At 46.6% G+C, this 115925-nt stretch overlaps 3 protein-coding genes, 2 long non-coding RNA genes, 1 other non-coding gene and 2 pseudogenes across 8 annotated transcripts; 6 read left to right on the forward strand and 2 right to left on the reverse strand.

Moving 5' to 3' along the window:
* Positions 1-27843: 27843 nt before the first annotated feature.
* Positions 27844-27972, reverse strand: LOC127488388 (small nucleolar RNA SNORA11). The gene has a single exon (XR_007916082.1). It is a non-coding gene; the product is annotated as a small nucleolar RNA SNORA11 (small nucleolar RNA).
* Positions 27973-47565: 19593 nt separating this feature from the next.
* Positions 47566-69762, forward strand: LOC127485470 (butyrophilin subfamily 1 member A1-like). Of its 3 annotated transcripts, none has more exons than XM_070074799.1 (10): positions 47566-48054; positions 49252-49374; positions 53436-53783; positions 58011-58292; positions 58399-58599; positions 58889-58909; positions 59003-59029; positions 60393-60419; positions 67105-67131; positions 67483-69761. In XM_070074799.1, exons 1-10 carry the CDS (start codon positions 48000-48002, stop codon positions 68121-68123), a joined length of 1752 nt encoding a protein of 583 aa, XP_069930900.1. In that variant the 5' UTR covers positions 47566-47999; the 3' UTR covers positions 68124-69761. The 3 variants fall into 3 exon arrangements, with proteins under 3 accessions (XP_069930900.1, XP_069930901.1, XP_069930902.1); XM_070074801.1 differs by having other exon boundaries at positions 47949-48054; positions 49280-49374; positions 67483-69762; XM_070074800.1 differs by lacking the exon at positions 60393-60419.
* Positions 59539-67243, reverse strand: LOC138849816 (uncharacterized). Its single transcript, XR_011389031.1, has 3 exons — positions 67056-67243; positions 60815-61035; positions 59539-59706 (listed from the first exon to the last, which is right to left on the reverse strand). It is a non-coding gene; the product is annotated as an uncharacterized lncRNA (long non-coding RNA).
* On the forward strand, positions 62347-64224 carry LOC138849758 (ankyrin repeat domain-containing protein 42-like; annotated as a pseudogene).
* A 6564-nt stretch (positions 69763-76326) lies between the features above and the next one.
* Positions 76327-79490, forward strand: LOC138849815 (myelin-oligodendrocyte glycoprotein-like; the record flags this gene model as incomplete). Its single annotated transcript, XM_070074804.1, has 4 exons — positions 76327-76433; positions 77180-77245; positions 77639-77733; positions 78883-79490. Coding segments are annotated over 4 exons (495 nt in total), but the record flags the coding sequence as incomplete, so codon positions are not given.
* Positions 79491-80964: 1474 nt separating this feature from the next.
* Positions 80965-83846, forward strand: LOC138849814 (butyrophilin-like protein 1). The gene is made up of 4 exons (XM_070074803.1): positions 80965-82573; positions 82684-82884; positions 83147-83167; positions 83261-83846. The coding sequence occupies exons 1-4, from the start codon at positions 82555-82557 to the stop codon at positions 83293-83295; spliced, it is 276 nt and encodes a 91-aa protein (XP_069930904.1). The 5' UTR covers positions 80965-82554; the 3' UTR covers positions 83296-83846.
* A 320-nt stretch (positions 83847-84166) lies between these two features.
* Positions 84167-89047, forward strand: LOC138849879 (ankyrin repeat domain-containing protein 42-like; annotated as a pseudogene).
* Positions 89048-94649: 5602 nt separating this feature from the next.
* Positions 94650-98047, forward strand: LOC138849817 (uncharacterized). The gene is made up of 3 exons (XR_011389032.1): positions 94650-94841; positions 96874-96900; positions 97254-98047. It is a non-coding gene; the product is annotated as an uncharacterized lncRNA (long non-coding RNA).
* Positions 98048-115925: the final 17878 nt, after the last annotated feature.

Consider the following 115925-nt stretch of genomic DNA (forward strand, 5'->3'; position numbering starts at 1 on the left):
ACAGGCATGTTGGGAGCTTTATGTTGGAGAGGCAAGCTGAAGAGTGGAAAACCACAGCTTGGAGTGTGACACTGGGTTCAAGTCCTGCCTTTACCACCACTCACCCGCCATGTGACGTTGATGAGAGCAGCTTCCCAGCCTCACTCAGCCCATCCTCTGTGAGGAAGAGGAGTAGGAGAGAGGACAGAGGGTGATAAAGAGCAGGAGAGAGAGATCTTCCATCTGCTGGTCACTCCCCAAATGGCTGTAACAGACAGGTCTGGGTCAGGCTGAAGCCAGGAGCCAGGAGCTCCATCTGGTCTCCCTCGTGGGTGCAGGGCCCAAGCTCTCAGGCCGTCTTCTGCTGCTTTCCCAGGTGCGTGAGCAGGGAGCTGGATCAGAAGGGAGGAGCCGGCAGGCATCTGCGGCACAGCAGAAGATGAACTGTTTTACAATAGTGAGCATGTGGCCGGTCACAAGGAGACAGTGACAAGGGGAAAGCAGGTGGCTCGCTGTGGTCACACCTGTTCTCTCCCTGTCCCCATGTGTCTGTCTCATCAGCCAAGGAGATCGTGAGTCTGCTCTGGACAAGAGGCTTTTCTGTGTCTGGATGCCCACAGCAGCCTTGATAAATGCTCACTGAACAGCTCCTTGTGAGGCTGAGTCCTAGGACCACTCAGTGGGGAACTGTGGCAGCAAGAGGGGAGAAGGTGGGAGAGCAGAATAGCTTTGGTTGGGGGAGGGGCCGGAGCAGCCCACATGTGGCCAGGGATGCAGTCAGGGTGTGTTGGGGGGGGCGGTTTCCAAGAACAGGGAGACCCTGGCCCTCTCTGTTCTCAGGGGAGCAGTGTGGGCAGGCTCACCTGGGAGCCCTGGTGTAGGCACAGGTGCTGCTATTCCGGCTGTAGGGAGGCAGGTGTGCCGTGAAATGAAGAGAGGAGCTGACACTGCAGCCCATGAGTGGTTTCGTGGTTTAAGTGATGTAATGTGCACTGGGGCAGCTTGGTGTGCAGAAGGTGGGGATGGAGGCCCAGAACAGGAGGCAGAGCTCTGGGCCCAGGACACCAGTGGCAGAAGCAGGAGTGAGACCTGCTCAACCCTACTGCAGTATGTGCTCTGCCCACTGTGGCCTCGACTTCCAGTTCCATTGGCCCCCGACTTTGAACCCTGTCCACAGTGCAGAGTGAAGTGCATCGCCCTCCAGAGACTGGCGCGACCACGTTTCGAACAGGCGACCTGCGTGACCACTCCAGTTCAAGAAGGAGCACTCCTGGCCCCAGGACAATCCCGCCTGTCCCTTCCCGACCTCACCTCCTCCTCAGCCAGCCAGGGGTCCAGCTCCTCGCGCCACTTCTCTCACCGCAGCTCCTCCTGCTGCTCTCTCACTCATGCAATTGCAGTCCTGCACCCTGCGGCCTTTTGGATCTGGGTTCCGAGATTTCCATCCTCATTTCTTAGGTTTCTGGACTGCATTGGCAGTCCCGGCTATTCAATTTCTGATGCAGCTCTCTGCTCATGGCCTGGGAAAGCAGTGGAAGACGGCCCAAGTGCTTGGGACCCTACACCCATGTGGGAGACTTGAAGGAAGCTCCTGGGTCCTGGCTTCAGATTGGCCCAGCTCCAGCCAATTCAGCCACTTAGGGAGTGAACCAGCAGATGGAACCCTCTCTTTCTGTCTCTCCTTTTCTCTGTCTGTAGCTCTGCCTCTCAAATAAATAAATAAATCTCAAAAATTAGATTACAAAATTTTTGCAGCAAAGAACACTAAGGTTTATTTGTTTACTTGAAAGGCAGAATTAGAGAGAGGCAGAGAGAGAGAGAAAGTCTTCCATCCACAGGTTCATTCCCCAGTTGGCTACAATGGCCAGAGCTGTGCCAATCTGAAGCCAGGAGATAAGAGCATCTCCCAGGTCTCCCAATGGGTAAGGGGCCCAAGGACTTGGACCATCTTTTACTGCTTTCCCAGGCTGCAGCAAAGAGAGGGATCAAAAGTAGAGCAGCTGGACTCGCATGGGCACCCATATGGTTTGCTGGCTTTACCTGCTGTGCCACAGCACTGGCCCCTAAACTGATCTTCTGATACTGTTTTCCACGTTTTGAGGCCCCTTGTGCATCTCAGTGGTTGCAGGGGAGGGAGACCTCCTCACCTGCCCTGGACCCTCAGGTGTGGACGTGGGCTGGACACCCGTGGGAATAATAGCAGGTGCCCCAGGAGTGAGTAAGGTGAGGAGATTAGAGGTTCAGGATGGAGTCCTGGGGTCAAGTTCCTGCTCCTGGTTTCTCTGGGCCTCAGTCTTCCATCTGCACAGTAAAGGAGAAAGCCCCCTACTCTGTGCCCCCATGGGTCCCAGGGCTCTTTCCCCTCCTTCAGGCCACGCCCTCCCATGGAATCTCCAGAATGGAACACAGTGACTCCCCTGTGGCTGTGCCACACCCAGACCCTGCTGAGGGCCCTGAGCCAAGTGGTCTCCAAGGTCTCCACAGCTCCCCTCTTGCAGGCCTGGGCTCTGCCCCTCAAGTGCACATTGAAGGGCTGGAGCAGGATGGGGTCCGCGTGGTGTGCAAGGCCTCGGGCTGGTTCCCGAAGCCCCAGGTGCAGTGGACAGACCTCAGCGGGAAGAAGTTCCTGGAGTTCTCTGAGGCCCATGCCCAGGACGCAGCAGGGCTGTTCAGCGTGGAGGCGGCTCTGGTGGTGCGAGACAGCTCTGCAGGGAGTGTGAGCTGCTCCATCCTCAATCCCATCCTGGGCCAGGAGAAGGAGATGGCCGTGTCCATCCCAGGTCGGTGCTGCTTCTTGTTCCTGGTGGGGCTTGGGAGGTGGAGCTGGCAGCCCTGAGTGTGTGGGGTGGACCTGGGTGCTCCCCTGACTGGGTCTCTGCCTGGGCCCCAGAGCCCTTCTTCCCGCAGGCCTCTCCCTGGAAGGCAGCTTTTATTGGGAGCCTGACTGTGCTGGGGCTCCTGCTCTTTGGAGCTGACTGCTTCACCAGGAGAGAGCACTCTGCAAAGGTCCAGGAGAGGCAGAAAGAGCAGAAGCTGTGCCGGGCTAAGGAGGAGGACCTGAATGCCAGAGGTAGGAGGCACTGAAAGCCAGAGGTAGGAGGCCAGGGGCCAGGCAGGGGGGCAGCTGGTGCTGAGAGGAAGGATGCTGGGAGATGAGTCTGTGGGTTCTGCTCTCCAGAGCAGGTGGCTGTGGAGACCCAGACAGGACAGCTGGAGGCTGGAGCTGTGGGTGTGTCTGGAGTAAGAACTTCTCTAGGATATAGATGAGGTCGTTCCTGTGGGTTCTCCAGGCACACAGTCTCTCCTTTACTTGGGATGGAAGTTCAAGGTTTTTTTCTCTCTTTCAGATGAGCTCCAGGCAGAACTTGGTAAGCTCTGCTCCCCTCCTGAACTCTCCATGTCCTCTGTGGAGGACGCTCTGGTTCTCTGCTCACCTGTTCCCTGTGTGCTGCTTTTCAGGCAGGAGGAAGGCAGCTTACCTGGCTGGTGAGTGACTCTCCAGATGTCCCATGGTCTCCTGTCCCTCCAGTGCCCAGCTGTCCGCTCCTTGTCTCTGTCCAGGCACAGACATGTGGACCCCTCATTAGTGCAGCAGTGGCAGTGGTGGTGGCAGAACCCTGCTCCCTGGGCTCTCTCACAACCTGGTGACTCTTTGCAGTCTGTGCTGCAAGACTTGTGTGCTGCATCCTTGGTCTTTTTCCACGCTGGACTGTCCCCATGTGAGTGCCACTAGTGTTTCAGCCTCCAGTGCTCTAGCTCTTGGTCTGCACAGGAAACCATAGCCAGATGCACTGAGATTCCATGAGAAGAGAGAGATGAATAAATGGGGTCGTTGATCTTGGGGGTGTGATTTCTGCCCCCTCCCTCCCAAGACACCACCCAGGGGGAGTCTTTCCTCTCTTTTTCTCAAAGGTGCTGTTGAAATGTGAAAGGGAGAGGACTGGGTTGGTGACCAGATGTGGGGATGTGATGGGACCTGCTGAAAGTCTCTTAGCATACTGACGCTTCTCTCTAGAAATATTTTTTTTGACAGGCAGAGTGGACAGTGAGAGAGAGAGAGAGACAGAGAGAAAGGTCTTCCTTTGCTGTTGGTTCACTCTCCATTGGCCGCCACGGCCAGCACGCTGCGGCCGGCACACCGTGCTGATCCGAAGCCAGGAGCCAGGTGCTTCTCCTAGTCTCCCATGGGGTGCAGGGTCCAAGCACTTGGGCCATCCTCCACTGCACTCCCAGGCCACAGCAGAGAGCTGGCCTGGAAGAGGGGCAACCGGGACAGAATCCGGCGCCCCAACCGGGACTAGAACCCGGTGTGCCGGCGCCGCTAGGCGGAGGATTAGCCTATTGAGCCACGGCGCCGGCCCTCTAGAAATATTTTATTGAGGTTGTTTGGCTCCATTGATCCAGAAGGAGTCTCATCCCCATGTGGTTCTTCTTTGCCTTTAATTTTCCCAATATACCCAACCAATTATTATGCAATAATTGTTAATGTAGAATAATTTTTGTTTTAAAAATATTTATATTATTTTAATTTGAAAGGCACAGTTAGAGAGAGAGAGAGAGAGAGAGAGAGATCTTACATCTGCTGATTCACTCCCCAAATGGCCACAATGGCCAGAACTTGCACAGGCTGAAGCCATGAGCTTCACCTGGGTCTGCCACATGGTTGCAGGGGCCCAAGCACTTGGTCCATCCTTTGCTGCTTTCCAGGTACCTTAGCAAGAAGATGGACGAGAAGTACATCAGCCAGGACTTGAACTCGGGCCCATATGGGATGCCAGTGTTGCAGTTTTACACACTAAGCCACAACGCTGGCCCCATTTTTTCACTAAAATATCTTCACACAGCCATATTTTGCTCCTGACCAACAGCACCAAGGAACCAGTGACACAGGAGACTTTGTGGGTTTTGAGGCACAGGGCAGAGAGCTGACAGCCAAAGTCACCCAGCACTGGGGTAGGGGTGCAACTCAGCTGTCCTGCAGGCTTCCTGATCTGTGGTCAGGGAGTTTCCCACAATCCTCTGCTGTCTGCACCTGCAGAAGGCCCCTCCTGTGCAGCCCCTCTCCTCCTGCAGAGTCTGACCTTCAGCACAGAGGGCAGGGAGGGCTGAGCAGGTGGTGTGGCTGTGGTCTCACCAGGGTGTGTTTCCTTTCAGCCTGGAGGGAGGTGCAGCAGTATGGCTGCTCTGCCTTCCTGCCCTGCCTCTGCCCTGCCCCTTCTCTACCTGTGGACTCAACTCCAGATGGGCTGGGCTTCCTGCTCTCCTTGTCAGTGTTGTAGCCTCCAAGGGAAGACAGCAGGGGCTCCTCCGTAGGAGCACAGCTCTGCTTCCATTCTGGGCCCTTTGTGTACTGCAGGTCATGGTTAGGGTTAGCGACATCTTCTTAAAACCCCTTGTTCAGCTGATCCTCTCATTACGGTGAGCCAGGTGTGAGGAGAGCCTGCAGCAGGGCAATGACTGTGTAGATCAGGAAGCGCCGGTCTCCAGATGACCCTGGGAACCACATTTCACTGCTCAGGACTCAGATTATATTAAGAGGGACATGGGATCTATGTTCTTCTTACCCCGAAATCCTCCCTTTATGGCCCACTTTGGTCTTTCTCTCCCTGGAATATGCTCCTCTCTGCTTTTTCCTGCTCTGACCACTGTCCAGCCTGGGTTTCTTCCTCTAAGTACTGCTGGTTGCTAAGGAATTAGTTATTCTGAGTTAATGTTCTAAATTTGGGAACAGAGGCTCTGGGATGTTTGTGGATGGATTTGTGGGTTGAGGTCTCTGACATACCTGAAATTGTATGCATCATTTTGGTACTCTGAGATTAGAAAAGCTTAAAATGTATTTGACATGCAGAGAGTGAGAGCAACAGCAGGAATGACAGATATCCCATCTCCTAGTTCACTCCCTAACTGCTAGCAACAGCCATGGCCATGTCAAGGCCAAGTTCTAGACCTCAGCCTAGATCTCCCACATGCATGTCAGAAATGCAACCCCTCAGTCCTGCCTCTCAGGTTCTCCATTGGCAAGAAGCTAGAGTCTGTAGCTTGTACATGCCTACTCCTGTTGTATTTATTTATTTTTAACTTTTATTTAGTAGATATAAATTTCCAAAGTACAGTTTATGGATTACATTCGCTTCCCCACCCCAACTTCCCTCCCTCCCGCGACCCACCCATCTCCCACTCCCTCTCCCATTCCATTCACATCAAGATTCATTTTCAATTCTCTTTATATACAGAAGATCAATTTAAAATATATTAAGTAAAGATTTCATCAGTTTGCTCCCACACAGAACATAAAGTGCAAAATACTGTTTGAGCGCTAGTCATATCATTAATTCACATTGAACTACGCATTTAGGACAGAGATCCTACATGAGGAGTAAGTGCACAGTGACTCCTAACAAATTGACATTCTTGTTTAAGGCATCAGCCATCTCCCCAGGCTCTAGTCATGAGTTACCAAGGCCATGGAAGCCCCCTGAGCTCGCCGACTTTGATCTTATTTCTACAAGGCCATAGTCAAATTGGAAGTTCTCTCCTCCCTTCAGAGAAAGGTACCTCCTTCTTTGATGGCCTGTTCTTTCCACTGGGATCTCACTCGAAGAGATCTTTCATTTAGGTTTGTTTTTGTTGTTGTTGTTGTTGTTGTTGTTTTCAGAATGTCTTGGCTTTCCATGCCTAAAACACTCTCATGGGCTCTTCAGCCATATCTGAATGCCTTAAGGGCTGATTCCGAGGCCAGAGTGAGTGCTGATTAGGACATCTGCCATTCCATGAGTCTGCTGTGTATTCTACTTCCTATGTTGGATAGTTCTCTCCCTTTTTTATTCTCTCAGTTAGTATTAGCAGACACTAGTCTTGTTTATGTGATCCCTTTGACTCTTACACCTATCATTATGATCTATTGTGACCTAAAATTGATCATTTGGACTAGTGAGGTGGCATTGGTACATGAAACCTTGATGGGATTGAATTGGAATCCCCAGACACATTTCTAACTCCACCACTTGGGGCAAGTCAGCTTGAGCATGTCCCAAATTGTACATCCCCTCCCTCTCTTATTCCCACTCTTATATTTACCAGGAATCACTTTTCAGTTAACTTTAAACACCTAAGAATAATTGTGTGTTAATTACATAGCTCAACCAATAGTATTAAGTAGAACAAAAAATACTAAAAGGAATAAAGTATTAAATTGTACATCAACAGTGATGACAAGCGCTGATCAAGTCACTGTTTCTCATAGCCTGCCCCTGCTTTAAAAAGTAGGATAATTTGAATAGGAGGGAGTGTGGGATGGATGGAGGGAGGGAGGGAGGGAGGGTGAAAGAAAAGGAGAGAGAGAGAGAGAGACAGAGACAGAGAGAGAGTAAACACTCCCCCGTTGGCTGTTCCATTCCCAAATATTTACAATGGTGGGTTCTTTATGAAGTGAGCTGGCGCCAAAGCCAGAAGAAGCTGGGAATCCAATCCAGATCCCCCACATGGTTGGCAGGGCCCCGATAGATGCATCATTTACTGTTTCCAAGGGTGTGCCTTGGCCAGAGCTGGAATTAGGAGCGGGAGCTGGGAATCTAACCCAGTCCTCTGACATCCAGTTCAGACACTTAACCCATGTGTTTTTTGAAAGGTCAAATACCTGAACCTGAATAGGTTCTTTTTTTTTCCCCTACAAGAGCAACAAATGTAATATGTGATTTTTTTCATTTTTTTTTCACATTTTAGGAAAATTCTGTCTGTATTTATTAATGGCTCAAGGCCCTTGTTTGCTTTTTCGGGGGCAATGCATGAAGACTGTGGCCCAGGAAGGCAGTGGAGGATGGCCCAAGTCCTTGGGCCCTGCACCCACATGGAGACCAGGAAGAAGCACCTGGCTCCTGGCTTTGGATTGGTGCAGCACGCCGGCTATAGCATCCATTTGGGGGGTGAACCAACGGAAGGAAGACTCTCTCTGTCTCTCTCTCTCACTGTCTAACTCTGCCTGTCAAAAAAAAAGTAGAAATTGTTACCTAGAGAAAGGACGGCAAGCAAACCATGGTAGAAAAGAACATGTGGGAAAGAGAAGAGGAGATGAGGGAGAGAGTGAGTGCTGTGCAGGTGGCTCAGAGTGACTGCAGTGGCTGAAGGCCCAGCCCTGGTGTTGGAATGTAGGGAGTGTGCAGAGGGTTTACAGGGCTTGAGTGTGTGAAATAGAATTGATTCCAAGACACCGTGTAGGTAAATTTCAGGAAAAATCTAAATTAAAGCATCTTAATATTTGAGAGAGAGAGAGTGAGTGAGCAAGCGCCCTCATCCTCTGGTTCATTCCTTGAATCCTTCAACCATCGCTGCTTCCTCCTCAGTCGACAATGGAGAGAAGTTAGAGTCCAGAGCTGGAGGTAACTCTGGTGTGGAGCTGGTATCACACAAGGAACTGTAAGAGGTTGGATGGCAGCCCATATAGCTGCAGCCAGAGTTCAGGATGCTCTTTTTTTTCTCCAAAGATTTTTTTTTTATTTGAAAGGCAGAGGTACAGAGAGGCAGAGGCAGAGGGAACCTTCCTTCTGCTGGTTCACTCCCCAGATGGCCACAATGACCAGAGCTGTGCCGATCCAAAGCCAGGATCCAAAAGATTCTTCGTGGTCTCCTGCATGACTGCAGGGGCCCAAGGACTTGGGCCATCTTTTAGTGCTTTCCCAGGCCTTAGCAGAGAGCTGGATCTGAAGTGGAGCAGCTGGGATTCGAACTGGTGCTCATATGGGATGCCAGTACTGCAGGCAGTGTCTTTACCCATTATTCCATGGTGCCAGCCCCAGTATGTAGGCTCTTCTAATCAAAGCCTCAAACTCAGCAGCTCAAGATGTAGTGGATGCACTCCTTCACATCTCAGTGCAACTCATGGGCATTCTTTCAATTTACAAATAATGCTCCAAAGTGGAGTGGTGAGGGACTCCTGTTCATTAGTGCTAATATATACTCTTATAGATGGGATAGAATTTGGTAGGCTGGCTATCTCTTCCCAACATTTAAAATCTCTATATGACTGGGGCAGTAAGTTAGCTGTTGGGTTCTTTGTGTCAGTTCAGATTTTGGGAAGGTTCTCAAGCTCCTAGGCAAAGGTGACCAGGATCCCAGGGTGACTGAGGAGAGAACAGAGACCTGTACATGAGGCCACTTTTCATGGGGGACTTGGCTGCTTGCAGCTTCTTGTTAAGTGGGGATGTAGCATAGACTCTGGGGGCCACAATGGAAACCTTCCAGTTCATTAGCAGCCCTGGAAGGCCACCTTCACTGTCTCAAATTCCTACTCAGTAGAACGAGCAGAGGAGCACAAGCTTTAAAAGTCTTCAGTGATAAAGGAGAAAATGTAGCAGAGCTGGCACAGAGGTTCTTTAAGCAGAACATTTACAGTTTATCCAGGGGACTGAGTATGAAGGAAATGATGTGGAAGGTCAGGAAACCTTAGCATTTCCAGGTCCTGTGGCTGCCCTTAAGGGTGATGTGGAAATGCTGAAGAAATCTGCAGAGGTTGGAGTAATCCATGTGAGTGAGTGTGATGATGGTGGATCAACTGCTGTGCTTAAAGCTGCTGCACAAGGTCACACAGAGTCTGCAGTGGTTCATTACAGAGGAGCAGACAGTGACATCACCACAAAGCAGGGGACCCAGTGATGTGTTCACGAGGTTTGCCCATCTGGCAGCAGTGAAGTTGTTAAAGAGGCTGCAGAGGGTCTGATGCTGTGGTGTGGTGGGTTTAGCAGCTGCCTCCAGCACCGGCATCCCATATGGACAATGGTTTGAGTCCAGGCTGCTCTACTTTATATCCAACTCTTCACTAGTGCTCCTGGAAAGTAGTGGAAGATGACCCAAGTGTTTGTGTCCCTGCAGCTATGTTGGAGACCCAGATGAAGTTTCTGTCTCCTGGCTTCAGTTTGGCCCAGCTCCGTTGGCTGTGGCGATTTGGGTAGTGAACTAGCGGATGGAAGATTCTCTCTCTTTCTCTCTCTCTCTCACTCTCTCTCTCTCTCTCTGTGTGTGTGTGTGTGTGTGTTTGTGTGTTCCTCTCTCTGTGTATCTCTGCATTTCAATTAAAATAAATAATAAAAAGGGCCACAGAAATATGCTATAGAGGATGCTAATGAAGTGCTATGAGGTTTTGCAGAGACACAATGATAGGGAAGCACTGATGCCTAGGATGTCTTATGTCCCAGCGAGCTGTATAAACACATGCCAGGATGAGAGCTTATTAAATCCTGTAGCCTTGTGACACCTTCTGGAAATTGCTGTGAGCAACTACAAACATGTGGGAGGGAAAACAGAAGAAAAGTTAAAGCAGAAGCCAGTACATCTCAAGTCTGAAAAGGCCATCTCAGCTGCGGGGCCAGCTCAGGTGTGAATGACTGTGTAGAGAATAATTAGAGTCTCAGCCGGTGAATATCGAGCAGAGGTGAATAAACCAGGGGAAAGGCTGGAATGTGTTCAGGTCTCCAATGTTGGAGCTTTGAGGATGACTCCTGTGAGCCGAGCAAAGTGAAGAGGCAAGTGGGAACAAAGGTGTCTTCTAGGGCAGCGATGTGAGAAGGCACTGAGCAGTGAAATCGCTTAAATAAACTTGCTGCTTAATTTTTTTCTCTTTCATCAAAAAAAAAAAACAAAAAAATAAAAAGACCTGGACCAGAGATTGAATCCAGGCACTCTGATGCGGGACATGGGTGTCTCAGCTGTCAGGCTCAACACAAGCTGCCCAAACTTACATATTTTAAAAGCCATTTTGAAGGGACTGGTTCTATCACATTGTGGGTTAAGCCACTGCCTGCAGTGCCCTCATCCCTTGTGGGTACTTGTTTGCATCTCAGATGTTCCACTTAGCTCCCTGCTAATGCACCTGGGAAAGCAGTGGAGGAGGGTCACAATGCTTCAGGCCCCACATCCACATGGGAGGCCCAGAGGAAACTCCTGGCACCTGGCTTTGGACTGGTCCGGCTCTGGCCATTGTGGAAGGTTGGAGAGTGAACCAGATGAAAGACTCTGTCCCCACACCTGGGCCCCAAAATGAGTCAGTTTAAAATAAAGTAAATCTTAAAAAAGTCATTTTGAAATAAGCATCTAGTGAAGCTGCCTCTGATAAGGAGAACATTTCAATCTTCCAGCAGCAGTGAGGGAAGGAACAGGGTAAGGGAGACGCTAGGGCAGTGGGGGGTCACTGTGGTGACGGGAGGAGCTGTGCTCTCTGTCCCTGTGTAATGTGCCCCCCCTCCCCCATCCCAGGTCTGGATGCTTCTGCTCAACCGGCCCCACCATTTGATGTGATTTTGTTTCCTGTCAAACAAATCAATTAATATTGAGCTTTCTCCTCCCCAGGGATGAGCATGGAGGTGGGAGGGATGCAGTAGTCTTGGGCAAATCCAGGAGAGACTTCCTGTGCCCCCCCAGGTGCTCATGCTGGGGAGGCGGGGCTTAGCTGGTCCTGAAGCCCCTGTGTTGTCAGCTGAGGAAGGGCAGGGGCAGGTCCTTTCTGATCACTTGGGGGCACTGTTGATGACCATGTTCCATGAGAGTGGAGTTTGTGGTCTGGGAGACTTGGCTTTGAATGGGAAATCGATGCACTGTGTCCCTGTTTCCTCCATCCCAGACCTTCCCTTGCCCATTGGCTCTCTGGGCCCCTCTGAGTCCCTGCATCTCAGACCACACTGTGTGGGAGTTTCTGGGTCATGTCTTCCCCATGTTCAGGTTCCAAGGGTCCTCGTGCTCTCTCCAGATGCCTTCTCCTGCCAGTTCTGCTCCATGCTGGGTGTTGCTCCCAAGCACATGTGATTGTAGGAGGTTTCTATTTGCTGCCAGAAAAATGACCTGAGCCTTGCTGTCTCCACCACACACATTGACTGTCCTACAGCTCTGTAGGTCAGAAGTCTGAGACAGGTCTCACTGGGCTAAAACACCTGCAAGTCTGCATTCCTTCTGTCAGCTCCTGGATTTCCCAGCATCTGAACCCACTTGCACACCTAAGTTCATGGCCGCATTCCTCTGTCTTCAAAGATAGCAAGGTACACATCTTTCAACTCTGGTTCCCTCACTCTATTACTTTCTCTGGCCACACATACCTTGGCAGGCTGCGTGCTTTCAGGGTTCACATGATTGGATTGGGCTCACCTGCATCATCCAGTGAACTACGTTAACTTCAAGGTCCTAACCTTTATCCCATCTGCAAAGCTCCCTTTCCCTGTAGGTGACAGAGCCACAGGTGTAAGGATTAGGACAGGGACATCTTAGAGAATCAGCCTCCAGGTTCACATCATCCAGTTGTAGCCTCCTCTCTCCACCTGTGGTTACAGGCAGCCTGCAAGTTCAGCTCAGTCAGTGCTTCTGATGTAAATGGAGGCGCAGGAAATTTTGATTTCCCTAATTTCTTCTTTTATTTTTCTTAAAAAGAGAAGTTGAAAACCTTTACTTCTAAGACAATCTGATATCAGAGAACGTCCTCCTAAAATTTATATCCAAATGTGGCCCTTTAAAGTTCCCCAGCAGCGCCATCTGGCTGCCACGTTGTTACCGGAATTTGGGGTGCCATACAACATCACCATGTACTTAGTATTAAATCCCCAATATTCATAAGCCCGAGAGGGTTCTTGCCTAATATTTAGAGAATTCTAAATATAGGCATAAATAAACGAGGCAGCTTGGTACATTTTAAGCTTTTATTTAGTGCGAAAGATGCATAGGAGAGTGAGAGCTTTATCTAAGAGAGAGAGAGGTAAATCTGGGTTCATACTGAGCACTAGGAACCATCCACGTGTAGGAGCATCTAGGCCAGGAAGCCTAGGGCACATGGCCTGAAGGCCATGTGCCTTGGAGGTGCAGGGCCACAGTCAGCACCCCCCTGGGAAGAGGCCAGGGCAAAGAAGAGAGAGGCAGGACACACCGTGTCCCAGGATTTTAACCCATTTCCAAAGGGGAGTGGTTAATTAACCTGATTGGCTGGTGGACACCCAGGTGTGGCCCGGTAGGGGCATGATATCACATAGAGGCATGGCGAAGGCGTGGTCTTCAGGCTCACGAATCTAATGGATTTTTTTTTTTGTCATCTGAAAATTTTATTGAAATGCAAGTTTATTCAATTTGAGGCATAATAAATGCTAAAGCACCAGAAAAGCTTCCTCTTTAATCTTTTATTAAAACTATGATTCATAAAACTTCAATTTAAGAAAGAGACAAAAGGGTCATCAGAGTCGTCTCAGTCTTTGCCATCCAGTTACTTGCTTTTTGGGTTTCTTTTGTTTTTTTTTTTTAACTTTTATTTAATGAATATAAATTTCCAAAGTACGGCTTATGGATTACAATGGCTTCCCCCCTATAATGTCCCTCCCACCCGCAACCCTCCCCTCTCCCACTCCCTCTCCCCTTCCATTCACATCAAGATTCATTTTCGATTTTCTTTATATACAGAAGATCAGTTTAGCATACATTAAGTAAAGATTTCAACAGTTTGCTCCCACACAGAAGCATAAAGTGAAAAATAATAGGTGATTTTTTAAATGATGATGAAATCAGATCAGACCTATTGTCATGTTTAATCCCAGTGAGAGTCAAGTTGGGAATTGATAATTTCTTCTTTTTTTTTTTTTACAGAAGATCAGTTTAGTATACATTAAGTAAAGCTTTCAACAGTTTGCATCCCCATAGAAACACAAAGTGAAATATACTGTTTGAGTACTCGTTATAGCAGTAAGCCTCCATGTACAGCACATTAAGGACAGAGATCCTACATGAGGAGTAAGTGCACATTGACTCCTGTTGTTGACTTTACCAATTGACACTCTTGTTTATGGCCTCAGTAATCTCCCCATGCTCTAGTCATGAGTTTCCAAGGCTATGGAAGCCCCTTGAGTTCTCCGACTCTTATCTTGTTTAGACAAGGTCATACTCAAAGTGGAGGTTCTCTCCTCCCTTTAGAGAAAGGTACCTCCTTCTTTGAAGACCTGTTCTTTCCACTGGGATCTCACTCACAGAGATCTTTCATTTAGGTTTTTTTTTTTCCCCCAGAATGTCTTGGCTTTCCATGCCTGAAATACTCTCATGGGCTTTTCAGCCAGATCCAAATGCCTTTAGGGCTGATTCTGAGGCCAGAGTGCTGTTTAGGACATCCGCCATTCTATGAGTCTGCTGAGTATCTCACTTCCCATGTTGGATCACTCTCCCCTTTATTTATTCTATCGGTTAGTATTAGCAGGTACTAGACTTGTTTATGTGCTCCCTTTGACTCTTAGTCCTTTCATTATGATCAATTGTGAACTGAAATTGATCACTTGGACTAGTGAGATGGCATTGGTACATGCCACCTTGATGGGATTGAATTGGAGTCCCCTGGTATGTTTCTAACTCCACCATTTGGGGCAAGTCAGCTTGAGCATGTCCCAAATTGTACATCTCTTCCCTCTCTTATTCCCACTCTTATGTTTAACAGGGATCACATTTCAGTTAATTTTCAACACTTAAGAATAACTGTGTATTAATTACAGAATTAAACCAGTAGTATTAAGTAGAGCAGACCAAAAAAACTACTAAGAGGGATAATGTATTAAGTTGTTCATTAGCAGTCAGGGCTATGCTGATCAAGTCATCGTTTCTCATAGTGTCCATTTCACTTCAACAGGTTTCCTTTTTGGTGTTCAGTCAGTTGTCACCGATCAGGGAGAACATATGGTATTTGTCCCTTTGGGACTGGCTTACTTCACTCAGCATGATGTGTTCCAGATTCCTCCATTTTGTTGCAAATGACAGGATTTCGTTGTTTCTTACTGCGGTATAGTATTCTAAAGAGTACATATCCCATAATTTCTTTATCCAGTCTACCATTGATGGGCATTTAGGTTGGTTCCAGGTCTTGGCTATTGTGAATTGTGCTGCAATAAACATTAGGGTGCAGACCGCTTTTTTGTTTGCCAATTTCATTTCCTTTGGGTAAATTCCAAGGAGTGGGATGGCTGGGTCGAATGGTAGGGTTATATTCAGGTTTCTGAGGAATCTCCAGACTGACTTCCATAGTGGCTTGACCAGTTTGCATTCCCACCAACAGTGGGTTAGTGTCCCCTTTTCCCCACATCCTCGCCAGCATCTGTTGTTGGTAGATTTCTGTATGTGAGCCATTCTAACCGGGGTGAGGTGAAACCTCATTGTGCTTTTGATTTGCATTTCCCTGATTGCTAGTGACCTTGAACATTTTTTCATGTGCCTGTTGGCCATTTGGATTTCCTCTTTTGAAAAATGTCTATTGAGGTCCTTGGCCCATCTCTTAAGTGGGTTGTTGGTTTTGTTTTTGTGGAGTTTCTTGATTTCTTTGTAGATTCTGGTTATTAACCCTTTATCTGTTGCATAGTTTGCAAATATTTTTGCCATTCTGTCAGTTGTCTCTTCACTCTCCTGACTGTTTCTTTTGCACTACAGAAACTTCTCAATTTGATGCAATCCCAGTAGTTGATTTTGGCTTTGAGTGTCTGTGCCTCCCGGGTCTTTTCCAGAAATTCTTTGCCTGTGCCAATATCTTGAAGGGTTTCTCCAATGTTCTCTAATAACTTGACGGTGTCAGGTCGTAGATTTAGGTCTTTAATCGCTGTTGAGTGGATTTTTGTGTAAGGTGTAAGGTAGGGGTCTTGCTTCATGCTACTGCATGTGGAAATCCAGTTTTCCCAGCACCATTTATTGAATAGACTGTCCTTGCTCCAGGAATTGGTTTTAGATCCTTGATCAAATAGAAGTTGGCTGTAGATGTTTGGGTTGATTTCTGGTGTTTCAATTCTGTTCCATTGGTCTATCCATCTGTTTCTGTACCAGTACCATGCTGTTTTGATTGCAACTGCCCTGTAGTATGTCCTGAAATCTGGTATTGTGATGCCTCCGGCTTTGTTTTTGTTGTACAAGATTGTTTTTGCTATTCGAGGTCTCTTGTGCCTCCATATGAATTTCAGCATCATTTTTTCTAGATATGAGAAGAATGTCTTCGGTATCTTGATTGGGATTGCATTGAATCTGTAAATTGCTTTTGGAAGAATGGACATTTTGATGATGTTGATTCTTCCCATCCATGAGCATGGAAGATTTTTCCATTTTTTGGTATTCTCTGCTATTTCTTTCTTTAAGGTTTTGTAATTCTCATCGTAGAGATGTTTAATGTCCTTGGTTAAGTTTATTCCAAGGTATTTGATTGTTTTTGTAGCTATTATGAATGGGATTGATCTTAGCAGTTCTTTCTCAGCCATGGCATTGCTTGTGTATACAAAGGCTGTTGATTTTTGTGCATTGATTTTATATCCTGCCACTTTGCCAAACTCCTCTATGAGTTCCAATAGTCTCTTAGTAGAGTTCTTTGGATCCTCTAAGTACAGAATCATATCGTCTGCAAAGAGGGATAGTTTGACTTCTTCCTTCTCAATTTTATTCCTTTGATTTCTTTTTCTTGTCTGATGGCTCTGGCTAAAACTTCCAGAACTATTTTAAATAGCAGTGGTGAGAGTGGGCATCCCTGCCTGGTGCCAGATCTCAGTGGAAATGCTTCCAACTTTTCCCCATTCAATAGGATGCTGGCTGTGGGCTTTTCATAAATTGCTTTGATTATATTGAGGAATGTTCCTTCTATACCCAATTTGCTTAGAGTTTTCATCATGAAAGGGTGTTGAATCTTATCAAATGCTTTCTCTGCATCTATTGAGATAATCATATGGTTTTTCTTCTGCAGTCTGTTAATGTGGTGAATCACATTGATTTATTTTTTTTTATCTTTTATTTAATGAATATAAATTTCCAAACTACGACTCATGGGTTACAATGGCTTTCCCCCCCATACCGTCCCACCCACCACCCTCCCCTTTCCCACTCCCTCTCCCCTTCCATTCACATCAAGATTCATTTTCGATTATCTTAGTATACAGAAGATCAGCTTAGTATACCTTAAGTAAGGATTTCAACAGTTTGTTCCCACACAGAAACATAAAGTGAAAAATAATAGATGATTTTTTTTAAATGATGATGAAATCAGATCAGACCTATTGTCATGTTTAATCCCAGTGAGAGTCAAGTTGGGAATTGATAATTTCTTTTTTTTTTTTACAGAAGATCAGTTTAGTGTACATTAAGTAAAGATTTCAATCGTTTGCACCCCCATAGAAACACAAAGTGAAATATACTGTTTGAGTACTCGTTATAGCATTAAGCCTCAGTGTACAGCACATTAAGGACAGAGATCCTACATGAGGAGTAAGTGCACAGTGACTCCTGTTGTTGACTTTACAAATTGACACTCCTGTTTATGGCATCAGTAATCTCCCTATGCACCAGTCATGAGTTTCCAAGGCTATGGAAGCCCCTTGAGTTCTCCGACTCTCATCTTGTTTAGACAAGGTCATAGTCAAAGTGGAGGTTCTCTCCTCCCTTCAGAGAAAGGCACCTCCCTCTTTGAAGACTTGTTCTTTCCACTGGGATCTCACTCACAGAGATCTTTTTGCCAGAGTGTCTTGGCTTTCCATGCCTGAAATACTCTCATGGGCTTTTCAGCCAGATCCGAGTGCCTTTAGGGCTGATTCTGAGGCCAGAGTGCTGTTTAGGACATCTGCCATTCTATGAGTCTGCTGAGTATCTCACTTCCCATGTTGGATCACTCTCCCCTTTATTTATTCTATCGGTTAGTGTTAGCAGATACTAGACTTGTTTATGTGCTCCCTTTGACTCTTAGTCCTTTCATTATGATCAATTGTGAACTGAAATTGATCACTTGGAATAGTGAGATGGCATTGGCACATGCCACCTTGATGGGATTGAATTGGAATCCCCTGGTATGTTTCCAACTCTACCAATTGGGGCAAGTCAGCCCGAGCATGCCCCAAATTGTACATCTCTTCCCTCTCTTATTCCCACTCTTATGTTTAACAGGGATCACATTTCAGTTAATTTTCAACACTTAAGAATAACTGTGTGATAATTACAGAATTAAACCAGTCATATTAAGTAGAACAGACAAAAAAAAATACTATGAGGGATAATGTATTAAGTTGTCCATTAGCAGTCAGGGCTATGCTGATCAAGTCACCATTTCTCATAGTGTCCACTTCACTTCAGGAGGTTTCCTTTTTGGTGTTCAGTCAGTTGTCACCGATCAGGGAGAACATATGGTATTTGTCCGTTTGGGACTGGCTTACTTCACTCAGCATGATGTGTTCCAGATTCCTCCATTTTGTTGCAAATGACAGGATTTCGTTGTTTCTTACTGCGGTATAGTATTCTAAAGAATACATATCCCATAATTTCTTTATCCAGTCTACCATTGATGGGCATTTAGGTTGGTTCCAGGTCTTGGCTATTGTGAATTGTGCTGCAATAAACATTAGGGTGCAGACCGGTTTTTTCTTTATCAATTTAAACTCCTTTGGGTAAATTCCAAGGAGTGGGATGGCTGGGTCGAACGGTAGGGTTATATTCAGGTTTCTGAGGAATCTCCAGACTGATTTCCATAGTGGCTTGACCAGTTTGCATTCCCACCAACAGTGGGTTAGTGTCCCTTTTTCCCCACATCCTCGCCAGCATCTGTTGTTGGTAGATTTCTGTATGTGAGCCATTCTAACCGGGGTGAGGTGAAACTTCATTGTGCTTTTGATTTGCATTTCCCTGATTGCTAGTGACCTTGAACATTTTTTCATGTGCCTGTTGGCCATTTGGATTTCCTCTTTTGAAAAATGTCTATTGAAGTCCTTGGCCCATCTCTTAAGTGGGTTGTTGGTTTTGTTTTTGTGGAGTTTCTTGATTTCTTTGTAGATTCTGGTTATTAACCCTTTATCTGTTGCATAGTTTGCAAATATTTTTTTCCCATTCTGTTGGTTGTCTCTTCACTCTCCTGACTGTTTCTTTTGCAGTACAGAAACTTCTCAATTTGATGTAATCCCAATAGTTGATTTTGGCTTTGAGTGTCTGTGCCTCCCGGGTCTTTTCCAGAAATTCTTTGCCTGTGCCAATATCTTGAATGGTTTCTCCAATGTTCTCTAATAACTTAATGGTGTCAGGACGTAGATTTAGGTCTTTAATCGCTGTTGAGTGGATTTTTGTGTAAGGTGTAAGGTAGGGGTCTTGCTTCATGCTTCTGCACATGGAAATCCAGTTTTCCCAGCACCATTTATTGAATAGACTGTCCTTGCTCCAGGAATTGGTTTTAGGTCCTTGATCAAATAGAAGTTGGCTGTAGATGTTTGGATTGATTTCTGGTGTTTCAATGCTGTTCCATTGGTCTATCCATCTGTTTCTGTACCAGCACCATGCTGTTTTGATTACAACTGCCCTGTAGTATGTCCTGAAATCTGGTATTGTGATGCCTCCGGCTTTGTTTTTGTTGTACAAGATTGTTTTTGCTATTCGAGGTCTCTTGTGCCTCCATATGAATTTCAGCATCATTTTTTCTAGATCTGCGAAGCATGTCTTTGGTATCTTGATTGGGATTGCATTGAATCTATAAATTGCTTTTGGGAGAATGAACATTTTGATGATGTTGATTCTTCCAATCCATGAGCATGGAAGATTTTTCCATTTTTTGGTATTCTCTGCTATTTCTTTCTTTAAGGTTTTGTAATTTTCATCGTAGAGATCTTTAATGTCCTTGGTTAAGTTTATTCCAAGGTATTTGATTGTTTTTGTAGCTATTGTGAATGGGATTGATCTTAGCAGTTCTTTCTCAGTCATGGCATTGCTTGTGTATACAAAGGCTGTTGATTTTTGTGCATTGATTTTATATCCTGCCACTTTGCCAAACTCCTCTATGAGTTCCAATAGTCTCTTAGTAGAGTTCTTTGGATCCTCTAAGTACAGAATCATATCGTCTGCAAAGAGGGATAGTTTGACTTCTTCCTTCTCAATTTTATTCCTTTGATTTCTTTTTCTTGTCTGATGGCTCTGGCTAAAACTTCCAGAACTATGTTAAATAGCAGTGGTGAGAGTGGGCATCCCTGCCTGGTGCCAGATCTCAGTGGAAATGCTTCCAGCTTTTCCCCATTCAATAGGATGCTGGCTGTGGTTTTTTTATAAATTGCTTTGATTATATTGAGGAATGTTCCTTCTATACCCAATTTGCTTAGAGTTTTCATCATGAAAGAGTGTTGAATTTTATCGAATGCTTTCTCTGCATCAATTGAGATAATCATATGGTTTTTCTTTTGCAGTCTGTTAATGTGGTGAATCACATTGATTGATTTGCGAATGTTGAACCATCCCTGCATACCAGGGATGAATCCCACTTGGTCTGGGTGGATGATTTTCCTGATGTGTTGTTGTACTCTATTGGCCAGAATTTTATTGAGGATTTTTGCATCTATGTTCATCAGGGATATTGATCTGTAATTTTCTTTCAGTGCTGCATCTTTCTCTGGCTTAGGGATTAAGGTGATGCTGGCTTCATAGAAAGAATTTGGGAGGATTCCCTCTTCTTCGATTGTTCTGAATAGTTTGAGAAGAATTGGAGTTAGTTCTTCTTTAAATGTCTGGTAGAATTCAGCAGTGAATCCATCTGGTCCTGGGCTTTTCTTTGTTGGGAGGGCCTTTATTACTGTTTCAATTTCTGTTTCAGTTATGGGTCTATTTAGGTTTTCTATGTCTTCGTGGTTCAATTTTGGTAGATTGCATGTGTCCAGGAATCTATCCATTTCTGATAGGTTTTCCTGTTTGCTGGCATACAGGTCCTTGTAGTAATTTCTGATGATTCTTTTTATTTCTGTGGTGTCTGTTCTTACGTTTCCTGTTTCATCTCTGATTTTATTGATTTGGGTCTTTTCTCTTCTTTTTTTAGTTAGTTGGGCCAATGGGGTGTCAATTTTGTTTATTTTTTCAAAAAACCAGCTTCTCGCTTGGCTGATTTTTTGTAATGTTTTTTTGAATTCAATCCTGTTAATTTCTTCTCTGGTTTTAATTATTTCTCTTCTCCTACTAGATTTGGGTTTGGTTTGCTGCAGTTTTTCTAGGTCCTTGAGGTGCGCTGAAAGCTCATTTATTTGGTACCTTTCCAATTTCTTGGTATAGGCACCTATTGCTATAAATTTGCCTCTCAATACTGCTTTTGCTGTATCCCATAAGTTTTGATATGTTGTGTTGTTGTCTTCATTTACTTCCAGAAAGTTTTTGATTTCTCTTTTGATTTCTTGAATGACCCAGTGTTCATTCAGGAGCATGTTGTTCAGTCTCCATGTGTTTGCATACTTTCTGGGGTTTCCTGAGTTGCTAATTTCCAGCTTCATCCCGCTGTGGTCTGAGAAGCTGCATGGTATGATTCTAATTCTTTTAAATTTGCTGAGACTTGCTTTATGGCCTAGTATGTGATCAATCCTAGAGAAGGTTCCATGTGCTGCTGAGAAGAATGTGAAGTCTGTAGATGTAGGGTTGAAAGTTCTGTAGATATCTGATAGATCCATTTGGGCAATAGTGTCGATTAAATCTGCTATTTCCTTGTTGATCTTCTGTCCGGATGATCTGTCTATTTCTGAGAGTGGAGTATTGAAGTCCCCCAGTAGTATTGTATTGGAATCTAAATCTCCCTTTAAGTCCCTTAACATATCTTTTAAATAGACCGGTGCCCTGTAATTAGGTGCATATACATTTATAATAGTTACATCTTCCTGTTGAATTGAACCCTTAATCATTATATAGTGCCCCTCTTTGTCTCTCTTAACAGTTTTTGTATTAAAGTTTATTTTGTCTGATATTAATATGGCTACACCTGCTTTTTTTTGGTTTCTGTTGGCATGGAATATCTTTTTCCAACCTTTCACTTTCAGTCTGCATGCCTCTTTGTTAGAGAGATGTGTTTCTTGTAGGCAACAAATAGTTGGGTTGTGTTCTGTGAGCCAGTCAGCCAAACGGTGTCTTTTAACTGAAGTATTCAGACCATTAATGTTCAATGTGACAATTGATACGTAGTGACTTTGCCCTGCCGTTTTCCCGGAGATATTTTCTAGTATATGCTTTGAGCTTCCCATGCTCTTTTACTGGTAGGTGTTCTTCCTTTCCCTTCTTTCATATTGATGGCCGTGTTTCTGTGTTTCTGAGTGTAGCACATCTTTAAGTATCTTTTGCAGGGCCGGACGAGTGGCCACAAAGTCTTTCAATTTCTGTTTGCTATGAAAGGTCTTTATTTCACCTTCATTCACAAATGAGAGCTTGGCAGGATATAATATTCTGGGCTGGCAATTTTTCTCTCTTAGCACCTGGGCTATGTCTCGCCATTCCCTCCTAGCCTGTAGGGTTTCTGATGAGAAGTCAGCTGTGAGTCTGATTGGAGATCCTCTGAGAGTAATCTGACGTTTCTCTCTTGCACATTTTAGGATCTTTTCTTTATGTTTCACTGTGGTAAGTTTAATTATCACGTGTCGTGGTGAGGATCTCTTTTGGTCATGTTTATTGGGGGTTCTATGAGCTTCCTGTACTAGGATGTCTCTGTCCTTCTCCAAACCTGGAAAGTTCTCTGCTAGTATCTCACTAAAAAGGCCTTCCAATCCTTTCTCTCTCTCCATGCCTTCAGGAACTCTTAGAACTCGAATGTTGGTTTTTTTAATAGTATCCTGTAGATTCCCAACAATATTTTTTAGGTTTCTAATTTCCTCTTCTTTTCTTTGGTTTGACTGTATGTTTTCCTGTGCTCTATCTTCTAAGTCCGATATTCTCTCTTCTGCTTCACCCATTCTGTTTTTAAGGCTTTCTAATGTGTTTGTCATTTGATCTATTGAGCTCTTCATTTCATTTTGATTTCTCTTGACTATTACACTTTCCTGTTCTACTAGTTTCTGCGTTTCATTTTGACTCTTCCTTAAAATTTCATTTTCACGAGAGAGATTTTCAATCTTGTCCATTAAGGATTTCTGTAGTTCAAGGATTTGCTTTTGAAAACTTCTAAATGTTCTTATCATAAATTTTTTGAAATCCGTATCTTGCATTTCTTCTATCTCATCATCTTCATACTCTTGGCTTGGGGTGTTTTGCTTATTTGGAGGCATCATAGTGTCATCGTTGATCTTGCTCCCTCTATTTCTGTGTTTGTTACTCGGCATAGTTAATTCTTCTTGTGTCACTGTGCGCTTTTTTTTTTCTTTCTTTTTTTTTTTTATACTGTGTCCGTGTTAAGTGGACTGCCTGCTGTTTGAGGAGCCTTGGAGGCTTGAGATGGGTGCGGCCTGAGAGCTCTGCCTGGTTCTTCCTGGTTAAAGGTGTGCAAAGGTGACACCCTCAGGTTATGCGTGGTAAACCTCTCTCTTTTTATTTATTTATTTATTTTATTTATTCAGGGGGTAAGTAACACCACAGGGCAGGGCTGTGCAGAGTTGATAGTATTTAGCTTCCAGTCTTTGGCTCCTCTGGACTCCCACTGGGTTGCCTAGGCTACTGAATTGTAGTGACTCAGTTCCTTAACTCTCCCCCATTGATATGTAAATCCAAAGAGGAGGCCTGCTCTTTGTCTCTTGGGAATTCTTCAAGCCTTGCAGCCGGGTAACCTTTGCAAGGTTAGGGGGAAGAGAAACCCCGAAGCTTTTTTTTTTCCTTCTTTCTGGTAGTGAGTTTGCTGCACTTTCTGGCCCCCCTCTAGATTCTGACCCCCGTTTCCCCACCAATGTCTCGGGTTATTGAGCTCACCTCCCCTTCCAGCGCCAATGTGTGGACTCGGAGCCCTGAGCGTCCCAAGTCTCCCTGCTGTTTTCTGTGTGGCATGCACTCTCCTTGGAGCACTGTTGCGCAGACCCTGGGGCTTCTGCGGCTGGGTCCCGCGACTTGGCTTCCGCGCGGTGGGCGACCTTGTTCTCCCAGTAGGTCCTCCGATTCACGCCTGCTCCATTCAGAAGGGTTTCCCCTGCAATTTTTTGTTTGGTTCTATTTTCTGCGGCTACCGTAACTCCCCTTTTATTAAACTAAATTTTCCCGGACTATCGGTGTGCACCCTCACTATTCCGCCATCTTGGCTCCGCCCTCACATTGATTTATTTGCGAATGTTGAACCATCCCTGCATACCAGGGGTAAATCCCACTTGGTCTGGGTGGATGATTTTCCTGATGTGTTGTGGTATTCTATTGGCAAGAATTTTATTGAGGATTTTTGCATCGATGTTCATCAGGGATATTGGTCTAATTTTCTTTCAGTGCTGCATCTTTCTCTGGCTTAGGGATTAAGGTGATGCTGGCTTCATAGAAAGAATTTGGGAGGATTCCATCTTTTTTGATTGTTCTCAATAGTTTGAGAAGAAATGGAATCAGTTCTTCTTTAAATGTCTGGTAGAATTCAGCAGTGAATCCATCTGGTCCTGGGCCTTTCTTTCTTGGGAGGGCCTTTATTACGGTTTCAATTTCTGTTTCAGTTATGGGTCTATTTAGGTTTTCTATGTCTTCGTGGTTCAATTTAGGTAGATTGCATGTGTCCAGGAATCTATCCATTTCTGATAGGTTTCCCTGTTTGCTGGCATACAAGTCCTTGTAGTAATTTCTGAGGATTCTTTTTATTTCTGTGGTGTCTGTTCTTACGTTTCCTGTTTCATCTCTGATTTTATTGATTTGGGTCTTTTCTCTTCTTTTTTTAGTTAGTTGGGCCAATGGGGTGTCAATTTTGTTTATTTTTTCAAAAAACCAGCTTCTCGCTTGGCTGATTTTTTGTAATGTTTTTTTGAATTCAATCCTGTTAATTCCTTCTCTGATTTTAATTATTTCTCTTCTCCTACTAGCTTTGGGTCTGGTTTGCTGAAAATTTTCTAGGCCCTTGAGATGCGCTGAAAGCTCATTTATTTGGTGCCTTTCCAATTTCTTGATATAGGCACCTATTGCTATAAACTTGCCTCTCAATACTGCTTTTGCCGTATCCCGTAAGTTTTGATATGTTGTGTTGTTATCCTCATTTACTTCCAGAAAGTTTCTGATTTCTCTTTTGATTTCTTGAATGACCCAGTGTTCATTCAGGAGCATGTTGTTCAGTCTCCATGTGTTTGCATACTTTCTGGGGTTTCCTGAATTGCTAATTTCCAGCTTCATTCCACTGTGGTCTGAGAAGCTGCATGATATGATTCTAATTCTTTTAAATTTGCTGAGACTTGCTTTATGACCTAGTATGTGGTCAATCCTAGAGAAGTTTCCATGCACTGCTGAGAAGATTGTAAAGTCTTTAGCTGTAGGATTGAAAGTTCTGTAGATATCTGATAGATCCATTTGGGCAATAGTGTCAATTAAATCTGCTGTTGCCTTGTTGATCTTCTGTCCGGATGATCTATCTATTTCTGAGAGTGGAGTATTGAAGTCCCCCAGTAGTATTGTATTGGAATCTAAGTCTCCCTTTAAGTCCCTTAATGTATCTTTTAAATAGACTGGTGCCCTGTAATTAGGTGCATATACATTTATAATAGTTACATCTTCCTGTTGAATTGAACCCTTAATCATTATATAGTGCCCCTCTTTGTCTCTCTTAACAATTTTTGTATTAAAGTTTATTTTGTCTGATATTAATATGGCTACACCTGCTTTTTTTTGGTTTTTGTTGGCATGGAATATCTTTTTCCAACCTTTCACTTTCAGTCTGCATGCCTCTTTGTTAGAGAGATGTGTTTCTTGTAGGCAACAAATAGTTGGGTGTTGTTCCTTAAGCCAGTCAGCCAGTCTGTGTCTTTTAACTGGACAGTTCAGGCCATTCACGTTTAATGTGACTATTGATATATAGTGACTTTGCCCTGCCATTTTCCCGGAGATATTTTCTAGTATATGCTTTGAGCTTCCCATGCTCTTTTACTGGTAGGTGTTCTTCCTTCCCCTTCTTTCATATTGATGGCCGTGTTTCTGTGTTTCTGAGTGTAGCACATCTTTAAGCATCTTTTGCAGGGCTGGACGAGTGGCCACAAAGTCTTTCAATTTCTGTTTGCTATGAAAGGTCTTTATTTCACCTTCATTCACAAATGAGAGCTTAGCAGGATATAATATTTTGGGCTGGCAATTTTTCTCTCTTAGCACCTGGGCTATGTCTCACCATTCCCTCCTAGCCTGTAGTGTTTCTGATGAGAAGTCAGCTGTGAGTCTGATTGCAGATCCTCTGAGAGTAATTTGATGTTTCTCTCTTGCACATTTTAGGATCTTTTCTTTATGTTTCACTGTGGTGAGTTTAATTACCACGTGTCGTGGTGAGGATCTCTTTTGGTCATGTTTACTGGGGGTTCTATGAGCTTCCTGTACTAGGATGTCTCTGTCCTTCTCCAGACCCGGAAAGTTCTCTGCTAGTATCTCACTAAAAAGGCCTTCTAATTCTTTCTCTCTCTCCATGCCTTCAGGAACTCCTATAACCCGAATGTTGGTTTTTTTAATAGTATCCTGTAGATTCCCAACAATATTTTTTAGATTTCTAATTTCCTCTTCTTTTCTTTGGTTTGACTGTATGTTTTCTTGTGCTCTGTCTTCTAAGTCTGATATTCTCTCTTCTGTTTCACTGACTCTGTTTTTTAGACTTTCTAATGTGTTTGTCATTTGATCTATTGAGCTCTTCATTTCATTTTGATTTCTCTTCACTATCACACTTTCCTGTTCTACTAGTTTCTGCGTTTCATTTTGATTCTGATTCAATCCTGTCCAATAAGGATTTCTGTAGTTCAAGGATTTGCTTTTGAAAACTTCTAAATGTTCTTATCATAAATTTTTTGAAATCCGTATCTTGCATTTCTTCTATCTCATCATCTTCATAATCTTGGCTTGGGGTGTTTTGTTTATTTGGAGGCATCATAGTGTCATCGTTGATCTTGTTCCCTCGATTTCTGTGTTTATTGCTTGGCATGGTTAATTCTGTTTCCCTCACTGTGACTCTATGTCCGTGTTAAGTGGACTGCCTGCTGTTGGAGGAGGCTTGGAGGCTTAAGATGGGTGTGGCCTGAGAGCTCTGCTTGGTTCTTCCGGGTTACAGGTGTGCAAAGGTGACACCCTCAGGTTATGCGTGGTAAATCTCTATTTATTTATTTATTCATTTATTTTATTTTATTTTATTTTATTTTATTTTTTATTCAGGAGGTAAGTAATATTGCAAAGCTGAGCAGAATGGATGGTATTTAGCTTCCGATCTCTGGCTTCTACCCAAAGAGTCTGTGCAGGCTCGCTTTCTCCTGCAGACTCCCACTGGGTTGCCTAGGCTACTGAATTGTATCCTTAACTCTCCCCTTTTATTATGTATATCCCAGCTCTTTGTCTCTTGCTCACCTTTGCAAGGTTGGTAGAGAGTGTAACTTGTCTGTAGCAGTACGCCCCCACCTTTTTATTTATTTATATATTTATTAATTTTTCCTTCTCTCCTGTGGTCAGTCTGTTGAACTTTCCGGCTTCAATGCCCGCTTCCCTCTAAAATTCTGTCTGCCGTTTCCCCGCCAATGTCTCCGGTTACTGAGCTCACCTCCACTTCCAGCGCTGATGTGTGGACTCGGAGCCCTGGGCACCCCTCCTCTCCCCGCTGATGTCTGTGTCACATCGACTCCCCTTCCCGCACTGGCTCTCAGACTCTACGGCTCCCACGGTTTGGCTTCCACATGGTGGGCGACCCTGCTCTCCCAGTAGGTCCTCTGAGTCACAGAGAATAGCTCCGGAAGAGTTTCCTTTGCAGTTTTTTCCTGATCCTTTTTCTGAGGCTACCGTAACTCTGCTTTTATTTAAACTAAATTTTCCCGGACTGTCGGTGTGCGCCCTCACTATTCCGCCATCTTGCGAATCTAATGGATTTTAACCTGTATGCCCACCTACTCAAATCCAGGGCACACCAAGGCACAGACTAGACAGACTGTATGTGGTGATGTCCTCTGCTGAACACTGCAACTTTTCTTCCAATATTGAGCCTCGTGCCACGTCCTTCCTGGTACCACATGAAGGCGCACAGGGCATGTGTGTAGGGCATTTGTTTGTAAAGAGGCCGCAAGTATTATGCACCTCATCAGAATCACCCAAGATTCCTGTTGGGTGTGTTGTAAACAGAGGAGCCATTCTTCAGGTCCCTTGCTCTGAGCACACCCCTCCCCAATTTAAAAAGAAAATCTAGCTTCCATGATTGTTTGTGTTTAGAGATGTGAGAAGCATAATTTGAGAAGAAATCTGGGAAATGCCTTTTCTGTATGGTCAGTGGCCAGCCTCTCAGTCTCTGGTGTTAAGCTTTATGGCTTGGGGAAAGACTGCTGTGTGTGTGTGTATGTGTGTGTGTAAGACACAGTCCATCAGCTGAATGTCTCCTGCACATTTCCCCCATCACTTTTTCAGAAGAGCGGGTGCTAGGCTGACCTGTGCAGTCTGTGCAGACCCCTGATATGTAATGTGTGTTCTCTTGTAGATTGGCAGAAGGAACAGTTCCAGGCCTGTGAGTGACTTTGTGTTCTTTCTGGGAGCTCCTCCTGTAGCCCCCATGGCTCTGGCCTCTCCTTCAGTTCTCTGTGCTGGTACAGATGCTGGCACCATCAGTGGTGGTGGGGTGGGGGCTGAAGTGACAGGAACAAAGCCAAGCTGGTCGTCAAGGTCTCTGTGACATGTCTGATCTCAGAGAGGTCTCCTGGTCCCTCCTCCTGCTTGCAGGCCACAGGCTTCCATGCCAGGGCCCTTATCTCAAGGGCCTTGCCCCTCCGCCATGCAGCTAGGTGGGACTGGGGGTGGTTGTGCATGCTTGCTGTGGGGTACAAAGGGAACTTGCATGATTGGAAACTCTCTCTGCAGGGTCTGTCACTCTGGATCAAGGCTCTGCCCATTAGACTCTTGAAGTCTCTCCTGAAAGGAAGAGAGTGACCTGCAAGACCACCCCTAAGGGCCCTGATGACATCTACAGTGTGTTGGGCCTTGAGGGCATCATGTCAGGAAGATGTTACTGGGAGGTGGAGATCAGGAGTGAAAGGTTCGGCGACTGGGTTCTGGGGCTCTGTATGGAGCATGTGACAAGCACAGGCTGGTGTAGAGAGTCCCCAGATGCGGGGTTTTGGGTGGTGAGTTCATTTTACAATAGCTACCTTGCCTGGACTAAGTCTCAGCAGTGTCTAACCCTTAGGCAGGATCCCTGCAGGGTGGGAATTTTCCTGGACTACAGTGAGGGGGACGTCTCCTTCTACAACATGACTGATGGCTCCCACATTTTCTCCTTCCCCCCAGCTTCTTTCTCTGGAACCCTCTATCCATGCTTCATGCTTGGAAGAGACGTGACCCTGAGCATCTGTCCCACAGAGGGGGGGTCTGAGGGGCTCCCTGTGCCCCTTAGCAAGTCTCCTTCTTTGGAGGAGGCTGGGAGGCCCCCAGGGGAGGGGCTCAGCTCAGGCTCTGGAGTGGATGGAGCTCCCCCAGGAGCTGAGTCTCCATTGCTGCCCTGAGCCCCATAGGGGCCCTCACTGCCCCTGACTCCACAGTGAGACTCTTGCTGGGGCTGCAGGCTCCTGGGACAAAACCTCTGGGGCAAGTCCTGATGGCCCAAGAGCTTTCTCATCTCATGGTTATGAGAACTGTTAGCTCATGCCAGTGTTCAAAGAGCAGAAAATGGATATTCAAATGGATTTGAACTGATACGCGATACGCTGAATTTTACTATGGAAATTTGGTTTTATATTTTTGTCTTGAAATATTTTTTATTGATTTCCAATTATCTTTGGATATAAATTGGCTGAAGTCAGAATTACTGTGCCCAAGAAAGCAGAGTTTAATTATCCAACTTGAATGTGAGCAGAGGGCCTAGAGGTTGAGGGGGGTCCCCAGCTCTGTTCTGGGAGGGTTTGTTTTGTTTGACTACAGAAGTTGGCCATCTAACATTTTCATGGAGAAGAGTGACTGATGGATTTTTTAGTGGAAAACTATCTAATGATCTACCTTGTTTACTTCCTCTCTGGGATGGAGGAAACACACGTGATTTTCCACACTTCAGTAATTTCTGTTCCCAGTGAACAAACTGCTGTGTTCATTCAGGGAATCTAAGGGGAGGGCTTGGATCCCCTTCTGTGTCAACACTGCAGCTGTGGGAAGAAGAGAGCTGCTAGCAGGGTAGCAGTGGATCCTGAGTAAGATGAAGAAGAAGACGAGAATTTCCTGATGCAAATTCAACTGCAGAAAGCTTTGACCATGAGCCTGATTCTAGTTACTCAATGCATTGCTTCTTTATGATCCAAGTCCAGTTGTCACAATGAGTGGAAAACCACAGCAAACAAAATGAAGCAGACTGTTGAGAGCTCAGATTCTTCCAGCAAGGAGATGTCCATTCTTCTAAATAAAACACTTTGACCAGGAAGGGGCACGTGGAGCAGAGGTCCTGATGCTGCTTGAGACCCCCACGTCCCATGTTGGATGCCTGGCTGGGTTCCTGTCCTGGTTCTACCTCTGATTCTCACTTCCTGCTAATGCACACTCTGGGAGGAAGCAGTGATGGCTGAAATAGTTGGATTCCTGTCACCCATGTGGGAACCTGGATTGAGTTCCTGTCTCTGTCTTCAGCCTTGTCCAGCAACTGTTGTTTGCATTTGGAGAGGGAATCGGTGTCTGGAAGATCTCTGTCTTCATTTCAAATAAAATGAAAAAAAAATCTGATTGGCTATCAATTCTGACTGAGTGTGACAGACATGAAAAGGGAAGTGGGAGAAGGAAGTGGGGGATCTCACCTCTGGCCTTGTAACCAGTTATGCCAATAAGGAAGACAGTAGCTGCTATGGTTTCAATATTTGTGTTACCAAGCTCAGTCGGGATTGCAGTCTTATAAGTTGTAGATTAAGGGGAATGAGGGGGTGGAAACTTAATCAAATTACAGTATTAGAGTTGAGGACTTTGTGAAGTGATTGGAATGGAGCAGGTTGTTAGGGCAGAGCCCCTAGATTGAATCTTGGTGGATTTATGGGAGTGGTGAAGGAACCTCACTGACACAGAGAGAAGTGGGCGATGCTGCCATATTTTCAAAGGCGGCCCCTGTGAACGTCTGCATTGTGCTGGTCTTTGGCTTCCCAGAGTTGTGAGCCAGAATAAACTTCTTGTCTTTGTCAAGTTACTCTGCCTCAGGAATTTCATTATTGCAACAGAAAACTGACTAGTTTTTGTCTTTGCTTGTCTGTGTGTGTTGTGTATGTCTTTGTACATAGTAATCATTTTCTTCTTCTCTCCTTACACTTTTGATGTTATATGTAAATTGTTTTAGATTTGGTTTATATTATAATCATATATATTGTATGTTTTTATTTATTCTCATTTTTATTTTAAAGCCAGAGAGAGAGAGGGGCAGGGGGGGAAGGGATATTTTGCCCACTAATTCATCCCCACATGTTTGCAGCATTTGAGGCTAGGACAGGCTGCAGCCAGGAGTCAGTGGCTCATCTTGACCACCCTGTGTTGCAGGGTCTAAAGAACCCACATATGTTACCTTCCTGGTTGTGTTGTCATGATGCTGGGTCAGAGGCAGAGCAGCTGGTACTTGAACCATGCACTGTGCTGGGGGATTCTGTTGTCCTAAGCTTGGCTGCACCATAGTGCCACCCTTTTGTCTCCTTAGAGCTTTCTTTTCCTCTTTATAGTGAACCACATTTCTCTAGCTAATAGTTTTTAGGTTACATTTTCCCTGTTCATGTGACTGATGTAGTTACCGTCTCATGAGTGGACTCTGCCTGATGTAATCCTCTAAGCCACAGTGCAGCCCAGAGGAGGGCGCTGAGCTGCTCACGCTGTGTGGGAAAGGGGAGCTGAGGTGCTCACACATTTATCAACATGCTTCACCCAAGAAAGACCATACACACGTACTCTACAGGTCCTTGCTTGGATTTTTGCTTGTATTCTCAGTGTACTCATATATTAGCTGTCCTGTTTATTCCCATTCCATTTTGCAGGTATCTTCATGACACTGCATAACTTTTGGATTTTCTTTCTTTGAAAAAGACAGAAAAGGCAGGCATGCAGATGACGTGATATTATTTACCAAAACAGGAGTGATCTCTCTCTCTTCGTTTTAAAGATTTATTTATTTATGTGAAAGGCAGAGTTACATAGAGCTTGAGGCAGAGGCAAAGAGAGAAGTCTTCCATCTGCTGGTTCACCCCCAACATGACCACATTTGCCCAGAGCTGTGCCAATCTGAAGCCAGGAGCCAGGAACTTCTCCCGGGTCTCTCATGTGGATGCAGGGTTCCAAGGACTTGGGCCAATTTGCACTGCTTTCCCAGGCCATAGCAGAGAACTGGTTTGGAAGTAGAGCAGCTGGGACTTGAACCATTGCCCACATGTGATGCCGGCACTGCAGGCAGTGGCTCCGTTACACCACAGTGCGGGACCCAGGAGTGATCTCATTAGCTAAGTGCACCAGCTGCCTTAATAGCTTCAGAAGCAGTGATTAAACATCGCTGTTGTAGCATTTAGATAGATTTATAAGTTTTATCATTGTACATTTTGCAGTGAATTTATTTTGGGGGTTAATATTGATCAAAGGTACCACATACTTTTCTGAGTATCCCAAAGCCTATAGTTTTGTTGTCCCATAAGATGTTTGCCACTTTACCCTCTTACCCAGTGTACTTACTCATTTTTTAAAAAGATTTTTTTGTTTTATGTGAAAGTCACAGGTGCATGGGGGGGTAGGGAGAGGGATCTTCCATTGTTAGTTGACTTCCCAGATGTCCCTAATGACTGGCTGGGCCATGCTGAAATCAGAAGCAGAAGCTTCGTCTGGGTCCCCCATGTGGCTCCTGGGACCAAGCACTTGGGCCATCCTCAGGTTCTTTCCCAGGCACATAGGCAGGGAGCTGGATCAGAAGACTTGAACTGGAGCCCTTCAGGGATGCTAGTGTTGCAGGAGGAGGCTTTATTCTCTGGGCCACAACAAAGACCCCAAATATTTTCCAATGCCTTTCCTGATGGATAATACACAGTCTATTTTTCCAAACATTCCCTGAAGTACAGTTGTACCAGTTCCATTACTGATTAGTTACTGAAATAAATACTTTGATTTCTATCTTTGCCTAGAGTCGTATTTATGACCTTATGAAAATTGTACACTATTTTCTTACATTTAAACAACATAAAAGAGGAGTGGGGAGGGTGATTGTAAGGCCACCTCAAACCACAATCAAACACGAGTAACGGAAAGGGTTTATTGGGGGAAAATCAGACAGACCAGAAGGAAGGGGCAAAGAAGGAAAAGGAGAGAGAGGGGAGAGTGTAAGGGAGGGAGATATATAGAGAGAGGTGTTCAGGAACATATTCTCTTAAAACTTTGCCGCGGGCAGGCAGGAAAGTAGGAGCAGCGAATCCCATTAAGGTAGGGTGGAGGTGACACCTGTGGTTGGGCCATGGGGTCACCTGGCTTCCAGCAATGGCGGCAGGGACTAGAGGCTAGAATGGTGTCAGGGTGTAGATCATTCCACTGGTAAGACTGCGAGTATTACTAACAATGACAAAGAAACCAGAACTAAGAGTAGGAACAGGAGAGTCTGTGTGGAGACAAGGACAGAGGGAGAACCTGAGGGAATGGGTGTGAGGGAGGAACTGTGCATAGTGCAGGGCACTGGGGTGACTGGGGGAGGACGGCACTTGGCCAGCACTGAGGGAGCTGGGAGGCTCTGCACACTGCAGAAACTGACCTGAGATTTGCAAGGGGATTCCTTGAGGGATGAATTCAGGGATGAGGATGATATCACAGGCTTCTTTCAAAGTGTTAGATTATAGTTTTTCCTTTGAAAAGAAAGTAATGATTTTATTTTCATCTATTGTAAGGCAGAACAAAGGAGCAAGGGTGGGGGGATAGAGAGAGAGAGAGAGAGAGAGAGAGAATGAGAGTGCTCTTCCACCCACTGGCTCACTCCTGGAACAGCCAGTCAGCCAGTGCTGGGCCAGGCCGAAGCCAGGAGCCAGGAACTCCATTCAGGTCCCCACATGGGTGTCAGGGTCCCAGCACTTGAGTCCTCATCTGCTGCCTCCAGGAATGCATTAGCAGGAAGCTGGGTCAGAAGCAGAGCAGCCAGGACCCAAGACAGCTTGAGTTTTGGGCTTCCGAACTGTGGGTTATCCAACCACTTATGTTGAGTGCTCCTTTTTCTATTAAATAAGGTGATGTTTTGAGTTTTTCTGCAGTCTGAACATACACAATGCTTCTGTACTTGTATTCATCCCCCTCCTCTGACAGCAGGTGTCTTGTGAGGTGTTTGGTCCCTTCCTGTTCTCCTGCCCATGTAACTGATCTTCCTGGCTGAGGTTCCATCTCCTGTCTGCAGAGTCTTCCTCAAGAATCCTTTCTACCACTCTGTCTCCATCTACTCAGTCTGGACATCCGAGGTCTCACTCCCCTGCCTTTACTCACTACAAATGCAAAATAAGACACACCCTTGGCTTTGCTGCCACTTCTCACAGTGCATTTGGCTTCAGCACTCCTTGCTTCAAAGGGACTCCCAGGGCTTGAGTGATTGACAGCCGTGATGTTACTACAGATCACATCCACATCAAGGTAAGGATTACCATCAGCCCCTCCTGTGCCCCCTCAGTCACTGTCCAGCTCCAGATCCCAGCACGTGGTCATCACCACCCTCCTCTGCTGAGCACGTCCTTGGGGGAGCATTCATGGGAAACACAAGTATCCACTTTCTGTACAGTCAGAGACGTCTGTCCACAGAGCCTTTCCTCACATGTCACTGTCACAAATTTTCCACCAATGTTCCTTCCAACTCCTCAGCCAGCCCATCACACTATCGGTCACAGCCTGTGACCTGACAAATACTCGCAGGCCTGGGTGTTTTTCCCCAGTCAAGTGAGCAGTCAGGTGCTCTTCACCCCTGTGCTCACTGACGTCCCAGAAAGGGCTGCAGTGCTGCCACTGCCCACTGGGTGGTGCCTGCCTGCGGTCAGAGCCATTTGTAAGTCAGTCTGAGCCTTCTCTCCCCTGTCAGGTGAGCTCCCCATGGGCCCACAGGCACAGACTGGGTGGGGAAAGGCAATGCTGTGTGAGGTGGGGCCATGGGTGTTTGAGCCATGTCTTCCTGTGCCTCAGCTGTGAGTGCAGGGCCTGCTCAGTGGGTGCTGCGTGCAGTACACTCTCCCATGTGATGATGGAGTGGGGCTGTGCATGCCCTACTGTGCAGCCTCAAAATCAGCTGTCAGCCAATGTGACAGATAGAGGCAGTGACCGAAGGAGAGGGAGAAAGAGAAAGAGAAAGAGAAAGAGAAAGAGAAAGAGAAAGAGAAAGAGAAAGAGAAAGAGAAAGGGAAAGGGAAAGAGAGAGAGAGAATCTTCCATCTGCTGTTTCACTTCCTAATAGCTACAACAGCTAGTGCTGAGCCAGGCTGATACCAGGAGATAGGAGCTACTTCCATGTCTCCCGTGTGTGTGGTAGGGGCTTAAGCACATGGCCATCTTCCACTGCTTTTCCAGGCCATTAGCAGGGAGAGGTAATGGATGTGCAGCAGATGGGCTCCAACTCGTGCCCATATAGGATGTAGGCATTGCAGGCTGACACTTTACCTGCTGCATCACAGAGTCAGCCTCAGAGAAAAAATATTTTTTTGCAACAAGAGGCATGGTGGGATCTTGTAGGTGGAGAGGCAAACAGAAGAGTGGAAAACCACAGCTTGGAGTGTGACACTTGGTTCAAGTCCTGCCTTCAGCACCACTCACCACCGTGTGATGTTGATCAGAGCAGCTTCCAAGCCTCACTCAGCCCTCCTCTGTAAGGAAGAGGAATCCTAATGTGTAGGAATGTGGTGAGCAGTGCCCCAGACCCTGATCAGCACCAGGTACCCAGTGACTGACAAAGAAGCGCAGCCCTCGTAAGGACCGGGCTGTGTCCTTTCTGTCACAGGAGGAGGACTGTGGACCTGGCCACGCTTCCTGGAGGACCTCTTTCCTGCTCAGGGAAGCTTCCTGGGGTTTGGTCAATCTGGGCCCAGCTGCAGGACAACTTGTCTCTACTTCCACCTCTCTCTCTCTCTCTCTCTCTCTCTCTCTCTTTCTCAGCCCTCTTCTCCCTGGTTTCTGGCTGAATTCGGTGACTCCTCACTGGGTGACCACTCTTTGTATCAGTGTCTGCCCAGGGCTGCTGGAGGGGACAGATTGGGGTTCTGGGGCTCTGGGACAGGGGCCCTGAGGCTGCCCCTGGGGGCACTGCTCTCCCAGGAAGTGACCATGGTAGACCCCTCCACCAGTGACAGCCAGGCTCCACAGGGTCTCGAACCAGCGCCCACTTGGCATGTCGGTGCTGTTGCCTCCTTCCTTGATGCTCTTTCTTTGCTTGTGTCATCATCTTTCCACTTCAAGTTTTTATTTATTTTTTGCTTATTTATTAGTCTGATAAATGTATTAAACTTTCATGTGGGCGCCATTGTCCTGGCTGTTCCACTTCCTATCCAGTTCCCCACTGGTGCACATAGGAAAGCAGTAGAAGATGAACAGCTTGGCTGTTGCAGCCATCTGGGGAGTGAATCAGCAGATGGAAGACCTCTCTCTCTCTGTCTCTCCCTCTCTCTGTCTGTAACTCTGCCTCTCAAATAAATAAGTAGATTTTTTAAAAGAAATTAGATTATAAAATTTTGCACCAAAGTAAACTGATCTTTTGATTCTGTTTTCCATGTTTTGAGGTACCTTGTGCATCTCAGTGGTTGCAGGGAAGGGAGACCTCCTCACCTGCCCTGGACCTTCAGGTGTGGACGTAGGCTGAACGCCTGTTCTGAGCTGGGTTGGTCAGGGGTCCCAGGCCATGAGTTCTCTGCTGGCAAACTCTGGCTGGCAGACCCTGGCCCTTTGTTGGAGTGAGAGCATCCGAATGTTCCTGAGGCACATTTGCTTGCAAACATCAATTGTGGTGCTGACAGCCTGGACTGGGGGTGGGGGTACAGACTCCTCCCCCCTGAGGGGCAGATGGCAGCCAGAGGGAGAACGTCCACCAGGGCTCTGCTCAGCAGGTTGCCTGGTCACAGCTCAGCCCACCAGTCGGGTTGATGCTGGTTACAGATGGCAAGGAAAACTTATGAAGTTGAAACAAGAAGTGTACCCCAAGTGTATGTGTGTGTGTGCTCATGTGTGTAAATGTGTCTTTTCAGTTTTCATTTATTTTTCAAAAAGGGAGAAACTAGAAAACAGTCCTTAACACTGTTTCCTGGAGACGATAACCCAGAGAAGACAAGCTCTTTATCCTAACACTGTGAAGGTCAATGAATTTTTTTTTTTTATCAGACTCTACTTCTGAGAAAAGGGATGGGTTGGGCGAGAATTTGGGTAGCAGTTAAGACCCAGGCTGAGACACCTGCTTCCACAGAATGCTGGCTGGATATCTGGCTGCAGCTCCTGATTCCAGTTTCTTCCTAACTCAGACCCTAGAAGCAGTGGTCATGGCTTACACATGGGGTTTCAATCACTCACATATACTTTGTGTTAATTGTTGTTTTATGGCTTAGATATTTATGGAAAACTAGTTTGAAAGCACTAAAAATAACTAAGAGGTATGACCTGTGCATTAACAAGAAGTAAGATAGGGGCCGCCGCTGTAGGGAAGCAGGTTGAAGCCCTGACCCGAAGTGCCAGCATCCCATATGAGTGCCAATTCAAGTCCCAGCTGCTCCACTTCCGATCCAGCTCTCTGCTATGGGCTGGGATAGCAGTAGAAGATGGCCCAAGTCCTTGAGCCTCTGCACCCACGTGGGAGACCTGGAACAGGTTGCTGTCTCCTGGCTTCCATAAGTGCAGCTCTGGCCATTGCGGCCAATTAGTGAGTGAACCAGAGCATGGAAGACCTCTCTCTCTTTCTGTGCCTCTCTCTTTCTCTCTCTATAACACTGACTTTTAAATAAATAAATTAATTAATTAGAAAAAAAAACTGTGGAGGGATGGAGGCAAGATGGCGGAATAGGAAGGGAACACACTGATAGTCCGGGGAGAGATAGTTTAATAAAAGTGGAGATACTGCAGGTTCAAGGAAGAGTAGGGGAGAAAACAGCAGAAGAAACTCTTCCGGAACACGTGATTCACAGTGGACCTGCGTGGAGAGCGTGGGAGCCCACAGTTCGGGACACCAGCGGCAGACTCAACACACCAGCGCTGGAACGCGAGGTGAGCCGAACCTCAATAGCCCGAGACACCGGCAGGCAAGCAGAGAGAGGAGACTAGAGGGAACGACCCCCCCGGGGGGGGGGGAGTTCACCAGGCTAACTGGAAGAGAGAGAGAGAGAAAAAAAAAGGTGACTGGTACGGACACGGGTTTCTCTCTCTCTGCTCACCTCTCAAGGGCGAGCAAGACAAAGAGCAGGTGCCATCTTGGACATACGTCATAAGCAGAGCGACCTCAGGTCTGCACCGGCCCTGAGCCTAGCAGAAAAACCTGACTCTGGGCGGGGCGAATTAACAGGAGATTAGGACCTAGTAAATTTGTGGTGCTACCAAACTGACACTGTGAAAAAAAGAGACGGTGGGGGAGAGTACTCACAGAATTCACATGAGTACTCTCCAGAGACACTACAATTCCGTAACTTTGGCAACCCAGTAGGAGACTGAAGGAGAATTTGAGCCCACTCTGAGGGCAGAACAGATTCCCTGTGTGGTCCTTGGGAAAGAGCTTCTGATCTCTGGCTCCTGTGGGTATATCATTTGCCTGCTAACTACCTCCAACTTCGTTCAGCTGTGCGGAATTACTTACCTTTTGAATCAAAAAAAGAAAGAAAGAAAGAGAGAGAGAGAGAGATCTATCATGCCTAACCTGGGATTGTCACCTTTGGCACACCAAACAGAGCTCTCAGACCACACCCATCTCAGGCCTCTAAGGCTCCATCAAAAACAGACAGTCCACTTAGAGTCATAGTATAACAAGAAAAAGCACCACAGTGAAGAAACCAAATATCTCCAATATGCCAAATAACAAACGCAAAAAACGAGATAATAAAAACAAGGAAGTCACCATGAAGCCCTCAAATGAAAAAGACACCCCAATTCAAGATTATGAAGATGATGAGATAGAAGAAATGCAAGAAGCAGATCTCAAAAAATTGATAAGAACATTAAGAAGTTCTCAAAAACAAATTCTTGAACTACAGATATCCTTAATGGACAAGATAGAAAATCTCTCTCGTGAAAATGAAATATTAAGGAGGAATCAAAATGAAACGAAACAACTAGTACAACAGGAAACTGGGATAGTGACTGAAGTGAAGAATTCAATAGATCAAATGAAAAACACAATAGAGAGCCTTACAAACAGAATGGGTGAAGCAGAAGAGAGAATATCGGACTTAGAAGACAGAGAACAGGAAAGGATACAGTCAGACCAAAGAAAAGAAGAGGAAATTAGAAATCTAAAACATATTGTCAGGAATCTTCAGGATACTATTAAAAAACCCAACATTCGGGTTCTAGGAGTTCCTGAAGGCATGGAGAGGGAGAAAGGATTAGAAGGCCTTTTTAGTGAGATATTAGCAGAAAATTTCCCAGGTTTGGAGAAGGACAGAGAAATCCTAGTACAGAAAGCTCACAGAACCCCTAATAAACATGACGAAAAGAGATCCTCACCACGACACGTTGTAATTAAACTCTCCACAGTGAAACAAAAAGAAAAGATCCTAAAATGTGCAAGAGAGAAACGTCAAATTACTCTCAGAGGATCTCCAATCAGACTCACAACTGACTTCTCATCAGAAACCCTACAGGCTAGGAGGGAATGGCGAGATATAGCCCAGGTACTAAGAGAGAACAACTGCCAGCCCAGAATATTATATCCTGCAAAGCTATCATTTGTGAATGAAGGTGAAATAAAGACTTTTCATAGCAAACAGAAATTGAAAGAATTTGTTGCCACTCATCCAGCCCTGCAAAAGATGCTTAAAGATGTGTTACACACAGAAACACAGAAACACGGTCATCAATATGAAAGAAGGTAAAGGAATGAAACCTCACAGCAAAAGATGACAGGGAATTCAAAGCATATATTAGAACTTATCTTTGGCAAATGGCAGGGCAAAGTTACCACTTATCATTAGTCACATTGAACGTGAATGGCCTGAACTGTCCAGTTAAAAGACACCGATTGGCTGATTGGGTTAAGGAACAAAACCCATCTATTTGCTGCTTACAAGAAACGCATCTTTCCAACAAAGATCCATACAGACTGAAAGTGAAAGGCTGGAAAAAGATATACCATGCCAACAGAAATGAAAAAAGAACGGGCGTAGCCATCTTAATATCGGACAACATAAACTTTACCACAAAAACTGTTAAGAGTGACAAAGAGGGACACTATATAATGATTAAGGGATCAATACAACAAGAAGATATAACAATTATCAATGTATACGCACTTAACTACAGGGCACCGGTGTGTCTAAAAGATTTGTTAACGGACTTAAAGGGAGACTTAGACCTCAATACAACAGTACTGGGGGACTTCAATACCCCACTCTCAGAAATAGATCAACAGGACAGAAGATCAACAAAGATACAGTAGATTTAAATGACACTATAGCCCAAATGGATCTAACAGATATATACAGAACTTTCAATCCTACAGCTAAAGATTTTACATTCTTCTCAGAAATACATGGAACCTTCTCTAGGATTGACCACATACTAGGACATAAAGCAGGTCTCAGCAAATTCAAAAGAATTACAATCATACCATGCAGCTTCTCAGACCATAAAGGAATGAAGTTGGAAATTAGCAACTCAGGAATCCCTAGAGCATACACAAACACATGGAGATTGAACAACATGCTCCTGAATGAACAATGGGTCATAGAAGAAATTAAAAGAGAAATCAAAAATTTTCTGGAAGTAAATGAGGATAACAGTGAAAGGAGCCAAGAGCCACCATAAAAAAAAATGGGGCTCCTGAGACAAACCGTTCCAGAGACGGCCTTGGGAAATGGGGAGTAAACCGGTTCACAGAGAAAGCAGTCAGCTACTAACCAGAGATACACAGAACACCTGCCTTGTAGATAAGCCCCTTCCCTACGCTTGCTCAAGGTTAACAAAAAAAAAAAAAAAAAGCTGCAAGGCACGTAGCAACCTATTCCTCTCTCCTAGAGACCCCCTCCCCTAATGTATCCCTTTGACCTAGTACTTTTCCACCGACATTACCACTTTTAGACTGCCATACAAGGCCCGCTACTGAAAATTATCCAATGAACTTACACCAGCCTATAATATGTTAATTTTGTGGTTTTGCCCTTTAAAAGCTGTGTGCGATAGCTGCTCGGGGCTCCTCTCACTTGCTTGCTGCTTGCAGCAGTAGGGGGTCCATTTGTACAAATGAAATAAAATTACCTCCTGCTCTATTGCATCGTCTGGTCTGGAGTCTGTGTTTCTGGGGTCGTCACAAGAGGACACCGCTTTTGGGGTCCTACAACAGCACAACATACCAAAACTTACGGGACACAGCAAAAGCAGTGTTAAGAGGAAAGTTTATATCAATAGGTGCCTACATCAAGAAATTGGAAAGGCACCAAATAGATGAGCTTTCAATTCACCTCAAGGATCTAGAAAACCTACAGCAAACCAGACCCAAATCTAGTAGGAGAAGAGAAATAATTAAAATCAGAGAAGAAATTAACAGGATTGAATCCAAAAAAAATTACAAAAAATCAGCCAAACGAGGAGCTGGTTTTTTGAAAAAATAAACAAAATTGACACCCCATTGGCCCAAATAACTAAAAAAAAGAAGAGAAAAGACTCAAATCAATAAAATCAGAGATGAAAAAGGAAACATAACAACAGACACCACAGAAATAAAAAGAATCCTCAGAAATTACTACAAGGAATTGTATGCCAGCAAACAGGGAAACCTATCAGAAATGGATAGATTCCTGGACACATGCAACCTGCCTAAATTGAACCAGGAAGACATCAAAAACCTAAACAGACCCATAACTGAGACAGAAATTGAAACAGTAATAGTTGATTTTGGCTTTGACTGTCTGTGCCTCCCGGGTCTTTTCCAGAAATTCTTTGCCTGTGCCAATATCTTGAAGGGTTTCTCCAATGTTCTCTAATAACTTCATGGTGTCAGGACGTAGATTTAGGTCTTTAATCCACGTTGAGTGGATTTTTGTGTAAGGTGTAAGGTAGGGGTCTTGCTTCATGCTTCTGCACGTGGAAATCCAGTTTTCCCAGCACCATTTATTGAATAGACTGTCCTTGCTCCAGGAATTAGTTTTAGATCCTTGATCAAATATAAGTTGGCTGTAGATGTTTGGATTGATTTCTGGTGTTTCAATTCTGTTCCATTGGTCTATCCATCTGTTTCTGTACCAGTACCATGCTGTTTTGATTACAACTGCCCTGTAGTATGTCCTGAAGTCTGGTATTGTGATGCCTCCGGCTTTGTTTTTGTTGTACAAGATTGCTTTAGCTATTCGAGGTCTCTTGTGCCTCCATATGAATTTCAGCATCATTTTTTCTAGATCTGCGAAGAATGTCTTTGGTATCTTGATTGGGATTGCATTGAATCTATAAATTGCTTTTGGGAGAATGGACATTTTGATGATGTTGATTCTTCCAATCCATGAGCATGGAAGATTTTTCCATTTTTTGGTATCCTCTTCTATTTCTTTCTTTAAGGTTTTGTAATTTTCATCGTAGAGATCTTTAACGTCCTTGGTTAAGTTTATTCCAAGGTATTTGATTGTTTTTGTAGCTATTGTGAATGGGATTGATCTTAGAAGTTCTTTCTCAGTCATGGCATTGCTTGTGTATACAAAGGCTGTTGATTTTTGTGCATTGATTTTATATCCTGCCACTTTGCCAAACTCCTCTATGAGTTCCAATAGTCTCTTAGTAGAGTTCTTTGGATCCTCTAAGTACAGAATCATATCGTCTGCAAAGAGGGATAATTTGACTTCTTCCTTCTTGATTTGTATTCCTTTGATTTCTTTTTCTTGTCTGATGGCTCTGGCTAAAACTTCCAGAACTATGTTAAATGTCCTAAATAGCACTCTGGCCTCAGAATCAGCCCTGAAGGCACTCGGATCTGGCTGAAAAGCCCATGAGAGTATTTCAGGCATGGAAAGCCAAGACACTCTGGCAAAAGATCTCTGTGAGTGAGATCCCAGTGGAAAGAACAGGTCTTCAAAGAGGGAGGTGCCTTTCTCTGAAGGGAGGAGAGAACCTCCACTTTGACTATGACCGTGTCCAAACAAGATAAGAGTCGGAGAACTCAGGGGGCTTCCATAGCCTTGGAAACTCATAACTGGTGCATAGGGAGATTACTGATGCCATAAACAGGAGTGTCAATTTGTGAAGTCAACGGCAGGAGTCACTGTGCACTTACTCCTCATGTAGGATCTCTGTCCTTAACGTGCTGTACACTGAGGCTTAATGCTATAACGAGTACTCAAACAGTATATTTCACTTTGTGTTTCTATGGGGGTGCAAACGATTGAAATCTTTACTTAATGTACACTAAACTGATCTTCTGTAAAAAAAAAAAAGAAATTATCAATTCCCAACTTGACTCTCACTGGGATTAAACATGACAATAGGTCTGATCTGATTTCATCATCATTTAAAAAAAATCATCTATTATTTTTCACTTAATGTTTCTGTGTGGGAGCAAACTGTTGAAATACTTACTTAAGGTATGCTAGGCTGATCTTCTGTATATTAAGATAATCGAAAAAGAATCTTGACGTGAATGGAGGGGGAGAGGGAGTGGGAAGGGGGGGGTTGTGGGTGGGAGGGACGGTATGGGGGGGAAGCCATTGTAACACATGAGTCGTACTTTGGAAATTTATATTCATTAAATAAAAGATAAAAAAAATAAATAAATAAAAAAAAGAAACAGTAATAAAGACCCTCCCAACAAAGAAAAGCCCAGGACCAGATGGATTCACTGCTGAATTCTACCAGACATTTAAAGAAGAACTGACTCCAATACTTCTCAAACTATTCAGAACAATCGAAAAAGAGGGAGTCCTCCCAAATTCTTTCTATGAAGCCAGCATCACCTTAATTCCCAAGCTGGAAAAAGATGCAGCATTGAAAGAGAATTACAGACCAATATCCCTGATGAACATCGATGCAAAAATCCTCAATAAAATTCTCGCCAATAGAATTCAACAACACATCAGAAAGATCATCGACCCAGACCAAGTGGGATTTATCCCTGGTATGCAGGGATGGTTTAATGTGCGCAAGACAATCAATGTGATACACCACATAAACAGACTGCAGAAGAAAAACCATATGATTATCTCAATAGACACCGAGAAAGCATTTGATAAAAAACAAAACCCGTTCATGATGAAAACTCTAAGCAAACTGGGTTTGGAAGGAACATTCCTCAATACAATCAAAGCAATCTATGAAAAACCCACAGCCAGCATCCTATTGAATGGGGAAAAGTTGGAAGCATTTCCACTGAGATCTGGTACCAGACAGAGATGCCCACTCTCACCACTGCTATTCAATATAGTTCTGGAAGTTCTAGCCAGAGCTATTAGGCAAGAAAAAGAAATTATGGGATACAAATTTGGAAGGAAGAACTCAAACTATCCCTCTTTGCAGATGATATGATTCTTTATTTAGGGGACCCAAAGAACGCTACTAAGAGACTATTGGAACTCATAGAAGATTTTGGCAAAGTGGCAGGATATAAAATCAATGCAGAAAAATCAACAGCCTTTGTATACACAGACAATGCCATGGCTGAGGAAGAACTTCTAAGATCAATCCCATTCACAATAGCTACAAAAACAATCAAATACCTTGGAATAAACTTAACCAAGGACGTTAAACATCTCTACGATGAAAATTACAAAACCTTATAGAAAGAAATGGAGGAGGATACCAAGAAATGGAAAAATCTTCCATGCTCATGGATTGGAAAAATCAATATCATCAAAATGTCCATTCTCCCAAAAGCAATTAATAGATTCAATGCAATCCCAATCAAGATACCGAAGACATTCTTCTCATATCTAGAAAAAATGATGCTGAAATTCATATGGAGGCACAAAAGACCTCGAATAGCAAAAGCAATCTTGTACAACAAAAACAAAGCCGGAGGCATCACAATACCAGATTTCAGGACATACTACAGGGCAGTTGCAATCAAAACAGCATGGTACTGGTACAGAAACAGATGGATAGACCAATGGAACAGAATTGAAACACCAGAAATCAACCCAAACATCTACAGCCAACTTCTATTTGATCAAGGATCTAAAACCAATTCCTGGAGCAAGGACAGTCTATTCAATAAATGGTGCTGGGAAAACTGGATTTCCACATGCAGTAGCATGAAGCAAGACCCCTACCTTACACCTTACACAAAAATCCACTCAACAGCGATTAAAGACCTAAATCTACGACCTGACACCATCAAGTTATTAGAGAACATTGGAGAAACCCTTCAAGATATTGGCACAGGCAAAGAATTTCTGGAAAAGACCCGGGAGGCACAGGAAGTCAAAGCCAAAATCAACTACTGGGATTGCATCAAATTGAGAAGTTTCTGTAGTGCAAAAGAAACAGTCAGGAGAGTGAAGAGACAACTGACAGAATGGCAAAAATATTTGCAAACGATGCAACAGATAAAGGGTTAATAACCAGAATCTACAAAGAAATCAAGAAACTCCACAAAAACAAAACCAACAACCCACTTAAGAGATGGGCCAAGGACCTCAATAGACATTTTTCAAAAGAGGAAATCCAAATGGCCAACAGGCACATGAAAAAATGTTCAAGGTCACTAGCAATCAGGGAAATGCAAATCAAAAGCACAATGAGGTTTCACCTCACCCCGGTTACAATGGCTCACATACAGAAATCTACCAACAACAGATGCTGGCGAGGATGTGGGGAAAAAGGGACACTAACCCACTGTTGGTGGGAATGCAAACTGGTCAAGCCACTATGGAAGTCAGTCTGGAGATTCCTCAGAAACCTGAATATAACCCTACCATTCGACCCAGCCATCCCACTCCTTGGAATTTACCCAAAGGAAATGAAATTGGCAAACAAAAAAGCGGTCTGCACCCTAATGTTTATTGCAGCACAATTCACAATAGCCAAGACCTGGAACCAACCTAAATGCCCATCAATGGTAGACTGGATAAAGAAATTATGGGATATGTACTCTTTAGAATACTATACCGCAGTAAGAAACAACGAAATCCAGTCATTTGCAACAAAATGGAGGAATCTGGAACACATCATGCTGAGTGAAGTAAGCCAGTCCCAAAGGGACAAATACCATATGTTCTCCCTGATCGGTGACAACTGACTGAACACCAAAAAAGAAACCTGTTGAAGTGAAATGGACACTATGAGAAATGGTGACTTGATCAGCATAGCCCTGACTGTTAATGAACAACTTAATACATTATCCCTCTTAGTAGTTTTTTTTGTCTGCTCTACTTAATACTACTGGTTTAATTCTGTAATTAATACACAGTTATTCTTAAGTGTTGAAAATTAACTGAAATGTGATCCCTGTTAAACATAAGAGTGGGAATAAGAGAGGGAAGAGATGTACAATTTGGGACATGCTCAAGCTGACTTGCCCCAAATGGTAGAGTTAGAAACATACCAGGGGACTCCAATTCAATCCCATCAAGGTGGCATGTACCAATGCCATCTCACTAGTCCAAGTGATCAATTTCAGTTCACAATTGATCATAATGAAAGGACTAAGAGTCAAAGGGAGCACATAAACAAGTCTAGTACCTGCTAATACTAACCGATAGAATAAATAAAGGGGAGAGTGATCCAACATGGGAAGCGAGATACTCAGCAGACTCATAGAATGGCGGATGTCCTAAACAGCACTCTGGCCTCAGAATCAGCCCTAAAGGCATTTGGATCTGGCTGAAAAGCCCATGAGAGTATTTCAGGCATGGAAAGCCAAGACACTCTGGCAAAAAAAAAATCCTAAATGAAAGATCTCTGTGAGTGAGATCCCAGTGGAAAGAACAGGTCTTCAAAGAAGGAGGTACCTTTCTCTAAAGGGAGGAGAGAACCTCCACTTTGAGTATGACCTTGTCTAAACAAGATAAGAGTCGGAGAACTCAAGGGGCTTCCATAGTCTTGGAAACTCATGACTGGTGCATAGGGAGATTACTGATGCCATAAACAGGAGTGTCAATTTGTAAAGTCAACAACAGGAGTCACTGTGCACTTACTCCTCATGTAGGATCTCTGTCCTTAATGTGCTATACATGGAGGCTTCATGCTATAACGAGTACTCAAACAGTATATTTCACTTTGTGTTTCTATGGGGATGCAAACTGTTGAAAGCTTTACTTAATGTATACTAAACTGATCTTCTGTTAAAAAAAAGAAGAAGAAGTTATCAATTCCCAACTTGACTCTCACTGGGATTAAACATGACAATAGGTTTGATCTGATTTCATCATCATTTAAAAAATCATCTATTATTTTTCACTTTATGTTTCTGTGTGGGAGCAAACTGTTGAAATCTTTACTTAATGTATGCTAAACTGATCTTCTGTATATAAAGAGTATTGAAAATGAATCCTCATGTGAATATAAGGGGAAGGTTGCAGGTGGGAGGGACGTTATGGGGGGGGAAACCATTGTAATCCATAAGCCATACTTTGGAAATTTATACTCATTAAATAAAAGTTAAAAAAAAACTATGTGGTAGGACATGAAAAAAAAAAGAAGTTCCCTAACATCTCTCGGCCTTGGGAAGTCTCTGTGCTGGGCAGGGGCAGGTGGTGGATGAGGGGGAGGGGCTGAGGACACTGTGAGCTCTAAGCAGGCTGTGCTGCAGCCACTCCCAGGGCAGCTGTGGTGCTGTCTCCTGCCCTGTGCTCCTGCTGACAACAGGGAGCAAGGTCCACAGGGCAGGGCACTCCCTGCCCAGGCTGCTTCTGCAAGCTTTCACTGTAGATGGTGGAAGGAGACACAGGGGCTGGCTCTTCTGGCTGGGAGGTCCTGGTGGGGCCCCAGGGCCAGAGGCTGCTGCACTGTGCCAGCTCTGCTGCTCCTCTGGTCTCCTGGGTGCCCACTGCCTCCTGGATGTCAGGTCTCCTGGGCCCCAGCGTTGGACCTGGAAGAAGGGGTTGTGTGCTGAGATTTGCAGTCTGCTGGGGTCTCTGTGGCTCTGAAGTTTCTGGAGCTGCTGAATGTTAGACCCTGCAGGAAGTCACAGCTTTCCCAGCTGGGAGGAAGGAGGAGCAGGTAAGCTGGCTTGAAGACGCCTGTGGGGGAGGAGGAGGAAGGCAGGAGCAGCTGGCTGGGCAGGAGGCTGAGAGTGTGGTGGGGCACAGGGCAGGGGGAGGGGGCGGCTGGGGAAAAGTCTCAGTGCAGGGAGACCAGGACAGCAGTGAGCACTGAGCCTTTACTCACTTCTCTCACTTCTGCTCCTCAGTGTCTGCTGGGACCAGGCCCTGTTCTAACCTCACAGGGTGACTGCAGCGACACAAAGGCATGGACCCCTCCCTGCATTGGAGGAGGCTGCTGTTACCTCCCCCATTTGCTGATCAGGACTTGAGTCCAGGAAGGCCAAGGACTTTGCTAGAACTGGGGTTACCCAGAGTGGCCGAGCCTGCATGGAGCCCAGCAGAGGGGCCCTCAAGCCCGTCCTTCCCAGAACCAAAGCTGCCCTCCCCCCCACCATAAATAGTGTGTGGGTCTTTCTCTGACCAAGGCTCATTTTCTCTTCTCTGTGGCCCTGCCTCCCACCAGGGTCATTAGCTGCTCACGCAAAATCTTTGAATGCAGAGAGAGTAAGGATTCACCTGTCAGCAGGAACTGGCCCTGGGTACCTGCTGAACATAGGGTCAGGACCTGGGCCTGTTGAGTATGAGGCTGAGGGTCTGGTCAAATTTAGGTGAATGCCACAGCCACAGATGCCACAGGTGCTGGGCCCCTGGGACGGGCAGCACAGGCTCGGTGAGGAGGGGTCTGTCTCTGACTCTTCTCAGGGGACACCCAGGTCACCACTGGAGGTTAAAGAGCTGCAGGCAAGCAGGAGGTAGTGCGTCCTCCAGGGTGAGTGGCCTGAATAAGGGTCAGGGTCAGTGGCTTGACCCAGTGTCCTGGTGGGGTGGTTCTGAACACTGTGTACATAGTGGCATGGTTTCCTCCATGGGGCCCCTGGGGCTGAGAAAGAAGACCTGATTTCCCAGGCAGAGGAACTCAGCTGGGGTGGGAAGAGGAGGGGCTGGTTACCCCAGGCTGCCTGAGGGTTCCCTGGCACCGCAGTCTCCCCAGAAGGGCTGGTAGAGCCCCGGCCCAGCTGTCTGTGCTGTCGGGATCCTGTGGGCCCCACGGTGCTGGTGTGCTGAGCCTGTAGGGAAGGCTTTGCTGCTGTGAGGGCTGACGGGAGGACCCTGTCCTGCTGGTGCTCTGGGGCTGACCTGCCTGCTGGCCCAGGCCGCCTCCTCCCCGCCTCTCTCCCCAGCTCTGAGGACATGGAGCACGGCTGCCACCCCTCTCTGCTTTGCAGTCTCCCCTCCCTGCTTCTCCTCGCCCAGCTGTCCACGTGGGGGTCTGCAGGTGAGTCTGTCCCTCTCCCTGTCTGGGGTCTTCTTCAGGGAGTGAGTGGAGCCCCCAGCCCTCTCAGTCAGGATGGGATGAGATTTGTGGGGGCCCAGGCTCTAGAAAGGCAATGGGGCTCCCTAACGGTTACTTGTCATTAAAAATTAATGAATTAAGCCAGTCCCAAAGGGACAAATATCATATGTTCTCCCTGTTCGGTGACAACTAACTGAGCACCAAAGGGGAAACTTGTTGAAGTGAAATTGACACTATGAGAAACAGTGACTTGATCAGCTCTTGTCCTGACGGTTGATGTAAAATGTAATACTTAATCCATTTTAGTATTTTTTTGTTCTAGTACCATTTGTTGAACTCTGTAATAAACACACAATTATTCTTAGGTGTTTAAATTTTAACTGAATAATGATCCCTGTTAGGAATCTGGAAAACATTATGCTGAGTGAAATAAGCCAATCCCAAAGGGACAAATACCACTTGTTCTCCTTGATAGGTGACAACTAACTAAGCACCAAAAAGGAAATCTGTTAAAGTGAAATGAACACTATGAGAAACGGTGACTTTATCAGCCCTCACCCTGACTATTGATGAGCAACTTGATATGTTATCCCTCTTAGTATTTTTGTTTGTTTGTTCTACTTAATACTTTTGGTTGAATACTGTAATCAATACACAATTCTTCTTAAGTGTTGAAACTTAACTGAAAAGTGATCGCTGTTAAATATAAGAGTGGGAATAAGAGAGGGAAGAGATGTGCAATTTGGGACATGCTCAAGCTGACTTACCTCAAACAGTAGAGTTAGAAACATACCAGGGGATTCCAATTCAATCCCATCAAGGTGGCATGTACCAATGCCATCTCACTAGCCCCAGTGATCAATTTATGTTCACACTTGATCATAATGATAGGACTAAGAACCAAAGGGATCACATAAACAAGACTAGTGTCTGCAAATACTAGCTGATAGAATAAAAAAGGGAAAGAACGATCCAACGCGGGAAGTGAGATACACAGCAGACCCATAGAATGGCAGATGTCCTAAACAGCACTCTGGCCTCAGAATCAGTCCTTAAGGCACGCGGATCCATCTGAAAAGCCCATGAGAGTATTTCAAGCATGGAAAGCCAAGACACTTTGGGAAAAAGAAAAAAAAAAAAACTAAATGAAAGATCTCCGTGAGTGAGATCCCAGTGGAAAGAATGGGTCATCAAAGAAGGAGGTACCTTTCTCTGAAGGGAGGAGAGAACTTCCACTTTGACCATGGCCTTGTCTAAATATGATCAGAGTCAGTGAACTCAGGGAGCTTCCATAGCCTTGGCAGCTCATGACAAGAGCCTAGGGTGATTGCTGATGCCATAAACAAGAGTGTCAATTTGTTAAGTCAACAACAGGAGTCACTGTGCACTTACTCCTCATGTAGGATCTTTGTCCTTAGTGTGCTGTACATTGAGATTTAATGCTATAACTAGTACTCAAACAGTATTTTTCACTTTATGTTTCTGTGTGGGAGCAAACTGTTGAAATCTTTACTTAATGTATGCTAAACTGATCTTCTGTATATAAAGGGAATCGAAAAGGAATCTAGATGTGAATGGAAGGGGAGAGGGAGTGGGAAAGGGGAGGGTTGCGGGTTGGAGGGACATTATGGGGGGGAAGCCATTGTACTCCATAAGCTGTACTTTGGAAATTTATATTCATTAAATAAAAGTTAAAAAGAAAAAACAAAACAAAACAAAATAAAAATTTACTACCAGTCACTCACCAGTAATGTGAGTGTACGGGATTTTGACAGTTGTCTAGGTTTTTTGGGTAATTAATTAATTATTTCAAAAGATTTATTGGTTTTTTCGAAGGTTAGATTTACAGAGAGAGAGAGAGAGAGAGAGAGAGAGAGAGAGAGAGAGGAGACAGACAGATCTATCCATTAGTTCACTCCCCAAATGGCTGCAATGGCCGGATCTGTGCCAGGCTGAAGCCAGGAGCCAGGAGCCTCCTCTGGGTCTGTCATGTGGGTGCAGGGACCAGGCATGTGGGCCATCTTCCACTTCTTTCCAGGCGCATTAGCAGGAGCTGGATCACGGAAGTGGAACGGCTAGGACGATCAGTGTCCAGTTGGGATGCTGGTGTCACAAGTGGCGGCTTAACCTGCTAAGCCACAGTGCTGGCCCTTTCTGGCGTATTTTAATGTCAAGTATCAATAATTTGAAAATGTAGGCCAGCGCCGCTGCTCAATAGGCTAATCCTCCGCCTTGCGGCGCTGGCACACCGGGTTCTAGTCCCGGTCGGTGTGCCGGATTCTGTCCCGGTTGCCCCTCTTCCAGGCCAGCTCTCTGCTGTGGCCCGGGAGTGCAGTGGAAGATGGCCCAAGTCTTTGGGCCCTGCACCCGCATGGGAGACCAGGAGAAGCACCTGGCTCCTGGCTTCGGATCAGCACGCTGTGTGCCGGCTGCAGCGGCCATTGGAGGGTGAACCAATGGCAAAAAGGAAGACCTTTCTCTCTGGCTCTCTCTCACTGTCCACTTTGCCTGTCAAAAAAAAATGTCTTTCCTATAGTTTTTGGTTTCCCTCCTCTTCTGGGGTTCTGAGCACCCATTTATTTGTCCCCCCCAATATTAATGGAGTGCAGACTGCGTGTTAGGCTCTGCTCTGTGCACACAGCAGACAGTGCTACCTGGGGTGCCCAGGCTCTCCTTCCAGCAGGAGACAGGCCTGTGTCTGTGAGAGGAGATGAGTGGTGGGTAGTGAGGGAGGCAGGGAACGTGGGTGGGGTGTGGGCAGCAGCCATGCTCAGGGAGGCGGGCAGTGTAGACGGTGAGATGGGAACAGAGATCAGGAGCAGCAGGTGAGCTGTGAGGACCCCAGGGGAAGACAGTTCCACAGGGGCAGCCAGTACAGAGCTGGCAGTGTGCCAGGGTGAGGAGCAGCAGAGGGAAGCGCTGGCTGAAGCAGAGGGCGCCTGGGGGAGAGAAGCAGGAGATGGGGTCTGAGTGTGCTGGGGTCTACCTGCTGGGCCTGTGGGACACTGGGGAGGGGACTGGGGAGCCAGGGGCGGGCTCTGGGCAGAGTAGGGGTGTGGTTTAGCTCATGTGCTGAGAGGATCACAGTGTGGGGTGGGGAGGGAACAGCCAGGTGCCTGGTCTGTTGCCATCTCTGGGTGTGAGACGAATGTGGCTGGGCCAGGATGGAGCAGCACAGAGCTGAGGGGGGCTGTTCCGGGGCCATGGCCGCTGGTCCTGCAGAAGTGTCCTCCTGTGACCCTGTCGCCAGGCCTCAGAGGGACAAGGACCAAGAAGGGGTGGAGGGCTGGCTCAATTTTCTACTTTAACCAGTAGTACTGGAGCTTCTGAGAGGGATGGAGACAGCTTTTTCAAAAAAAAAATTATCAATATAAAGAGAACAGATTTCATGTATTTTATAGACACAATTCAAAGAAGATAGATTTATAACAGAAGGAAAATTTGCACTTATGTGACCTAGAATTCATGGAGGAGAAAACTACAGACAGAAACAACAAACTTAGGGGTCGAGGTGGGGAGCTTCCTGGTGTGGCTGAGTGCCCCAGGAGCTCTGAGGGAGGCCCCCAGGGTGCTCTGTGCTCAGTTTCCAGGCCTGTCCTCCCCCAGGCCAGGTTAGGGCCATGGAGGTTCATGACCAGGAGAGTCAGCTCCCTGGGACTGCTCACAAACACTTAGACATTGTTGGGCCACCCCAGACCGATTGAGTCAGGAGTTCTGGGGGTGGGACCTGTGATCTGGGTTTTACAAACTGTCCTGTGGATTCTGGGGCACGCTCATGGTGGAGACTCCCTGTGTAGAAATTTCTTCATGGGACAGCCTGGGGCCAGGGTCCAGGCTCACGAGGGCATCTGTGACATCCTTTCTGGGCCACCACCTGTGGTCTGAGGGTCTCATGCAGATTCAGAGACATCACTGCTCAGTCCCTCAGCCTTGGGGTCACATCTTCCAGCACCTGTTCCCAGTCTGCCTGTTCTTTCCCATGGTCTGTGTGTCTCTGCCCCCTGCCCGTGTCTCTCAGTTCTCAGTCTGTTCTGTGTCCACAGACAAGTTCCTGGTGATCGGCCCCTCAGTTCCCATTGTGGCAGAGTTGGGTGGTGATGCCATTCTGCCCTGCTCCCTGTTCCCACCAATGAACGCAGAGGACATGGAGCTGCGGTTGTTCCGTACCAAGTTCTCAGAAGAGGTGTTTGTGTATCGGAACCGCCGGGAGCAGCACGAGGAGCAGATGCCCCAGTACGCAGGGCGGACCTCACTGGTGACAAATCTCTTAACGCATGGGGAAGCTGCTGTGCACATCCAGAAAGTCCAGGCTTCAGACAACGGGACGTACACCTGCTTCTTCCAGAAGGGAGGCCGCTATGCAGAGGCCATTCTAGAACTGCAGGTGGCAGGTGGGTGGCTTGATCCGTATTCTACATCTACACCTTGGGTGTATTGTAAACTCACCTAATTAAACATCTCATTTCACAAGTGCAGGAAATGAGCCACTCTTGCTCATTCTTTGTTTCTTCAATAGAAATCTTGCATATGGAACCCCTAGTGTGTGCCATGCTTTGTTTTGGGTAACAGGGACTCATCATTGAAGGTCACAGGCAGATTCTTGCCCTGTGTAGTTTATGATCTAGAGGCTGAGATAGAAAAAGCAATATAAATGATTGGTTGGATGTTGTTAGAAGGGGATAACTGCTAAAGAAAAAAAAAAAAAAACCAAAAGGCCAAGTGCGACAATGAAGGGATCAGGATACGGGGTGGGGAGTTAGGGCAGCCCCTGGTGTTTCATGGGGATCAGGTGGGGCCTGGTTGTTGATCTCAGCAGAGCTCAAAGGAAGTGAGTGTCTCACCAAGTGGATATCTGGAGGCACAGAATTCAGTGCAGTGAGACATCCAGAGAGAAACCCTTGGCATGGGAGCCAGTCTGGTGTGCTCGGGGCATTCAGGGGGACACTGTGGTGAGTGGGGGTAGTGATGTGGGGATGCAGGAAGTACCAGTAGGACTTCAATAAAGAGATAGATATCCCTGGACTAGTGCTGCCCACACTGACCAGGAAAAGGTCATTAGGCATAGACACTTGTGCTGGACCCAAGAGCCCCCTGCGGACTGGAATGTGAGCAGGCAGGGGTCACACAGCACAGCAGCCATGGCCATTCACAGTGAACCAAGTAGTCCTTGCACTGGGTGTGTGGTCCATGAGGGGCACAGATCCTAAGGTTTGGGGGGAGGCAGGGGAAGGGCTGCAAGGAGGATCCCAGGTCAGTGCAGGTGCTGCATGCTGTGTTGGGGTCTGCATGCAGGAGGGGAAACTTGAAACAGAGCAGGGGCAGGAGTACTGACTGAGGTGACTGAGAGGAGATGAGTGGGAGGTGAGCAGAAGGAGGCATGGAGAGCAGTTCTGAGGAGGAGAGGACGACTGTGTGACCTCAGACAGCCACAGTGGGGTGGGGGCAGGGGCAGACGTGGGGGCAGTCCAGAAAGCAGACCCAGCTGAGTGAGTGGATCTGGGACACAGAGAGTTAGGAGGGGGCAGTGGTGACTGCTGAGACTCCCAGGGGATTGCACTGCTGTCTGTTCCTCAGTGGTGGGAATATTAGCAATTGTGTGTCAAGGACACTTTCCTGTAATAACTGTATAAAAAAGCCAGGAAATCTCAGTGGCATATGGAGAAAGATATTCATTCAATATGGGCACTGAGCGATTTAAACTGATATGGGTTGGATTTGGCTAGTATCAGGTGGGTTTGCTCACACACTGTTGGTCTGGTTGTGGAAGTGAAATCAAAACCAAGGTTCTTTCCCAGCAATCCTCTTTGCAAAGGGACTGGAGAAAGATAATACTTTGATTGGTCAATAAAAACCAAACCAGAAAATATTACACATCACAGGAAATGCATTAAAAGTTTGCAAAGACAGAAAGAAATCTTTTTTGTGTGTGTAGCCAAGCAGATATAATATGCATTACACACATTTAAAAAAGCTTTATTTAGCTTTATGCAGCTGGGTGTTTGCTTCACACCATGGCACCCAAGGGCAGAGTGGGCATGGGAGGAAGAAACAGATCTTTGAAGAGAATGGAGAGCCCTGAGTTCCACCTGTGCACCATCCTGGGGCCAACACCATCACTGCCTGTGACCTTAGTCTCCTTCTACTCAGTGGCTTTGTTTGGGGCCGTGATGGCCCTGGGCTTCAGTCTGGCAGTGTGTGGGGCCAGCAGCCGCTCTCTGAGCTCCTGGCCTGGGCAGCCTTCTCCAAGGATGGGGGCTTGGTGGGTGGGGCGGGGATCTCATGCGGAGCAGGGCATGCAGAGCACCTCAGGGTGGATCCTGCTGACAGCCACCGGGCAGGTGCTCAGCTGCTCCTCCCTCCCCGTCTGGTCCTGCTGGGATCTGGCCCAGTCTGGGCCCCTCACCCCCAGTGGGTGAACGTGTGGGTCCCTGGTCCACGGAGAGTGTGGTGCCCCAGCACAGAGCACAGTGAGCAATGGCAGTGCTGGTAGGAGCAGTGGCCGATGCAGTGATGATAGCCCTGATGTGGCCCCGGCTGCTGGGCCCTTGTTGGCTCCTATCAGGCTACCTGGCCCCTGTTCATGGTGTGATGAGGTCCCAGTGTGAGGGTCAACAGCAGTCTGAAGTGTAGGGTTGTTGAATAAATGGCCTAGAATGTGAACAAGTTTTTTTTAATTTATTTTTACTCATTTGAGCAGCAAGTAATATAGAGACATTGAGGCAATGAGATCTCCCATCCACATCTTCATTCCCCAGATGCTTACAATAGCTGGGATGTGGCCAGGCTGAAGTCAGGATCCCAGAACTCCTGAGTCTCCCATGCAGGTGGCAGAGACGCAAAGGCTTGTTCCCTCACCCGCTGGTTCCCCGTGTGCATATCCAGGAAGCTGGATTGGAAGCAGAGGGAACTGGAACCCAGGCACTCAGATATGGGATGTGGGCATATCGTGCATTATGTTAACTGCTGCACCAAATGCCTTCATCCATGCTTTCAAAATAAACAACAACTACTCCTCAAATAAGAAGCCTTGAAGCAGATATAATACCTGCTTATTGCACAGAGCTCACCCCCAAAGTACCTAGTAATTGTAGTGGCCATCTATCTTAGTTAATAGGCTTTATCTGGAGGGAAAACAAACATATTTTTAAAAGGTTTATTAATTTTATTTGAAAGGCTGAGATACAGAGAAAAAGTTGGGAGGGGAGGAGTGGGGAGAGAGAGAGAGAATTTTTCTTACCTCTGCTAGGTCACTCTCCAAATGCCTCAATGGGTCTGAGCCAGGCTGAAGCCAGGTCCAGGAGCTTCTGTTGTTCTTGTACATGGATACAGGGTCCCATGTATTTGGGCCATCCTCTGCTACTTCCCCAGGCACATTAGCAGGGAGCTGGATCGGAAGTAGAGCATCCAGGACTCGAAAAGGGTCTATATGAGATGCCAGACTATAGGCAGAAGCTTAACCTTCTACACCTCAGTGCCAACCCTACTTCTCCTAATTCTATGATAGGAAGGAATTTTACTTACTGAGGCTCTGATGCTTCCACAGAAAGGAGGATAAAGGATGCTGTCTTCTTTGATGCTTGCATTTCACTGTGCTGTCCCCATGTCCCTGAGGAAGACAATCCTGGGTCATTAAGCTGACAAAAGGCCTATCTGCTTTTCTAATGATAATATTTCATATAAGGATAAGTATTCATAGTTCCCAGTGTTCTAAAGTTAATGATCTGAGAAAATGGAGGAGAGGGGAATTTCTCTTATTTTCAACAGGGAGAATGAGGTCTTACTTCAGTACTTAGAGTTCTTGCAGTCAGTCAGGGTGGTCACCACGTGGACCGTGCCTGGGTGTGTTCTCATTCTTGACTGTGGGCTGTCCTAGGACAGTGTCTCCCAGAGGCTGGGTGACCAGCAGTGCCCAGGAGTCTCATCCTGCAGTGGCTGCCCCAGGCCTGTCCTTCCTAAGGCAAAGGCAGAGGCAGAGCCAGTGACACAGGAGCTTTTCAAATCCCTCCTTAGGTCACATGGGCTGGTCTCTCATTGGCCAGAGTGAGTCACATGACCAACCTCAGAGCCAGAATGTGAAGGAGCTACAGCATGGTGGAGGGCCAGCTCCTTTGAAGAAGGATACAGTACACGGGTATTTAATACTCAGTTATCACACATAGTCACAGTTGTGAACTCAGTTCTGAAATTGTGAGTTTCATGTCTGTAAGGAAACTTGGCAGAGATAACTCAGGGTGTGGATATGAGGGCAGGAGTGGGGACAGGGTTGTTGACTGGTGCAGTATTGGAAGTGATTTACAGAGAGAGGCAGGGGGAATCATAGCAGGTGCCCCAGGAGGGAGTGAGGTGAGGAGATTAGAGGTTCAGGATGGAGTCCTGGGGTCAAGTTCCTGCTCCTGGTTTCTCTGGGCCTCAGTCTTCCCATTTGCACAGTTGAGGAGAAAGCCCCCTACTCTGTGCCCCCATGGGTCCCAGGGCTCTTTCCCCTCCTTCAGGCCACGCCCTCCCATGGAATCTCCAGAATGGAACACAGTGACTCCCCTGTAGCTGAGCCACACCCAGACCCTGCTGAGGCCCTGGGCCAAGTGGTCTCCAAGGTCTCCACAGCTCCCCTCTTGCAGGCCTGGGCTCTGCCCCTCAAGTGCACATTGAAGGGCTGGAGCAGGACGGGGTCCGCGTGGTGTGCAAGGCCTCGGGCTGGTTCCCGAAGCCCCAGGTGCAGTGGACAGACCTCAGCGGGAAGAAGTTCCTGGAGTTCTCTGAGGCCCATGCCCAGGACGCAGCAGGGCTGTTCAGCGTGGAGGCGGCTCTGGTGGTGAGAGACAGCTCTGCAGGGAGTGTGAGCTGCTCCATCCTCAATCCCATCCTGGGCCAGGAGAAGGTGATGGCCGTGTCCATCCCAGGTCGGTGCTGCTTCTTGTTCCTGGTGGGGCTTGGGAGGTGGTGCAGCCCTGAGTGTGTGGGGTGGACCTGGGTGCTCCCCTGACTGGGTCCCTGCCTGGGCCCTAGAGCCCTTCTTCCCGCAGGTCTCTCCCTGGAAGGCAGGTTTTGCTGTAAGTCTAACTGTGCTGGGTCTGCTGCTCTTTGGGGCTGGCTGCTTCACCAGGAGAGAGCACTCTGCAAAGCTGCGGGAGAGGCAGAAACGTAACAATCTTGACTGGATTAAGGACGCGGAGAAGCAGGAAAAGGAGAAGGGGCTGAAGGCCATGGGTAATGGAGGACAGGGGCCAGGGCAGGGAAGGGACAGGGTTAGTTACTGAAAAGGACACTTGACAGGTCTTGAGTCTGTGTGTGCAGCTCTCTATGGAGATCCAGGGTCCCAGGCTCAGAGCAGGTGGATTAGTATACCAAGAAAGGGCAGATTGAGGCGTGGAGGTATGGATTGATCTAGAATAAGAACTTTTTTGGGGACACAAAAGATTTTTTATGAAATTTCTACAGGCATACAGTCTTTTGGTTTCTTGGATAGGGATGTTCATGGATTTTTTCTCTCTTTCAGATGAGCTCCAGAAAGAACTCGGTAAGCTCTGCTCCCTCTCCTGAATTCTCCGTGTCCCTTTGTGGAGGACACTCTGGGTCTCAGCTCACCTGTTCCCTGTGTGCTGCTTTGCAGGTCAGAGGAAGACAGCTTACCTGGCTGGTGAGTGACTCTCCAGATGTCCCCTGGTCCTGTCCCACCCGTGCCCAGCTGTCCGCTCCTTGTCTCTGTCCAGGCACAGACATGTGGACCCCTCGGTGTGTGCAGCAGTAGCAGTGGTGGTGGCAGCACCCTGCTCCCTGGGCTCTCTCACATCTGGGTGACTGTTTGCAGTCTGTGCTCTAAGACCTGTTTGTAATGATGGGCATGGAGTCTGCCTGATTCCTGGGTCTCTTTCCAGTCCAGGCCTCTTCCCTATATGAGGATTGGTAGTATTTTAGCCTTCAGTGCTCTAGCTCTTGACTGCACCAGAAGGCATATGCCAGAAGTTGTGAGAGTTCAAGATAGGAGGGAGAGGAACAAATGGGGTCATTGAGTTTGAGAGTGTGATTTCTGCCCTTTCCCTCCCTCCAAAACACCACCCAGGGGCGTCGTTCCTGTCCTGCTCCTCAAAGGTGCTGTGAAAAATGAATGGCAGAGGACAGGGCTGCTGACCAGGTGTGGAGATTTGATGGAATGAGCTGAATGCTTCTCAGAGTAGGAATGCTTCTCTCTAGAGTATTTTATTCTAGAGTTGTTGTGGTGTAGTTGTTAAATATCTGTTGGCAATTCAGGCATCCTATGTGAGTGCTGATTCATGTCCCAGCTGTTTCACTTCTTCCATCTCTCTTCTAATGCACCTAGGGAAGCAGTAGGAGATGGGCTAAGTACTGGGGCTGCAGCACCCACATGAAAAACCAGGAAGAAGCTCCTGGTTTTTGCTTTGACCTGGTCCAGCCCTGGCTGTTGGGGCCATCTCAGGGAGAGAACCAATGGATGGTGGATTCCCTCCTTCTAGCCCTCTCTCTCTGCATTTCAAATAAATAAATATATCTTTTTTACTAAACACTTTCTCAGAGAATGTTTGGCCCCTTAGATTCTAGAGTTGGCCTTATATTCATGTTATTTCTTCTTCCTCCCTTAATTTCCCCAATGTTCCTGCCAGGAAATGCTATACATTATTTAATTGTTATCAACATGGTGTAATTTGCTCTTTTTTCATTATTTTCACACACATAGTATTTGGTCCCGACCAGTAGCACTGAGAGGCCAGGGATACAGGAGTGTTTGTGGGTTTGAGGCACAGAGCAGAGACCTGACAGCCAAAAGTCACCCAGCAGTGGGGCAGGGGTGCAACTCAGCTGTCCTGCAGGCTTCCTGATCTGTGGTCAGGGAGTTTCCCACAATCCTCTGCTGTCTGCACCTGCAGGAGGCCCTTCCTGTGCAGCCTCTCTCCTCCTGCAGAGTCTGACCTTCAGCACAGAGGGCAGGCGAGGGCTGAGCAGGTGGTGTGGCTGTGGTCTCACCAGGGTGTGTTTCCTTCCAGCCTGGAGGAAGGCACAGCTGTATGCTGGTAAGTGATGCTGATGGTCCCTCTTCCTCCCTGCCCTGCCTCTGCCCTGCCCCTTCTCTACCTGTGGGCTCAACTCCTGATGGAATGTTTTTTTCACTGTTGTAGCCTCCAAGGAAAACAGCAGAGGTTCCTCTGTGGGACCACAGCTCTGCTTCCATTCTGGGCCCTTTGTCTACTGCAGGTCATGGTTAGGGTTAGCGACACCTTCTTAAAACTCCTGTTCAACTGACCCTTGTCATTGCCAGGGTGACCACAGAGAGTCAGGTGTGAGGAGAGCCTGGAGCAGGGCAACGACTGTGGATCAGGAAGTGCCGATCTCCTGAATACTCTGGGAATTATGCTTGACTGCTCAGGACCCTGATTATACTAAAGGGGAGTGGGATTGGGATTCTTACCCCCAAATTCCTCTGTATATGTTCCCCTTTGGTCTTCCTGGCCCTCTGGAATATGGTCTTCTATGCTTCTTCCTGTGCTGACCACTGTCCAGCCTGGGTTTCTTCCTCTAAGTATCAGTGGTTGATGAGGAATTAATTACTCTGAGAAAATCTTCTAAATTTGGCAATAGAGCCTCTGGGATGTTTGTGGACAGATTCCTGGGTTGGGGTCTCTGGTACATCTGAAAATGTATGCAACATTTGTGTACTCTGAATAAGATTAGAAAAGCTTAAAATGTATTTGACATGGGCGGGTGTTGTGGTGTAGCAGGTTAAGCCACCACCTGCAGTGCCAGAATCCCACATGCACACAGGTTTGAGTCACAACTGCTCCATTTCTGATCCAGCTGCCGGCTGATGCGCCTGGGAAAGCAGAAGAAGATGGCCCAAGTGGTTGGGCCCCTTCACCCTTGTGGGAAACCAGATGAAGCTGCTGGCTCCTGGCTCCTGGCATTCAATCAGCTCAAATCTGGCCATTGTGGTCATTTTGGGAGTGAGCCAGTGGATGGAAGGTTCCACCCGCCCCAGCCCTGCTCTGTGTGTGTGTGTGTGTGTTTCTATCTCTCTCTCTCTCTCTCTCTCTCAGTAACTCTGCCATTCAAATAGAAAAAGAATTCTTTAACAAAATGTATTTCACATGCAGAGAGTGAGAGCAAGAGTGAGAGTGAGAGATATTCTGTCTGTCTCCTATTTTGCTCCCTAGCTACTTACAACAGCCATGGATAGGATAAGGCAAAACCAGGAGCTGGGACCTCACTCCAGGTTCCCACATGCATGTCAGCAACTCAGCCCCTCACGGCTGCCTTAGGGTCTCCATTGGCCAGATGCTGGAGTTTGTAGCCTGAGCTGGGGGTTGATCCAGATTCTTCAGTGTGGGTGGTGGGAGTTTTAACTGCTAAGCCAAATACCTGTCATGTTTTTAAAAATATGTTTTTTTGTGTAAGAGTGAGGGAGGGAGGAAGGGAGAAAAGAGAGAGAGGGAGAGAGAGAGAGAGAGAAACTCTCATTGGCTGTTCCATTCCCCAAATATCAGCAATGGCCAGGGACCTTTCTGAACTGTGCTGGAGCCAAAGTCAGGAGCCGGGAAGCCAATCTAGATCTCTCACGTGCTTGACAGAAACCCAACTTGATGCATCATTTACTGCTCCAAGGATGTGCTTTGGCCAGAAGCTGGAATTAGGAGTTGGAGCTGGAATCAAACCCGGGCACTCTGACATCAAATGCAGACATCTTAGTCCCTGCCTCTGTTGGAAGGCCAAACTCCTGCCCCTTACTAGGGGTGTGTGTGTGTGTGTGTGTGTGTGTGTGTTTACAAGAACAAAAAATGTAATATGTGATAGTTTACTACCATTTTCTCACACCTCAGCAGACTGCTGTATTCGTTAACAGTGCAGGCCCTGGTTTAATATTTTAAGGGTGATATATGACTACCGGAAAAGGAGAAACATAGAAAAGCAGAAATTTTTACCTAGAGAAAGGACAGCAAGCAAATCATGGGAGAGAAGAACATGTGGGGAAGAGAAGAGGAGATGAGGGAGAGAGTGAGTGCTGTGCAGGTGGCTCAGAGTGACTGCAGTGACTGTAGGCCCAGCCCTGGTGTTGGAATGTAGGAGTGTGCTGAGGGTTTACAGGGCTTGAGTGTGTGAAATAGAATTGACTCCTGCAAACCTTGTATTTACATTTCAAGAAAAATCTAAATTAAAGCATCTTAAAATTTGAGAGAGAGAGAGAGAAAGCACTTTCATCCCTGGTTCATTCCTTCAAGCATCACTGCAGCCTCCTCAGTCTGCAATGGAAGGAAGTTGGAGTCCAGGCTGGAGCTATCTTAGCTGATATCACACAAGGAACTGTAAGAGGTTGGATGCAGCTCACATAGCTGCAGCCAGAGGTCAGGATGCTTGTGTGTAGGCTCTTATGATCAACGGAGCAAACCTAGCAGCTCAAGATGACCATGGATGCAGACCTTCACATCCCACTGCAAATCATGGACATTCTTTCACTTTACAAATAGTGCTCCAAAGTGGAGTGGTGAGGGACTGCTGGTATTAGTGTTAATACATACTCTTATAGATGGGATAGCATTTGGTAGGCTGGCTATCTCTTCCCAATGTTTAAAATCTCTTATATGACTGAGAAAGTAATTAGTTGTTCTAATAAATCAGACAATTCTCCTTCCCTATAGTCCTTCTTTCCAAAGTTTGGTAGTGGCAAGAATTTCACAGGCATTAGGTTCTTCATGTCAGCTCAGATTTGGGAAGGTTCTCAAGCTCCTAGGCAAAGGTGACCAGGATCCCAGGGTGACTGAAGAGAGAACAGAGACCTGTACATGAGGCCACTCTTCATGGGGGACTTGGCTGCTTGCAGCTTCTTGTTAAGTGGGGATGTAGCATAGACTCTGGGGGCCACAATGGAAACCTTCCAGTTCATTAGCAGCCCTGGAAGGCCACCTTCACTGTCTCAAATTCCTACTCAGTAGAACGAGCAGAGGAGCACAAGCTTTAAAAGCCTTCAAGGACAATGGAGAAAACCTAGCAGAGCTGGCACAGAGGTTCTTTAAGCAGAACATTTACAGGTTATCCAGGGGACTGAGTATGAAGGAAATGATGTGGAAGGTCAGGAAACCTTAGCATTTCCAGGTCCTGTGGCTGCCCTTAAGGGTGATGTGGAAATGCTGAGAAATCTGCAGAGGTTGGAGTAATCCATGTGAGTGAGTGTGATGATGGTGGACCAACTGCTGTGCTTAAAGCTGCTGCACAAGGTCACACAGAGTCTGCAGTGGTTCATTACAGAGGAGCAGACAGTGACATCACCACAAAGCAGGGGACCCAGTGATGTCGCCACGAGGTTTGCCCATCTGGCAGCAGTGAAGCTGTTAAAGGGGCTACAGAAATATGATACAGAGGATGTGAATGAGGGTGATATGAGATTTTTATAAGACATGAGTTGAGGGAAGCACTGATGCTGCGGATGATTAATGTCTCAGTGAGTTGTATAAAACAGATGCCAGGAGGCGTGCTTAATAAGAAAATTCTAGAATTGAGACACCTGGAAATTTCTCTGAGCAACTAGAGGCACTTGGGAGAGATAACAGAAGAAAAGTTAATCCAGAAGAAAGAACATCCTAAATCTGAAAAGACCATCTCAGAGCTGCTGGGTCTGCTGGAGTGTGAATGATTACATAGAGAAAAATTAGAATGTCAGCTGGCTGAATATTGAGCAGAGGTGGATAAATCAGGGAAAGGCTGAAAAAATTCAGGTCTCCAATTCTGGAGCTTTGAAGATGACTCCTGTGAGTCACGCAAAGGGAAGAGGTGAGAAAAAAAAAAGGAAGTTTCCTTCTAGGGGCATGTTGTGAGAAGGTACTGGTCAGTGAAATCACTTTAAATAAACTTGCTGCAGTTTTATTTGTTTATTAAAAAAATTAATGCCTGTAGCACTCTCATCCTGTGTGGGCACTGGTTGGAGTCTCCTTTGCTTCATTTCCACTCCAGCTGCCTGCTAATGTACCTGGCTGAGCAGTAGAGGTTGGCCCAAGTGCTTGGGCCCCTGTACCTATGGGGGACCTGGAAGTAGCTACTGGCTCCTGGATTCAGCCTGGTCAACCTCTAGCCATTGGGCAGTGTGCCTGCAGATGGAAGATCGATATTCTCTCTCTCTCTCTCTCTCCCTGTCTTCCTTTCCCCATTCTGTGATCACTCTACCTTTCAAATAAATCAAATAAATATTAAAAATAGCAATTTTGAAATAAACATCTAGTGAAGTTTGCCTCTGATAAAAAGAACATTTCAATCTTCCAGGAGCAGTGAGGGAAGGAATGTGGTAATGGAAATGCTGAGGCAGTGGGGGTCACTGTGGTGACGTGAGGAGCTGCACGCTCTGGCCCTGTGTAATGTGCCCTTCCCTGCTGTGGATGCTTCTGCTCATGGTCAAGGGCGTGGACTGTGAGAAAGAGAGTCATGGCCCCTTCTAAGGGGAAGGAGCCTGGGCAGCGGTTGCACAGGGAGCCACCTTATAGAATCTGCATCTCCAGGAGACTTCTGTATAAAAGATGAGATCATGCAGTCTTCTCTTACCATAACCTTTCTCTGCTGAAATTATATCTCATGTTTATATATATATATATATATTTTTAATTTATTTGACAGATAGAGTTAGACAGCTGGAACTCAAGCCAGGGCAAATAAGGGACGCTGGTTACCCAGGTGAGGGCTTTACCCACAATGCCACAGTGCCAACCCCACTTATTTGTTTTGTAAGAACAAACAACATCATCACTATTAATCTACATTTTCTCATGGCAAGATCACAACTGATCTGATCACCATTTATGAATACAAACAATTCCTAACTTACAGATGTCTTGTGAAAATTAAGTGAATTGTACATTGATATTTATTAAATAGAACCTGATGTATCATCATCTCAAAAACTAATCCTGGTTCTGTTTCCTCCTCCTCTTCCTTTTTGTCCCACGCTACAGTTATGACCCAAACTTTACAGTTTGTTTGACAACTAAGTCTTGATGAAAAACAAGTCAACTAAAACTCACTCTCTTCCAGAGGGGACATGGACCAGCCCCACCATTTGATGTGATTTGTTTCCTATCAAGCACATCGACCCAGATGGAAATGCCAGTTTCTCTGAATGAATCCATATGGGTGTGGGTGGTGGTCACCAGCTTATCACCACATGTGCAGGAGAAATACCCTGTTACTTATCACTGTCAGGCTTCTACCCTTGTGTTCCTGCTCACTGCTCCCACCCTGCCTTCCCTGTGCCAGGCAGGTAAAGCTCTCTCACTGATGATCTCTCAGACTCTGTGGATGGAGGCTTTACTTCAGTCAGCACCTGCCTCTCTCCTCCCCAGGGGTGAGCATGGAGGTGGAGGAGATGCAGTGGGGAGAGGCTTCCTGTGCTCTCTTCTTGTCCTCCCAGCTGCTCATGCTGCAGAGGCTGTGGTGTTGACAGCAGAAGGGTAGGGGCAGGTCCTGTCTGGTCCTTTAGAGGAGCTGTTGGTGACTATGTCCCATGACAGTGAAGTTCATGGTCTGGGTCATTTGTATTGAATGGAAAATTCATGCACTATGTACACTTTGCCTCCATCCCAGGCCCTCCCTTGCCCACTGGCTCTCTGGACCCCTCTGAGTCCCTCCATCTCACACCACAGCACGAGGAAATGTCTGGGTCATGATTTTCCCCTGTGCAGGTTACAAGGATCCTGTGCTCTCTCCAGACACCTTCTGCTGACCATTCCCCTGCTCCATGCTGGGTGTAGCTCCCAAGCACATGTGATTGGAGGAGATTTCTGTTTGTTGCCATAAAAATGACCTTGGCCTTGGTGGCTTCCACCACGCACACTGATTGTCTTACAACTCTGTGGTCACATGTCTGAGACAGCTCTCACTGGGCTAAAATCAATGCAGGATTGTCTTCCTCTCTGGTGGCTCTTTTTCCAGCATCTGAGCCCAGTTGCATGCCTTGGTTCATGGCCCCATTCCTCTGTCTTCAAAGTCAGCAATGCATGCTTCTTTTCAACTCTGGTCCCTCACTCTGTTACTTTCTGTGGCCACACACAGGTTAGCAGGTTCCTTTCATAAAGCTTTCATAAAGCTATTGTGTCTAGTAGTTTGAGAGAGCACAATTTGAGGGTTAAATATGGGCAGTGATTTTTCTGTTCAGTCAGTGTCCAACCTCTCAATCTCAATGTTAGGCTTTGTGGAAAGGGTACAAATTGGGGTAAGTGAGTGTGAATGTGTGTGTGAATGTGTGTACTAGAAACAGTGAGTGTCTCCCACACATTTCCCCCATCACTCCCCCATCACTTTTTTTTGACAGGCAGAGTTAGACAGAGAGAGAGAGAGAGAGAGAGAGAGAGAGAGAAAGGTCTTTCCTCCATTGGTTCACACCCCCGCCCCCCAATGGCTGCTACGGCAGGCGCACTGCGATGATCCGAAGCCAGGAGCCAGGTGCTTCCTCCTGGTCTCCCATGTGGTTGCAAGGCCCAAGGACCTGGGCCATTCTCCACTGTACACCCGGGTCACAGCAGACAGTTGGACTCTAAGAGGAGCAACCAGGACAGAACCCGGCACCCCAGTTGGGACTAGAACCTGGGATGCTGGTTCCACAGGCAGAGGGTTAGCCTAGTGAGCCGAGGTGCAAGCCTCACCCATCAGTTTTTCAGAAAAGCAGATGCTGGGCTCACCTGTGCAGTCTGTGCAGACCCCTGATACATAATGTGTGTTCTCTTGTAGACTGGCGGAAGGAACGGTTCCAGCCCTGTGAGTGATTTCGTGTTCTTTCTGGGTGCTCCTCCCTGTGGCCCCCATGGCTCTGGCCTCTCCTTCAGTTCTCCGTGCTGGTGCAGATGCTGACACCATCAGTGGCGGTAGGGTGGGGGCTGAAGTGACAGGAACAAAGCCAAGCTGGTCGTCAAGGTCTCTGTGACATGTGTGACCTCAGAGAGGTCTCCTGGTTCCTCCTAATGCTTGGAGGCCACAGTCTTGTGTCCCAGGGCCCTTATCTCAGGGGCCTTGCCCCTCCCCCACTCAGTGAGCTGGATTTGAGGATGGTTGTGTGTTCTTGTTATGGGTTTAGAAGTGGCCCTGGATTACTTTGGACTCTCTCTGCAGGGTCTGTCACTCTGGATCCAGGCTCTGCCCACCATTGTCTTGCCATCTCTCCTGAAAGGAAGAGTGTGACCTGGAAGCACAATGCTGAGTACTCACTTGCCCGCTGCACTGTGTTGGGGCTTGAGGGCATCACATCAGGAAGATGTTACTGGGAGGTGGAGATCAGGAGTGGAGAGGGCACCCAGTGGGCTGTGGGGGTCTGCAGGGGTCATGTGAAAAGGGAAAGCTGGTTTACAGAATCCCCAGATACTGGGTTCTGGGTTCTGAGGAAGTTTAACAATAGGTACCTTATCTGGACTGACCCTCAGCAGCTTCTATGCCTTAGGCAGGATCCCCGCAGGGTGGGGATTTTCCTGGACTACAGTGAGGGGGACGTCTCCTTCTACAACATGACTGATGGCTCCCACATTTTCTCCTTCCCCCCAGCTTCTTTCTCTGGGACCCTCTTTCCATACTTCTTGCTCAAGGGAGACGTGACCCTGAGCATCTGCTCCACAGAGAGGGGCTCTGAGGGGCTCCCTGTGCCCCTTAGCAAGTCTCCTTCTTTGGAGGAGGTGGTGAGGCCCCCAGTGGAGGGGCTCAGCTCAGGCTCTGGAGTGGATGGAGCTCCCCCAGGGGCTGAGTCTCCATTGCTGCCCTGAGCCCCATAGGAGCCCTCACTGCCCCTGACTCCTCAGTGAGACTTTTGTTGGGGCTGCAGGCTCCTGGGACAAAGCCTCTGGGGCAAGTCCTGGATGGCCCAAGAGCTTTCTCCTCTTGTGGTTATGAGAACTGCTGGGTCACACCTGTGTTCAAACAGCAGAAGATGCAAGTTCACAGTTTGTACTGGTTAAGATAGGATAATTTTACTATGGGAATATGGGTTTATATTTTTTGTCTTGAAATATTTTAATTGATTTTAAATTATCTTTGGATATAAATTGGCTGAAGTCTGAATTACTGTTTCCCAGAAAGCAGAGTTTAATTATCCAACATGAATCTGAGAGAGGGCCTAGAGGTTGAGGGGGTCCTCAGCTCTGTTCCGGGAGGGTTTGTTCTATTTGACTATAGAAGTTGGCCATCTGAACAGTTCCATGGAAATGAGTGACTGATAGATTTTTAGTGGAAAAGTATTTAATGATAAACTTTGTTTACTTCCTTTCTGGGATGGAGGACACACGCATAATTTTTCACACTCCAGTTAATTTCTGTTCCCAGTGAAAAAACTCTGTGTTAATTCAGGGAATCTAAGGGGAGGGCTTGGATCCCCTTCTGTGTCAACACTGCAGCTGTGGGAAGAAGAGAGCTGCTAGCAGGGTAGCAGTGGATGCCTGAGCAAGATGAAGATGAAGATGAGAATTTCCTGATGCAAATTCAACTGCAGACAGCTCTGACCGTGAGCATGGTTCTAGTTACTCAGTGCATTGCCTGTTTATGATCCAAGTCCAGTTGTCACAGTGAGTGGAAAACCACAGCAAACAAAATGAAGCAGACTGTTGAGGCCTCAGATTCTTCCAGCAAGGAGACGTCCATTCTTCAGATAAAACATTTTGACCAGGAAGGGGCAGGTGGTGCAGAGGTTCTGATGCTGCTTGAGACCCCCACGTCCCATGTTGGAATGCCTGGCTGGGTTCCTGTCCTGGTTCTACCTCTGATTCTCACTTCCTGCTAATGCTCACTCTGGGAGTAAGCAGTGATGGCTGAAATAGTTGGATTCCTGCCACCCATGTGGGAAACCTGGATTGAGTTCTTGTCTCTGTCTTCAATATTATCTAGCAACTGTTGTTGTTTGCATTTGGAGAGTGAATCAGTGTGTGAAAGATCTCTGTATTCATTTTAAATAAATGAAAATAAAAAAACAAAACTATCTGATTGGCTATCAATTCTGACTGAGGGTGAGAGACATGAAATGGGAAGTGGAAGAAGGAAGTGGTGTTTAGCACCTCTGGCCTTGTAATCAGTTATGCCAAGAAGAAAGACAGTAGCTGCTAGGTTTTAATATTTGTGCTGCCAAGCTCAGTTGGGACTGTAGTGTTATAAGTTGTAGATTAATGGTAGTGAGGGGGTAGAAACTTAATCAAATTACTGTGTTTAGAGTTGAAGACTTTCTGAAGTGATTTGATTGGAGCATGATGTTAGGGCAGAGCTGGTATGATTCAATCTTGGTGGATTAATGGAGGTGGGAAAGGGAACACATGGACACAGAGAGGCGCCCATATTGTGATTTTCAAAGGTGGCCCCTGTGAAAGTCTGCATTGTGCTCTTTGGACTTTCACTCTCCAGAGCTGTGAGCCAAAATAAATCTCTTGTCTTTATAAATTTACTCTTCCTCAGGTATTTCCTTATTGCTGTGTGCTGGGAGAGGGGCCATGGGTGTTTGGGCCGTGTCTTCCTGTAACTCACCTGTGAGTGCAGGGCCTGCTCAGTGGATGCTGCTTAGAGTACACACTCCCATGTGATGATGGAGTGGGGCTTTACATGCCCTACTTTACTGCGTCTGAATCAGCTCACACCCCGTGTGACAGTTAGAGGTAGTTAGGTCAGATCCCTTCTGTAATAAGAAAAGGGGGAGTCCATTTATGTGTGTACAAGATGCATGTTTATCTCCAGAAGCTGCCCTTGGAAAGAGAAAAAAGCAGATCCCACCCTTCTGAGGCTATAGTTTTATCAGCCTAGAAAGAAGTCACCTATCCCACCATTCTGTTTTATCATAAGGTGGATAGACAGGAATAAAATCTGGCCCTCTGATGGGTTTTGTCTGCATCCTTTGATTGATTGTTCCCTGAATTATGCATTAAGGACACCAATTCCACCAGCTCTCAGGTCCGCCTCTCTTGAGCACTGCCTCCCGGTTGCTGTGGCAGGAGGTTTCTGACTTTAATTAATATTGCTTTGCTCACTGCCTTGTCTGCATGGAAATTCTTCTGTGTGAGACAAGGACCAAGGTCATCTCCTTTGTCATTGTTTTACCTCTAACACCAGTTCATGGGGGCTACTCAGGTTGCACAGTGCCTTCCTTGCCCATTAGTTTCTACTAAGGCCCAATAGGAAGCCAACAGCCATTTCTCAAAAGGAGTGTGGTTTTCCAGAGAAGATGGTAGGGTTTTTCTCCATCATCCTGTGGGCCCACAATATGAATCCTCTAATGATGTCTGCCAAAGGCACCGAACAACATCCACATCTGCTGCTTTAAGTTCCACTGGGTCTACTTTCTCCAACTGTCCCATGGGAGAGCAGCTTATGTGGCAGGAGCGGTTTCTTGTTGTGAGCCCCACTGTATGGTAGCAGCTTCTGTGTCACTTGGTGAACGGTCAGATTACACACCCAGATAAGAAATCTGTTGCCTCTAATTCCAAAAGTCTTACCTGGAATTTTCAGTTGTACAAGGGGCCAGGTGTAACAGCTTTAAAGAGGTAGCTCAGCATGCCCACACCAGTAGAGCCACAGATTTTCACTGAGGTAGGAGGCCTCTGAATTTTTGTTGGGCTTATTGCCCAATTTTCCCATGTGAATGCCTTTCCAGCAAGTCTTGAGTAATGCTACTTCTTGCTCACTAGGTACAGTCAACAATGCTATCAATGCATCAGTGTGACACTTTAAGGCAGAGCAAGGGTATGGAGATCTCTGGGAAGTAAAATATGATGCACAGAGAACTGATAAATAAACCCCTGATGCAGGTCATTGAAGATGTGCTGCTGGCTTTGCCAGCTGAAAGGAAACTGCTCCTCCTGGTCTCTATTAACAGGAACAGTGAGAGAGGCAAATCCTAATCAATAGCCCTACACTAGGAACAATGGGGTGTACTAATGAGCCCATGTCTTTCACAGCAGCTGCACATGGACCCACACTTGGTTAAGTTTATGACACACTGTGATTCTCCAGCACCCATCTCCCTTGGTCACAGGCCTAACAGTTGAATGGGGATGTCAGGGGTCACCACCCTTCTGTCATTCAAGTCCTTGACAGTGGAGGTAATCTTTGCAGTCCCTCCATGAATGTCGCATTGCTTCTTGTTTATGATTCTGGCTTAGGATTATTGGAGACAATTTTAGATGCTTCCACTTGGTTTTTCCCACAGTAGCTCTCGTTTAACAGGTCAAGAACAAATGTGCAGGGATTTTCCAGTTGCCGAGTTTGTCTATGTTGGTCCATTTGCTGTTGCTGTAACCAAACAATCAGTGCTGCTAAAGGATAAGGGAAGGAGGTTTATTTGGTTCATGACCGTGGTGGCTAGAAGGCCACACAGCAGGGCTTTGGTCTCCTGGCCAGAGCCCCTACAGCTGTATCACATGGTAGAGAAGTGACTATATCCAGCAGTAGCCAGCCTGTGGGTGGACCCACTTCATAACACAGCTTCTTAGGAACTAATCCAGGCATAGCTGACCTGACCTACTCCCATGAGACAATATAATAAAATCATTGAGTTGTACACTTAAAATTGGTGAATTTTGTGGTATGGAAATTTTGCCTTGATAAATCTCTGGGAGGAGACAGAGTGCTGTGCAGAAAAATAGAGAGAGAACTTCATCTGCTGGTTCACTCCCCAAATGCCTGAAACAGCAGCTAATGTAGAACTACTGTATTTGCTCTGTGGAGATAAGGAGCTGAAGACATAGAAATATCCCTAGACTGCGAGACCTCAGCGGCTTTGTCTCCCTTTCTACCAGCGCCTCCAACCGTATTGTTCAGAGCTTCTCTTTTCCTTACTTAATAAACTTTGCTTCTTCTACCCCCACTGCTGTGTCAGTCTCATAAATCATCATCGACACCAGGACAGGAACTAGGACTCATCTCACCCTGTTCCCTGTGACACCTGGGGTCTAAGGGATGTTGGTGTCAGTGTTGCAAGCCACAGCTCGGCCCTGGGGCTGAAGCTCCTGTGTGATGTGAAGATTTGTCTACCAGGAGCCCCATCCTGCAAAGAGGCCAGGTGGTCTCGTCTCAGGAGGACAAATTGAAAGTGCTCTGGGTGGTGTCTGGATCGCCTGTGGAACTGGAGGCCTTCGGGGTTGAAGGGAACCCCGGGGATGGTCTCAACTGTGATTTTCCAACTTCAGCTGTAGGGGTTGGGGGCATGAGCAGAGAGCAGAATTGGTAGTGGAGCAGCCAGGTCCCAACTCGCGCCCATATGGAATGCTGGCACTGCTGGCTGTGGCTTTACCCACTATGCCACAGCTCTAGGCCCAGTTGACCACATTTTTTTTTAATCTTTGTACTGGGATACTTCAAATACTTTGTGGGAAGTGCATATTATGAAATTGGACTACAGAATTTTTGCACCAAAGTAAACTGATATTTCACCTGCTTTCCATGTTATTTTTTGGCCCCTTGCACATCTCAGTGGTTGCAGGGGAGTTAAAGTTCCTCACCTACTCCGTACCCTCGGGTGTGGATGTGGGCTAGACATGCATTCTGAGCTAGGTTGGGCAGGGGTCCCAGGCCAGGAGGGCTCTGCTGCTGACCTCTGGACGGGGCTGGGCAGACCCTGGTCATTTGTTAGACTGAGAGCATCCAGATGTTCCTGAGCCACATTTGCTTGTAAACATCAGTTGTGGTGGTGACAGCCTGGACTGGGGGTGGCGGCTGCAGACTCCTCCCCCCTGAGGGGCAGATGGCAGCCAGAGGGAGGAGTGTCCACCAGGGCTCTGCCCAGCAGGTTGATCAGCCCACCAGCCAGGTTTCTGCTGGTTACAGATGGCAAGGAAAATTTTTAAAATTGAAACAAGAAATACTACTGTGTGTGTGGGGGGGTCTTCTCATTTTTCATTTTTTTCAAAATGAGAGAAAGTAGAAAACAGTTCTCTTCCCAGAGAGGATAACCCAGTAAGATCTTAATCTTAACACTACCAAGGTAAATTAATTTTTTTTATCAGGCTCTGCTTCTGAGAAAAGAGATGGGTTGGGCAAGTATTTGGGTAGCAGTTATTTCCTAGGCTGAAACACCTGTGTCCACACCAGAATGCCTGGGCTGGATACCTGGCTGCAGCTCTTGATTCCAGTTTCTTCCTAACTCAGACCCTAGAGGCAGTGGTCATGGCTCACATATGGGGTTTCAGCCACCCACATGGGAAACTAGACTGAGTCCCTAGCTCCTGGCTTTGGCAACAGTGTGAGCATTCAGAATGAACAGGGGTGGGAGCTTGTTCTCTCTCTCTCTCTCCCCCCCCCTCTTTCAAATATATAAATTAAAAATAAAAAAGGATGGAAGTATTTCCATTAACAATAGTATTTTTTAAAGATTTTATTTTATTTATTTTAAAGACAGAGTTACAGAGAGAGGCAGAGACAGAGAAAGAGGTTTTCCATCTGCTGGTTCACTCCCCAGATGGCTGGAGCTGTGCCGATCCTAAGCCAGGAGCCAGAATCTTCCTCTGGGTTTTGTACTTGGGTGAGGGGTCCAAGGACTTGGGCCATCTTCCACTGCTATCCCAGGCCATTCAGAAAGCTGGATTGGAAGGGAAGCAGCCGGGACTAGAACCAGCGCCCATATGGGATGCCAACACTTTAGGCCAAGGCTTTAACTCAATGTGCCACAGCGCCAGTCGTCATTAACAATAGTATTTTTAAAAAATATTTTATTTATTTACTTGAGAGGCAGAGTTGGGGGGTGGGAGAAAGTTCTTCCATCCACTGGTTCACTCCCCAAATGACCACAATGGCAGGACCTGGGTCAATCTGAAGCCACGAGCCAGGAGCTTCTTCCCAGTCTTCCACGTACATGCAGGGAGGGATCCAAGCAGAGAGCTGGATTGGAAGAGGAGCAGCAAGGACAGTAATTGGCACCCATGTGGGATGCTAGCACAACAGGCCTACTACGCCATAGTGCCGGCCACAGTTATAGTATTTCTTTTTTTTCATTGCTGTTAAAAAGAGAACATTTATTTTAAAAATAATACCACCCCAAGCATTCGTCTAAATAAGAGTGGATGCGAGTAGAACTTTGAAATGGCTCAGCCAGGCCAACGGCTTCTGTCCACAGTGGCTGTGAGCTGGGTGCTAGCACAAGGCTTCAGGAAGGGTTGGTTCATAGGCTTGAGTGGGGCCAGCAGCCCCAGCTTCTGGCTGGGTCCCGTGGGCACCTGGGAGCCGCTCTGGGCTGTGCAGGAATGCTTGGTTTTCTAGGACATCTTTCTGCATGCAATTGGCCAGGCAGCAGCCGTGACTGGTCCTTCTCCTCTTGGTCCTCTGCGAGGCTGGCAGCTTGCTCTTCTTCCTTTGGTTCCTGTCTGTATTTCCAAATATAGTGTTTTTAAATTCTAATATATTTGTTTTATTTTATTTTTAATTTAATATTTATTTCTTTGAAAGGCAGAATGACAGGCAGAGGCAGAGAGAAAGAAAGAGAGAGAGAGAGAGAGAGAAAGTCCTCCATCCACTAGTTTACTCCCTAAATGGCTGCGACTACCATAGCTGGGCTGATCTGAATCCAGGGGCTTCCAGGGTCTCAATGTGGGTGCAGGGGCCCAACACTAGGGCCATCCTCCACTGCCTCCTGAGGCCATTAGCAGAGAGCTGGATTGTAAGTAGAGCAGCCGGGACTCGAACTGGCACCCATATGAGAATTGGCACTGCAGACAGTAGCTTTACCTGTTAGGCCACAGTGCCAGCCCCTAAAATCCCAATACATTTAATATACTTTGGGTTAACAGTTATTTTATAGATTAGATATTTATTGAAAGCTATTTTGAAAGTACTAGAAATAACTAAGATAGAGGTATGACCTGTCTGTTAACAGGAAGTTAAATATTAATGCAGTAGCATTAGGATAATTTATACTTTAAGCAAGAACCCCTTGGTACTTAGTGAATAGCAGAAGTGTTAAAACTGATGGCCGTGGTCCTGGTAACTGTGAGGGGGAGGAGTGGCTGTCTGCTGCCTTCCTGCTTGAGCCCTGGAGCCTGGAAGTGTTTCTTACAGTAAAGCTGACCTTGGCCAGGGCACTCCCTCTCCCTCTCCCTCTCCCTCTCCTTCTCCCTCTCCCTCTCCCTCTCCCTCTCCCTCTCCCTCTCCCTCTCCCTCTCCCTCTCCCTCTCCCTCTCCATCTCCCTCTCCCTCTCATCCCCCTCTCCCTATCCCTCTCCCTCTCCTGCCTGATATGCAGGGCAAGGGCTGGGCTGCAGGCTGAGATCAGAGTCCAGGTGGTATCATCTTGGGGGCAGTTGAGAGCCCAAGGCCTTGGCAGCTGGGGCCGGGGTGAGGCTAGGGGGATGGGAGGGATGGGGGTGAGGGCTGGGGTGAGGGGTCGGAGATGGGAGGGAGAGTCTCTGCAGCTCAAGGCCCTCCCTCTCCTAGGAAGTTCCTGGGTGTCAGGAGGTGCAGGGTACCTCTCCTCCTGCATCTGCTCCCAGCTGTGACAAGGAGCTGCAAAAATTTACTGTGTATATCTCAGATCCTGACACTAAACAGTCATGGACTGAAATTTAGTTTCTTCTGAGATTTCCTGAAAGTTCCCGGCATCTCTGGGCCTTGGGAAGTCTTGGTGCTGGGCAGGGGCAGGTGGCTGAGGGGGAGGGGCTGAGGCACTGTGAGCTCTAAGCAGGCTGTGCTGCAGCCACTCCCAGGGCAGCTGTGGTGCTGTCTCCTGCCCTGTGCTCCTGCTGACAACAGGGAGCGAGGTCCACAGGGCAGGGCACTCCCTGCCCAGGCTGCTTCTGCAAGCTTTCCCTGTAGATGGTGAAAGGAGACAGAGGAGCTGGCTCTTCTGGCTGGGAGGGCCTGGTGGAGCCCCAGGGCCAGGGCCTCTGCAGAGGCTGCTGCACTGTGCCAGCTCTGCTGTTCCTCCCGTCTTCTGGGAGCTCACTGCCTCCTTTGGATGAGGATTCCTAGGCCCCAGCATTGGACCTGGAAGCAGGGGTTGTGCGCTGAGATGTGCAGTCTGCTGGGGTCTCTGTGGCTCTGAAGTTTCTGGAGCTGCTGAATGTTAGACCCTGCAGGAAGTCACAGCTTTCCCAGCTGGGAAGAAGGAGGAGCAGGTAAGCTGGCTTGAAGACGCCTGTGGGGGAGGAGGAGGAAGGCAGGAGCAGCTGGCTGGGCAGGAGGCTGAGAGTGTGGTGGGGCACAGGGCAGGGGGAGGGGGCGGCTGAGGATGTCTCAGTGCAGGGAGACCAGGACAGCAGTGAGCACTGAGCCTTTACTCACTTCTCTCACTTCTGCTCCTCAGTGTCTGCTGGGACCAGGCCCTGTTCTAACCTCACAGGGTGACTGCAGCGACACAAAGGCATGGACCCCTCCCTGCATAGGAGGGGGCTGCTGTTACCTCCCCCATTTGCTGATCAGGACACTGAGCCCAGGAAGGCCAAGGACCTCACTAGAACTGGAGTCACCCAGGGTGGCCGAGCCTGCAGGGAGCCCAGCAGAGGGGCCCTTGAGCTGTCATTCCCAGGACCAAAGCTGCCCCTCCCACTTACTAACAGTGTGTGGGTCTTTTTCTGACCAAGGCTCATTTTCTCTTCTCTGTGGCCCTGCCCTGACTCCTACCTGGGTCATTAGGTACTCACACAGAAATCTTTCAATGCAGAGAGAGTGTGGATTCACCATCAGCAGGAACTTACCTGAGCACCTGCTGATCCTAGGGGTAGGACCTGGGCCCATGGAGTAAGAGGCGAAGGGTGGGGTCAAATTTAGGTGAACACCACAGCCACAGATGCCACAGGTGCTGGGACCCTGGGACGGGCAGCACAGGCTCGGTGAGGAGGGGTCTGTCTCTGACTCTTCTCAGGGGACACCCAGGTCACCACTGGAGGTTAAAGAGCTGCAGGAAGCAGGAGGTCGTGCGTCCTCCAGGGTGAGTGGCCTGAATCAGGGTCTCTGTCCTGGTGGGGTGGCCCTGGGCACTGTGTGCATAGTGCATGGTTTCCTCCATGGGGCCCCTGGGGCTGAGAAAGAAGACCTGATTTCCCAGGCAGAGGAACTCAGTTGGGGTGGGAAGAGGAGGGGCTGTTTCCCCCAGGATGCCCTGAGGGTTCTCTGGCACCGCAGTCTCCCCAGAAGGGCTGGTAGAGCCCCGGCCCAGCTGTCTGTGCTGTCGGGATCCTGTGGGCCCCACGGTGCTGGTGTGCTGAGCCTGTAGGGAAGGCTTTGCTGCTGTGAGGGCTGACGGGAGGACCCTGTCCTGCTGGTGCTCTGGGGCTGACCTGCCTGCTGGCCCAGGCCTCCTCCTCCCCGCCTCTCTCCCCAGCTCCGAGGACAGGGGGCACGGCTGCCGCCCCTCTCTGCTTTGCAGTCTCCCCTCCCTGCTTCTCCTCGCCCAGCTGCCCACGTGGGGCTCTGCAGGTGAGTCTGTCCCTGTCCCTCCCTGGGGCTTCTTCAGGGAGTACTTGGAGCCCCCAGCCCTCTCAGTCAGGATGGGATGAGATTTGTGGGGGCCCAGGCTCTAGAAAGGTGATGGGGCTCCCCCAGCCATTATTTGTCATTATAAATTTACTGCCAGTCACTCACCAATAAACTGAGCGTATGGGATCTCGACAGTTGTCTAGGGTTTTTGGGTATTTAATTAATTAATTAATATTTTCAAAAGATTTATTGATTTATTTGAAAGATGGATTTACAGAGAGAAGGAGAGACAGATTATCTATTCACAAATTTATTCCCCAAAGATCTGCAATGGCTGGATCTGTGACAGGCTGAAGCCAGGAGCCAGGAACCTCCTCTGGGTCTCCCACCACGGTGCAGGGACCCAGGCACGTGGGCCATCTTCCACCGCTTTCCCAGACCCATTAGCAGGGAGCTGGATCGCAAGTGGAACAGCTGGGACATGAATCAGTGCCCAAATGGGATGCTGGTGTCACACGTGGTGACCTAACCTGATAGAAGGAAAATTTGTGATTAAGTACATCTTGTTTTCAGTGGAGAAGAAAACTACAGACAGAAACAATAAACTTAGGAGTCGAGGTGGGGAGCTTCCTGGTGTGGCTGAGTGGCCCAGGAGCTCTGAGGGAGGCCCCAGGGGTGCTCTGTGCTCAGTTCCCAGGCTTGTCCTCCCCCAGGCCAGGTTAGGGCCTTGGTGGTTCATGGACCAGGAGAGTCAGCTCCCTGGGGACTGCTCACAAACAGACATTGTTGGGCCACCCCAGACCGAGTGAGTCAGGAGTTCTGGGGGTGGGACCTGTGATCTGGGTTTTACAAACTGTCCTGTGGATTCTGGGGCACGCTCAAGGTGGAGACTCCCTGTGTAGCAATTTCTTCATGGGACAGCCTGGGGCCAGGGGCCAGGCTCACGAGGGCGTCTGTGACATCCGTTCTGGGCCACCACCTGTGGTCTGAGGATCTCATCCAGATTCAGAGTCATCACTGCTCAGTCCCTCAGCCTGGGGGTCACCTCTTCCAGCACCTGTTCCCGGTCTGCCTGTTCTTCCCCCGTGGTCTGTGTGTCTCTGCCCCCTGCCTGTGTCTCTCAGTGCTCAGTCTATTCTGTGTCCACAGATGAGTTCCAGGTGATTGGCCCCTCATATCCCATGGTGGCCGTGTTGGGTGGTGATGCCACTCTGCCCTGCTCCCTGTTCCCACCAATGAATGCAGAGGACATGGAGATGCGGTGGTTCCATACCAAGATCTCAGAAGTAGTGTTTGTCTATCAGAATGGCCAGAAAAAGAACAAGAAGCAGATGCCCCAGTATGCAGGGGGGACCTCGCTGGTTCAGATCTCTTAACCCAAGGGGCGGCTTCGTTGCACATCCAGATGGTCTGGGCTTCAGACAACGGGAGATACACCTGCTTCTTCCGGAAGGGAGGCCGCTATGCCGAGGCCATTCTAGAACTGCAGGTGATAGGTTAGTTGCTTGATCTGCACCTTGGGGGGTATTGGAAACTCACGTAATTAAACATCTCATTTTACATGTGTGGGTTGGATTTGGCTGGGTTTGCTCACACACTGTTGGTCTGGTTGTGGAAGTAAAACCAAAACCAAGGTTCTTTCCCAGCAATCCTCTTTGCAAAGGGACTAGAGAAAGACAACACTTTGATTGGTAAATAAAAACCAAACCAGAAAATATTACACATCACAGGAAATGCATTAAAAGTTTGCAAAGACAGAAAGAAATCTTTTTTGTGTGTGTCGCCAAGCAGATGTAATATGCATTACACACATTTCAAAAAAGCTTTATTTAGCTTTATACAACTTGGTGTTTGCTTCACACCATGGCACCCAAGGGCAGAGTGGGCATGGGAGGAAGAAGCAGATCTTTGAAGAGAATGGAGAGCCCTGAGTTCCACCTGTGCACCATCCTGGGGCCAACACCATCACTGCCTGTGACCTTAGTCTCCTTCTACTCAGTTCCTTCGTTTGGGGCCTCGATGGCCCTGGGCTTCAGTCTGGCAGTGTGTGGGGCCAGCAGCCGCTCTCTGAGCTCCTGGCCTGGGCAGCCTTCTCCAAGGATGGGGCCTTGATGGGTGGGGCGGGGACCCCACGTGGAGCAGGGCATGCAGAGCACCTCAGGGTGGATCCTGCTGACAGCCACCGGGCAGGTGCTCAGCTGCTCCTCCCTCCCCGTCTGGTCCTGCTGGGATCTGGCCCAGTCTGGGCCCCTCACCCCCAGTGGGTGAACGTGTGGGTCCCTGGTCCACGGAGAGTGTGGTGCCCCAGCACAGAGCACAGTGAGCAATGGCAGTGCTGGTAGGAGCAGTGGCCGATGCAGTGATGATAGCCCTGATGTGGCCCCGGCTGCTGGGCCCTTGTTGGCTCCTATCAGGCTACCTGGCCCCTGTTCATGGTGTGATGAGGTCCCAGTGTGAGGGTCAACAGCAGTCTGAAGTGTAGGGTTGTTGAATAAAAGTCCTAGGATGTCAAAATGTTTCATTTATTTTTACTAATTTGAAAGGTAAGTAACAGAGATACAGAGAGGCAAAGAGACCTCCCATATACAGATTCACTCCCCAAATGCTTACAACAGCTGGGATGTGGTCAGGCTGAAGCCAGGATCCCAGAACTCCTGAGTCTCCCATGCAGGTGGCAGAGACACAAACACTTGACTCCTTACCTGCAGGTTCCCCGCATGCATATCCAGGAAGCTGGATTGGAAGCAGAGGGAACTGGAACCCAGGCACTCAGATATGGGATGTGGGCATCTTGTGCATTATGTTAACTGCTGCACCAAATGCCTTCATTCATGTTTTCAAAATAAACAATTGATCTTCAAGTAAGAAGACTTGAAGCAGATATAATACCTGCTTATCACACAGAGCTCACCCTAACTGTACCCAGTAATTGTAGTGGCCAGCTATCTTAATTAAGAGGCTTTATCTGGAGGTAAAATAAACTTCTATTTTTTAAAAAAAAATTATTAGTTTTATTTTAAAGGCAGAGATACATAGAGAGAGAAGGTGGAAGAGAAGGAAGGGGAGAGAGACAGAGAGACAGAGAGGCACACACAGAGAGAGATAGAGAGATATTGTTCTTACACCTGCTGGTTCACTCCCCACTGGCGCCTGAGCCAGGCTGAATCCAGGATCCTGGAGCTTCGTCTAGGTCTCCTACATGAGTGCAGGAACCCATGTATTTAGGCCATCTTATGCTGCTTTCCCAGGCATATTAGCAGGGAGCTGGATCGGAAGTACAGCAGACAGGATTCCTACAGGTACTCATATGAGATGCCAGGACTGCAGGTAGAAGCTTAACTCTCTACACCTCAGTGCCAGCTCTACTTGTCCTAGTTTTATAATAGAAATTAATTTTACTTGCTGAAGTGAGGCTCTGATGCTTCCACAGAAAGGAGGAGAAGGGAGTACTGTCTCTTTATAAAATACATAATAAATAAAACTTACATATAAAACTTATGAAATAAGCAAAAATGTTTTCATTTCAATGTGTTTTCCTCAGGTCCCTAAGCAAGACATTCCTGGGTCATTAAGCTGGCCAGAGGCATATCTGTTTCTAATGATCATATTTCACATGAGGGGAAGTATTCATGGTTCCCAGTGCTATAAAGTCAACGCTCTGAGAAAACAGAGGAGAGGGGGAATTTCTCTTATTTTCAACAGGGAGAATGAGGTCTTACTTCAGTACTTACTGTTCTTGTAGTCAGCTGGGGAGGTCACCACGTGGGCCATGCCTGGGTGTGTTCCCATTCTTAACTGTCGGCGGTCCTAGGACAGCATCTCCCAGAGAGGCTGGGTGACCAGCAGTGCCCAGGAGTCTCATCCTGCAGTGGCTGCCCCAGGCCTGTCCTTCCTAAGGCAAAGGCAGAGGCAGAGCCAGTGACACAGGAGCTTTTCAAATCCCTCCTTAGGTCACATGGGCTGGTCTCTCATTGGCCAGAGTGAGTCACATGACCAACCTCAGAGCCAGAATGTGAAGGAGCTACAGCATGGTGGAGGGCCAGCTCCTCTGAAGAAGGATAAAGTACACGGGTATTTAATACTCAATTATCACACATAGGTCACAGTTGTGAACTCAGTTCTGAAATTGTGAGTTTCATGTCTGTAAGGAAACCTGGCAGAGATAACTCAGGGTGTGGATATGAGGGCAGGAGTGGGGACAGGGTTGTTGACTGGTGCAGTATTGGAAGTGATTTACAGAGAGAGGCAGGGGGAATCATAGCAGGTGCCCCAGGAGGGAGTGAGGTGAGGAGATTAGAGGTTCAGGATGGAGTCCTGGGGTCAAGTTCCTGCTCCTGGTTTCTCTGGGCCTCAGTCTTCCCATTTGCACAGTTGAGGAGAAAGCCCCCTACTCTGTGCCCCCATGGGTCCAGGGCTCTTTCCCCTCCTTCAGGCCACGCCCTCCCATGGAATCTCCAGAATGGAACACAGTGACTCCCCTGTAGCTGTGCCACACCCAGACCCTGCTGAGGCCCTGGGCCAAGTGGTCTCCAAGGTCTCCACAGCTCCCCTCTTGAAGGCCTGGGCTCTGCCCCTCAAGTGCACATTGAAGGGCCGGAGCAGGACGGGGTCTGCGTGGTGTGCGAGGCCTCAGGCTGATTCCCAAAGCCCCAGGTGCAGTGGACAGACCTCAGCGGGAAGAAGTTCCTGGAGTTCTCTGAGGCCCATGCCCAGGACGCAGCAGGGCTGTTCAGCGTGGAGGCGGCTCTGGTGGTGAGAGACAGCTCTGCAGGGAGTGTGAGCTGCTCCATCCTCAATCCCATCCTGGGCCAGGAGAAGGAGATGGCCGTGTCCATCCCAGGTCAGTGCTGCTTCTCATTCCTGGCAGGGCTTGGGAGGTGGTGCCGGCATCCCTGAGTGTGCGGGGTGGGCCTGGGTGCTCCCCTGACTGGGTCTCTGCCTGGGCCCCAGAGCCCTTCTTCCCGCAGGCTTCTCCCTGGAAGGCAGCTTTTGCTGGGAGCCTGATGGTGCTGGGGCTCCTGCTCTTTGGGGCTGGCTGCTTCACCAGGAGAGAGCACTCTGCAAAGCTGCAGGAGAAGGAGAAACAGGAGAAGCTGCGCCGGGCTAAGGAGGAGGACCAGAGGGCAGAGGACGAGGCACTGAAGGCCACAGGTAGGAGGCCAGTGGTCAGGCGTGGGGGTGGAGGGGGCAGCTGGTGCTGAGGAAGGATGCTGGGAGATGAGTCTGTGGGTTCCGCCCTCCAGAGCAGGTGGCTGTGGAGACTCAGACGGGACAGCTGGAGGCTGGAGTTGTGCGTGGGTCTGGAGTAAGAACTTCTCTAGGATATAGATGAGGTCGTTCCTGTGGGTTCTCCAGGCACACGGACTCTCCTTTCCTTGGGCACAGGACTTCATGATGCTTCACTCTCTTTCAGATGAGCTCCAGGCAGATCTAGGTAAGCTGTGCTCCCCCTCCTGAACTCCCCCTGTCCCTTTGTGGAGGACGCTCGGGGTCTCAGCTCACCTGTTCCCTGTGTGCTGCTCTGCAGGTCAGAGGAATTCAGCTTACCTGGGTGATGAGTGACTCTCCAGATGTCCCCTGGTCTCCTGTCCCACCTGTGCCCAGCTGTCCCCTCCTTGTCTCTGTCCAGGCACAGACATGTGGACCCCTCGTTGGTGCAGCAGTGGCAGTGGTGGTGGCAGAACCCTGCTCCCTGGGCTCTCTCACATCTGGGTGACTGTTTGCAGTCTGTGCTCCAAGACATGTGGTTGGGGGGCTGTCGCCATGGCTCACTTGGTTAATCCTCCACCTGTGGCGCTGGCATCCCATATGGGCACTGGTTTCTAGACCCAGTTGCTCCTCTTCCAGTCCAGCTCTCTGCTGTGGCCCAGGAAGGCACTGGAGGATGGCCCAAGTGCTTGGGCCCCTGCACCCGTGTGGAAGACCAGGAAGAAGCGCCTGGCTTCTGGCTTTGGACTGGCGGAGCGCCGGCCGTAGCGGCCATTTGGGGTGTGAACCAACAGAAGGAAGAACTTTCTGTTTCTCTCTCTGAAACTCTACCTGTCAAATAAATAAATCTTTAAAAAAATCAGTAAGAAGAAAAAAATTAGAAAATTAAAAATAAATAAAAAGACCTGTGGTCAATGATGGGCATGGAGTCTGCCTGCATCCTGGGTTTCTTTCCAGTCTAGACCTGTGTCCTATTTGAGAATTGTTAGTGTTTTAGCCTCCAATGCTCTAGCTCTTGACTGCACCAAAGGCATATGCCAAAAGGTGTGAGAGTTCAAAACAGGAGGCAGAGGAGCAAATGGGGTCACTGAGTTTGGGAGTGTGATTTCTGCCCCCTTCCTCCCTCCTAAGACACCACCCAGGGGGAGTCGTTCCTGTCCTGCTCCTCCAAGTTGCTGTTGAAAAAATGAATGGCAGAGGACAGGGCTGCTGACCAGGTGTGGAGATGCGATGGGATAAGCTGAGTGCTTCTCAGAGTAAGGATGCTTCTCTCTAGAATATTTTATTCTAGAGAGTTGCTGTGGTGTAGCCTGTTAAACATGTTCCTGCATTTTAGACATCCCATGTGAGTGTCGGTTCATGTCCCGGCTGCTCTACTTCTTCCAGCTCCCTTCTGATGCTCCTAGGAAAGTGGTGGAAGATGGCCTAAGTACTTGAGCTCCTGCACCCACATGAAAAACCAGGAAGAAGCTCCTGGTTTTTGCTTTTCCCTGGTCCAGCCCTGGCTTTGAGGCCATTTGGGGAGTGAACCAATGGATAAAGGATTCTTTTTTTCTCCCTCTCTCTCTCTGTAATTCTGCCTTTCAAATTAGTAAATATATCTTTTTTAAAAAACATTTTCTCATGGAATGTTTGGCCCCTTAGACTCTGGAGTTGGCCTTATATCCATATTATTTATTTTTTCTCCTTTAATTCTTCCAATATCCCTGCCAGCAAATGCTGTACATTAATTAATTGCTATCAATATTTATCATTTGTGCTTTTTTCACTATTTTAACACAGTTTTGGTCTTGACCAATAGCACTGAGGATCCAGTGACACAGGAGTCTTTATGGTCTTTGAGGCACAGGGCAGAGCGCTGACAGCCAAAGTCACCCAGCACTGGGGCAGGGGTGAAACTCAGCTGTCCTGCAGGCTTCCTGATCTGTGGTCAGGGAGTTTCCCACAATCCTCTGCTGTCTGCACCTGCAGGAGGCCCCTCCTGTGCAGCCCCTCTCCTCCTGCAGAGTCTGACCTTCAGCACAGAGGGCAGGCGAGGGCTGAGCAGGTGGTGTGGCTGTGGTCTCACCAGGGTGTGTTTCCTTCCAGCCTGGAGGAAGGCACAGCTGTATGCTGGTAAGTGATGCTGATGGCTCCTCTGTCTCCCTGCCCTGCCCCTTCTCTATCTGTGGACTCAACTCCTGATGGGCTGGGCGTCCTGCTCTCCTTGTCAGTGTTGTAGCCTCTGTGGGAAGACAACAAGGGCTCCTCCATGGGAACACAGCTCTGCTTCCATTCTGGGCCCTTTGTCTTCTGCAGGTCATGGTTAGTGTTAGCAACATCTTCTTCTTCTTCTTTTTAAATATTTATTTATTTGAAATTCAGAGTTACACAGAGAGAGAAGGAGAGGCAGAGAGAGAGAGAGAGAGTCTTCCATTCGCTGGTTCACTCCTCAATTGGCCGCAATGGCCATAGCTGTGCCGATCCAGAGCCAGGAACCAGGAACCAGGAACCAGGAACCAGGAGCCAAGAGCTTCCTTCGGGTCTCCCACGTGTGTGCAGGGTCCCAAGGACTTAGGCCTTCTACTGATTTCCCAGGCCATAGCAGAGAGCTGGATCAGAAGTGGAGCATCCGGGACTTGAAGCAGTACCCATAAGGGATGACAGTACTGCAGCCGGTAGCTTTACCTGCTATGCTAGAGAGCCAGCCCCAGCAACACCTTCTTAAACCTCTTATCCAACTGAGCCTTGTCATTGCCAGGGTGACCACAGGAGTTCAGGTGTGAGGAGAGTCTGGGGGTAACGACTGTGTAGATCAGGAAGCGCTGGTCTCCAGAATACTCAGGAAATCATGCTGCTCAGGACCCATATTTTACTAAGAGGGTCATGGGATTTGTATTCCTCTTACCCCCAAATTCCTCCCTTCATGGCTCACTTTGGTCCTCCTGGCCCTCTGGAATATGGTCTTCCCTGTTTCTTTGTGTTCTGCCCACTGCCCAGCCTGGGGTTCTTCCTCTAAGTACTGGTGGTTGCTGAGGAATTAGTTACTCTGAGTTAATGTTCTAAATCCAGGAACATAGTCTCTAGGATGTTTGTGGACAGATTCCTGGGTTGGGGTCTCTGGTATATCTGAAATTGTATGCAACGTTTGTGTACTCTGAGTAAGATTAGAAAAATTTAAAATGTATTTGACATGGGTGGGTGCTGTGGTGTAACAGGTTAAGCCACTGCCTGCAGTGCCAAAATCCCACATGGGCACAGGTTCGAGTCCCAACAGCTCCATCTGATCCAGTTCCCCGCTGATGCACATGGGAAAGCAGCGAAGATGGCCCAAGTGGTTGGGCCTCTGCACCCATGTGGGAGACCAGGATGAAGCTCCTGGCTCCTGGCACTGGATCAGCCCATTTCTGGCCATTTTGGCAGTTTTGGGAGTGAACCATTGGATGGGAGATCCCCCCCATCCTGCTGTGTGTGTGTGTGTGTGTGTGTGTGTTTCTCTCTTTCTCTCTCTCTTTTTAACTCTGCCATTCAAATAAAAAAAGAATTCTTTTACAAAATATATTTCACATGCAGAGAGTGAGAGCAAGAGCAAGAGTGAGAGATATTCCATCTCCTATTTTGCTCCCTAGCTGCTAGCAACAGTCAAGGCTAGGCAAGGCCAAAGCCAGGAGCTGGGACCTCAATCCATGTTCCCTCATGCATGTCAGCAACTCAGCCCCTCAGTGCTGCCTCCAAGGGTCTTCACTGGCCAGAAGCTGGAGCCTGTAGCCTGAGCTGGGGATTAACCCAGATTCTTCAGTTTGGATGCTGGGTATTTTAACCACTAAGCTAAATACCTGCCATGTTTTTTACAAATAATATTTTTTGAATAAGAATATGGAGGATGGAAGAGGAGAGAGAGAGGGAGAGAGAAAGAGAGAGAGAGAGAGAAAGAGAGAGAGACTGACTTGCATTGGCTGCATTGGCTGTTCCATTCCCCAAATATTCACAATGGCCAGGGACCTTTTTGAACTGTGCTGTAGCAAAGTCAGGAGCTGGAAACCCAATATTGATCTCCTACATGGTTGGCACCAATTTGATGCATCATTTACTGCTTCCAAGGATGTGCTTTGGCCAGAAGCTGAAATTAGGAGATGGAGCTGGGAATCAAACCCAGGCACTCTGACATTGAATAGACATCTTAGCCCCTGTCTTTGCTGGAAGGCCAAATCCCTGCCCCTGAGGAGTGTGTGTGTGTGTGTGTGTGTGTGTGTGTGTGTGTGTTTACAAGAATAAAGCATGTAATATGTGATTGGTCACTATGATTTTCTCACACCTCAGAAGAATGCTGTATTTGTTGAGAGCTCAGGCCCTGGTTTGATTTTTTATGGGCAATATATACACACTGGAAAAGGAGAAACATAGAAAGGTAGAAGTTGTAGGCCGGTGCCGCGGCTCACTAGGCTAATCCTCCGCCTTGCGGCGCCGGCACACCGGGTTCTAGTCCAGGTTGGGGAGCCGGATTCTGTCCCGGTTGCCCCTCTTCCAGGCCAGCTTTCTGCTCTGGCCAGGGAAGGCAGTGGAGGATGGCCCAAGTGCTTGGGCCCTGCACCCCATGGGAGACCAGGATAAGTACCTGGCTCCTGCCATCAGATCAGCGCGGTGCGCCGGCCACGGCAGCCATTGGAGGGTGAACCAACGGCAAAGGAAGACCTTTCTCTCTGTCTCTCTCTCTCACTGCCCACTCTGCCTGTCAAAAAAAAATTGTTATCTAGAGAAAGGACAGCAAGCAAACCTTAGGAGAGAAGAACATGTGGGGAAGAGAAGAGGAGGTGAGGGAGAAAGTGAGTGCTGTGCAGGTGGCTCAGAGTGACTGCAGTGGCTGAAGGCCCAGCCCTGGTGTTGGAATGTAGGGAGTGTGCAGAGGGTTCACAGGGCTTGGGTGTATGAAATAGAATTGATTTCAGATACTGTGTAGGTCAATTTCAGGAAAAATCTAGATTAAAGCATATTAAATTTTGAGAGAGGGAGAGAGCGAGAGAAAGCACTTCATCCCCAGGTTCATTCCTTGAATCTGTCATCCATCACCGCTGCCTCCTCAGTCTACAATGGGAGGAAGTTAGAGTGCAGAGTTGGAGCTAACTCTGGTGTGGAGCTGGTGTCATACAAGTAACTGTAAGAGGTAGGTCAGCAGCCGACATAGATGCAATCAGAGGTCAGGATGCCTGTGAGTTGGCTCTTATGATCAACGGAGCAAACCTGGCAGCTCAAGATGACCATGGATGCAGACCTTCACATCCCACTGCAACTCATGGATGCTCTTTCACTTCATAAATAAGGCTCCAAAGTGGAGTGTGAGGGATGCCTATTCATTAGTGACAATATATACTCTTAAAGATGGGATAGCATTTGGTATGCTAGCTATCTCTTCCAACACAAAATCTCTTATATGACTGAAAAAGTGATTTAGATGTTCTAAATAAATTGGACAAATCTCCTTCCCTACTGTCCTACCCTCCAAAGTTTGGTAGTGGCAAGAATTTCACAGGCATTGGGTTTGTCATGTCAGTTCAGATTTTGGGAAGGTTCTCAAGCTGCTAAGCAAAGGTGACCAGGATCCCAGGGTGACTGAGGAGAGAACAGAGACCTGTACATGAAGCCACTTTTCATGGGGGACTTGGCTGCTTGCAGCTTCTTGTTAAGTGGGGATGTAGCATAGACTCTGGGGGCCACAATGGAAACCTTCCAGTTCATTAGCAGCCCTGGAAGGCCACCTTCACTGTTTCAAATTCCTACTCAGTAGAACGAGCAGCTTTAAAAGTCTTCAATGATAATGGAGAAAATGTAGCAGAGCTGGCACAGAGGTTCCTTAAGCAGAACACTTGCAGTTTATCCAGGGGACTGAGTATGAAGGAAATGATGTGGAAGGTCAGGAAACCTTAGCATTTCCAGGTCCTGTGGCTGCCCTTAAGGGTGATGTGGAAATGCTGAGAAATCTGCAGAGGTTGGAGTAATCCATGTGAGTGAGTGTGATGATGGTGGACCAACTGCTGTGCTTAAAGCTGCTGCACAAGGTCACACAGAGTCCGCAGTGGTTCATTACAGAGGAGCAGACAGTGACATCACCACAAAGCAGGGGACCCAGTGATGTGGCCATGAGGTTTGCCCATCTGGTGAAGTTTTTTGTTTAAACCTTGCAAGATATCATTTTATCAAATTGCATTTTTATTCAGGTAATATAATTGTTGTTTCAACATTAAGAAGGTAGGAAAACATACATAAAACACTTTTGAAAATAGAGTACAAAAAAATTATATTTTTAGCTTTGATTTCTCCAAACCTCTTTTGGAGACAAAATAAATCTCCAAGCCTATTTTGGGTGCTTATCACACCAGTATCTGGACCTGCTATAGGGTCCTGTGAGTGTGGCTGCTGAAGTAGACATACTCTCCTCTCCAGGGCTCAGGGCCCCTTGGGTGATGTTTCCTTCATCCCATAAAGTAGGTTCTCAGGAAAAGGAAAAGAAAGGAGCTGACCTGACTCTCCGGGAGAGAAAACCGAGCACCAAGAGCAAGTTGTACTTCCACACTCACCTCTTCTCTTCTCAGGGTTGGACATCCAGGCAAATGCAACTTCTTTTTCTTTCTATGAAAGGTCGGCAGGTGGGATGGGGACACACAGACAGCTCCCATACCAGCAAAGTTTTTAAATTGGCTACAGAGGGTCTGGCACTGTGGCATAAAGGTTAAACAGCCACCTGCAGCACTGGCATCCCATATGGGCACTGGTTTGAGTCCCAGCTGCTCCACTTCTGACCCAACTCCCCACTAATGCACCTGGGAAAGTATTGGAAGACGGCCCAAGTGCTTGGGCCCCTAAACCCACTTGGGAGACCCAGAAGAGGCTCCCGGCTCCTGTCTTCAGTTTGGCTCAGCTCTGTTGGCTGTGGACATTTGGGTAGTTAACTAGTGGATGGAAAATCTCTCTCTCTCTCTCTCTCTTTCTTTCTCTCTCTCTCTCTCTCAGTGTGTGTCTGTGAGTCCTTCTCTCTGTGTAACTCTGCTTTTCAATTCAAATAAATAATAAATAGGGGCCACGGAAATCTGCTATAGAGGATGCTAACGAAGTGGTTATGAGGTTTTTACAGAAGACACGATTATAGGGAAGCGCTGATGCCAAGGGTGGTTTAAGTCTCAGGGAGCTATATAAACAGATGTGAGAATGAGAGCTTATTAAATCCTGTAGCCTTATGACACCTTCTGGATATTGCTGTGAGCAACTACAAACATGTGGGAGGGAAAACAGAAGAGAAGTTAAGGCAGAAGCCAGTACATCTCAAGTCTGCAAAGGCCATCTCAGCTGCAGGGCCAGCTCAGGTGTGAATGACTATGTAGAGAATAATTAGAGTGTCAGCCGGTGAATATCGAGCAGTGGTGAATAAACCAGGGGAAAGGCTGGAATGTGTTCAGGTCTCGAATGTTGGAACTTTGAGGATGACTCCTGTGAGCCGAGCAAAGGGAAGAGCAAGTGAGAACAAAGGTGTCTTCTAGGGCAGTGATGTGAGAACGCACTGAGCAGTGAAATCGCTTAAATAAACTTGCTTCATTTTTTTCTCTTTCATTAAAAAATGAAACAAACAAATAAAAAGACCTGGATCCAGGGACTGAATCCAGGCACTCTGATGCGGGACACGGGTGTCTCAGCTGTCAGGCTCAACACAAGCTCCCCAAACTTATATTTGTTAAAAGCCATTTTGAAGGGGCTGGAGCTATCATGTTGTGTGTTAAGCTGCTGCCTGCAGCGCCCTCATCCCTTGTGGGTGCTTGTTTGCATCTCAGATGTTCCACTTCCACTCACTTCCTTGCTAATGCGCCTGGGAAAGCAGTGGAGGATGGCCAAGATGCTTCAGACCCCACACCCACACGGGAGGCCCAGAGGAAACTCCTGGCTCCTGGTTTGGGCCTGGTCCAGCTCTGGCCATTGTGGACAGTTGGGGAGTGAACCAGATGAAAGATCTCTATCCCCACAACCTGGGCCCCCAAAAACTCATGGGATGAGTCAGTTAAAAATAAAATAAATCTTAAAAATGTCATTTTGAAATAAGCATCTAGGGGCCAGCGCCATGGCTCACATGGTTAATCCTACGTCTCTGGTGCCAGCATCCCATATGGATGCTGGGTTCTAGTCCTGATTGCTCCTCTTCCAGTCCAGCTCTCTGCTGTGGCCTGGGGGGCAATGGAGGATGGCCTAAATGCTTGGACCCCTGCACCTGCATGGGAGACCAGGAATAGGGACCTCGCACCTGGCTTTGGATGGGTGCAGCGCCGGCCGTAGCAGCCATTTGGGGAGTGATCCAACGGAAGGAAGATCTTTTTCTCTGTCTCTCTCTCTCACTGTCTAGAGCTCTACCTATCAAATAAAAAAAGAAAAAAAAAGAAATAAGCATCTAGTGAAGCTGCCTCTGATAAGGAGAACATTTCATTCTTCCAACTGCAGGTAGGGAAGGAACAGGGTAAGGGAGACGCTAGGGCAGTGGGGGGTCACTGTGGTGACGGGAGGAGCTGTGCTCTCTGGCCTGTGTAATGTTCCCCCCACTTCCCTCTCAGAACTGGATTCTTCTGCTCATGGTCAGGGACGTGGAATGTGAGAAACAGAGTCATGGCCCTCTGTAAGGGGAAGGAGGCCTGGACAGCAGGTGAACAGGGAGCCACCTTATAGAATCTGTGTCTCCAGAAGACTTATTTATAAAAGGTGAGATCATAGAGTCTTCTCTTACCATAACCCTTTTTCTGCTTAGTTTGTATCATATATTTTTTTTACCTAAATTCTTTTTTTAATTTTATTATTTTTTAACTTTTATTTAATAAATATAAATTTTCAAAGTACAGCTTTTGGATTACAGTGGCTTTTTCCCCCCATCACTTCCATCCCACCCACAACCCTCCCATCTCCTGCTCCCTCTCCCATTCCATTCACATCAAGATTCATTTTCAATTATCTTTACATACAGAAGATCAATTTAGTATATATTAAGTAAAGCTTTCAACAGTTTGCACCCACACAGAAACACAAAGTGTAAAGTAGTGTTTGAGTACTAGTTATACCATTAATTCACATTGTACAACACATTAAGGACAGAGATCCTACATGAGGAGTAAGTGCACAGTGACTCCTGTTGTTGACTTAACAATTTGACACTCTTGTTTATGGTGTCAGTAATCTCCCTAAGCTCTTGTCATGAGTTGCCAAGGTTATGGAAGCCTTCTGAGTTCACCAACTCTGATCTAATTTAGACAAGGTCATAGTCAAAGTGGAAGTTCTCTCTTCCTTTCAGAGAAAGATACCTCCATTTTTTTTTTTTGACAGGCAAAGTGGACAGTGAGAGAGAGAGACAGAGAAAAAGGTCTTCCTTTTGCCGTTGGTTCACCACCCCCAATGGCCACTGCGGTCAGCACGCTGCAGCCAGCACACCACGCTGATCCGAAGCCAGGATCCAGGTGCTTCTCCTGGTCTCCCATGCGGGTACAGGACCCAAGGGCTTCAGCCATCCTCCACTGCACTCCCAGGCCATAACAGAGAGCTGGCCTGGAAGAGGGGCAACCGGGACAGAATTGGGTGCCCCGACCGGGACTAGAACCCAGTGTGCCGGCACCACAGGTGGAGGATTAGCCTAGTGAGCCGTGGCACCGGCTTTTTTTTTTTTTTTTTTGATACTTCCTTCTTTGTTGGCCCATTCTTTCTACTGGGATCTCACTTGCAGAGATCTTTCATTTAGGTCTTTTTTTTTCTTTTTTTTTTTTTTTTCCAGAGTGTCTTGGCTTTCCATGCCTAAAATACTCTCATGGGCTCTTCAGCCAGACCTGAATGCCTTCAGGGCTAATTCTGAGACCAGAGTGCTGTTTAGGACATCTGCCATTCTATGAGTCTGCTGTGTATCCCGCTTGCCATGTTGGATCATTCTCTCTCTCATTTTTTTTCTTAACTTTTATCTAATGAATATAACTTTCCAAAGTATGGCTTATGGATTACAATGGCTTCCCCCCAATAACATCCCTCCCACCCGCAACCCTCCCCTTTTCCACTCCCTCTCCCCTTCCATTCACATGAGGATTCATTTTTGATTCTCTTTATATACAGAAGATCAGTTTAGCATACATTAAGTAAAGATTTCAACAGTTTGCTCCCACACAGAAACATAAAGTGAAAAATAATAGATGATTTTTTAAATGATGATGAAATCAGATCAGACCTATTGTCATGTTTAATCCCAGTGAGAGTCAAGTTGGGAATTGATAATTTCTTCTTTTTTTTTTTTTTTTACAAAGATCAGTTTAGTATACATTAAGTAAAGATTTCAACAGTTTGCACCCCCATAGAAACACAAAGTGAAATATACTGTTTGAGTAATCATTATAGCATTAAGTCTCAATGTACAGCACATTAAGGACAGAGATCCTACATGAGGAGTAAGTGCACAGTGACTCCTGTTGTTGACTTTACAAATTGACACTCCTGTTTATAGAATCAGTAATCTCCCTGTGCACCAGACATGAGTTTCCAAGGCTATGGAAGCCCCTTGAGTTCTCCGACTCTTATCTTGTTTAGACAAGGTCATAGTCAAAATGGAGGTTCTCTCCTCCCTTTAGAGAAAGGTACCTCCTTCTTTGAAGACCTGTTCTTTCCACTGGGATCTCACTCACAGAGATCTTTCATTTAGGTTTGTTTTTTTTGTTTTTTTGTTTTTTTTTTTTTTGTTTTTTTGTTTTTTTGTTTTTTTGGTTTTTTGCCAGAGTGTCTTGGCTTTCCATGCCTGAAATACTCTCATGGGCTTTTCAGCCAGATCCGAATGCCTTTAGGGCTGATTCTGAGGCCAGAGTGCTGTTTAGGACATCCACCATTCTATGAGTCTGCTGAGTATCTCACTTCCCATGTTGGATCACTCTCCCCTTTATTTATTCTATCGGTTAGTATTAGCAGGTACTAGACTTGTTTATGTGCTCCCTTTGACTCTTAGTCCTTTCATTTGTATCATATATTTTAATATGATTATTGGAGACTTGTACTCATTTGATTTTTTTAAAGATTTATTTATTTATTTGGAAGTCAGAGTTATAGAGAAATAGAACGAAAGAGAGGAAGGGAAAGGAAAAGATAGAGAGAGAGAGAGAGAGAGAGAGAGATCTTCCATTCACTGGTTCACTCCCCAAATGGCCACAACGGCTGGAGATGGGACAGGCCAAAACCAGGAGCCAAGATCTTCCTCTGGGACTCCCATGTGGGTGCAGGGGCTCAAGGACCCAGGCCATCTTCTGCTGCTTTCACACATGCATTAGCAAGGAGCTTTGTGGGAAGGGGAGCAGCCAGGATGCAAGCCAGTGCTCAGTTGGGATGCTGGGCCTACAGGATGGGGCATTACAGGCTATGCCACAGTGCCGGCCCCACCTATTTGTTTTGTAAGAACAAACAGCGTCTTTACTATAAATCAAGTTTTTTCCCATGATGAGTTCACAACTGTACAAATGTCTGATCTCTAGTTATGAATATGAAACAGTTCCTAACTTACATATTTCTTGTGAAATTAAGTGAATTTTATGTTGGTATTTATTAAACAGTACTTGCTGTGCTATACGCTTTTTTTTTTTTTTTTTTTGGACAGGCAGAGTTAGACAGTGAGAGAGACAGAGAGAAAGGTCTTCCTTCCGTTGGCTCACTCCCCAAATGGCTGCTATGTCCAGCGTGCTGGGCTGATCCAAAGCCAGGATCCAGGTGCTTCCTCCTGGTCTCCCATGCGGGTGCAGGGCCCAAGCACTTGGGCCATCCTCCACTGCCTTCCTGGGCCACAGCAGAGAGCTGGACTGGAAGAGGGGCAACTGGGACAGAACCAGCGCCCCAACTGGGACTAGAACCCGGAGTACCGGTGCTGCAAGCAGAGGAGTAGCCTAGTGAGTCATGCGCCATCCCTGTACTATACTCTCAAAAATTTGAATCCTGGTTCTGTTTTCTCCTCCTTTTCCTTCCTTCCTTTTTTCTCCTCCTCCTCTCTGTTATGGTACAGAACTTTACAGTTACTTTTACAACTAATGTCTTGGTGAAAAACAAGTACATTAAACATTCACTGTTCTTCCAGAGGTTACATCAAGCAGCCCCACCATTTGATGTGATTTTATTTCCTATCAAGAAAATCAATCCAGTTAGTATCTAGCTTTCTCCTCCCCAGGGATGAGCATGGAGGTGGGAGGGATGTAGTAGCCTTGGGCAAATCCAAGAGAGACTTCGGTGCCCCTCCAGGTGCTCATGCTGGGGAGGTGGGGCTTAGCTGGTCCTTAAGCCCCTGTGTTGTCAGCTGAGGAAGGGCAGGGCAGGTCCTGTCTGATCACTTGGGAGCGCTGTTGATGACCATGTTGCATGAGAGTGGAGTTTGTGGTCTGGGAGACTTGGCTTTGAATGGGAAATTGATGCACTGTGTCTCTTTTTCCTCCATCCCAGACCTTCCCTTGCCCACTGGCTCTCTGGGCCCCTCTGAGTCCCTGCATCTCAGACCACACTGCGTGGGAATTTCCGGGTCAGGCCTTCCCCGTGTTCAGGTTTCAAGGGTCCTCTTTCTCTCTCCAGATTCCTTCTCCTGCCAGTTCTGCTCCATGCTGGGTGTAGCTCCCAAGCACACGTGACTGTAGGAGGTTTCTATTTGCTGCCAGAAAAATGACCTGAGCCTTGCTGTCTCCACCACACACATTGACTGTCCTACAGCTCTGTAGGTCAGAAGTCTGAGACAGGTCTCACTGGGCTAAAACACCTGCAAGTCTGCATTCCCCTCTGTCAGCTCCTGGATTTTCCAGCATCTGACCCCACTTGCACACCTAAGTACATGGCCGCATTCCTCTGTCTTCAAAGACAGCAAGGTACACATCTTTCAACTCTGGTTCCCTCACTCTATTACTTCTCTGGCCACACACACCTTGGCAGGCTGCCTGCTTTCAGGGTTCACATGATTGGATTGGGCTCACCTGGATCATCCAGTGAACTACCTTAACTTCAAGGTCCTAACCTTTATGCCATGTGCAAAGCTCCGTTTCCCTGTAGGTGACAGAGCCACAGGTGTAGGGATTAGGACAGGGACATCTGAGAATCATCCTCCAGGTTCACATCAGCTAGGTGTAGCCACCTCTCTCCACCTGTGGGTACAGGCAGCCTGCAAGTTCAGCTCAGTCAGTGCTTCTGATGTAAATGGAGGTGCTGGAAATTATTATCTCCACCATTTATTTATTTATTTATCTATTTCTATTTTTTATTTTTAAAGATTTTTTTATTTATTTGAAAGTCAGAATTGTACAGAGAGAGGAGAGGCAGAGAGAAAGAGAGAGAGGTCTTCCATCTGGTGGTTCACTCCCCAGTTGGCTGCAATGGCCGAAGCTGCACTGATTTGAAGCCAGGAGTCAGGAGCTTCTTCAGAGTCTCCCACATGGGTTCATGGGCCCAAGGACCTGGGCCATCTTCCACTGCTTTCCTAGGCCATAGCAGAGAGTTGGATTGGAAGTGGGTCGGAACCGGTGCCCATATGGGATGATGACCTTTCAGGCCAGGGCGTTTACCCACTGAGCCACAGGGCTGACCTCTAACTCTTCAATTTATGCTTAAGAAAACCTGACTCCACGATGATTTGTGTTTAAGAACCTGAGAAGCATAATTTGAGAGTGAAATCTGGGAAATGCCTTTTCTGTTTGGTCAGTGTCCAGCCTCTCAGTCTCTGGTGTTAAGCTTATGGCTTGGGGGAAAGACTGCTGTGTGCATGTGTATGTGTGTGTGTGTGTGTGTGTGTGTGAGAGAGAGAGAGAGAGAGTGTAAGACACAGTCATCAACTGAATGTCTCCCACACATTTCCCTGTAACTCTCCCATCAGTGTGTAAGAAGAACAGGTGCTGGGCTGACCTGTGCAGTCTGTGCAGACCCCTGATATGTAATGTGTTTCTCTTGTAGACTGGCGGAAGCTATGGTTCCTGGCCTGTGAGTGACTTCGTGTTCTTTCTGGGTGCTCCTCCCTGTGGCCCCCTTGGCTCTGGCCTCTCCTTCAGTTCTCTGTTCTGGTACAGATGCTGCCACCATCAATAGTGGTGGTGGGGGGCTGAAGTGACAGGAACAAGGCCAGGCTGGTTGTCAAGGTCTCTGTGACATGTGTGACCCAAAGAGAGGTCTCCTGGTTCCTCCTCCTGCTTTGAGACCACAGGCTTCTGTCCCAGAGCCCTTATCTCAGGAGCCTTGCCCCTCCCCCATGCAGCTAAGTGGGTCTTGGGGTGGATGTGCACCCATGTTGTGGGGCCAGAAGTGGCCTTGTATTAATGCAAAATCTCTCTGCACAGTTTATCACTCTGGATCCAGGCTTTTCCCATGTCAACCTTCTCATCTCTACTGAAAAGAAGACTGTGACCTGGACGTATACTAGTGTGAGCAGGGATGACCCCTACAGTGTGTTGGGCCTGGAGGGCATCACGTCAGGAAGATATCACTGGCAGGTGGAGATCAGCAGCAGATAGTTCGGTGAATGGGCTCTGGGCATCTGTAGGGAGCACATGAGAAGAATAGTCCAGTATACACAGTCCCCAGATGATGAGTTTTGGATTTGGGGGTGGTTTTACAATACTACCTTGCATGGGATGAGATTTGGCAGGCTCTATCCCTTAGGCAGGATCCCCGCAGGGTGGGGATTTTCCTGGACTACAGTGAGGGGGACGTCTCCTTCTACAACATGACTGATGGCTCCCACATTTTCTCCTTCCCCCAAGTTTCTTTCTCTGGGACCCTCTTTCCATACTTCTCACTCTGGGCTGACGTGACCCTGAGCATCTGCTCCACAGAGTGGGGATCTGAGGGGCTCCCTGTGCCCCTTAGCAAGTCTCCTTCTTTGGAGGAGGCTGGGAGGCCCCCAGGGGAGGGGCTCAGCTCAGGCTCTGGAGTGGATGGAGCTCCCCCAGGGGCTGAGTCTCCATTGCTGCCCTGAGCCCCACAGGGGCCCTCACTGCCCTGACTCCTCAGTGAGACTCTTGCTGGGGCTGCAGGCTCCTGGGACAAAGTCTCTGGGGCAAGTCCTGGATGGCCCAAGAGCTTTCTCATCTCATGGTTATGAGAACTGCTGGTTCACACCTGTGTTCAAACAGCAGAAGATACAAGTTCACAGCTGTTTGAGTGGTTTAGGATAGGCTGAATTTTACTATGGGAATTTGTTTTTTTTCTCTTTTTTGTCTTCAAATATTTTTATTGATTTTCCATTATTTTAGGATATGAATTGGATAAAGTCTGAATTACTATGCCCAAGAAAGCAGAGTTTAATTATCCAACATGAATTTGAGAGAGGGCCTAGAGGTTGAGGGGGGTCCCCAGCTCTGTTCTGGGAGGGTTTGTTCTATTTGACTACAGAAGTTGGCCATCTGAACTTTTCCATGGAAATGAGTGAGTGATGGATATTTAGAGGAAAGGTATTTAATGGTCTACTTCGTTTACTTCCATACTGGGATGGAGGAAACACATATGATTTTCCACACTTCTGTAAATTTCTGTTCCCAGTGAAGAAACTGCTGTGTTAATTCAGGGAATCTAAGGGGAGGGCTTGGATCCCCTTCTGTGTCAACACTGCAGCTGTGGGAAGAAGAGAGCTGCTAGCAGGGTAGCAGTGGATCCTGAGTAAGATGAAGACGAAGACGAGAATTTCCTGATCAAGTTCAACTGCAGATAGCTTAGACCGCGAGCGTGGTTCTAGTTACTCAATGAATTTCCTCTTTATGATCCAAGTCCAATTGTCACAGTGAGTGGAAAACCACAGCACTCAAAATGAAGCAGGACTGTTGAGGCCTCAGATTCTTCCAGCAAGGAGACGTCCATTCTTCCAGATAAAATACTTTGACCAGGAAGGGGCATGTGGTGCAGATGTCCCGATGCTGCTTGAGACCCCCACGTCCCATGTTGGAGTGCCTGGCTGTGATCCTGTCCTGGTTCTATTTCTGATTCTCACTTCCTGCTAATGCACACTCTGGGAGGAAGCAGTGATGACTGAAATAGTTGGATTCCTGCCACCCATGTGGGAAACCTTGATTGAGTTACATGTCTCTGTCTTCAGCCTTGTCCAGCAACTGTTGTTTGCATTTGGAGAGGGAATCAGTGTCTGGAAGATCTCTGTCTTCATTTCAAATAAAATGAAAATAAAGGAGAAAATAAAACTATCTGATTGGCTATCAGTTCTGACTGAGGGTGAGAGAGATGAAATGGGAGTGGAAGAAGGAAGTGGGGGATAGCACCTCTGGCCTTGTAACCAGTTATACCAATAAGGAAGACAGGAGCTACTATGGTTTCACTATTCATGTTGCCAAGCTCAGTCGGGACTGCAATCTTATAAGCTGTATATTAACAGTGAGGGGGTGAGCCGGTGCCGTGGCTCAATAGGCTAATCCTCCACCTTGCGGCGCCGGCACACCGGGTTCTAGTCCCGGTTGGGGCGCCGGATTCTGTCCCGGTTGCCCCTCTTCCAGGCCAGCTCTCTGCTATGGCCAGGGAGTGCAGTGGAGGATGGCCCAGGTGCTTGGGCCCTGCACCCCATGGGAGACCAGGAAAAGCACCTGGATCCTGGCTCCTGCCATCGGATCAGCGCGGTGCGCCGGCTGCAGCGGCGGCCATTGGAGGGTGATCCAACGGCAAAAGGAAGACCTTTCTCCCTCTGTCTCTCTCTCTCACTGTCCACTCTGCCTGTCAAAAAAAAAAAAAAAAAAAAAAAAACAGTGAGGGGGTGGAAACTTAATGAAATTACTGTAGAGTTGAGGACTTGTGAAGTGATTGGAGTGGATCGGGTTGTTAGGGCAGAGCCCCTGTGATTGGATCTTGGTGGATTTATGGGGTGGGAAAGAGAGCACATGGACACATGGACAATGTTGCCATATTGTGATTTTCAAAGGCGGCCCCTGTGAAAGTCTGCACTGTGCTCTCTGGACTTTGGTTCTCCAGATCTGTTAGCCAATATAAGCCTCTTGTCTATAAAATTACTCTGCCTCAGGTATTTCCTTATTGCAACAGCAAGCTGACTAATTTTTATCTTTGCTTGTCTTGTGTATGTTGTGTATGTCTTTGTATGTAGTAATTATTTTCTTCTTCTCTCCTTACATCCTTACATGATGTTATATGTAAATTGTTTAAGGTTTGGTTTATATTATAGTCTTATATAATGTATGTTTTTATTTATTCTCATTTTCATTTGAAAGCCAGAGAGAGAGAGAGAAAGAGAGAGAGAGAGAGAGAGGGATCTTTTGCCCATTTGTTCATCCCCACATGTCTGCAGCATTTAGGGCTAGGACAGGCTGCAGCTAGGAGTCAGTGGCTCCATCTTGGCCTCCCCTGAAGAACCCGCCTATGTCACCTTCCTAGTTGTGTTGTCATGATTCTGGGTCAGAGGCAGAGTAGCTGGTACTTGAACCATGCACTGTGCTGGGGGATTCTGTTGTCCTAAGCTTGGTTGCACCACAGTGCATCCCTTTTGTCTTCCTAGAGCTTTCTTTTCTTCTTTATAGTGAACCACATTTCTCTAGCTAATAGTTTTTAGGTTACATTTTCCCTGCTCAGGTGACTGATATGGTTTCTGTCTCATGAGTGGACTCTGCCTGATGTAATCCTCTAAGCCACAGTGCAGCCCAGAGGAGGGGCTGAGCTGCTCACACTGTGTGGGAAAGGGGAGCTGAGGTGCTCACACATTTATCAACATGCTTCACCCCAAGAATGAGACCATACACACGTACTCTACAGGGTCCTTGCTTGGATTTTAAGTTTTCTCAACATATTTATATATTAGCTGTCCCATTTATCTCCATTCCATTTTGCATGTATCTTCATGACACTGTGTTACTTTTGGGTTATCTATGAGAACACTTTCTTTGAAAGAGACAGAAAAGGAAGACATGCAGATGATGTGATATTATTTACTCAAAACAGGAGTGAGCTCTCTCTACTTTTTAAAAATGTATTTATTTATGTTGCAGAGCTTGAGGCATAGGTAATTAGAGAGAAATCTTCCATCTGCTGGTTCACCCCCAGCATGGTTATATGCCCAGAGCTGCGCCATTCTGAAGCCAGGAGCCAGGACGACTTCTGGGTCTCTCATGCGGGTGCAGGGTTTCAAGGACTTGGGCCATTTTCCACTGCTTTCCAAGGCTATAGCAGAGAACTGGGTTGGAAGTAGAGCATCCAGGACTTGAATTGGCTGCCATATGTGATGCCGGCACTGCAGGCGGCGTCTTTACCCCCTACTCCACAGCTTGTGCCCCATGAGTGATCACTTTAGCTAAGTGCATCAGCTGACTAATAGCTTCAGAAGCAGTGATTAAAGCCATCACTTTTGTAGCACTTAGATTTATAAGCATCTCAGTGTACATTTTGGGGGTATATTGATTAAAAGTACCAGGTGGGGCCAGCGCCATGTCTTACTAGGTTAATCCTCTGCCTGTGGCACCGGCATCCTATATGGACACTGGGTTCTAGTCCCAGTTGCTCCTCTTCTGTCCAGCGCTCTGCTGTGGCCTGGGAAGGCAGTGGAGGATGGCCCAAGTGCTTGGGCCCTGCACCCGCAGGGGAGACTGGGGGGGGGGGGAACCTGGCTCCTGGTTTTGGATTGGTGTAGCTCCAGCCATGGTGGCCATTTGCAGGGTGAACCAACAGAAAGACCTTTCTTTCTATTTCTCTCTCTCAGTGTCTAACTCTGTCTGTCAAATAAATAAACAAAAGTACCAGGAGCTTTTCTCAGTATCCCATAGCCTATAGTTTTGTTGCCCCATAAGATATTTGCCACTTTACCCTCTTACTCAGTGTACTTATTTTTAAAAAAAGATTTGTTTGTTTTATTTGAAAGTCACAGGTGCATAGAAGAGGGGAAAGAAAGAGAGAGGGAGAGAGAGAGAGATCTTCCATCCATTAGTTCACTTCCCAAATGTCCCCGTGACCAGGCTGGGCCATGCTGAAGTCAGGAGTAGGAGCTTCGTCTGGGTCTCCCACATGACTCCTGTAGACCGAGCACTTTGGCCATCCTCAGATTATTTCCCAGGCACATAGGCAGGGAGCTGGATCAAAATTGGAGCAGTCAAGGCGGTTCCAAGATTGCAGAATAGGGAAGGAGAAGATAGTAAAAAAAGTGAAGATAGTGTAGTCTCAGGGAAGAGTTAGGAAAAAAAATGGCAGAGGAAACTCTTCCAAAATTAGAGGAACACGGTGGACCTACATGGAGGACATGGGCACCCACAGCTTGGGACTCCAGCAGCCGAGAGCCTATGCACCAGGGCTGGAAAGTGAGGTGAGACGAGACTGCTATATCCTGAGACACTGGTGAAAACATGGTGAGAAGAGCCTAGAGGGAATGAGGCTTGAAGCTCCATGGGGGAAAGTGCACCAGCCTAGCTAGAGAAGAGATAGAAAAAAAATAGGACTGTACAGATACGTTTCTCTCTCTCGGATCACCTTACAAAGGCCTACAAACCGATAGAGCAAGCACCGTTTTGGACATACGTATGTAACAGCTCACCAGCTCCTATCTGAGCCCAGCCATCAGTTGAGCAGAGAAACCTGACTCTGGTGGGGAGAAATAACAAGGAGGGTAGGACCTTGTGACTGTGTGAAGCTTCTGAACCAGGACTGTGAAAAAAAGAAAAACAAATTGAGGGTGTGTGGGAGAACTCACAGTGTGGCTGAGACTTTGAGTAGTCTCAGTGGGAGACGCCACAAGCTCGGGCAGTCCTGGTTACCTGGTGAGAGACATTGCTGGGGAATCTGAACTTACACGGAGGACTGCACAGATCCCGTGTGTGGTCCTTGGGACAGAGCAGACAAATATTATACCCATTGGGGCTAGCACTCAGGCATTGGATTCCATCAAGGAGAAGAGTTCATCTGAGCAAAATTATTTCCCTTCGGGTTAAAAAAAAGAGAGAGAAGATTTCCCTTGCCAAACTTGGGTGTGTCACCTTAGGCTCACCCTTAAACCTGAAGAACTGAACAGAGCTCTCTGGCCACACTTACTAGAAGCCTCTAGAGATTCACTGAAAGCAGACAGTCCACTTATCTACAGAGTCACAGTACAACCATAAAAGCTGATACAATGGACAAAAAAAGAAGAAGAAACCAACGAGTATCTCCAAAAATGCTGAACAACAAACACAACAATCCAAGTAACAAGAATAACAACTATGGCCAGCGCTCAATAGGCTAATCCTCCACCTGCGGGGCCGGCACCCCAGGGTTCTAGACCCGGTCAGGGCACCAGATTCTGTCCAGGTTGCTCCTCTTCCAGTCCAGCTCTCTGCTGTGGCCCGGGAGTGCAGTGGAGGATGGCCCAAGTCCTTGGGTCCTGCACCTGCATGGGAGACCAGGAAAAGCACCTGGCTCCTGGCTTTGGATCAATGTGGTGCGCTGGCCGCAGTGTGCCGGCTGCAGTGGCCACTGGGGGGTGAACCAACAGAAAAGAAGACCTTTCTCTCAGTCTCACTCTCTCACTGTCCACTCTGCCTGTCAAAAAAAAAAAAGAATAACAACTACAAAAAAATCAAATATCTTGGAATAAACTTAACCAAGGATGTCAAAGTTCTCTACAATGAGAACTACAAAACATGAAAGAAAGAAATAGAGGAAGATACAAAAAAATGGAAAAATCTTCCATGTTCATGAATTGAAAGAATCATATCATCAAAATGTCAATTCTTCCAAAAGCAATTTATAGATTTGGTGTGATACCAATCAAACCACCACAGATCTCAGACCAAGAAAAATGTTGCTGAAATTCATATGGAGGCACAGGAGACCGCAAATAGCTAAAGCAATCTTATATAGCAAAAACATAGCTGGAGGCACCACAATACCAGATTTCAAGATATACGACAAGGAAGTTATAATCAAAACAGCCTGGTACTGGCACAAAAATAGATAGATAGACCAATGGAACAGAATAGAATCACCAGAAATCAATCCAAACATCTACAACCAACTTATATTTGATCAAGGAGCTAAAAAGCAATCCCTGGAGCAAGGACAGTCTATTCAACAAATGGTGCTGAAAAAACTGGATTTCCACGTGCAGAAGTATGAAGCAAGACCCCTACCTTACACCTTATACAAAAATCCACTCAACATGGATTACAGATCTAAATATATGACCCAACACCATCAAATTATTAGAGAACTTTGGGGAAACCCTGCAAAACTTTGGCACAGGAAAATAGTTCTTGGAAAACACCAAAGCAGTCAAAGCAGTCAAAGCCAAAATTAAGAAATGGGATCATTTCAAATCAAGAAGTCTCTGTACTGCAAAAGAAATAGGAAAGTGAAGAGGCAACTGGCAGAGTGGGAGAAATTATTTGCAAACTATGCAACTTATAAAGGATTAATAACTAGAATCTACAAATAAACCAAGAAACTTCAAAACAATAAGACAAAGAACCCAGTGAAGAGTTGGGCCAAGTACTTAAACATACATTTTTCAAAAGAAGAATCCAAATGGCCAACAGACACATGCAAAACTGTTCAGGATCACAAGCCATCAGGGAAGTGCAAATCAAAACCACAAAGAGGTTTCACCTCACCCCAGTTAAAAAGACTTTCATACAGAAATCAACAAATACTGGTGAGGATGTGGGGGGAAAAGGTACCCTAATCCATTGTTGGTGGGAATGAAAACTGGTAAAACCACTATGGAGGACAGTTTGGAGATTTCTCAGAAATCTGAATATAGCCCTACCACACGACCCAGCCATCCCACTCCTGGGAATTTACCTCTGTGTTTATTGCAGCTCAGTTTACAATAGCTAAGACATGGAATCAACCGAAATGCCTGTCAACAGAAGACTGGAAAAAGAAATTATGGGATATGTAATCTACGGAATACTACACAGTGGTAAAAAAAAATCCAGTCATTTGCAACAAAATGGAGGAAATCTGGAAAACATCAAAGGGACAAATACCATATGTTCTCCCTGATCTGTGACAACTAACAGAGCACCTAAAAGAAAACCCGTAGAAGTGAAATTGACAGTATGAGAAGCAATGAGTTGAACAGCTCATGTCTTGAATGTCAAGGAACAGTTTATTATTTTATTTTTTATTTTTTTTCTACTCAATACCATTGGATGAACTCTTAACACAGAATTTTTCTCAGGTATTTAAATTCTATTGAAAATTGATCCCTGGGGCCAGCACCATGGCGCACTAGGTTAACCCTCCACCTGTGGCGCTGGCATCCCATATGGGCACTGGTTCTAGTCCCAGTTGCCCCTCTTCCAGTCTAGCTTTCTGCTGTGGCCTGGGAAGGCAGAGGAGGATGACCCAAGTGCTTGGGCCCCTACACCTGCAGGAGGAGGCTCCTGGCTCCTGGTTTTGGATCAGCGCAGCTCCAACCTTTGTGGCCATTTGGGAGTGACCCAACAGAAGGAAGACCTTTCTCTCTGTCTCTCTCACTGTCTGTAACTCTACCTGCCAAATAAAAATAAGAGTGAGAGGGGCCAGTGCTGTGGTGCAGTGGGTTAACACCCTGACCTGAAGCACTGGCATCCCATATGGGTGCCAGTTCAAGACCTGGCTGCTCCACTTCTGATCCAACTATCTGCTATGGCCTGGGAAAGCAGTAGAAGATAGACCAAGTCCTTGGGCCCCTGCACCCACATGGGAGACCCAGAGGAAGCTCTTGGCTTCGGATTGCAGCAGCTCCGGCTGTTGTGGCCAATTGGGGATTGAACCATCGGATGGAAGCCATCCTCTCTCAGCCTCTCCTCTTTCTGTGTAACTCTCACTTTCAAATAAATAAATAAATCTTAAAAAAATAAGAGTGAGAATAAGAGAGGGAGGAGATGTACAATTCGGCACACACTCTCTTGGACTTACCCCAAGGGAAAAGCTAAAAACTTGCCATGGGACTCCAAGTCCCATTAAGTTGGCAGGTACCAATGCCATCTTACTAGTTAGAGTGATCAGTTTAACTTCATAACTGATCATAAAGATAGTATTAATTATCAAGGGATCACATAAATAATACCAGCATCTTCTAATAATAATTGATAGAATTAAAAGGAGAGAATGATCCAACATGGGAAGCGGGACACACAGCAGACTCACAGAATGATAAATGCCCTAAACAGCAATCTGGCCTCAGAATCAGCCCTTAAGGCATTCAGATCTTGTTAAAAAGCCCATGAGAGTTTATCAGGCATGGAAAGCGAAGACACCATGGCAAAAAATGACCTAAATGGAAGATCTCTGTGAGTGAGTCCTGATGGAAAGAAGGGGCCATCAAAGAAGGAGGTACCTTTCTCTGAAGGGAGGAGAGAACTTCCACTTTGACTATGGCCTTGACTAAATAAGGTCAGAGTTGGTGAACTCAAGAGGCTTCCATAGCTTTGTCAGTTCATGACCAGAGCCTCGGGTGATTACTGACGTCATAAATAAGAGTGTCAATTGTTAAATCAACAACAGGAGTCACTGTGCACTTGCTCCCCATTTAGGACATCTGTCCTTAATGTGTCGTACTGTGAGAATTAGAGGCAAAACTAATCTTCAAACATACTTTATAGTTTAAGTGTCTGTGTGTGTGCAATCTGTTGAAATATTTACTTAGTATATACTAAACTGATCTTCTGTATATAAAGATAATTAAAAATGAATCTTTTTTTTCAGGTTTGGTAAAATTTTTTTTAACTTTTATTTAATGAATATAAATTTCCAAAGTACGATTTATGGATTACAATGGCTTCCCCCACATACCGTCCCTCCCACCCACTACCCTCCCCTTTCCCACTCCCTCTCCCCTTCCATTCACATCAAGATTCATTTTCGATTATCTTAATATACAGAAGATCAGCTAAGTATACATTAAGTAAGGATTTCAACAGTTTGCTCTCACACAGAAACATAAAGTGAAAAATAATAGATGATTTTTTTAAATGATGATGAAATCAGATCAGACCTATTGTCATGTTTAATCCCAGTGAGAGTCAAGTTGGGAGTTGATAATTTCTTTTTTCTTTTCTTTTCTTTTTTTTTTTTTTTTTTTTGCAGAGGATCAGTTTAGTATACATTAAGTAAAGATTTCAACAGTTTACACCCCCATAGAAACACAAAGTGAAATATATTGTTTGAGTACTCGTTATAGCATTAAATCTCAATACACAGCACATTAAGGACAGAGATCCTACATGAGGAGTAAGTGCACAGTGACTCCTGTTGTTGACTTTACCAATTGGCACTCCTGTCTATGGCATCAGTAGTCTCTCTATGCTCCAGTCATGAGTTTCCAAGGCTATGGAAGCCCTCTGAGTTCTCCGACTCTTATCTTGTTTAGACAAGGTCATAGTCAAAGTGGAGGTTCTCTCCTCCCTTCAGAGAAAGGTACCTCCTTCTTTGAAGACCTGTTCTTTCCACTGGGATCTCACTCGCAGAGATCTTTTGCCAGAGTGATTTGGCTTTCCATGCCTGAAATACTCTCATGGGCTTTTCAGCCAGGTCCGAATGCCTTTAGGGCTGATTCTGAGGCCAGAATGCTATTTTAGGACATCTGCCATTCTGTGAGTCTGCTGAGTATCTCACTTCCCATGTTGGATCACTCTCCCCTTTATTTATTCCATCGCTTAGTGTTAGCAGGTACTAGACTTGTTTATGTGCTCCCTTTGACTCTTAGTCCTTTCATTATGATCAATTGTGAACTGAAATTGATCACTTGGAATAGTTAGATGGCATTGGTACATGCCACCTTGATGGGATTGAATTGGAATCCCCTGGTATGTTTCTAACTCTACCATTTGGGGCAAGTCAGCTTGAGCATGTCCCAAATTATACATCTCTTCCCTCTTTTATTCCCACTCTTATGTTTAACAGAGATCACATTTCAGTTAATTTTCAACACTTAAGAATAACTGTGTATTAATTACAGAATTAAACCAGTAGTATTAAGTAGAGCAGACCAAAAAAACTACTAAGAGGGATAATGTATTAAGTTGTTCATTAACAGTCAGGGCTATGCTGATCAAGTCACCGTTTCCCTTAGTGTCCATTTCACTTCAGGAGGTTTCCTTTTTGGTGTTCAGTCAGTTGTCACCGATCAGGGAGAACATATGGTATTTGTCCCTTTGGGACTGGCTTATTTCACTCAGCATGATGTGTTCCAGATTCCTCCATTTTGTTGCAAATGACTGGATTTCGTTGTTTCTTACTGCGGTATAGTATTCTAAAGAGTACATATCCCATAATTTCTTTATCCAGTCTACCGTTGATGGGCATTTAGGTTGGTTCCAGGTCTTAGCTATTGTGAATTGAGCTGCAATAAACATTAGGGTGCAGACCGCTTTTTTGTTTGCCGATTTAAATTCCTTTGGGTAAATTCCAAGGAGTGGGATGGCTGGGTCGAATGGTAGGGTTATCTTCAGGTTTCTGAGGAATCTCCAGACTGACTTCCATAGTGGCTTGACCAGTTTGCATTCCCACCAACAGTGGGTTAGTGTCCCTTTTTCCCCACATCCTCGCCAGCATCTCTTGTTGGTAGATTTCTGCATGTGAGCCATTCTAACCGGGGTGAGGTGAAACCTCATTGTGGTTTTGATTTGCATTTCCCTGATTGCTAGTGACCTTGAACATTTTTTCATGTGCCTGTTGGCCATTTGGATTTCCTCTTTTGAAAAATGTCTATTGAGGTCCTTGGCCCATCTCTTAAGTGCGTTGTTGGTTTTGTTTTTGTGGAGTTTCTTGATCTCTTTGTAGATTCTGGTTATTAACACTTTATCTGTTGCATAGTTTGCAAATATTTTTTCCCATTCTGTCAGTTGTCTCTTCACTCTCCTGACCGTTTCTTTTGCAGTACAGAAACTTCTCAATTTGATGCAATCCCAATAGTTAATTTTGGCTTTGAGTGTCTGTGCCTCCCGGGTCTTTTCCAGAAACTCTTTGCCTGTGCCAATATCTTGAAGGGTTTCTCCAATGTTCTCTAGTAACTTGATGGTGTCAGGTCGTAGATTTAGGTCTTTAATCGCTGTTGAGTGGATTTTTGTGTAAGGTGTAAGGTAGGGGTCTTGCTTCATGCTTCTGCACGTGGAAATCCAGTTTTCCCAGCACCATTTATTGAATAGACTGTCCTTGCTCCAGGAATTGGTTTTAGATCCTTGATCAAATAGAAGTTGGCTGTAGATGTTTGGGTTGATTTCTGGTGTTTCAATTCTGTTCCATTGGTCTATCCATCTGTTTCTGTACCAGTACCATGCTGTTTTGATTACAACTGCCCTGTAGTATGTCCTGAAATCTGGTATTGTGATGCCTCCGGCTTTGTTTTTGTTGTACAAGATTGCTTTAGCTATTCGAGGTCTCTTGTGCCTCCATATAAATTTCAGCACCATTTTTTCCAGATCTGAGAAGAAGGTCTTCGGTATCTTGATTGGTATTGCATTGAATTTATAAATTGCTTTTGGGAGAATGGACATTTTGATGATATTGATTCTTCCAATCCATGAGCATGGAAGATTTTTCCATTTCTTGGTATCCTCTTCTATTTCTTTCTTTAAGGTTTTGTAATTTTCATCGTAGAGATCTTTAACATCCTTGGTTAAGTTTATTCCAAGGTATTTGATTGTTTTTGTAGCTATTGTGAATGGGATTGATCTTAGGAGTTCTTCCTCAGCCATGGCATTGTCTGTGTATACAAAGGCTGTTGATTTTTGTGCATTGATTTTATACCCTACTACTTTGCCAAACTCTTCTATGAGTTCCAATAGTCTCTTAGTAGAGTTCTTTGGGTCCCCTAAATAAAGAATCATGTCATCTACAAAGAGGGATAGTTTGAGTTCTTCCTTCCCAATTTGTATCCCTTTAATTTCTTTTTCTTGCCTAATAGCTCTGGCTAGAACCTCCATAACTATATTGAATAGCAGTGGTGAGAGTGGGCATCCCTGTCTGGTACCAGATCTCAGTGGAAATGCTTCCAACTTTTCCCCATTCAATAGGATGTTGGCTGTGGGTTTTTCATAGATTGCTTTGATTGTATTGAGGAATGTTCCTTCCAAACCCAGTTTGCTTAGAGTTTTCATCATGAACGGGTGTTGTATTTTATCAAATGCTTTCTCAGCATCTATTGAGATAATCATATGGTTTTTCTTCTGCAGTCTGTTAATGTGGTGAATCACATTGATTGTCTTGCGCACATTAAACCATCCCTGCATACCAGGGATAAATCCCACTTGGTCTGGGTGGATGATCTTTCTGATGTGTTGTTGCATTCTATTGGCGAGAATTTTATTGAGGATTTTTGCATCGATGTTCATCAGGGATATTGGTCTGTAATTCTCTTTCAGTGCTGCATCTTTTCCCGGCTTAGGAATTAAGGTGATGCTGGCTTCATAGAAAGAATTTGGGAGGATTCCCTCTTCTTCGATTGTTCTGAAATGTTTGAGAAGAATTGGAGTTAGTTCTTCTTTAAATGTCTGGTAGAATTCAGCAGTGAATCCATCTGGTCCTGGGCTTTTCTTTGTTGGGAGGGCCTTTATTACTGTTTCAATTTCTGTCTCAGTTATGGGTCTGTTTAGGTTTTCTATGTCTTCCTGGTTCAATTTAGGTAGGTTGCATGTGTCCAGGAATCTATCCATTTCTGATAGGTTTCCCTGTTTGCTGGCATACAAGTCCTTGTAGTAATTTCTGATGATTCTTTTTATTTCTGTGGTGTCTGTTGTTACATTTCCTTTTTCATCTCTGATTTTATTGATTTGGGTCTTTTCTCTTCTTTTTTTAGTTAGTTGGGCCAATGGGGTGTCAATTTTGTTTATTTTTTTCAAAAAACCAGCTCCTCGTTTGGCTGATTTTTTGTAATGTTTTTCTTGATTCAATCCTGTTGATTTCTTCTCTGATTTTAATTATTTCTCTTCTCCTACTAGATTTGGGTCTGGTTTGCTGTAGGTTTTCTAGATCCTTGAGGTGAATTGAAAGCTCATCTATTTGGTGCCTTTCCAATTTCTTGATGTAGGCACCTATTGATATAAACTTTCCTCTTAACACTGCTTTTGCTGCGTCCCATAAGTTTTGGTATGTTGTGCTGTTATCCTCATTTACTTCCAGAAAGTTTTTGATTTCTCTTTTGATTTCTTCTATGACCCATTGTTCATTCAGGAGCATGTTGTTCAATCTCCATGTGTTTGCGTATGCTCTAGGGATTCCTGAGTTGCTAATTTCCAACTTCATTCCTTTATGGTCTGAGAAGCTGCATGGTATGATTCTAATTCTTTTGAATTTGCTGAGACTTGCTTTATGGCCTAGTATGTGGTCAATCCTAGAGAAGGTTCCATGTACTGCTGAGAAGAATGTAAAATCTTTAGCTGTAGGATTGAAAGTTCTGTATATATCTGTTAGATCCATTTGGGCTATAGTGTCGTTTAAATCTACTGTATCCTTGTTGATCTTCTGTCCTATTGATCTGTCTATTTCTGAGAGTGGAGTATTGAAGTCCCCCAGTACTATTGTATTGGGGTCTAAGTCTCCCTTTAAGTCTGTTAACAAATCTTTTAGATAAACCGGTGCCCTGTAGTTAGGTGCATATACATTGATAATTGTTATATCTTCCTGTTGAATTGATCCCTTAATCATTATGTAGTGTCCCTCTTTGTCTCTCTTAACGGTTTTTGTGGTAAAGTTTATGTTGTCTGAAATTAAGATGGCTACGCCCGCTCTTTTTTCATTTCTGTTGGCATGGTATATCTTTTTCCAGCCTTTCACTTTCAGTCTGTATGGATCTTTGTTGGAAAGATGTGTTTCTTGTAAGCAGCAAATAGATGGGTTTTGTTCCTTAACCCAATCAGCCAATCGGTGCCTTTTAACTGGACAGTTCAGGCCATTCACGTTCAATGTGACTAATGATAAGTGGTAACTTTGCCCTGCCATTTGCCAAAGATAAGTTCTAATATATGCTTTGAATTCCCTGTGATCTTTTGCTGTGAGCTTTCCTTCCTTGGTTTCCTTCCTTTACCTTCTTTCATATTGATGACCGTGTTTCTTTGTTTCTGTGTGTAACACATCTTTAAGCATCTGTTGCAGGGCTGGACGAGTGGCAACAAATTCTTTCAATTTCTGTTTGCTATGAAAAGTCTTTATTTAACCTTCATTCACAAATGATAGCTTTGCAGGATATAATATTCTGGGCTGGCAGTTGTTCTCTCTTAGTACCTGGGCTATATCTCGCCATTCCCTCCTAGCTTGTAGAGTTTCTGATGAGAAGTCAGCTGTGAGTCTGATTGGAGATCCTCTGAGAGTAATCTGACGTTTCTCTCTTGCACATTTTAGGATCTTTTCTTTATGTTTCACTGTGGAGAGTTTAATTACAACGTGTCGTGGTGAGGATCTCTTTTGGTCGTGTTTATTAGGGGTTCTGTGGGCTTCCTGTACTAGGATTTCTCTGTCCTTCTCCAAACCTGGGAAATTTTCTGCTAATATCTCACTAAAAAGGCCTTCTAATCCTTTCTCCCTCTCCATGCTTCAGGAACTCCTAGAACCCGAATGTTGGGTTTTTTAATAGTATCCTGAAGATTCCCGACAATATGTTTTAGATTCCTAATTTCCTCTTCTTTTCTTTGGTCTGACTGTATCCTTTCCTGTTCTCTGTCTTCTAAGTCCGATATTCTCTCTTCTGCTTCACCCATTCTGTTTGTAAGGCTCTCTATTGTGTTTTTCATTTGATCTATTGAATTCTTCACTTCAGTCACTATCCCAGTTTCCTGTTGTACTAGTTGTTTCGTTTCATTTTGATTCCTCCTTAATATTTCATTTTCACGAGAGAGATTTTCTATCTTGTCCATTAAGGATTTCTGTAGTTCAAGAATTTGTTTTTGAGAACTTCTTAATGTTCTTATCAATTTTTTGAGATCTGCTTCTTGCATTTCTTCTATCTCATCATCTTCATAATCTTGAATTGGGGTGTCTTTTTCATTTGAGGGCTTCATGGTGACTTCCTTGTTTTTATTATCTCGTTTTTTGCGTTTGTTATTTGTCATATTGGAGATATTTGGTTTCTTCACTGTGGTGCTTTTTCTTGTTATACTATGACTCTAGATTAAGTGGACTATCTGTTTTTGATGGAGCCTTAGGGCTTGAGATGGGTGTGGCCTGAGAGCTCTGTTTGGTGTGCCAAAGGTGACACTCCCAGGTTAGGCGTGGTAAACCTCTCTCTCTCTCTCTCTTTCTTTTTTTTTTTTTTTTGATTCAAAAGGGAAGTTATTCTGCACAGCTGAACGAAGTTGGGGGTAGTTAGCAGGCAAATGATATACCCACAGGAGCCAGAGATCAGAAGCTCTTTCCCAAGGACCACACAGGGAATCTGTTCTGCCCTCAGAGTGGGCTCAAATTCTCCTTCAGTCTCTCACTGGGTTGCCAAAGTTACGGAATTGTAGCGTCTCTGGAGAGTGCTCACGTGAATTCCGTGAGTTCTCTCCCCCACCGTCTCTTCTTTCACAGTCTCAGTTCAGTAGCACCACAAATTTACTAGGTCCTAATCTCCTGTTAATTCGCCCCGCCCAGAGTCAGGTTTTACTGCTAGGCTCAGGGCCGGTGCAGACCTGAGGTCGCTCTGCTTATGACGTATGTCCAAGATGGCGCCTGCTCTTTGTCTTGCTCGCCCTTGAGAGGTGAGCGGAGAAAGAGAAACCCGTGTCCGTACCAGTCACCTTTTTTTTTTTCTCTCTGTCTCTCTTCCAGTTAGCCTGGTGAACTGTCGGCGCGCCCCCCCGGGGGGTCATTCCCTCTAGTCTCCTCTCTCCGCTTGCCTGCCGGTGTCTCAGGCTATTGAGGTTCAGCTCACCTCACGTTCCAGCGCTGGTGTGTTGAGTCTGCCGCTGGTGTCCCGAACTGTGGGCTCCCACGCTCTCCACGCAGGTCCGCTCCCCTTCCAGCGCCAATGTGTGGACTCGGAGCCCTGGACGTCCCAAGTCTCCCCGCTGTTGTCTGTGTGGCACGCACTCCCCTGGAGCACTGGCGCTAAAAATGAATCTTAATGAAGAATGGGATGGGAGAGGGAGTAGAAGGTGGGATGGTTGTGGGTGGGGGGTGGTTATGGGGGGAAGAACCTCTATAATCCAAAAGCTGTACTTTTGAAATTTATATTTATTAAATGAAAGTTTTCTATTAAAAAAAGTGGAGCAGTCTAGACTTGAACTGGAGCCCTTATGAGATGCTAGTGTTGTAGGAGGAGGTTTTATCCACTGGGCCACAACAATGACCACAATGTATTTATTTTCAAATGCCCTTCCTGTTGGACAATAAACAGTCGATTCTTCCAAACACTCCCTGAAGTAGCTCTACAATTGTATAGTTTCATCACTGATTAGGTAATGAAATAAATACTTTGATTTCTATCTTTGCCTAGAGCCATATTTATGACCTTATGAAAATTGTACAGTATTTTCTTACATTTAAACCACATAGAGAAGATGTAGGGACCGTGATTGTAAGGCTGCCACTAAACACACCAAACACCAGAGTTAAGGAAAGGGTTTTGGGGGAGGAAACCAGACAGACTGGAGGGAAGGGGCAAAGAAGGAATGGAGAGAGAGGGGAGGGGAGGGGAGGGGAGGGGAGGGAAGAGGAGAGGAGGAGAGGAGAGGAGAGGAGAGGAGAGGAGAGGAGAGGAGAGGAGAGGAGAGGAGAGAGACATGTGTTCAGGAAAGGTCCTCTTGAAACTTTGCTGGGGGTGGGCAGGAAAGTAGGAGCAGCGAATCCCATGAGGGTAGGGTGGAGCTGACACCTGTGGTGGGGTCATGGGGTCACCTGGTTTTCAGAAATGGCGGAGGAGGAGAGCTAGAGCCTAGGAGGCATAGATCTGGCCACAGATAAGACTGTGCCATTTTACTAACAGTGATGATGAAACCAGGACTAAGAGGCTGAGTAGGAACAGGGGAGTCTGTGTGGAGAGAAGGACAGAGGGAGAACCTGAGGGAATGGGTGTGAGGGAGGAACTGTGCAGAGTGCAGGGCACTGGGGAGACTGGGCAGAACGGCGTGTGGCCAACACTGAGGGAGCTGGGAGGCTCTGCCCACTGCAGAAACTGACCTGAGATTTGCAAGGGGACTCCTTGAGGGATGAATTCAGGGGAGAGAATGATATCACAGGCTTCTTTCAAAGTGATAGATTTATTTTTTCCTTTGAAAAGAAAGTAGTGATTCATTTTCATATATTTGTAAGGCAGAATAAGAGAGTGAGAGGTGAGAGGTGAGAGAGAGACACAGAGAGAGAGAGGGAGGAAGAGAGAGAGAGAAAGAGAAAGAGAGAGAGAGAGAGAGAGCTCTTCTATCCACCAATTCACTCTTGGGACAGCCAGATGGCCAGTGCTGGGCCAGGCTGAAGCCAGGAGCCAGGATCCAGGAACTCCATTCAGGTCCCCACAGGGGTAGCAGGGTCCCAGCATTGGAGTCCTCATCTGCTGCCTCCTAGAATGCATTAGCAGGAAGCTGGATCAGAAGCAGAGCAGCCAGGACTCAAGCCAGCTTGAGTTTGGGGCTTCCGAGCTGTGGGTTATCCAACCAATCATGGTGAATGCTCCTTTTTTCTTTTAAATAAAGTGATGTTGAGTTTTTCTGAAGTCTGAACATGTGCAAGGCTTCTGTACTTGTATTCTTCCTCCTTCTTTGACAGTAGGTGTCTTGTGAGGTGTTTTGGTCCCTTCCTGTTCTCCTGTCCAAGTAACTCATCTTCCTGTCTGAGGTTCAGTCTCCTGTCTCCAGTGCCGTCTTCAAGAATCCTTTCTCCCACTCTGTATCCAACTATTCAGTTGGGGCTCAAACTGGTACCCAAATGGGTTGCTGGCATTCCAAGATGATACCTTACCTGCTGCATCACAAAGCCAGCCTCAGAGAAAAATTATATTTTGCAACAAGAGGCATGGTGGGAGCTTTTGGTGGAGAAGCAAACTACACAGGAAAACCACAGCTTCAAGTCCTGCCTTCACCACTACTTTCCTGCTGTGTGACGTTGATCAGAGCAGCTTCCCAGCCTCACTCAGCCCCTCCTCTGTGAGG

This window comes from Oryctolagus cuniculus, chromosome 5 (assembly GCF_964237555.1).
Source record: "Oryctolagus cuniculus chromosome 5, mOryCun1.1, whole genome shotgun sequence".
NCBI lineage: Eukaryota > Metazoa > Chordata > Mammalia > Lagomorpha > Leporidae > Oryctolagus > Oryctolagus cuniculus.

Excerpts from the sequence above, each read along its gene's own strand:
- LOC127485470 (XM_070074799.1), top strand. The coding sequence starts at position 48,000 with ATGTTAGACCCTGCAGGAAGTCACAGCTTTCCCAGCTGGGAGGAAGGA. Across the intron at positions 49,375-53,435 it reads GTCCACGTGGGGGTCTGCAG|ACAAGTTCCTGGTGATCGGC; the intron begins GTGAGTCTGTCC and ends CTGTGTCCACAG. Across the intron at positions 58,293-58,398 it reads GATGGCCGTGTCCATCCCAG|AGCCCTTCTTCCCGCAGGTC; the intron begins GTCGGTGCTGCT and ends CCTGGGCCCTAG.
- LOC138849814 (XM_070074803.1), top strand. Across the intron at positions 82,885-83,146 it reads CGAGGCACTGAAGGCCACAG|ATGAGCTCCAGGCAGATCTA; the intron begins GTAGGAGGCCAG and ends ACTCTCTTTCAG. Across the intron at positions 83,168-83,260 it reads TGAGCTCCAGGCAGATCTAG|GTCAGAGGAATTCAGCTTAC; the intron begins GTAAGCTGTGCT and ends GCTGCTCTGCAG.